This window comes from Larimichthys crocea, chromosome XVI (assembly GCF_000972845.2).
Source record: "Larimichthys crocea isolate SSNF chromosome XVI, L_crocea_2.0, whole genome shotgun sequence".
Taxonomy (NCBI): Eukaryota; Metazoa; Chordata; class Actinopteri; family Sciaenidae; genus Larimichthys; species Larimichthys crocea.
In genome coordinates this window covers 6919899-7064077 of record NC_040026.1, presented here as the reverse complement: position 1 = coordinate 7064077, position 144179 = coordinate 6919899, and the positions used below count along the sequence as shown (strand labels likewise).

Below are 144179 nucleotides of genomic sequence, written 5' to 3'. Positions count from 1 at the left end.
GCCTGGAGCTTGCTCAGTGGCTGACAGAGAGAGGAGCCCGCAAACTGGTGCTGACTTCCAGATCAGGGATCAGGAATGGTAAGACACAATGACACAAAGCTGCCGTGATAGTTGCTGAGTTAAATGAACAATTTGCACACTTTAACAGCAAATGGAAACCGCAACATATAAAATGTATTTTGCATTTCACAATGTTCAAGAAGCTGGTTGCAAAAAGATGACATGTTTTAACAAAACCTGCACCAGTGCCTAACTTGTACCTTCTTAACCTCAAGTATCTGGAACCTACAGCTAGAAAAGTGAACTACACTGAAACAAAACTTGAAAAGAATACCAAATGACAAACAAACATTAAAATAACTGCTTTCTACTGACAATCACATATAAGGGCACACACAGAGCCATGAATGAGAGCTGTCACTCACTGCTTAGAGCACTTGTGTTTTATGTGGTATGGGATGGATGACAGATATAGGATCTCCAGATAATGACTTGCACACACTTGTGATTAAAGGGATTAAAGGGATTGTATGACATCAATAAAGTGTGACCATGAATAGAAATGAGTTTAATAATTATAATGCTTCCTCTGCACTGTATTGTAGAGAATGCGGTCATGTTTGTTATACTGTTTTACTTTTTAAATGTTGCTAGGTTACCAGGCAAAGCGAGTGCGTGAATGGCAGAGTCAAGATGTGGAAGTGCTAGTGTCTACTAATGATGTCAGCACACTGGAGGGAACAGAGCGACTCATCGCTGAGGCCTGTGCACTGGGCCCAGTGGGTGGTGTCTTCCACCTAGCCATGGTAAACCACCAAGCCACCTTTTCGTCAGTACCTTTTAGCTCTGCATCCTTTTCAGGCCACCAATGGTATTTCTAGAGATAGTGAGACAATCTAATCATGCTTATAACTCTTAAGGATAGTTGTAATTAAAAATGACTGACATGTTAAGTTGTTACCATAAACAAGTACAAGTGTATTTCATAAAATGTAAGTGGAAAAGTAAAGAGATTTGATTTGTTTCATATAAAAACCCAACATTTTGTCCTAGAATTTCATGAGCATTGTAGCTCTCGAGATGGCACTGTCAATCAGTCAGTCAGTCAGGTGAAATATCTCAGAATGCAGACGTTCATGGTCCTAAGATAATGAATCCTGTTGACTTTCATGATTCCATTACTTTACCTCCATGTCACCCAATAGGTTGACCTTCAGTGAAATGATCAAATTTTTTAAAGACATTTGTTTTCCTTTCAGGATGAATTGTAATAACTTTTCTGATGATATGACTTTGCACTTGTAATTTAACTTTGATCTTAACTTCATTAGCATGTTTGATTGGTCATTATCAGGTGTTGAAAGATGGCATGTTGGAGAATCTGACTCCTCAGCTCTTCCTTGATGTTAACAAGCCTAAATATGATGGTACCATAAACCTTGACAAGTAAGACACTCACATCATCCTTCTATTTAAATCAGTGAACTTTAATTAAATATCTTTTTCTCTCTGGATATAATTGTACTCATTTTTGATTCCTCTCCAGAGTGACAAGAAAGTTGTGTCCATACCTCAGCTACTTTGTGACATTCTCCTCAGTCAGCTGTGGCCGTGGCAATGCCGGCCAAAGTAATTATGGTTTCGCCAACTCAGCCATGGAGCGTGTGTGTGAAAAGCGGCACTATGATAGCCTACCTGGACTGGCAATCCAGTGGGGTGCTATTGGTGATGTGGGCGTGGTCCTGGAGACCATGGGTAGCAATGAAACAGTGGTTGGTGGCACCCTACCACAGCGCATCACATCTTGCTTGGAGGTGCTCGACCTCTTCCTGTGCCAGCAGAAGCCAGTTATGTCTAGCTTTGTACTGGCAGAGAGGACGGTGGTAAAGAGTGAAGCAGGAAGCCAGAGAAACTTGGTGGATGCTGTAGCACACATTCTGGGTAAGAGCTGAGCTACACAAATCCTCTCCTACCAACAAATCCACTTTAAAACACATGACCTTTAAACAATGTGTAATCATGCTTGTCATCTGTGGACTGAACTCGGGTTCCTGGTTACTATATTAGAATGACTTCTGTATTTTTTGGGAAATTAAGGAGTGTGAGATGAATAGAAAACAGATTCAGACTATTGTGGCAGAAAAAATGAGAATACAGGAGTACATAGACATAAAACTAAATACTGGTTCATGTAAAAAATATCATAGGTTTTACTACTAACTGCATGTTCTGACAGTATTGTCAGTAAACGGTAGCGCTGTGAATAACATGGATAACTATGGAGCCCAGCCCATAGGGATCTATATCACAGAACTCTCACTGTATCGTTCACCCTCAGGTGTGCGGGATGTGAACAGCCTGAATGCTGATGCCTCATTGGCTGACCTGGGCCTGGACTCCTTGATGGGCGTTGAAGTACGCCAGACTCTGGAGCGTGACTATGACATCATCATGACCATGAGAGAGATCCGCCAGCTCACCATCAACAAGCTGCGAGAGCTGGGCAATAGCAATCCAGGTGGATCACATGGTATTATTAAGAGCTCCTCATAAAGGTCCAGTGTTGTCGGATTTATGCTGCATTTACATAGAATCGGGCCGACAGATGATGTTCATTTCCATCTTCTGATTGGTACAGTTAATAATTATTTATATATATATATATATATATTATATATATATATATATATATATATAATATATATATATATATATAATATATTATGGCATGCCGTTCAGGAAATTAAACCTTTGAATTATGATGAAATGTTGAATGAAGTCTGAATATATTGACGAACCTTGAATATATTGAATGAAACTTTGAATATATTGAATGAAGTCTGAATATATGGAATGAAACTTTGAATATATTGAATGAAACCTTGAATATATGGAATGAAGTCTGAATATATTGAACGAAACCTTGAATATATGGAATGAAACTTTGAATATATGGAATGAAACTTTGAATATATTGAATGAAGTCTGAATATATTGAACGAAACCTTGAATATATTGAATGAAACTTGACTGACGTCAGACTTCACGGCATCTTGTGTAACGTGTGGATGCTATAGCTAAAAGTGAGTGACAAGCGTCAGTCCGCTCACAACTTCGTTGCAGCAATATTAACTATGAGGACATCATTAACACTGCGTGTACGGGCCAAAATCCGCCGATACCCCTGATCAATACCGTTTTCCGACAGGAAGTTCGCTCCCTTTTTAATCGTGGCCGACATAAAACAGGCCAGACAGCTGTTTATCAGGCCAACCTCAGCATGCCTTCAACCTCACAGGAGTGCCCCACAACACCCAGTGCCGGCTCGGACTGGCAGTCTGTGATACCGGGCAAATGCCAGATGGGCCGGTCCATCTCGGCCACATTTGGGCCGGTGGCCTCTGATGTTTTTTTTGTATGTATGTATTTGTTTTTTGTAGCCTTTGCAAACATTTGCCCAGCAGCCCAAAATGGACTTGCGGCCCATTTGCATCCATTTGGAATAGGTTTGGGTTTCACTGGCTAATATCGGTTAATATTTGCCTCTTCATGACAGGTTCAGAAGTTACGATTTACACCCCCCCTCCCCTGCCCCCTCAAATGGATGCGTCCATGCAGCGCTAGGTTTATGTGAAACCGAAGCAGGGATAGACTCATACAGTCTATAGATAAACTTCATACTGTATGTTGCACGAATATTAATTTCAATAATTATGGACGACAGAGGTTCAAAAAAGGGAAAGGAGGAGCAGAGAAAATCCGAGTTTAGATGCGGAAAAGGGCCGCATAGATCGGGAGTCGAACCTGCGCCCCCGCAGCGAGCCTTCACATATGGGCGGTTGCTTAAGCTACCGAACTAAACACCAAAAGGCTCCAATGATGGGCCGGTCCCGAGAAAAAATGCCAGGGCGGACTTGTTCCTAGTCCGACCCTGACTCGTGCCAATCTCACCCCATACACAGAAAGGGTCCAGACACTGTATGGTTAGCTTGATTGTTTCAGGTGATTTAATGAAGGTAAAACACAGTGAATGGCCGTGCGTAATGGCACTGCTCTCTGATGCGGCCACTTCTCCGGGACTGGAGGAGCTGCTGCGGTACGGGTTTCATGAACTGAAAGAGAAGCTCTTCATAAATTGTTTAGATACAATAAGCATCACCCACATTCATAGATCAATGCAGGGTTAATATTTAGTTTAGTATTGAACGTTTTTATGATCCGCGACACATTGTCCAGCTTTGGGCATGCTACTCATTCAGCGGACTGCGGACAGACAGACAATGCATAATGAGATTATGGCGAAACTTTATGCCTGTTGTAGGCTACCACGGTTAGAAATTGAGTTTTTCGGGAGGTTTCGGCACGCCTTCGCAGTGTATTTATCATGTCCTATTGTTAATATCGCTGCAACTAGATTGCGGGCGGCCTGACTCATGTCTTTCGCTTTTACAGACTGTTAACAAGATGGCTGCAGGCACTGCCGCAGTCTGACGTCAGTGAAGTTTTTATATATTCAAGGTTTCACTCAATATTCAGAGTTTCATTCAATATATTCAAGGTTCACTCCATATATTCAAAGTTCATTCCATATTTTCAGACTTCATTAATATATCAAGGTTTCGTTCAATATATTCAGACTTCATTCAATATTCAAAGTTTCATTCCATATATTCAGGTTTCGTTCAATATATTCAGACTTCATTTCCATATATTCAAGGTTTCATTCAATATATTCAAAGTTCATTCCATATATCAGACTTCATTCAATATATTCAAGGTTCCCTCCATATATCAAAGTTTCATTCATATATTCAAGGTTTCGTTAAATTCAGACTTCCTTCAATATATTCAAGGTTTCATTCAATATATTCAGACCTCATTCAATTATTCCAAAGGTTTAATTTCCTGAACGGGCATGCCATAATATATATATATATATCTATAATCTATATATATATATATACATATATATATACATATACACACATGTTTTTTCTATATATAGAAAAATATACATGTTTTTTCTTCTGATCTATCCAGAATCTCACCATGCTACAGCTAAGAGGGATGGCATTCACTCTTTGTTGGAGTCTGATCTGACTCAACTATTGGTGAACCCTAATGGCCCCACAGTGATGCCACTCAACACGGCACAGAGCCAGGAAAGGCCACTGTTCCTGATCCATCCCATTGAGGGCTCCACTGTCGCCTTTAAAACACTTGCTGTCAAGCTTAGCATGCCCTGCTATGGCCTGCAGTGCACGAAAGGTATTCTGTGTTTACAAACACACTCATTTAGGTGCATATAATTAGGTTCATGTGTGTGTTGTGTTGTACAAGTGTACATGTGTTATACAATGTTCACCCAACCTTATCTTACTTTATCCCTTCTCCCCCAGATGCTCCCCTTGACAGCATCCAGTCCCTAGCAGCCTACTATGTTAACTGTATCAGACAGGTTCAGCCAGACGGACCGTATCGAATTGCTGGATACTCTTTTGGTGCCTGTGTGGCATTTGAAATGTGCTCTCAGCTTCAAAGCCAGAATCTGTCTGTGGAGTATCTCTTTCTGTTTGATGGATCACACTCCTATGTGGCAGCATATACACAGGTTAGAGAAAGAACTAATACACTCACACACAGACACACAATATGTGTCAACAATCAATGGGGAATTCTAGTTTAATTAAATGTGCAGGGTTTTGACAGTTGAGAGGTGTATTCCACAAAGGTAAAGTCAAAGAATGGGATTTTTCTTGAGATGAAGATGTCTGGGAATATTGCCTTTTATTATATTTATATATATATATATATATATATATATATATATATATTAACTTTGTTTTTATTTTTTTATTTTAGAATTTTTATTTAGGTAATTTTAGACAGCATGAGTGGAAACATAAATAATGTGTAAATAGTATGATTTGATTTGAATACACATCAGAATTTCAATAACTGCACTTAATGATGAAGTCTGGGAACAATTAGGTATGGAATATAAGCTGGTCATGTTAGATTTACTATTTGTTTTTTAGACTTACAGGGCCAAGTTGACACCAGGCAAAGAGTCTGAGGCTGAAACTGAAGCCCTGTGTGCCTTCATCCAGCAGTTCACCGGCATCGAGTACAACAAGGTACATCAAGCCTCTGATAAATCTACACACTTTAGGATGATGGTCAGAATCTGAAATAACCTTCAGTTCTTGTGCGTATAGATGGATCTGACAAAAAAATCGGATATTTCACTTTCTCATTAGGTGTTCACAAGTATGTGAAAACATGCTCACACACACACACACACACACACTCTCACACACACACACACACACACACACACACACACACAGATTTTCATCAGTCACCTTTATTAGTCTCTTTAACTGTGTATTATTATGATCAGTTGGCTCCTGTGCTGGGGTTTGCTTGTACAACAGCACAAATGTATAATATAAAAATACATCAAAATAAAATACAGAATATAATGTAGATCGACAGTGTTGTGAGACAGGTGTGTAACCCTCCCATGTGGTCTCTTCTTGTTTATATTGTGTCCTGTGGTCTAATTGGTGACTTATATTTAGCTTCAACAAGTAAATTCCAATAGAGTTCTCCATCCAAATCTCTGATTTATTCTCAATTCCCAATTTATTCTACAGCTCCTAGAGACTCTTCTCCCACTGTCAGACCTGGAGGCCCGCGCCAATATTGCAGTGGACCTGATCACTTCTAGCCACAAGAACATCAGCCGGGACTCATTGCACTTTGCAGCCACCACCTTCTACTATAAGCTGAAGGCTGCTGATGGCTATGTGCCTGCAGCAAAATACCATGGCAATGTGATGCTACTTCGTGCCAAAACCAGCAGCAACTATGAACAAAACCTGGGGGCTGACTACAAGCTCAGTGAGGTACGATACACAAGTGTACTCACACACATTTGCACACAGGTTTGTGTTCAGATTGCATTTTCATTTTATTTTGTTAACCCCATTTTCAGCTCCCCTAAATTTATATATCAAAGATTATCGAGTAAAATGTCCAAGAATAGTAGGGGAAAGTTAATATTGGAAAATCTAGTTCTGTATACCTTTTGCATTGTTACCTTTTGGCAGGTAAAAAACTGGATCATTATTATTTATTCTATTACTACTAGGGCTGTACTGAATGTCTGTCGTCATATTTAATGACATCATCAGTGTAAATAAAATCCTCAATTTGTGAATAAAATAATTTATTGAATCAAATGAATTAAGGCCAAAACACACTGGCGCCAGCTAGATGTGTGTTGATGTCTCTGTATCAGCCCTGTGGTGAACTCGCAACTTCTCCAGGGTGCCTCACCTCTTTCCCAATGAGCTCCAGCCACCCTGATAAGGAGAAGCATTTATGGAGAATGAATTAATTGATATACTATTATGCCTCAAGACTTCAAGTTTTATCTCTCAACCCAAGAACTCTTCACTTGGCTCTCACTCTATAACCCTTACCACAAGCTTTATAGACTTCCTGCATTTAACTGCACAAATTGTCACATGTGAAGTGCATGAGTTAGTGGCAAACACATCTTTGAATCTGTCTGTACATTAATACTTTACATAAAATTTTGACTGACTGCTGTGTCTTGTATAGGTATGTGATGGCAAAGTGTCAGTCCACATCATTGAAGGAGATCATCGCACCTTCCTGCAAGGAGAAGGGGTGGATTCCATCAGCAGCATCATCCACAGCTCACTCGCTTAGCCATGTGCTACAGCAAGGGAAAGCTAGACATGACTGACTGACCACACCCTCCACTTTCCCACAAATTCCACAACATTCCAGAATGAGTCTCCTCCTCTTATCTGTTCAGGATGTGTAAGTTTAACATGCCCTAATAACCCAAATGCACCTTATTCCTCTTTATTGTATATTTTCAAAGCTCATTGGTCATTTCAAGTAATGGACACTCCCTAACCTAAGCGTCAAAGCTATTAGCTGGTAATGTAATGTGCTGTCAGTATGTTTGTTTGTTTGTAGAGTATAAGTAGGGCCTTCTAAATTATGTCTCATTGTCTTGTCTTTTTTTGGATTGCAGTAGGAATGCAAATCTTTTCAGGAGTTTATCTAATCAAGAGTCAGCTCTATAGCAATGATAACTAATTAATCATTTATCAAATTTTATAGCATATCTCTGTATATCAGGCAAAAGTAGGTATTAGGAAAAAGTAAAACCTTTGAATTATTACATTACACAAAAACAATTAATCATACAAAATAGTTGAATTGCTGTTTGTGCATGCTCCTGGACCACCAGTCAGTATTCATAAAATGAATGAAATGAAAGTAATATTCAAGACTCAACCCCTCGGATACAGATCTAACTAATTTAGAACTGCAAATGTATACCATAAAATAGACAACCATCTACATTATGGTCGTCTATTTTATAGTTATGTTTCTGTAAAATTTAAAAGTTGTGTGTCTGTTCACTCACTAGCCCAGCTACTAAGTCACTTGTTCAGGTGGAGCCAGTGTCCAGGGGATGTACAAATGCTGTTGAGCCAATTTTTCCTGCCCAGGAAATCTTTGATTTTCCCTCTGAGAGTGAATGACTGTTACATCTAGAGTTTCAGACCTCACTGTAAGCATGTGTAGAGTGATTACCTACAAGGAGTAATAGTTTGAACAACAAGATGATTCTGATGACTTTTTAGATGTCAAAACACTGCACAGCATTTCATAAAACTATGAGCAAGAATTTCACAACTCTGAAAAGTTATTAGAGTTTTGATTTTATCTTACCCTTGCTAGAACAAACACCCAACTCATGGTACAAAATAATCTATTCATTGCTGGTTAACATAACATTTTTTTTCTCAGAGCCACTGTTTTTTTAACATATCTACAGTGTGGTGTGTAGTGTAATTTCCATATCAGTACACTGAAAAATCATCTAGTTTAGCATAGCATGAAAAGCTGGCTCTGTAGCTGTGGTCAGAAAAGTAATTCCAAGTCTGCTTCCTTGTAGCTTTGATCACATTTATGCTGCCAAATGCTATTTCATAATTGTACACTGGTGCATGTTTACAAGGACTCACATCTTCTACTTCAAATGCTTTTACTGTACCTGTATATGTCCTTACCAGTGAAATCCCACAGTGAAGCTCTGCTCATGTATGGCATCTTTATATATGCACCCAAACCTGTTAAAGTTCCATGGTATAATTACTCCTGACCTGCAATAGTTGGCTAATATTCACTGGTAATACAACCAATTTATGGAAAGCCTCAAAGCTACAAACACAATATGTCATTAAGAAAATGTTTTCACAATGTATTACAATTAAGGATAATATGGAATGAGCATACTGAATGACCTCCACTGATCATACTAAACTATAAAATGGATGCTTTTAAATTCACAGTGTGTTTACAGGGTTGTTTAAAAAATATAATTCTTATTGTAAAGAATTTTCAGTACTAGGAAAATCCCATATGTCCTTATGTCCTCATACTGAAATGAAATTTAGTTATAACCTCAACACTATCAACTGCTAGCTGGCTTGTACCCAATAAGCAATAAGTAATGTCTCATCCACCATATTGAACAGTAACAAACAAGAACAAAGAAAAACAAGAAAATGTAGATACCTGATGAGCTGAAAGGGTCCGCTCAGATCAACTTTGCCCAGCTGATAAACCCATTGATGCCACCACATTGTTGAGTTTTAGTCTGCTCCACAAAACGTCTATGTGAACACAAGGTGTTTTGTGGGTGAAAACTATTCAAAGTTACACTATTTTGATTGATCCGTGGTAATGTATTGAAGAGGTTCGATACATAAATAGTAAATGATGCATCCTTTCCCAAATCAGGATTTAGATTATGAATGACTACTAAGGCACCTATTCCATTCATACATAACTGATCTGAACAGCTGGCCCCTGAGCAGTAGGGCATCTTTGATTGAAAAACTGTATTTTCCCAGACCTGTCTCTGACTCCAATGATCCTAACTTGGTTTCATGACCCCCAGCAAGCAGTCCAGTCCCACTATTCAACAGACAACCTGACCTCTGAGACCTCTCATCTGGTCTATGAAGGGTCAGGTGATAAGAAAATGTGGTGATTGATTGCAGTAAAAAGGAGAAGGAAGTGACGGTATATGAATATTAATATTTCTAATATGTGTTGTGACTAATAAAGGCATTTAGCTAATACTTTAATGACTGTTTTTGTTTTGTTTTTCTATAAATCCAACATGTGAAAAATGGAAATAAAGATGATGTATGAATATTATGCTATTTTTGTCTGGGCCATCTACATGGATCACACTGTATGCAGTCTGTTCAAACTTTAATCAGTAACAGTACAGAACAGTTACAAAGCAAGTTCACAATTTAACCACAGTTTGGAGATAACAATCAGTTACAAAAAGACACTCCTCAAGTAGCATTTTGTATCAAACAATTTCTTAAATTGTGCTTTGATTATGTTCTGGCCCACCATCAATGGTTGAGAAAAGTCCTGAGGCCATTTAACCCCTGATGTAGGTAGTTAGTATTTGAGCTGTACCAGTTTCATAGTTTCTTCTTGCACCCTTAATACGAGGAACCATCAAAGAAGATACAGTACTGTATGGTGACAGGAGACTGATGAAACATCTTTAGTGCTAACCAGGTAGCTACCACCTGGCAACCAGACCATGACTACAACCTGATAGCTGTCACGGGCGTCGTTGAGGCAGCTGCAATTACAGCAAGCCAAGTACAAAAGAAGATGGGATCTTATGGGCTTATTGGTCTCCATGAAAAAGAAGACAGAGGTGGTGATAGGAATCATTACTCTGATGATTTTGCTGTCAGTGGATAAACTTCGTGAGACAGTGGACACAGTTCATTGCTTGAGAAAGAGCTTGAACAATGTTGCTAACAACGCAATGGTCTGACTGGCAATCATCCAGTTTGTAATATGGAATGTTCAAGAAGCCAGAAGAGGTGGAACATGCAGATTGACTTGGCTTATGTTTCAAGTAAGGTAACACTAATGCAAGCTTTGTGCTATATGCTAACTAGAAGTTAAACTCATCCAATAAGTTGGTGTACATTTTCTATTTCACTTTTATATTTGAATGTCAGTGTGATGGCCACAGCTGTGGCCACACAACCATAAAATGTTGGTAACCATCTGCACTCACACATTTGTTTCTACATTTAGTTAGCTTTTGTACAGTCTTTCTTTAGTATAGTTTTTTTAATGTCTGTTCTTTTTGAGTCACCGGTGCTGCTGCTGGTGCTGCTGATCACCCAGTAGTTCCCCTCTTTTGTTCAGTCAGCAGGTCTGTTTGTTTTGTCTTGTGTTAGTTTGTTCAGTTGACGTTTGTACAATTTTGTTAATTTGACCTCTTTTATGGGCCCAGTTCTTTATTACTTTTGTTTTTGGAAATTTTGTTGCTTCATACTTTGGGTAAATAAACCGCTTTTTTGAAAATACTTCCTGTTGTCCTCATTGCCGGCTGACTCGGTCCCTCACAGTTGGTGGCAGTGGTGTGATCAGTCAGTTGGGGACACAGGTATTTTTTCCTTCTTCCCCTCCTCCATTTTGTGAAGACATGCATAGAGGAAGAGTGGCAAGAGGAGGTCAGGCAGACCTCAGGAAGACCCACAAAGGGTTTGAACCTCAGAGTGAGAGTGAGGAAGAGACGGAAGGTGGAGCATTAAAAGCAGTGTCAGGCACTAAGGGTGAAGAGAACAGAGAACCCTCTTTAAGAGATCTGGCAGGCATTTTTCAGGCCTTCATGGGGCAGCAGGAGGCCTGGGAGATAAAACAAAGGGAGGAGGTTGCACGGCAGGAACAATAGTTCAAACACTGCAACAGCAGCTCAGGCTTTTGCAGCAAGAGGTACAGGCCCACACATCTCCAGTGGCAGAACTTACTTCAACAGTCTCACACCCTTTGGAGGCTCCTTGTTTAGAGCCTGATTACCAACAGGCCCGTGCTGCAGCCTGAACAGAATTCATCCACTCTTCCAATAATACATCAGGTTAGTCTTGTTTCTCTCATCAACCTAGACTTGAGAAATTAACAGAAAATGATGATGTTGAACATTTTCTCCTTAGATTTGAGAGAATCGCAGCAGCATGCCGATGGCCAAAATCTGACTGGGTTTTCCGACTCATTCCACTGCTGACGGAATGAGTTGGCCAGTGGAGCTTATGTTCATATGGACTTTGATGATTACCTTGAATATGATGATGTAAAAACTGCTATTTTGAAAAAATATGATATAAATCCTGAGACATATAGGCAGAGGTTTCGCTCTGTGGATGTTGGGCCTGATGAGAGCCCCAAAGAGCTGTATATCAGACTGAAGGAGATGTAATGTGAAATGGGTACAGCCCAAAGGTAAAACTGCACGAAATTGGTGAAATAATCATTATGGAACAGTTTTTTTAAATGTTGTCTCCAGAGCTCCAGGTATGGGTAAAGGAACATGACCCACAATCAGCTGCTGAAGCTGCCACTTTGGCCGACGTGTTTGTGACTGCCCGCAAAAGGAATCAGCCATGGAGTAACCTGGCCTGGAAGGCTTGGAAGGACGTCAGGAGGCCTGTAACCCCTCAATACCACCAGAGGTCATCAGCAGGTGTGTGTAAGCCTCCTGTAAAGGAGAACCAACAAACACAATCAAGAGCTCCCAGCAAAACACCCACCTGTTACCTGTGTGGACAGGAAGGCCATATTAAACCAAAGTGCCCAAAGAATCCTGCTAAGCTCACTCAAATGTGTTTTGTTCCATGCCAAAGTGTTGACAAGCCTCATCAGTCTATGAAAATGACCAATGTCAAGATAAATGTGGAAAATGTTAAAGCCCTGATTGATACTGGCAGTACTCAGACTCTTGTACACAGGAAATATGTGCCAACTAATGCCGTCTGCACCCTAGAGACTATTCAAATCTGCTGTGTACATGGTGACGAGAGGTTCTATCCCACTGCCGATATTTACGTGGAAGTATATGGACAGGCCTATCTGTTAAATGCTGGAGTTGCAGATAACTTGCCTTTTCCAGTAGTTTTTGGTGATGACCTGCCTGTTCTTTTTGATCTGTTAAATTCTATGCAAAGTTGTAATGTTGCAGTCACCAGAGCACAAGCTAAGCAGGGGGAGAGAGATTCCCTAGTTCTCAGTACCTTGCCATTCTATGGTGTCGAGCTTGAGACACAGCCCGGGAAGTGTCGGAAGCCCCGTGGCCAAAAGAGAAATTCCAACACACTGCTGTACAGCCATCAGCTGAGGCTGCTCCAGACATGCCTTTAGGTTTGCAAATACCTGACAACATAATGCAACTGCAGCAGGAGGACCCAACATTGTCTGTCTTTTTATAGAGAGCAAAGGAGAGGACATACATAAGACCATAGCTCACATTAAGCATAGTTTTTACTGGCCAGGTTTGAGTTTAGACATTGCCCAGTTCTGCAGGAGTTGCCCACAGTGCCAAAAGACCTCAATGAGAGGCCCCACCAGAGCTCCACTCCAGCCACTCCCCATCATCAGAACCCCCTTTGAATGCCTAGGGATGGATGTTGTTGGTCCTGTGAAAAAGAGTAAATCAGGAAATCGCTACATGTTGGTCATGTGATGATTACGGTACCAAATATCCTGAAGTTTTTCAATTGAAATCTGTTAAAGCAAAAACTGTGGCTTTTTCCTTGGTTCAGTTTTTTTCAAGAGTGGGATTTCCGCAGGAAATTTTAACAGACCAAGGCACTAACTTCATCTCTAACCTTTTGAAACATTTTTGTTAATGTTGTTTCTTATGTGGTACAGATGAGAGAGAGAAACTCCAGAGGATGAGTTAACTGGCAGAGGCACACATGGCAGAGGCACAGCAACATCAGAAAGCCTGGTATGACCAGTCAGTCTGAAAGAGAAGCTTTAAACCAGGTCAAAAGGTCCTGGTCATGCTGCCAACCAGTGACAACAAGCTGTTGGCAAAGTGGCAGGGGCCTTTTGAGGTCCAGAAGAAGCTGGGGCCTACCACCTATCAGGTCTCCAATCCAGGGTGTCAACATTCCAGCTGTGTGCTTCATGTGAATCTCCTCAAAGAGTGGATCCCAAGGACGGAAGAGGGTGCAAGAGTGCTGCTGATTCAGGCTGTAAAAGAGGAAGAGGACGTGGATGATCAGTACCGGCCTGCATCGAGGACCTTTGACCTGGATGTGGCCATCTCACTGAGGATCAGCAGACTCAGGTGAAGACTTTGATTAACTCAGAAGTTACAGATTTTGTGGAGTATGATATTGTACTGAAACCTGCAACTGTGAAGCGAATGATGATTACCGGAGCGCCTCCTGGGGGTCACTGATGAAAGAAGTGGACCTTATGTTGTCTCTAGGGATAATCCAACCCTCAAAAAGTGAGTGGTGTAATCCTGTGGTTCTGGTTGACTTCAGGTACCTGAACTCAATTTCAAAAAAATTTGAGATTAACAGTTTTTATTTTAATTTTCATTATTCAACAATAACAAAAACACAAATCACAAAAGTATTTGCCCCACCTTGCTTCATATAGATCCAGTCTACCCAGATGTTTATATGACATTTTTTCGAATGCTGCCACTTGTGCCATCTCAGGACAAGCTTGAAGAAAGTGTGGAGTCAACAGCTGACAGTAAGATCTTCTAGAATTCACTTAAGGTAATTTAACTAGGATTAATTTCACTCTGCTGTACCCGAAACTGGATTTGACTCAGGTGTGAACAAGCGACACGCACCCGAAACCACAGCCTTTTGTAATTTGCAAAAGAGGGCGGACTCAGGGAGTGGCACCTGCACCTATTTCAACAGGCATTCTGCGCTGCAGCGTCAGCGGAAGGCGCCAGACCTCGTCTGAAGCCCTCCTTGTGTGAAGACCTACTTGGGTTAAGACAAGCGAGTCTACCTGCGGGAGTCCACCGAGCAAGGCAAAACTATTCTCCATCTGTCCTACCCATATCGCTATGTGCTTCCAGAAGATCCCCATAGTTTCTACTGCACGGACCCCCCTACGCCACAACCTTCGCACCAGGAATCTATTTAACCTCCGGCCACTGGAACATTATACACCCACCAAAACCTTCTCTGTTGGCCTATGGAACTGCCAATCCGCTGTCAACAAGGTGGACTTTATCCCGGCTTATGCCAGCAGTCTATCCCTGGACCTACTGGCCCTCACCGAAACCTGGCTTAAAACCGAAAACACCGCCACTCGGGCAGCACTCTCCGCAGCTCACTCCTTCTCCCATACCCCCCGTCTCTCCAAGCGAGGAGGAGGAACTGGGGTCCTGGTTAACAACAAATGGAACTATGCTCCCCTGCTCCTCAACACCAACTACTGCTCATTTGAACACCATGCAATCAAAGTCATAGCTCCAGTCAAATGCTCAGTGATCGTCATCTACCATCCTCCTGGTCAATGAGTTAGACACGCTACTGTCCTCAATTCCTGAACTTGAGTGCCCGCTGCTGGTCCTCGGTGATTTCAACATCCATCTAGGCAAAGCTTACGCCACAGACTTTCTATCCCTCATCAACTCATTTGACATGCAACTAGTCAGTACTCCCCCAACTCACAAAAACGGCAATCAACTGGATCTCGTCCTTACCAAAAACTGCAAAACTGATGACATAATGGTCACACCATTACATACCTCGGACCACTTCTTCATCCACTTCACGGTTTCCCTCCCAGAACTACCTACCACCCCTCAACCCATGACCACCTCTCGACGCAATCTCCGCAACTTGTCTGCCACCCACTTCGCCTCAATCGTCGCTACTGCCCTTCCCCCTCCCAACAGTTTCTCTCCGCTAGATGTCAATGCAGCCGCAGAATCTCTCAGTTCCACACTAACCGCATGCCTAGATTCCCTGTGCCCTCTTTCTAGAAAACCAGCACGCTCCACTCAGCCCCGCCCATGGTTGACTGATGCCATCCGCTCGTCACGTACAGCACTCAGAGCTGCAGAACGGAAATGGCACAAATCCAAAAACCACGCTGACCTAGAAGCCTTCCAATCTCTCCTAGCGTCATTCTCTTCATCTGTCACGACTGCTAAAATGGAATATTACAACAAGAAAATCAGCAGCACAACTGACACACGGAAACTCTTCTCCGCCTTCAAATCGCTGCTCAATCCTCCCCCACCCCCACCTGCCACCAACCTCACTGCTGACAGCTTTGCCTCCTTCTTCACAGACAAGGTGGCGATAATCAGCAAACAATTTTGTGATCCCCCCGGTCACAACCTGCTACTCCCCCGAGACAACAGCGCAACTCTCTCCTCGTTCACCCCTCTCTCGGAAGACGAGGTATCCAAACTGATCATAAACAACCGACCCACCACCTGCCCACTGGACCCCATCCCCTCTAAACTCCTACAAGATATCGCTCCTACAGTAGTCCCACCGATCACATCCGTGATTAATGCCTCACTGTCCTCAGGCGTATTTCCAGCGGCCTTCAAACAAGCCAGAGTTACGCCATTACTAAAAAAGACTACGCTTAACCCCGCCTCGGTTGAAAATTATCGGCCGGTGTCACTGCTCCCCTTCCTCTCGAAAACCATTGAGAGGGCGGTCTCTAAACAAATCACTGACTTCCTCACCCATCACCACCTACTTGACCCAAAGCAATCGGGTTTCAGAAGTGGCCACTCCACCGAAACAGCCTTACTATCTGTCTCAGAAGCCTTAAAAACAGCCAGAGTACGAGGGCAATCATCTGTACTCATCCTTCTCGACTTATCGGCTGCCTTCGATACAGTCAATCACGACATACTCCTAACCACACTCGCTAACATGGGCATTACAGGCTCTGCCCACTCCTGGCTCGAGTCCTACCTCGCTGGACGCTCCTTTAATGTGTCTTGGCAAGGTCGTCTGTCATCGACTCATACCCTCTCCACGGGGGTGCCGCAGGGGTCGGTGCTGGGTCCCCTTCTGTTTGCCATCTACACCACCTCGCTGTCCCATGTTATCCGCTCACACGGCTTCTCCTACCACTGCTATGCCGATGACACACAGCTATACCTGTCGTTCCAGCCGGACGACACCACGGTCTCCGCACGCATCTCCGCCTGTCTCTCTGATCTGTCAACTTGGATGAAAGACCACCATCTCCAGCTTAATCTGTCAAAAACCGAACTCCTGGTCATCCCTGCCCATGAGTCAATCTGCCATGACTTCAACCTGAAAATTGGTACTGTCACTATTACCCCTAACCATGCTGCTAAAAACCTGGGCGTGGTACTAGATGATCGTCTTTCTCTCTCTGAACACATTTCCTCCGTAGCGAGGTCATGTCGCTATGCATTGTACAATATTAGAAAAATCAGACCGTACCTGACCCAATATGCCGCTCAGCTCCTGATTCAGGCTACAGTCAGCTCCCGCCTCGATTACTGCAACTCGCTCTTGGCTGGCCTACCTGCTTGCGCGATCAAACCTTTGCAAATGGTCCAGAATGCCGCAGCGCGACTGGTTTTCAATCAACCTAAAAGGTCACATGTCACCCCACTCTTCAGCGACCTGCACTGGCTGCCTGTAGCTGCCAGAATTAAACACAAAGCTCTGACGCTAGCCTACAAAACCATCTCAGGATCTGCCCCTGCCTATCTCAGCGTCTTACTAAAGGCTCACGTCCCGACCAGGGCGTTACGCTCCGCTCATACAAACCGTCTAGTTGTACCCTCACCTCTCGCAAAGCGAGGTCACTCTAAACTCTTCTCTGTGGTCGTCCCCAAATGGTGGAATGACCTACCAACGGCTACTAGAACAGCAACATCCCTTTCGACCTTTAAAAAACTTGTAAAAACCTTTCTGCTTCGAGAATGCTTCCCTGCCTAACAAAACTAACAAAACTAACAACTACTCTGTGCTCCTTTACACCTTTCTCAGCTTATGTCCTCCTCTGTAAGTCGCTTTGGATAAAAGCGTCTGCTAAATGCAATGTAATGTAATGTAATGTAATCTCCACAGCCCACTCTTGCAGAGAGGGTACCCCCTCCGTCTTCCATCCCCTGACAAATATTTGTTATATTATTTGTCTACCAATCATAATACTGGTTTGGACAAAGCTTTTAATATGTTTATCCTGTCCTGTCAGGACTGTATGATCACTCAAATCAAATAATCTAGGGCTAAATGGAATTTGCGTCTCTGTAATCTCACATAGATTATCATAAATAATGGTTCAGAAGTGTTGGACTTTGTGACATAACCATAACCCATGAATTAAAGTACTTTCCTCAGACTTGCATTGCCAACATTCTGATGTGGATAATAATCCTAATCTAAATAATCTGGAGGGAGTCCAATAAAAATGATGCATAATTTTAAATTGAATTTTAAATTGAGGCGTACTCTTGCATCCCTTGAAACTCCCAGAATGCTGCAGCACATGTATTGAGAGGAATCGTACCATACAGAATTTCAGTGGAGTTCAGGCGAATCCTAAACCATCCCTTAGTTATCTTTTTATAGGCCTAGACTGCTGGGGGATTTCCCATGATGCAATGAGCTCTGTAAATGTGGATTTGTAGGCTGACCAGCATTTGCTCAACACGTCTGTGTTGTATTGGTGATGGTCATATTGCCAGACCAGGTGAGAATATAGTAATGTTAAAACAAGTTTATGAATGCATATCTCTGTTATGAATACATACTACACAATTTAAAGAACTGTGTGTCTGACCGTCTGATTAGTAACATCGGGCCCCCAGGGAACTGTGCTGTCTACCTTCCTCTTCACTACCTATACTGCAGACTTTAAGTACTGCACTGAGTTGTGTCATCTGCAGAAATTCTCTGACGTTGCCATTGTGGGGTGTGTTGAGAGTGGGAGGGAGGCTGAGTATAGGGACCTGGTCGACCGAAGTGGTGTAGGGAGAACCACTTGCAGCTGAATGTGACAAAGACGAAGGAGATGGTGGTGGACTTCAGGAGGAATATAGTGCCATCATACAAGTACTAGGGTGTCACACGGGACAATAAACTGGACTGGTCAACTAAAACAGAGGTCGTCTACAAGAAGGGCTTTACTTCCTGAGTGGCTAGGTCCTTTAATGTCTGCAACAAGATGCTGCAGATGTTCTATCAGTCTGTTGTAGCAAGCACCATCTTCTTTGCTGCGGTGTCCTGAGGTGTGAGCATCAAGGCAAAGGACGCCAACTGGCTGAGCAAACTCATCAGAAAGGCAGAAGCAATCATGGACAATGCCTCTCACCCCCTCCACAAAACACTGGACACACTAAAGAGCAGTTTCAGCAACAGACTCATTCAACCCCACTGCTCTAAGGAACGATACAGAAAATCATTCCTCCCTACTGCAATAAGACTTTATAACTCATCTACCTCTGTCAGAGCCACTATCACAGAACTGGACTAAATCTACCATGTTTTGCACTCTGTACCCTGACACTCCACTCCAAATACTGGAACATATACTTCATATCATATGTGATATGTGTTAATATAAACCATATTGATATTATATATCATATTTATAAAATATTCTTGTATTTTTTCACATTGTATTTACATATTTATACTCATAGTATATTATTTATAGTATGTATAAGTATTTATTATGTATATAACATACATACTATATATCATATCATATCGTGTGTGTATATATACATATATTTATACATGTGTACACATTATATATTGCGGTTATGTATGTATGCACACCTTTTAAATATATGACACATACCTATGTGTATCTATATCATTATTATTATTATGTTATTATTATTACTATTTTATTATTGTTGTTGCTATTATTATTATTATTATCAGTACTCGAGTTGAGGGGGGGGGGGCATCCCCCCTGGGGGAAAAATGGTCAAAATCATCCCTCTTCTAAAATGGTCATCCCTTCTTCCATCCCTTATGGCATTTTATCAATGCATGTGAAAATTACTTATATTTAACACTGGAAATAGAATTACCATTCGACATTTAGGGGGGCTTTATGATAATCAGTCTATTACCTATGTCAGCGGTTTTCAAAGTGTGAGGCGCGCCTCCCTTGGGGGGCGCCAGAGGACTTCAGGGGAGGCGCGGCGGGGGAAAAAATAAAAATATATCTTACGAAGATATGTCTCATCACTGTGCGATAAAAACTCGGCGAGCTAGCCCCCAAAGAGTAGCAAAAAAATCCACAAAACGACACAGTATGTCTTATCTTTGCTGTTTCGTGTCAAAAGTTCTATTTCAGCGCGAAGAAACGCTGCTATGTCTCCTGTTAATGTCTCTGCTTTAGTTTGAATCAGTCATGAAGCTCCTGGTTGTTACATAAAGACAAAGAGGCTTTGAAAGTGAAGTGTGACCTCTTGCTGCGATATACTACCTTTGGGTTTACTTATGTCATTGTTGGGTCAAATGTGGGCGGTACTAATCGATTCTCCTGACTCTGATTGGTCGACAGGTGACAGGTGTCAATCATCCACAATCTGTGTTGTTTTAGCCTTAGCAGCACCGCTAGCTGCTACCTGCTGCTTCATATTCTTTAATACCGCTTGTTGCAAACATCGCGTCGTCTTAAAACTCGAAGTCTTCTTTCCTCCTCCTTAAATTGTGTTTTTTAACAAAAATGTGTTTAAATGTATTTAAATATGTTTAAAAACACACAAAGATGTTAAAAACATACACAAAGTTGTGTTTAAAAATATATTTGAGCACATTCACAAATAAAGATATTTAAAATGTTTTTACAAATATGTTTAAAAAAGATGTGAATGACATGATGTCCATAGTTAAGTGGTTCTTGTTTCTTTCCGATAAATAGTATTGTCTTTTGCAGGCCATGCAACTGAGAGCTCTAGGGGATCAAGGCATGTGTTACCTGGCAAGAAGTTACCCGTCAGGAAAAGTATATGTAAGGCCCCCTGGTGGCCTTTGATGTACTATGTCTGTGCTGACTGAATTGTTTGGAAGTAAAGCCTAAGAGCAAAGAACTCTATAACAGCAGTCCTGTGTCATATTTTTACAAAGTGAGATCCATGATGTAATATTGGCAACAAGGATAATTCAGAAATACGTATTCTCTGACCAGGTTGGCACACAGGGAGTGGACGAGGTTGATTGTTTGAAGACTCTCTGAGAACAAGGACTTGGTGAAGGGGGAAGACACATGTTAGTGAGATGGCAACAATAGGGGCATTAGGCGAACTCAACCTCACTAGGCTTGTGCAACTGTGACAATGGCCACTTTTGACACAAGAAAGCTGTTTGATTTCAATCTGAAATCTTACCATTATTGCCACTAAGTCTTACACACTGAATCTTTAATTTTCTGTTGCTTACTATGTGTACTGTGGCTGCTTTGACATTTAGTGGCGTTCAAGTTTGCTGTCTGCTGTGGTGCAAAACATTTTCAAGTTGTTGTAAATTATTGTTAATAACTAGATAGGCTACAAGTTATCCTGGCCATTCAAATAAATGTATAGAACATGGCACAATTAACAAAACTGTACAAATGTCAACTGAACAAGCTAACAGAAGACCAAACAAACAGACCTCCTGACTGAACACAAGAGGGGAACTTATATACTGGGTGATCACCCCATACAAGTCTAGTCAACTTTATTATCAACCACAAGAGAGGTTAACATAAACACTAAACACAAAAGAAGCTAATTTACCAACAAAGCAAATCAGGAAAATTGAATCTATACTTAACCAAACCAAGTGAAATTACTAATTGTCTAAAAAAGAGTAAAGCACTAAATTCCCCCTATGATGTGCCGGCCCTTCGGGTTGGCCCAATCAGTACTCTCTGCTATAAAATGGCTGAGCTTGTGGGGGCGAATTCTTTTTTCCCAGCTCCCAGCAGCAGCAGCACCAGCAGCAGCACCAGTAACTTAAAAAGAACAGAAATTAGGAAACTATACTAAAACATAGACTGTACAAAAGCTAACTAAATGTGCGCGCTTCAAATAGAAAATCAATGTACTGTCAAACAATAAAGTGTGTGTTATGAAACAGAAAATCCCTGTGTGATTTATTTCAATACTAAATATTAAGCCAATGTAGACTAATAACTAATTAAATGTATAATGTGTATAAACAAAATACAACAAAACTTAACTATAGAAACAAATGGGAGAGCAGAAGGTTGCTGACCTTTATGGTTCTGCGGCCACAGCTGTGGCCATCACAACTAGACAAAGACTTTATGAACATGGGAATCACAATCTATTGCAGTCATTTGTGAATAATCGCATATATGACAATTGTTATGCAATTTTCTATACTTAGGTAACACAAGGTCACATGGGGGCCTTGAGGTCCTCAGCAGTCTTAGTTGTTTGGCTTTGGTTGGGAACAGTAGGTGCCAGCCTATCTCAACACTGTGGTGGCTGGGGTCAAAGAGGCCTGTTGCTGCCTTCCTAGTCATAATAGATAGCTTGCCGTTGACGCTCCAATCTGCATAAACAGACATCTGTGTCTCCAGACTAGAATGTGTTGACAATAACACCTCCATGGGTAAAGATATTCTCTTTGACTAATTCTGGGTATTTGTGTGTTATCTTTGGGTTTAAAGTCTATCCACCAGTTAGTTGGGCAGAATGTGAGACCGACTCAAGCACTTCTGATGTATTTTGAGAGTGTCTCTAATTCTCCTTGGCCAAGCGTCAATAAATAATACAGCATAAGACATCAGAGGCTCCTGAACACTTTCTTCCTTCCTGACCTCACCATTAACCTTTGACTTCAGCCATTTCTCCACAACAACAATAAGTCCGTAAACAACACCTTCAAGAAATATTATAGACTGTATGCATTTGAACAACCATATGGTGCACTTGACTTAATGGAAGATTTCTTTTCTCAGCTCAGTTTGCCTACTATATCAACAGAGCAACAAACCATCTTAACGCCCCCATTTCCAGATAGGAAATATTGAATGCTATAAAAACCTTACAAAACGAAAAAGCACCTGGACCGGATGGGTTTGATAGTGAATTTTATAAAGAATTTTGTGATTTATTAGCAGACTCATTACTTGATATGTTTTTGCATAATAGATTACCTCAGACTAAGAGAAACAAAAAATAAAAAAGGGGAAGTGCGCAGAGCTTTGTTCCTCATACAGACGGATAGCTCTTCTTAATGTGGACCGGAAGATACTTTAAAAAATCCTAGTTACTCAACTTGAAGACCTCCTGCCTAAAATTATAAAAGAAGATCAAACAGGTTTTATAAAAGGTTGCAACTCCCGTAACAATGTCAGGCGCCTTCTCAATGTAATTCATGCTTTCTAGCAAAGAGATATTGATGGTCTGGTGCTTTCTCTAGATGCTGAGAAAGCCTTTGACCGGGTAGAATGGGATTATTTATTTTATACTTTAAATAAATTTGGTCTTGGTGATAATTTCAATAGGTGGGTCATTAGTTCTGTGTGATAGTCCTCAGGTGGCTATTTTGACTAATGGGCTTAAATTGGACAGTTTTCCATTGTACAGAGGAACAAGGCAAGGCTGCCCCTTGTCACCCCTCTTGTTTGCCATTGCCATCAAACTGTTGGTGGAGGCCATAAGGGTAGCACCTGCTATACAGGATCTGCTAGTTGATTATGAGCACAAGATAAGTCTATATGCAGATGATGTTTTGATTTCCAATCCGGAGACATCAATACCAGATCTACTTAACAATATTGATTTATTTAGCAAATTTTCTGGGTATAAAATTAATTTGACCAGGTCTAAAGCCATGCCACTTGGGCACATTAATTCAATACCAGCTGCTTTACCTTCTTTTCCCTTTAAGTGGTCTCCTGCAGGTTTTGTATACTTAGGTATGTTTATAACGCCTACATTTAAGCAAATGTATAAAGCAAACTTTGTTCCCCTGTTCAAGAAGGTGAGGCAGGATTTGGAGCGATGGAATTCTTTGCCTGTCTCCTGGCTAGGACATATATATCCTTGGTTAAAATGATTACCTATTGTTGTATCCTGTTCAAATGATTCCAGTCATATTTTCAAATAGATTGATGAAACACCTGAATGGCTGGCTAAGTTCCTTCATATGGCGCAGATCAAAACTCAAGATGGCTACATTATAGCTTCCAGGTTCTGTAGGGGGTCTAGACTTACCAAATGTCAGAACATATCAGTTGTGTACTCACATGAGGTATATTTATGACTGGGACATTAATAACTCAGACTCTATTTGGTTGGGAGTTGAAGCGTCCCTTTCAAAGTATCCACTAAGGGACTTACTGTTTTTTAAGAAATTAAAAAATATCAGACTGATTTGTAATATCCCGATAACACTTAAAACACTTAAGGCCTGGCGACTTGAGGGAAGGTCAAAGTTCATATCTGTTTTCACCCCTATTGTGAATAATCTTCCAGCCTGGGATGTTTGATACTGGATTTAAACAGTGGGGGGATAATGGTGTTCATAGACTGAGGGACTTACTCTCTGATAATGTGGTTATGACATTTGAACAAATGATAGAGAAATATTCTATCCCCAGACATGACTTCTTTCGTTATTTGCAGATAAGGCACTATATCTCACACAGTACTACTTTAATTGAGAGCCATGAAAGCTCTCCTGTTGAGAAATGATTATTTCTAACAGATAGAGAGATATCTGTGAGTCTGTTTTATAAATCTATGTAATTCACACCCCGTTAGGTTACAAGGGCAGGCTTAAGGGCACATAGGAAAATGAGCTAAACATCACAATTGATGATGAAGAGTGGAAGGATGTCTGGAGACATGCTAAATCAATTTCAGTCTGCAATCCTACCAAACCAGTACAGTTAAAGATTATACACAGAATGCACATATCCCCCAACCGCAGGCATCACTTCAATTCCTACTACTACTCACCCATGTGCCTTAAATGCAAGATAGAAATTGGTAACCTAACTCATTGTTTTTGGTCACGTTTGAAACTGCAAATGTATTGGTCTAATGTGTTATCTGAAATAGTAAAGATATTGGGTTTAGAACTGGAGATGGACCCTGTGTCTCTCATATTTGATCCACCTAAGCCGACGCTTAACATCAAAACATAATAACAGGTTGTATTGTATTCTTACTTATGTAGCAAGGAAGAATATTTTTTTGCAATGGATTAATGAAAAAGTACCAACTGTTAAAGGCTGGGGTGGAGTCCCCCCGGCAGTCTAATCCTATGGCAGCATAACTAAGGGATGACCTGAGCCAGCCCTAACTATAGGCTTTATCAAAAAGGAAAGTCTTAAGTCTATTCTTTAAAGTGTTGACCGTGTCTGCCTCCCGAACCCAGAATGGTAGTTTATTCCACAGAAGAGGAGCCTGATAGCTGAAAGCTCTGGCTCCCAATCTACTTTTGGAGACTATAGGAACCACAAGGAACCCAGCATCCTGAGAGCGTAGTGTTCTAGAGGGGTAGTAAGGTATTATGAGCTCTTTTAGATACGATGGTGCCTGACCATGAAGAGCTTTGTAAGTAAGGAGAAGAATTTTAAATTCTATTCCAAATTTAATAGGCAGCCAATGCAAGGAAGCCAAAATAGGAGAGATGTGATCTCTGATCTTGGTTCCTGTCAGAACATGTGCAGCAGCATTCTGAATTAACTGCAAAGTCCTAAGAGACTTATTAGAGCAGCCTGATAACAAAGAGTTACAATAGTCCAGCCTTGAAGTAACAAATGCATGGACTGGTTTTCTCCATCCACTTGAGAGACAATGCGTCTGATTTTAGCGATGTTATGTAAGTGGAAGAATGCAGTCCTCGAAATTTGTTTTATATGGACGTTAAAGGACAAATCCTGATCAAAAACAACTCCAAGATTCTTTACAGTGGAGCTGGAGGCCAGGGTGATCCCATCTAAAGTAACGAAGTCTCTAGAAAGAGAGTTTCTGAGGTGTTTGGGTCCAATTACAAGAACTTCAGTTTTGTCTGAATTTAACATCAAAAAATTGTAGGTCATCCAACTTTTTATATCCTTAAGGCATACTTGGAGTTTAGTTAACTGATTGGTTGCATCAGGCTTGATCGATAAATATGATTGGGTGTCGTCAGCATAACAATAAAAATTGATGTTGATGATATGTTCCCTAAAGGAAGCATATATAAACTAAATAGAAGTGGTCCTAGTACAGAACCTTGTGAGACTCCATGACAAACTTTGGTATGCATGGAGGATTCATCATTGACGTAAACAAACAGAAATCGATCTAAGAAATACGATTTAAACCAGCTTAGAGCGATTCCTTTGATGCCAATTTGATGTTCCAGTCTCTGTAAAAGAATTTGATGGTCAATGGTGTCAAATGCAGCACTAAGATCTAACAGGACAAGTACAGAGATAAGTCCTTTGTCTGATGCCATTAGGAGGTCATTTGTAACTTTGACTAATGCGGTCTCTGTGCTATGATGCACTCTAAATCCTGACTGAAAATTATTGTTATGGAGAAAGTCACACAGCTGATTAGCTACAGCTTTCTCAAGTATCTTAGACAGAAAGGGAAGGTTTGATATCGGTCTGTAGTTGGCTAAGACCTCTGGGTCTAGAGTGGGCTTTTTAAGAAGAGGTTTAATTACAGCTACCTTAAAGGACTGTGGTAATAAAGACAGATTAATCATATCCAATAAAGAATGACTAACTAAAGGTAAAACATCCTTGAGCAGCCTGGTTGGGTTGGGGTCTAAGAGACAAGTTGATGGCTTAGCTGCAGAAATGATTAAAGTTATTTGATGAAGGTCGATGGGAGAAAAACAGTCTAAATACATTTCAACAGACATTTTCAACAATAAACTGCTCTGGCATACTTTTACAGAGAGACTTCATTTAAACTTTAAAACGTAGGAGAAACGTTGCCTTCTCTCCAGGGATTCACTACACTCATAGACAGCTTTTAACATTTTTAAACTATCAAGGCTTAAAGTTGAGCAGGTTTTTAGTCAAATTTCTGGGTCTATAATGGGTGTGTATGTGGCGGAATGTTTGTGCTACAGTGGATGACATCATCAGCTAGAGTGAGGAGCAGAGAGAAAAATCTGTGAAAAAATAAAACGTATTCGATTACCGTGGCCTCAAATGCACCACTACAGACACGATTTATACATAGAAACGTAGGAAAATTTGTTGTCTCACTCACATTCGCCTGCTAAAACTGATATATAGTTTTGACGGGAGACTCAAAGATGCGGCAGCAACCCCCTATCCACAGCCTCATAGACTGCCATGTTAAAAAGGCGGGAAATTTTCTGGAGGAAAGCAGAACTAATGTTTCTCTGAATAGCTGTAAAGCGCACATTTCTTCACTTATCGACACAAAACAAATATGTAGACGTTCAGGAAGGGCTCAGCATGCTCCAAGTTAAGCCGGTTCAATGACTGGAAATACGGTTTGGCCAGAGATCCCTCCTCTTCGAGGGGTGGTCTCAGCATTTTCTCTCTGTCTCTTTCAGCATTAGTAAGGAGGTTAAAGCCCAAAAAATAGGCCTTTGACTTCAAGTCATGATGCAAAGGTCCCCTTTGGCATGGAAGTACATTAGGGTCATACAAATAAATTTATCCTAAGACACAAGTGAGATCACACTTTGTATCGGAAATAAACACGTTTTTTCAAAAAATGTCCGCCAATGCACCGAAAATACTCTAGGATCTATATCTTTGCTTCTGTTATCGCCAAACTTGGTGTCAAAGTGTACATTTTTGGGGTCAAGAAATCCAATATAATAGGTTTCAAGTTAAAAAAAAAGACAACAGTTTTCCCTTTATTATGACAATTTGAGGTAAATAAGGACATTTCACACAAAGAAAATGTGTCATCAGAGTGACTTTACTTATCTTTTCCTTCAAAAACTTTTTGAGTTTAATTTTTGTAGTTCAGCTGTGTAGGTATTTCTGTACACTACGTTTGTCCTTAGTAGCATGAGATTTTGACCAGTCAGGAGTAGCCTCTGCAAATCACTTCCTGCAACAACACATTGGATCCCATCTGCACGAGAGGCTGTGACAGCTGAGCTGTGACAGCTTTTGAAGATCAGAGGTGACAGGTTAACACTTTGAGGTTCGTATGAGTTTGTCATTGCATAGAAAAATGTTTTTAATGTTATATAGCTAATAACTTTGAGGTTCATATGACTTTGTCATTGAATAGAAAAATGTTTTTAATGTTATATAGCTAGTAGCTTTGAGGTTCATATGACTTTGTCATTAAATAGAAAAACGTTTTTAATGTTATTTAGCTAATAACTAGCTAGCAAGCTAGTAACTAGTTAGCTAGCTAGCTAGTTAGCATTGTAACTAGCTAGATAGTAACTAATTAGCTTCATTAAAACTAGCTATTAACTAGTTAGATTCATTATTATTTAAGCAAGCATCACTTTAAAAGTTACATACGTTGTTTTTGGTGCCTATTTGTTTCCCAGATATATTAGTGTGTGTGTGAATGGGTGTATATTAACAGAACTTTGTAGAAAGGCGCTTTATGAAGTTCAGTCCATTTCCTTGTATTAGTTTACGGGCCGATCTGCCACATCCAATATGGCGGACGCGTTAACGTAACGCAGCAACGGAAGTTGCTCAGTGAGGCGTCTGAAAATCATTTTCATCTGAAAATGAAAAGGGTAATTTTCATCTGAAAATTAAAATTACCCTCTCAAAATGTCCTCTCCACCTCCCCACCCCCCAAAAAACGTCATCACTTCCGGGCCTGACAGTGGAGGTACGTGACAGTGGAGGTCTGCAGCCAGGTGCCTCTCGGCTCTTTGAACGGCTCGTTCGCGACCGACACATCACTACAAACTGAAGCCGAGACATAGGAGTAGACATTAGCAGCGTTTCTTCGCGCTGGAATATAACTTTTGAACACGAAACAGCAAAGATAAGACATAGTATATCGTTTTGTGGATTTTTTTTTTTTTTTTGCTACTCTTTGTGGGCTAGCTCAGCGTCAGGCGTGGAATCAGCTGAGATGGGCGTGGAATCATGAGTAACAGCATAACAGCGAAAACTTCTTCTTCTTTGGTGTTTTACGGCAGTCGGCATCCTTATAGTTGCTTATACCGCCCAAATTCTTTTTATTAACCCAGTTAAAACAAGATATCCCAGTATGATTTTCCTCCCATCTCTACATTTCCCACATTCTATTAAACTTTTGAAACTTTTCTCCACTACTCCTGTCCTCCGCAAACCCTGCCATAATCTCTTCCCTCTCCCTTTCATATCCATGACAATCATCCATCACATGCTCCATTGTCTCTCTCTCCCCACAGCTACATAGACCAGTTGGATGTTTCCCTATTATGTTGAGTGTGCTATTCAATCTACTGTGCCCTATTCTTAGTCTGCTCATTGTCACCTGTTCCACTCTGATACCTCCACAGCACCCCACCTCACCTACTTAACAGCGAAAACTGAGGACCTTCCTCAGTCTTGTTGCCTTCAGTAAACATAGGTGCTGAGATAAATATGATTTCTACACCATATTCACCATATCGCCAGAGGAACAGGAGTGCGATTCGAGGTTTGAACTGTTGGGGGCAGTGAATAGCACACAGCCGGAAGCAGAAGCAAAACAGAAAATGCAGAATGTGGACGAAGAAGACAGAGGAAGAGGCGGAAGAAGAAGTTGACGAAGAAGAAGAACACGAACAACAACAACAACAACAACAACAACAACAACAACATGAACATGGCTGCCGACAGTGATGTGGGTTTAGTTACTTTAGCCAAGTAACTTTGTGTAGTATCTCAGCGTAGTTGTCTACGGTCAAGGCATCTCAAGCTGAATGTATGTTTAACCTTTACCTGTTTATCTCTTCCAGCCCGAGTCAGAGGTGTTTGAGATCACCGATTTCACCACCGCGTCAGAATGGGAACGGTAGGCGTTTATAACGACGGATGGCTAAAATTGCTAGTTTAGGCTACATATATTTTACACTAAGTTATAATTGTTGCGAGGAGTCTGTACAGTAGCTAATGCGACACCGCTCTACTGCCATAATGACACAGTTCCCTGGCCATGGTTCACTTCGCTTTCTTCAGCCGTTGTGTTTCATCTGTAGCCTTAAAGCTTGAGGAGGCTGTTTTTTGTAGCAGATGCAACATATCAATAATACAGTACAACAGTAGCTGAAAACTCCTCAATAGTGCCTAACCAACTTCTGACGTCACATTTACAAATTCCATAGACAGATATTGCACAGGGTTTATGTACACGTGGCGTAGGCGATGTGTGTTTCATTTATGAAACATACTGTGTCACACCCACACTACACCTGATGAAAAAAAAATTACTTAGTCAGTGTGAAGTAGCACGACTGACATCTTCCAGTTTGAAAGTATAACACGTTCTAGAAATGCTTCACCAAATGCCTCACCACATCAGTAGATGCATATCTGTGTACATTTCCGTGCATATTTGTAAAAGTCAGTTATCAATGTGTACCGTTGGCAGTAGGGTATTGTGTATGTCCAGCTAATCCAGCAACACTCATTTTTATCTCCTTGAAGGTTTGTGTCCAGAGTTGAGGAAATGTTAAATGACTGGAAGCTAATGGGAAACTCAGGAGGAAATATGTCCCCTGAAAAGGTATTCTGCTTTTATTATGCCTTAAATATTCAGCTGAATTACACCAGAGTGCAGTGTGCTGCCAGTAGATTCTTTGCCTTCATTCTATTATGATGCTACATATCTAAACATAGGGTGAATACACCAGTGGCACCTGGGAGGAGAAGTCTCAAGATATTAATTTTGCTGACTTTAAGTTCTACATAACTCACCACTTCTTGAAACAAGAATATGGGAAGGATGACGGCAAGGACAAGCTTGAGGAAGGTACAGTAATTTCTGAATGTGTCATAATATGTAGGTCATCTTAAAGAGTTGAGTTGGTGATGATAATATTAATATTTTAGCATGTGCATTTTAACTTAATATTTACAGTTGTATATTCTTGTATGCTTTTTGTTACACCAGTGTGCCTGTGGTATTAGGCACTACCTGTATATCTGCTTTCAGTAGTAAACTATAACTTAATTTAGCATATAAAGAGTTTGTTGAATCTAATAGGAAAAGCTTTTATAAGTCTTGATCTCATATCCAGATGCCTTCCCCTTGGCAATGCAAGACCTTCTGTGTATGAACAATGACTTCCCTCCTCGAGCCCACTGCCTGGTTAGATGGTGAGTTCAGTTCAGTTATATAACCTAATACTTATTTGATTATATAATGTATATATGTCCTTAAATTCTTCCTGGTTCAAGGTTCCTGGTTGTTTGATTAACTTTACCTATAAGTTTCTGAAGAGCCATTGGGAAGCTGAGTGTGGTCACCATCTTGGCAGTCCTGCAATCTTCTGCCTTCTGGCCAATCTAAAACTGTGCAAAATTGTAGATTTTTGATGGACATGAGGCAGACAGAATGCTGCCTGGGTGCTCAAACAAAGGCACCTGTAATGGCACTCACTATATATATATATATATAATATATATATATATATATATATATATATAATAATATATATAATTATATATAATTATTATTTTTTGGGGCTGATCCGATTACCAATCACAGTAATCATAAATCCGCCAATACCGATCACAGATTGAATGGGAGATTAATAGTTCTCCATGTCCTGTATTTAAAGTCTAGCCTTGTGCACCACTTACAATAGTAACCCATTTGTACTAAAATAAATAAATACAATCAAGATCTTTATGTACCACAAACAACTTTTTATTTGTGTAACAGTAAACATTACATGCTGTGTCAAGAGCAATAGATGAAATAAAATAAAAATGAATAAAAATTACCGTATTTTCCGCACTATAAGGCGCACCTAAAAGCATTACATTTTCGCAAAAGCCGACAGTGCGCCTTATAATCCGATGCGCCTTATATATGGATCAGTATTGGTTAATCATGGTTACCGTAGTCAGGGGGCGTTGCCGAAGTAACCATAGACATATATATGTAGATGCCGCATTAAGCGCTGAATCGTACGTCGACGTCGCCGCCATTTTGTATGTGGCAAAGTAGAGCGCAACCCTTTCCTTGTATTAGTTTACGGGCAGATCTGCCACATCCAATATGGCGGACGCGTTAACGTATCGCAGCAACGGACCAACCTGCTCAATGAGGCGTCTATGTATATACGTCTATGGAAGTAACAGCTGTAAGAACGGTAAAGAGGAATTCCAGTCTAACACATTTGTGTCACGAAAATACTACGTCACTGACATTACCTCGGGAAAAATAATAAAACAGCTGTTTATTCATTTTGGGAGTGAACGGAGTTGTCAGAACGCTGGTTTGTATTCCAATAATAAAGTTTGACGGACTTATCTGACTGTTTTGTTGACATTTCCTTTAGCGCAGCTCCATCTAGTGGATGCATAATGCAACCCCAGCCACTACCGTAGCTTCTATTCTATGCGCCTTATAATGTGGTGCGCCCTATATATAAAAACAGTTTTAAAATAGGCCATTAATTGAAGGTGGACCTTTATAATCCGATGCGCCTTATAGTGCGGAAAATACGGTACTTAATTTACTTGCCTTACTCCCCAAGTAAGGCAAAAAAAATGCTTCAAAATAATTTTAAACAAAAAGAGGCAGTTTACTGCCACTGCATCGCTTAATAGCCCTTAACTATAAGGAAACTCAAATTACATCCACTTGATTTAAAAAAAAAATTCTCATTATTCATTATAAGGTAGTAGTTTACAGTTTATGGATAAATAACCTTAGCACAAACAAACAAACCTTAACTACGAGGAAATAAGCAAGTTCCACTTAATGGGACAAAAAACAAAATGTATTCCCATAGATGAACAAAATAAAATAGAAAATAAAACAGTCTTCCCAAGTTATGCCAACAAAAGTCAAAGACCGAAACTGAGAAAAACAGGCTACTGCTTAGGCTACCATATTTTCTTTTTAAAGTGGACCTATCTTAATTAATTCTCAAGCATAAATGGCAAATTTCTCTTTATATATATATATATAAAAGTATAACCATCTCTGTATTTTTGGAACTATCACACAGGTGCACGGTGTGCACAAGTAGGCTCGTGCTCCATCTGCAAGTGCGGGGAACCATTCCCTTTTAGCCTGCCAGTAAGCTAGTGGCTGTCCACTACGTGGTGTTAGGGGCTCAGACAGGTACGGAAAAACAACAGTTTCAGGTTATTTACATCACGCGCAGAAAAACAGTTTCAGGTAATTTCGCACATAAAAAAAAAAAAAGTCTTGTTACATGATCAGCTTTTCTGATCTGCACTTTGAGAGCCCACCAATCAACCTGTTTAGGGTCCATATCGACCGATGACGATCGGCGCATCCCTAATTTGAACTGGTGAGTTGTATAAAAATTCACCCTCAGTACAGTTGTCATTAATGGGGAAATTAGCAACCAAAATAGTTTTTTGTACCAGGCTGTAAACATGTTTATTTCTGCTGTGAAGTTGGACATTTAAACATGGAGACTGACTCACTTCTGGAGCTTGTTTCAAGTGGCTGTTCAAGGAACTGTCACAAATGTTAGCAGTCATTTCTTTATCATTGTCATGTCATGTTGAAAAAGGTTTTTCAACTTTTATCTTTCCTCTTGACATTATTCTGAAATGTCACAAAGGAAGTACTAGTGTTTCTGACTGTTTTGCCAGCCAGGTAACATTAACTTGCCCTTATCACTGTTGGAAGCGTCCAGCGTCCAGTGCTGTTTTCCAATAGTGCATGCATGTTTTAACAAACAGATGTAGCTGATGAGCTTTCCAACTATTATAGTGTCCAACTGAACCAGATATGTTTTTCACTACTGCTTGGTTGGGGCAAAAGAAAAGAAAAAAATCCCTTTCCAATCAGAAAACAGCTTGTCAAACAAAGTAACTAAATGGATTGTTTTTCTTAATCAAATTATTATTTTGTCTATATGCATATTAAAAACATTGCTAATCTTCATTGTGATTATTATTATTATGATTATTATTATTATTATTATATTATTATTATATAATTAATATAATAACGATATAATAATAATAATAATATATAATAATAATCATAATAATACATTTTATTTAAAAGCACTTTTCAGGGTACTCAAAGACACTTTACATAAGAAAATCAAATCATCAAAACAATATGAGATAGTACACTAAAAACACAATAGACTGAGCTAAACATTAAAGGCAATTTTAAAAAGGTGTGTTTTTGTTAGAGATTTGAATGTGGGCAAGTCAGTACAGTCTAGAGTTGTCACGATACCAAAATGAGTAACCACGATATGATACCAGACAAAGTATCATGGTTCCGGGTATTATCGCGATACTGCAGCCTTTTTTATTATTAATGTTTTGGTAAACTGCAATGTATTTGTACAAGTTATAAATACTTATTAATTACTAATGTTGTTAGGTGCATGATAAACATAATACTGGTGAAGTAAAAATTTGACTGAAACAAGTTTGGTTTTTTGAGCAAAATTAGTGGTGTCAGTCATAGACATATATACATAGACGCGCTGAATGTGGCAAAGTAACTGGCAACACACGGAAAAAGCTGTGCAAGAGTATTCTTTTCCAAGGTTTTTAACTTACACACACAGAGACTGCAATTGTATAGCTGTATAGATATGTATGTTCATCAATGCCCCCCCGTGTAGCTGTAAACACTCAGCATTAGAAAAATACATACGTTGGTTTGGTGCTTACTTATATCCTAAACATAAAGATTAAACATTTATAATCATCACTTTAAAAGTTACATACGTTGTTTTTGGTGCCTGTTTGTTTTCCAGATATATTAGTGTGTGTGTGAATAGGTGTATAAGAGACATTAACTTAAAGCACTTTATAGAAAGGTGCTTTATGAAGTTCAGTCCATTTTCTTTTATTAGTTTACGGGGCAGATTTTCCACATCCTATATGGCGGACACGTTAATGTAATGCAGCAATGGACCAACCTGCTTAATGAGGCGTCTATGTATATATATGTCTATGGTGCCACTGACAACGACACCGCGGCAGACTCGCCACTCGGGCCCGGTGCTTCTGCCACGGTGAGTGTGTTGTCTCGTGTTTGTGACTGTAAGCCGTGTGCGCGTCTGGGCGAGACAGAACTTTAAGCAAACAGCCAATCATTCAGCAGCCGTGTAGTTCGGTTGCAGTACTTGCCATGTTGGTTTGTTTACGAGGGAGTAGCATGCAGTGAGAAGCCGAGAGGAGAGGAGAGTAGAGGCGGCCGCTATGTAGACTGGCACCAGTAGTATAGTTATCAATGGTAGTACCGTCATGTAGAATTTCTAGTATAGTAGGAAACGTTACGATTTGGCACCGCAGGGTACCGTGTATACCGTGGGTATCGTACAACTCTAGTACAGTCACAGATGTGTTTGGGGAGAGAGTTCAGAGGGAGGGGGCAGCTGCAGAGAAGGCAGTGTCGCATCAAATGTATGCAGTATCATCAAATACTGTATTAAATTGTACCGACTATGATGATGAGATGCATTAATAAACTGGTTGCTAGACAAAGTGGAAAGATAGCAAATGGGCTTAGAAATATAATGCTGATGTGCATGTTCTGTTGTAACTGTGTCTGTGGTAACAGGTATGGTATACGAGAGTTTGTGGTCATCTCCCCTGGAACCAACTGTGAGGCTATCATCAGCGAGTCCAAATGCAATCTGCTTCTCAGTTCCATCTCTATTTCTCTGGCCAACAGTGGCTGGTGAGTCATATTCATTACTCAAGGCAGTGATCCTCATAAATGTTGGCTATTTTCTGTTAGTCCAGTGTGGGAAAAAAGATGTCCTTGTTAAAGGCAATTTTTAAATTGAAAATTGGGTTATGGCATACCAAATAATATTGTTAGCTTTTGCTTTTTATGTTTGTCACAAATTTCAGAAAATTTACAATCTAACCAAATCAATACAGCTCTGAATGACAGAATACATGATGACCAGAAGCATACCACTTTTAATCATGCAAGCACCATGACAAGCGTAAAGTAGCAGGTTTAAGACCTATAAAGATCACATCAGTATCATTTCAGTATTAATTCTAAAACATCTTATGTTGCAAATGGTAACTTCATATCATAATTGATGTGATAAAGCAGCATTTGCACCATTAAAAGCACTTTAAGAATAGAACACAAACTCTAATTTTGCTAAAATAAAGGTAGAAAGCAGTCAGTGATGCATAATGAGTCAAGATAAGTTCTGTCTCCCCATAGTTGTGTCTAAGTGTGCTTATTTTGTTGTAGTCTGGTGTCATTTGTAAGTAATCTAATTAAGATAAACATAGATGCTCATGTGTAAAGGCACAGTGCACTGACATGGCACTTCTATAATCTGAAGTTTTAGATCTTCATCATATCTCTCCTGCTGCCTTCAAATGACTGAAGCGTTAACATCCTGCTCATTTCATATTATTTTTAATAAAAAAATGTATTGAAATACATATAGTAATTATTCTATAATTATAAGTTTTTAATCTGTTTTTGTAAAGGTGACAGTGAAGTGAGCTTTTCTCAGAAATACAATACCACTAATAAGTTCAGCTGCGTGTTTTCCATGGCCATTGGCCAGTAAAAATCTATAAATAAGCCGCACCATTGTATAGGCTGCAAGGGTTCAAAGCTTGTGAAAAAAGTAGCGGCTTATAGTCTGAAAATTACGGTACTGGAATTTCTTGACTTCTTAAAGCATTTGAGACCATTACCACAAAAAATCAAGTCTATCATTACTGTAAGACATAAAGCTGCATAACCTAGACTCCATAATCACCTGACCTAAACTCAGTTGAGATGGTTTGTGATGAGTTGGACCATACAGTGAAAGAAGGGGTTAATGAGGGAATGCTAAGAATGTGCAAAGCTGTAATCAAAGAAAAAGGTGAGTAATTAAAAAAATCTAAAACATATTTTGGTTAGTTTATATGTTTTGGTTTACTACATAATTCCATATGTGTTTATGGTATGTTCTGAAAATTTTTACTATGGTATATGTTATGGTATCTTGTGCATTCAGCCAGGTGCCAGTGTTTGTGCAGATCCAGCAGAAGTGGAGGCGTATGTATGCTGGAGAGTGCCAGGGACCAGGTGTACGCACTGATTTTGAGATGGTCCACCTCCGCAAGGTGCCAAACCAGTACAATCACTTGTCTGGCTTGCTTGACATCTTCAAGTCTAAGATAGTAAGTGCTATAGAGCAAGACCCATATTTAAAAAAATGAATTGATGGCATTATTCTTACATATCTATAAACCCAAATTCTCAGTGTACTTTTATGTGAGCTATATTCTCTGTATTTTGTGCTCCCACTTCGACGATTATGTATAAATAGACAATGATATCTTCCATGTTATAAGATGTTTTTAGGTACTTTCACACCTAACTTTTCATACATATTCAAATGAACTAAGACTACTTTAAAAGGACGGTCTTAGTTTCCAACTGGCCACACCAGACTTGCTTGGAAGCGGACTTGTACGTAGCACAATCACATATTTATCCTGTTTCTACATAGAACCACATAAAAGTAGTTTGTCTGCGGTTACTTGTTATTTAGGCCCTCCCAGGGTTTTTTCTAGACCAGTCAGTTGGGGAGAAAGTGTTGGGCTATCATATACTTTCTCAGAGCTGTCTGAAACTTCTTGTGGTTGTTAAGACCAATATTATGCACAGTTCGGCTGCATAATTAATTAGGGGGCGGGGCAAAAGCGCTCTATAGTGCCCCCTTGAATTTTTCTTTGAAACAGCCCCGCCACAGTTTTGGACACAGAGTCACGAAACCCAGCCGAATTGTAGAAGATGGACAAGACCTACAAAAAAGTCAAAGGAAAAAGGAAGCGAGATATTTAAGAATGAAAATCACCATTTTTGCTGTTTCGGGCTGGTTGACAAGGGGTCATATTTGAACGAACTCCTCCTAGGGATTTTATCCCATTAACTTGGTAGGTGTGCTCATATATATACAAAGTTATCAAAATGATGAATTTTGGCGAAACTGTGTGGGCGTGGCGATCCATAAAAAAAATTCAAACAAGAAATTGGCAGGAAGCACCTGCTGATTGCTTGTGATTCTCAGACATTCACGTGTTGTGCTATCATATACTTTCTCAGAGCTGTCTGAAACTTCTTGTGGTTATTAAGACCGATATTATGCACATTTCTACATGTGCACATTTCGACATGCGCACATGTGCGAGGGCCCAACCATCGCTGCTTGCAGCTTTAATTGCTCCTGTATTTCTGGTTTGAAGTAGTTCACACAGAAAGACCGAGAGAAGTAAAATTAGTTTTACTTCTCTCAGTCTCTGTGTGGAGTGCAGCCAGAAGCTGAATTTTCACAAAGCTTAGTACATACCATATTCAAATGAAGCTGGAAAACTTGAATTTATTTATTTTTTTACAGCTCCTGACAAATCTCTTTTTTTTAAATTATGGTAATTTAGTGAGTGTTGTCATTTCAGGTCAAAGCTATGTTAGATTTCCATTGCCAATTTCTGCTCATGACGTTGGAGTAGGGACAGTTCTGGTGCAAGCATTGAAGGGTAAATAAAAGAAACCAGTGGCCTAATTCTCAAAGAAGCTTAAACATCAACAAGCATATTAAACCATAAAGTAGGAGGCCCTTGCTTTGCTTTGGGTTCCAGTCGTGAAACATTTTGAAGTCTATGCTTATGCTAGGACTTGTGTTCTTTGTGGGTGTCTCCAAGTACAGTGGTCCCTCGTTTATCGCGGGGGATACGTTCTAAAAATAGCCCGCAATAAACGAAATCCGCGAAGTAAGTTTTACAATTATTATACATGTTTTAAGGCCGTAAAACCCCTAACCACACACTTTTATACACTTTTTTACACGCATTTTGTACAATACTTCCTTAATCAGGACGCAGTGCGGTTCTCCCTTAGCCAATTTAGGACGCAGAACACAATGCGCGTTCATACTGTACAGTACGCTGTAAAAAAAAAGCATGCAAAATTACACTGATAAAAATCCGCGAAACAGCGAGTCCGCGAAAAGTGAACCGCGATATAGCGAGGGACGACTGTACACATCCTATTTTTATGAGAGTAACTGCGATAAGTCTGGCAGTGTTTTTAGTTATTGTAAAATAGCTCCATATAAATCTGCTATTGTTTCCCCATGTATGAAACTGTGACTTTTACTACTTAGTTATGTTCTTGAGTGTAGTTTATTTGATTCCATAGTGCCTGGAATAGAAAGGGACAAACCATCTTTTGCTAAGCATACTGTAAATAGAATACACAACTTAATGCAGTGGGTATATTAACCAGACAACAGCTCATTTTTCTGCTTTTGTTTCTCCTCAGGGTTGTACCCTGTCCCCCCTACCTCCAGTCAACATTGCTATCCGTTTTACCTACATTCTCCAGGACTGGCAGCAGTATTCATGGCCACAACAACCTCCAGGTAGGACATACAGAACAGAGGATGATGTGGTTACATTTTTGGCAATATGATCACATACTGTCAGTTTTATAACAGAGCTGTCATGATGTCAAAGAACAATGCAAGTAGTATTATACAGTATTATATTTTTAATCATAATGTACAACATTTTTATACATTTATTATTAACATTCATTTTTCTTCAAATGTAACACATTAATGGTTTCCACATAGAACTGTTGGCTAATTTGTTCTTTAGTTAAAAAAAGTCCACTGCACAGTTTGCAGCCAGGCAGTTAACAGGTTAGCAGCACTGGGGCTAGCGAACTTTTCCACACAACATGTTCGCTGTGTATTTTAGTCGAAATGCCGCAAAGCAAGACAGCAACGTGCAACGTTTGTAAAGTCGCTATTCTGAGAGGCGGAACCTGGGCTAATCAGATGAAGCAGCACTTTGTATTTTATTTGGAGAGGGGTAGTGTAGAGAAGTTTACTCTTTATTTCATATTTGACACTTAAAACTGTTGCTACATAGTTTTCAAAATAAGACGTGGATGTTAAATGTATTAAACGTTTATTTATAAAATATGAAAAATGGTTAAAATTTGATTTAAAAAAGTGTCTCATAAGCCAAGTATGATCCTGCACTGCTTTAAAGCTCATATTTACATTATAAAATGTATAAAAAATTCATACAAAATATGACAAGTGTTAAAATGCTATAAAAAGAGGTGTGTCTCATACAGCAAGTGTAAATCTACTGTTCTACATTGATTCTGAGCAATTACAATACCAATATCAAGGTAATAATGACATTATTATTTATTAGAAATAAACAATACAAAACAACAACACAAATATCGAGATATATATTGTGTATCGCGATATAGCTTAAAAATATCGTGAGTATATGGCCTGTAACCAATATAGTGATTTGTATCTGTGCTGTGCAGTTTATACGACAGGTATTTTTTGTTTTTTGATGGTGTGTATTGCACTAGTAATTTAACCCTGTCTTGGAATTTAATAAATATTGACAATCAATTTGAAACCCTTACAGTTGTTTTCAGGATGGGAATTTTCCTGTTTTCTGACCCCATACTTACCTGAAGTTGCCTTTTGGAACATACATGCATACATACATATACTTGCCCGTAGGAGTTTATTACAGCCTCATATAAAACAAATAAAACAATAATGATAATAATAATATTAAAGCAAACAGAGCTCTGGTATGGGAATAGTATCGGTATCAGCAGATATCCAAATGCAGGTATCGGATCAGACGTGAAAAAATGTGGATCGTTGCATCCCTGTATGTGTATGTATATGTTACATATAGTTGCAATCAGAATTATTCAACCCCCCATTGCAAATTAGGTTTATTGGTAAAATTATTATTTTTTCATCTTTGTGCAATATATAAATGAAACAGTTTAACTAGTTCATGTAAACTAATATTACAATGGGTTTATCCAAATTAAACACAAAATGCTACTTTTAATGTGCACTGCAGTCTCAAAATTATTCAACCCCCTGAATAGAATCCCTTATAAGAACACAGATTTGAAAATCAAGTGATGTCTCAAGCACATCTGATGTAAATAATGAAGAGCTTTATTAACTGCATTAGTTGTGCTTGAGATACAAAACGTCAGATACCTGGACTGGCATTTCTTTATGGTCATGTCTGATTGCAAATAAATAGGGAACTAAGTCCAGAGAATTGTCCAAAAAGTTAGAGAGATGAGATCATTGTCTTGCACAAACAAGGAAAATGAGACAAAAAGATAGAAAAATTTTTAGAAATACAGTTGGAAGCATAGTTCAAGTTTAAAGTTAAAGGAACAGTGGCTACACTACCTGGACGTGGCAGAAAGAGGAAGCTATCAACGTCTGCCACCAGATTCCTGAGGAGGCAGGTGGTCAAAAACACTTCAGTGACTACAAAAGAACTACAGCAAGTCTTGGTGGCAGCAGGCAATGAAATTTCAGTTTGCTCAGTAAGGCGCATACTAAACACTGAAGGGTTTCATGCCCTGACACCAAGATGTACACCACTACTGACCCAAAAGTCGCCTCCAATATGCTCAGAAACATGTAAATAAGCCAGAAGTTTTAAGATTCTGTTCTGTGAAGAAATTAAATAAAACTGGAACTCTTTGGGCCTATGGCTCAGTGTCACGTCTGGAGGAAGATAAATGAAGAACATCCTGAATAGAACACCCTGCTTACAGTAAAGTATGGCAGTGGCTCTGTGATGCTCCGGGGTTGTTTTGCTTCCTCTAGCACTGGACACCTGCACCATGTGGAGGGCAAGATGGATTCAGTCAAGTATCATGAAATACTAGGAGGAAATGTCATGCCATCTGTGAGGAAGCTAAAGCTTGGCTGTCAATGGACCTTCCAACAGGACAATAATCCTAAGTGTACCTCGAAGTCCATCAAGTCTTAGTTTCAGAAGAAGTCCTGGAAGATTCTAGAGTGGCCGTCACAGTCACCTGACTTGAACCCCATCAAAAAAATGTGGTGGGATTAAAAAAAAAAGAAGGCGATCGCAGCACGCACACCCAAGAGTATTAGTGAACTGGAGGCCATTGCCCATGAGTAATGGGCTGAGATTCTTCAGGAACGCTACCAGAAGCTGGTGTCTGGCTATGCTTCACGTTTGCAGCCGGTCATATCAGCAAATGGTACTCTACTAAGTACTAAATTGCAAGTTCATTACAGTTACCAGTTCAAATTAGATCCCACATAATTGATTGAGCCTTTAAAAAAGCATTTTTTTAACCAGGCTGTTCGATGTTAATTTCCGCTGTAAAGTTGGGCACTCATGTCATGGCATTAATATAGGTGCTTATGGAGATAGACTCCCTTCTGGAGCCTGGCTCAAGTGGCTTGAGGAATTACAGTTTTAGCATTTCTGTGTTATGGACAACGGGACTGTGGAAGCAGACTCCAAAACGAAATTTCCTTCTCATTGCGCTTTGCTTGAAAAAATTTATCTGACTGCAGGTCGCAGAGTTCCAGCTGCAACTCTGAAGGTTGCTCACTGACAGCAGCAGTGAGGGGGTCCACGAAGAGCACTATCCGTGGCTGCTTTGCGTGAAAATCTTGGAAACAATGTTTGAACTGCTCCTGCAGTCTCTCGATATCGGCCTTGTATTTGTGAAGTAACCCTTCTCACTGAGGGACATTTTTTTGCATCTCCTCACAAGCGAGAAAGTGTCAAAATCAGAGGATGGGATGAAAATCCCTCTTTGAACAGCTCTAGTTTGCGCTGAAATGCAGTCATGTGTGCATACAGGTCGCACACAGTTTGGTCTCTCCCCTGCAACTTTGTGTTCAGGTTATTCAGATGTGAAGTAATGTCAGTAAGGAAAGCCATGTTGTTACAGGAATTTTTAAAGAAAAACCCTTAAATAAGAAGGATCGGATTCAAAACATCAAAGTTTAAGTTGAATTTATTGTTCTTGTACAAGAGGAGCGTTTCACCGTGCAACCCCCTAAAGGGGTTACAGAGAAAAAGGCTCCCAGAGGAGTGTTAACAGTTGGTTCTTATACATTTTCCTGAAGATGGGCTGTCTCAACCCCTGTAAATTGTTAACAGTCAATTTGCATATAATGCATTTAAACAGCTTTCTTCAACATATCACCTAATGAGTAGCCAGTATGTCCCCAATCTTGATGTCACCTCTCTGACCTGTCCCTAGGCCCCATTCTGTTCTGAAATCCCTCTATTTATACATTAACCTGAACTTTACGTTCCAGTCTCAGGAAAACAGCAATAAAGGGAAGTGCCCTAAGGACATGTAATAAATAGGAACAAACATTGTATAAGTTAAAACATCTAACTAGCTGTGTAACCCTAATTTTTATAACACATGTCACATAGAACCAGTGTCTTTGAGTTTCCTGCAGTAAGCACTCACATCACCATGAACACTGTCCTCCAAAAACACTGGAATTTCAAAGCACAGTGCAAAAAAACACTCCAGACACTTGCCCCAACTCATCCATCTGACTCCGTGTACATTTGTAAATCCCCATATGCAGCATCCAATTCATCCAAAAATGCTATGAATCTCCTATGACTGAGGGATCTGTTTCCTCCTCGGATGAGATTTGTGACTTTAGTCACCAAATCCATAACGTGGCTATAGTTCATTGTCTTGGTGCAGAGGTCCTCCTGTAGATAAATGAAACATGCATTAAAATTAACGTATTTGTCCTGCATGTCGCTTAATCACAAAACTAATACTCAATCACCTAAAGTATGATACAGTGCAGTATGGGGCAGTTCACTCTGCTCTGTTGGAGGAGCCCTGCGAAGCCGGTCCGCGTTCCCTGCATCGCGGGAGCTAGTAACAACACCTGACAGCTTGTCCAAGCCACCATACACGTTTGTAACACTATTAACGGTGTTGAATATGTCAGTGCCCTTGGTGGTATCATGCAAAGACACCATTTTCAGTAACTCCTCGTGTACTTCAAACGAATTGTCAACAGTTTGTGTAAAAATCAACAGCTGGCTGACATCCATCACATCTGTACTTTCATCCAAGGCCAAAGAGAATTACTTGCAGTCCTGCATAACTTGCTTCAGCTTCCCTTTGACATGATCGTGAACGTCAAAAATTCTGCTTCATTTTTGCAATGTTATGTAGGTGAAAAAAGACAGTCTTTGGAAGGTTTTTTTATGTGGGAGTTAAAGGGCATATCCTGATAAAAGATGACTATCGATTCCTTACAGTGGAGCTGGAGGCCAGGATCCCATCTAGAGTAACTATGTTTGGTAAGAGTTACCTTGTGGAACTCTGTGCCTAACTTTGTCATCATTCACATGTACAAACTGAGATTGATCTTATAAATAGGACCGAAACCAGCTCCATTATAGCCAATTTGATGTTCAAGTCTCTGTAGGAGTATGTGATGGTCAGTGGTCCATCAAATGCAGTACTTAGGTTAAACAAGAGAAGTACAGAGTCTTCTAGTTGCCTGGTGCAATTAGAAGTGCTGTATCTGTGTTGTGATGCAATGAATATCCTCAAACTGTTGTTATGGAGAAATTTACATAACTGGTTGGTGACAGGTTTTTAAAGGATCTTGGAGTGAGTTTTTATAGAGGTTTAATTACAGCTTCTTTAGGTTAGGACTTACTGTAGGATAAGCTAAGATTTAACACTGTCCCTACATTGACCTTAAGACATATGCTTGACCATTTGTATCCTCCATATGTGGCATGCTAGAATAGAAAATTCCCTCACCGATACTGTACATTTGTTTTGATTGTTTTGAGTTTTTTGGGCAACTTAACATACTGATGTCCCTGTATGATACAGAGATAGAGAAACAGGTGGGGTTGAACATTCGTGTGTGTGTGTGGTAAGAGACAGAGGTGTAGCTGTTTGAAGAAGAAGAAGGAGGAGGATGAGGAGGAGCCTGGGCCAAGAAACACAAGCTTTTTAAATTCCAACCGTCACTGTAAATAGATTTGAGTAAATGGATTTTATCTACATGTATATGGTAAATGGGCTGTACTTCTTCTGCCCCTTTCTGGTAAGGTCCTTTTATGTTATATATGTTTCGTATCTCATTCATACACACATTTGTACAATGATTGGCATTGGCTGCCATGGAAGCTGGCAACTGCTCACCAGTTTGGATCAGTCAAACACTGGTGGCACAGCGTTCAGGAGAAATTTGGGGTTCGGTATCTTCCCTCAGGACACTTGACTTGCAGACTGGAGGAGCCGGGAATCAAACCACATATTATCTGGATGACCCACTCTACCTCCTGAGCCACAGATCCTCCATGTGTGGTTATCACTGTAAATCATAGAGGAGTAGGTGTGATGGTGTGGGAGATAATGACCCAAAATGCTCCTCCAGTTTACATAAGGGCTATTTAATGGTGATCTATAGATGATCTGGCCTCAGTCACCTGATCTAAACCCAAATGAGATGATTTGGGATCAGTTTGACATAGTGAATGAAAAGCGGGCATATTTATGCATGTAACAATTAATATCCTCAACAAGGGTTTCAGTCTGAAGGCAGTAACTGGGGCAGATACAGCCCCATGCGGTTGAGGAGAGCCGTCTTGACGTCCTGGAACCTCCCTTGAGAAGAGGCTTGCAGGCCAAGTATCACAGTCTTAACTTCCCCTGACACTAAATGCAGCAGCTGCATGGCCCACTATGCTGCTTGCCAGCTGCATGTCACCGCTGTTGCCTCAAATATCTTCAGGGGGTCTCCACCGCTGACAATTTCTGCTGGGTAATGCCACAGTGCGACGTAGGTATGGATGCAGTCCCCAGCAGCTAAGACTACCTCTCCATCTAGGTGTGAAATACCTCCAACTGCTGCCTGTTTACCACTTGTTTGGAGTGCATTGCTGTGACATTTTTGACTATGCAGTTACTGGTTAATTCTCCTAAAGATATTTATGACATAATTCCATGTGTTGATGTTTTAAGAATTATTATTTTTTTTTTAAATGTTGAATGTGTGCGAATGGTGTTTGTCAAGCATAAGTACTCTATTGTTGTGTATCTTGTTGGCAGACTTTGACACACTTCTTGGAGGTGAAGTGGGAGGAGTGGAATTTGGAAAGCTTCCATTTGGAGCCTGCGAGGAACCAATCAGGTAAAGACATTGATTATTAGGGCTCGAGCACGGCACGCTGGGGCGACACTGAACGACGTTTAAAAGTACATTGCATTTTTGACGGCCCATATCCCCTCGAAGACTCATGAAAATTTACCTACCCCCCCGTAAGCGTACGGCGTCCAATTTTTTGTCTATTTTATTTTATTTTTTCAGGTTTTGGGGGTAATTTCCAGGGGTCGCATTTGAACGAACTCCTCGTAGGGATTTTATCCGATGCGTTTGAAACCGTGACGGTGCGTCAAAGTCAACGCTGCCGATTTTTTCGGAAAAAAATGAGACTCCATTGACTTTTTGGCTGATTTTCAGGCAAAAGTGTTGGGCTATCATATACTTTCTCAGAGCTGTCTAAAACTTCTTGTGGTTGTTAAGACCAATATAATGCACAATTCGGCTGCATAATATAATTTGGGAGGCATGGCAAAAACACTTCATAGCGACCCCTTTTCTTTGAGGCAGCCCCGCCACAGTTTTGGACACACAGTTACGTAACCTCAGCCGAATTGTAGAACATCACCATTATTAGGGCCCGAGCACGGCACGCTGGGTCGAGGCCCTATTGGATTTCGAACGCTGAACGTTTAAAAGTAAATCGCATTTTCAACGGCCCATATCCCCTCGAAAACTCATGAAAATTTGCCTACCCCCCCAATGTCGGGCGTAAAATTACGGGGTCTCGCACATGGACGTACGCATATGGCTCGACAGCACCACCTAGATGTGTGTTTTCGGAGGTGCCCCTCGCCACGGTTTCATCCATGTGTACGAAATTTGGAGGGAGTATGTAACATACCGTGACACACAAAAAAGTCTCTTAGTGACCGGGGCTACAGTGAAGCGTACGGCGTCAAATTTTTGTCAAATTTGGACTTGGACTGGTTTTTTTCCAGGGGTCGCATTTGAATGAACTCCTCATAGGGATTTTACCTCATTGACTTCAAACTTGGTAGGTCTATTCATATAGACTTCCTGAGTAAAAGTTCAAAATTATGAATTTTGGCGAAACTGTGTGGGCGTGGCGATCCATAAAAAGATTCAAAGAAGAAATCGGCAGGAAGCACCTTCTCAGAGCTGTCTGAAACTTCTTATGGTCATTTCGACGTGCTCACATTTTGACGTGAGCACATGTGCGAGGGCCCGACCATTCCTGCTTGCAGCTTTAATTTTTATTGTTTTTTTTATTATTATTTAATTTTTAAAATTGAAGCTCATGTTTCCTTTTTGTTATGTTTACATTAATGTATTATATCAGTATGTAAACATATTGTGATGAAGTTAAAGTGTCTTAATGTCTCTCTGTGCAAAACAAAACTTGTAGTGAGCTTCATCTTGCAACCACTTGGCCTCACCTGACCGAAGGCATAGTTGTGGATAATGATGTCTACAGGTAAGACTGTCCCATATACTTTATTTATCAGGCTAATTGGTTCAGTAGTATGTGAGATTAGCTGCAGACCGACACACGCATGACCAAATGCATCATCCCCTCCAGGTGTATACCTGATGGAGATACTAAACTCACTCTTGAATATTGCTCTGACATTTTTTTAACTGATTATTACTGATATTAACATTTACAGAAATGTATATGTGTATGATTTAACTATATATCTACTGTTTTTGTGACCTGGCAGTGACCTTGACCCACTTCAAGCTCCTCACTGGTCAGTCCGTGTCAGGACAGCTGAAAATCCGCAGTGTTTACTAGGTAAGATGAATCCCTTGCAGTGTATGTGAAAAAATAAGACAATGAGACTATATTGTTTGTTGAATTAATGTTTAACTTGCAAATAGCACATGGAAATTCATGTTCATACAGTAGATAGCTAGCTAATAAGTTAGATGCTAAATTAGCTATAGCTAACATCAGTTCATTGACCATTTATGGGTTAGGGTTAAGGGTAATGAGGCTATCTTATACTTTATTTATATTTTACAAGTTTTTTTTTCAAAGACAGTAACAGGACATACAGGAGAAAAAACAAAACAAACAACAACAACAACAAAAGACTGCCAGGCAGTTCACAAGATAGCTATTCTGTTCAGACAAAATTGTCGCAATATCAATATCTCCAGAGCAAGGTAAAATTACATGAATAAGTCAATCCAATCCAACACCGTACTACATAGTTATATAGCCAGATAAGTCAGACTCCCTGTGGTTGTCAGGTGATGTGACACTGTACCAAGGAAGGTTCCTATGTTTTCTTAAACCTATTTTGTGTATTGGGTTTGTACATACAGAATTTTTCCATCTGTATAATGGACAGCATTTCTTTCATCCAGTGTGCAAAACAAGGTTGAGTGGTGGACTTCCAGGTCAGGAGAATAAGTTTCTTAGCCATCACCATTCCTATCTGCCAAGCCATCTGCACGCTGCGTGGTAGCTCAATAGTCATTACAGAGCATTCAAAGATGGCCAGGTCATGGTTAGGCTGAATGTCTTTGGAATTGGGTATTGAAAGCCACTCAAAGATTGCAGTCCAAAAACTATGCAGAGTTGGGCAGAACCAGAATAGATGCGCTAGTGATCCCTCAGCTGAACAACACTTGTCACATACAGGAGACACAGATGGAAAGATGTGGTTTAGTTTTGTTTTTGAGTAGTGTAGTCTATGAATCACCTTATATTGAATAGGCTTGTAGTGTGAGTTAATAGAACAAGAATGAACCTGGGACATTGCCTCTTCCTAGAACTCTGCTGATATCTCTGAATTCAGGGCGCTGGCCCAGGCATCATTAATGTAAATCTGAAGAAATAGTAGTGGTAAAGCCGTTTACAAATTTTGATACCAGCTGCTTCGAGTCTGGAGGCAGTAAGAGATGTTCAAGAAAAGGATGAGTGGTAGGGGTGAATTCAAAGTGTAGGCCATTTTCCTTAGTGTAATGTCTGACTTGAAGATATCGAAAGAAATGGGAATTTGGGAGATTGAACTTAGTCCCTAATTGAGTAAAAGATGCAAATTTGCCATCAATGTACAGATCTAAAAATGTTTTGATACCCCTCTCCCTCCAGACCTTAAACACCCCATTTAGCCAAAGTCAAAGTCCAGGTTTGAATGAATTATTTTGACATATTGGAGCATTAATGGAAACACTGAGTCTGGCAGGCCACCTTTATCTGACTGAATATTTGCAGAAAGAATGCTTTAGGGTAAAGTTTTGTTTAATTGACTTGTTTATCAGGGCAGAACCAGAAAATAGAAGGGCAGGAAGTGAAGAATTTTTGATGTCAGAGGCTTCTAGTTGTAACCACAAAGGGCTCCTATCAATCAGTTTCCCTCCGCTTTTCCAATAGGTAAGAGCCCTGGAGTGAGCTGCCCAATAGTCTTCTTCTTCTCCTTTTGGCTTTTCCCTGCAGGGGTCGCCACAGTGAATCAGTTGCCTCCATCTAACCCTGTCTTCTGCATCCTCTTCTCTCACACCAACTACCGTCATGTCCTCTTTCACTGCATCCATAAACCTCTAGGCCTCCTGTCTGGCAGGGGATGGTCTCCTGTATGGTGATGTTCTGTAGGCCTCTCAACACTGGTGCTGGGTTGCTGGCTGTTTTTCATGCTTTCAGTGTAACTTCTCTTACCTGCTTTCCTCTCCATCGTCAGTGTGTTCCTGGTCTGGTTTGGTTATACAGGACTCCCCACTTTTGAAGGCCACGTCCTTGACCTGACAAAGCTGCCTGAGTTTTGCTGTAAATCAGGGTTTGTTGTCATTGTATGTGCGGAAGGTCTTGGTGGGCATGTCCTCACAGAATGTGATGTATGATGTCATGGTATCAGGCAGTTCATCCAGCTCTGAGGCTGCAGCCTTTAAAAACATTCCAATCAGTGCAGTCAAAGCAGGCTTGTCTATCCACTTTGGATAGACGCGAGTGCAGTACGAAACTCCCGCTGCCTCAGTCTGGCGAGTGCACCGTCTCGCTTCCCCTGGCGTCTCCAGCGAAATCCATAGAGAGCTGCTGCACCTCCAACAAGTAGCTCCGAAAAACTTCCAGGTTCAATGAAAAAACCTGCTGGTGGTTAGTCCGATGTTTATAAGTTTCTCTCTGATGTATGTGACCAGAGAGGAACATTGAAACATTGTAATGGTGTTTTTCATTTGTATGACAGTACAAAATCATGAATGTAGACCAATTGTACGCCAATGCTAAATTTGTATTGTAGCTATACTGCTTCAACAGATCAAGCTTCAGAGCTTCCCTTTAATTATTGGGGCCTAGCAGCGTAACCTGCGACGGCACCTATTGTGTTTGTAGCTTTTCCTATTATTATTGGGGCCTAGCAGCGTAGCCTGCAAAGGCACCTATTGTGTTAGTAGCTTTTCCTATTATTGAGTGTGCGTGCAAGGCGCACACTATATGTTATCCACCGCGCTTATTATTATTCTTCTGCCCTTTTTTTGGCTCGCTACTCCTCCCAGACTTTTCTAAGAGTTTCGGCAAACGGTTTTGCCAAAAATAGCCAAAAACCACGGCAAAAAAATGAATGGGTGTGTATTGCGAGAACTTTCCAGAGCTAGAGTGAGTGATGCCATCGCTAGAGTGGAGGGGGGAGAGAAAAAGTCGTCGAAAAATAAATTTGTAAACTGCGACTGTGGCCGCAAATGCACAGCTACAGACATGATTATCCCCTCAAACGTAGGAAAATTCGAGGCTGTCGCAGTGATAACACTGTTGTAGCTGTCATATATAGTTTTGGCGTGACACGCAAATATGCGGCAGCAACTCCCATCCTCAGCCTCATATACTCCCATGTTAAAAAGGCGGGAAATTTTCTGGAGTAAAGCAGAAGTAACGTTTCTCTCTCTTGCTCCCAAGGGCACATTTCTTCATTTATCGACACAAAACGACTATGTAGACGATCAGGAAGGGCTCACGATGCTCAAAGTCAAGCCGGTTCAATGATTGGAAATACGGTTTTGGCCAGAAATCCTTCCTGTTCGAGAGGAGGTCTCAGCATTTTCTCTCAGTCTCTAAGTGACATTCTAACAGGTGCAGATTAGATGCTGCTGATTAGGTCCTGGTTGCTTGGCAACCTCAGCCTGCTTGAAGGAGGAGAGGGGGGAGGGGCCAGCAGACAGAAGCCGAGCGGCAGCCATTTTAGTAGTTCTTGGCACTTAATTTGATCTTGTCTGTCTAAAATGGCAGACAGAGACAGCAGAGCAAATAGCAAACAGCTAACGCGCTAGCTGTAAAGACATGCTATTTGCTAACATTAGCGACCAATGCTAAAATTTGTGCTAATTAACATTAGCCACTAGGAATTAAATACATGTTAATTACCAACATGCTAATGTCAACATGCTAATGTTAATTGCTAACGCGTCAGCGCATCAGCAATAACATGCTAATGTTAACATGCTCATGTTAATTCTAACAGTTGCAGATTAGCTGCTGCTGATTAGGTCCTGGTTGCTTGGCAACCTCAGTCTGCTTGGAGGAGGAGAGGGAGGAGGGGCCAGCAGGCAGAAGCCGAGCGGCAGCCATTTTAGTAGTTCTTGGCACTTAATTTGAACTTGTCTGTCTAAAATGGCAGACAGTGACAGCAGAGCAGCTAGCACGTTAGCGCTAGCTGTAAAGACATGCTATTTCCTAACATTAGCGACCAATGCTAAAATTAGTGCTAATTAACATTAGCCAGTAGGAATTAAATACATGTTAATTTACTAACATGCTAATGTCAACATGCTAATGTTAATTGGTAACGCATCAGCGCATCAGCAATAACATGCTAATGTTAACATGCTCATGTTAATTCTAACAGGTGCAGATTAGCTGCTGCTGATTAGGTCCTGGTTGCTTGGCAACCTCAGCCTGCTTGAAGGAGGAGAGGGGGGAGGGGCCAGCAGGCAGAAGCCGAGTGGCAGCCATTTTAGTAGTTCTTGGCACTTAATTTGAACTTGTCAGTGTAAAATGGCAGACAGAGACAGCAGAGCAGCTAGCGCATTAACGCTAAATGGCAGACAGAGACAGCAGAGCAGCTAGCGCATTAACGCTAGTTGTAAAGACATGCTATTTGTTAACATTAGCGACCAATGTTAAAATTAGTGCTAATTAACATTAGCCACTAGGAATTAAATACATGTTAATTGCTAACATTAGCTAACGTTAATTGCTAGCGCATCATCGCTAACATGCTTATGCAAACATGCTCATGTTAATTGCTAGCGCATCAGCGTTAACATGCTAATGGTAACATGTTAATGTTAAAATGCTAATGTTAACTACTAGCGCATCAGAGTTAACATGCTAATGTTAACATGCTAATGTTAACATGCTAATGTTAATTGGTAGCGCATCAGCACTAAAATGCTAACATGCTAACGTTAACATGCTAATGTTAACATGCTGATGTTAATTGCTAGCGCTCCAGCGTTAACATGCTAAGGATAACATACTAATGCCAACAAGCTAATGCTAACATGTTAATGCTAATTGCTAGCACGTAAGCGCTAGCTGCTCCTGTGTTAAAAATTACTATTTGAGGTGCGCTTTTTGAATACAGACCCCCAGCAACAGCCCACTCGTCACTCTCAAAATTTCTTTTCTAGTACTGAATTTGCTGAGCAGTGTCAGTAATAATGTATGGGGACGACAGGGCCAGAGTCACGCACACTCAAAATTTCTTTAGAAATGTTCTAGTTATTATTATTATTATTATTATTATTATTATTACTATTGATCTACTTTCCTCTGCAATTGAAGTCTATGGCAGCAGTCCCATGGTCAACCTCAAGAATTGTCATGCCCGTACATTGAACGCGCCACGAACATGTCAAAGTTTAAAGTGCATTCAGCTTCATAACTTTGGACCCGTTGGTCCAAATTTCATTTTTTCTAATCCTTGGATCAGGACGAGTTCAACACACCCTATGACGTCAATTTGCGCAATATTGGATTTTCCGCCATTTCAAATTTGATCAAAAACCTTCAAAAAGCATTTCTATGTATCTGCGCTCAGTTGCTCTGCCTCAGCTTACCCGGATGTTTGTCACAGAAAATTGAAATTGAATTTTGAGAACTGAATTTGAATTGCGAGAACTGAATTTGAATTGTGAGAACTGAATGTTCAGTTCCAAACTAAGAAATTCAATTTGAAATTACAATTCAGATTCAGTTTTTCAATGCAATGATTCAAATTGAACAATACAAATTTGAATTATGTGATTCACATTCAGTTTTTTAATGCAATTATTCAAGTTAAGCAATTCAAATTCAAATATAAATTCAGTTTCTGGTGGCACATATTTCAGCCCATATTTTACTATCTTTGTGTATTAGCAGGCATTCAGACAGGATCAGGGAAACCGGCAAAACCGGAGGTCTTTCGATTCGGCAGTCTGCAACCCAAGGGTTGCCGCAAAAAACATCACCGGCGTCTGGGACTGAAGTTGAGCCAGATTCAACTTTTGGGAAACCGGAGCCCCACATAACGTCCCACAAACCAGTAAAAAAAATGGCAGTCAAACCGGAAGACGTCCATGGGAAGGAAAACCTTGTTTACCATTGAGTGTAAACATTTTGCATTCGAGTAGCAATCGCAAGAAGCTTCTTCACGTTGGGATCCATCTTTTTTGGTTTGAGTATAGGAAATGAAGGAAAAGCTCCAGGTCAAAGTTCTTATAGGCGTTGTCTTCTCTCTCTTCTTCTTCTTCTTCAGGAAAAAAGATTTGGGCTCACTACCGCCATCTTCTGGTTTGGGGCGATAATGCCACCAAAATTCTTTCCAAGACTGTGCCAATTTGTAAGATTGTAGAGCATGGGAGGGGGGAAAATATTTCTTAGGCTATTATTTATTAATGTAGTCATCGGGTCCGGACTTTTATTATTTTTCAGGGACGAGATTTTCTCTTTAATCTCCCACTCCTCAGAGGCTCTATCCCCGGCTCCCCCAGTCTGCACGTCGAAGTAATGAAGTACAGTCCATTTACCATTTTACCATTGTTGTTCTAATTTTATAATTGTTTTGGTTTCTGTTGTCGAGCATCCCTCTTTTTCTTTTTTGCGCTTGCAAAAGAGAGATAAGAGATAATAAGACCCCTAAAATATGCTTTTGCGCAGTCAGCCATAATATAAGTGGTGACATTTGTGGGGAGGTGTTGGTGACCAAATAAAATTGAATCCCTGTTGTGATGAAGGTAATGAACTCTTTGCCATTAAGGAGAGATGTGTTTAATCTCTATTGTTTAGTTGTTGACTTATGTCCTATGTCCCATGAAAGTTCAAAAGGCAAGAAAAGTCAGAAATGGTCGTTGGTAATATTTTCAATCAGCTCAGCATTGGGGGTAAAAAAATAAGCAATTCTAGAACAGGATGTAATGCTATGTGAATAAAATAAAAATAAAATGAAAGTTGGGGTAGTAAAGTACAGTTGGGGTAAAAGTAGGCCACACTGGACTCCTTGTCGTCCTCGGAGTAGATTTCGGACATCCGTAAAGGCTGCTCTGACTACACTCGATGTGTAATATGGGTAGATGGCCACCGGATTTCTGCTGTAACCCTGAAACCCCACCGGACAAATGTCTGTCAGGTCACTGATGCAGTGCTGTTTTGGTTCATCCTGCATGCAACTTCAAACCCCACAGGGAACGTTTCAGAGTGTTTGACCATCAGACTTTGTTTACTTGCTCAGATTTGGTCATTTTCTTGGTTTATGTGCTTCTAAATATGCTTCTATATGTGTAAATATGCTATGTGTGCTTCTAAATATGCTTCTATATGTGTAAATATGCTATGTAGTTATTAGTTTAGCTTTTGTCTGTTTTTACGAACGACAAATTTGCACCGGGTGTTTTTATTTTGAAAATCCACTGGCTTCTCTATGCTTTTGCTGTGTCTGGCTTCTGCCCGCTCGAGGTGCTCTTTGTAAATTGATGTGGGCTTAAATGGTTTAAAGGGAAACTAAACTGTATATGCAATTAATTAATTAATTAATTATCAGAGATATTTAGAAATAATAACTTTAATGAATATTCAAGCTCCTCAGGGCACAACCCTTAAAGAAGAGGGGAAAAAGTTGGTATGGTCTAGACCTACTCTATATGAAAAGTGTCATTAGATAACTTTTATTATGATTTGACGCTGTATAAATAAAATGGAACTAAATTGAACTGTAGGAGAAAACCGGGTTGCTCCATGCATTGTCTGTGAGTAAGTGAGGGAAGAAAAAAGAACAAAGGCGATCTGGAGTTTTGTTGACCAGGTCAGTGTGTTGAGTTACATGAGAGTCATATAAAGTGAGAGATGCAACTCAAAATGTATTAAGGATGGATTAATGAATTAAGTTTCACAGTAAAAGAGTAAAAGTTTAATTCACATAATGAACAAATTCCATTTGTGGAGTCTCGTGGGGGCTCTGATCCCAACATTTGGCTACCAGGATCTAATCACAGAGCTTGGTGATGAGCTTGAAGGGGAATAATGCTATTAAAGGGTATACTAAAGTTAGTGTACAGAGTTCATAGTGTGTAGTGTTAATTGATAAGGCAATAGCACTGCCTGGAAATCGAGGTGGGTCCAGCGAGTTAGGGAGGCATGAATTGTTGGATGTTTTAACCACTCAAAGCTTTGTGATAGTGGAAATAAGTGCTACTGGGTGGTAGTCACTTAGGCAGAAGGTTTTGGTCTTAGCTATATAACCAGTGTAAAAAATGTCAATGATTTGAACAATTCTTCTCTTTCCATACAGGTGACTTTCTGACAGAGTTCTTTAAGCTCTGCTGTAGGAAAGAGTCTACAGAAGAAATTCTGGGAAGAGGATTGGCTGAAGAAGAGGGCAAAGGTCAGATTACTGCCATTGTTTTTCAACATGCAAATGAATGGGAATTTCCATCAATTTTATCACTAAGGACACCATATTCTAAAACATGGGGTCTGCTACTCTCTTTCACTAGTTTGTGAAATTTTTGCATAAAGCCTCCTATTACCACAACTCTGAATGTCGATGTTCTCTCAGAGATACAACACACAAATACACAATTTATACAGTATGAAAAATCTGTTGGTAAGTACTTAATGTGATATGTAAATACTTCTGTTTTTTCTTCTGCAGAAAATAATGACATCAGCTGTGCTTTATCTAAGCTGACAGAGCCAGCAGCCACAGTGCCAATCTCCAAAATGTCTGTCTCTAATATGGTACACAGTGCCCGAAAGCACATCCGACGCCACCGACACATTGATGAGTCACCACTCAACTCTGATATACTCAATTCTGTCCTACTGGTAAGGGTCATTTATGCTGAATGTTGATATTATTTAATAGAAAACCAACACATTAACATGTTTAAAAAGTTCCTTTAAGAGAGATAAATATAAGAAGTGCCTGAGGTATAAATGTTAAAAATTAACTTTCTAACTAATTTTCTGGATTTTCTGGATATTTGTTTTAGATTCCGTCACTCGCAGTTGAAGAGTACCTATGATAGAAATTACAGTCTTCTACGTGCTTTGCAAGTGGGAAAACCTGCAAAATCGGCAGTGTATCAAATACTTGTTCTCCCCACTGTAATTCCATCATGTTATTTAATAGTTTTGATGTCTTCAGTGTTAATTTACAATGTTTGTTTATTTATTTATTTATTTATTTATTTATTTGTTCACACAAATGTATATACACTCACCGGCCACTTTATTAGGCACACCTGTCCAACTGCTAGTTAACGCAAATTTCTAATCAGCCAATCATATGGCAGCAGCTCAATGCATTTAGGCATGTAGACATGGTCAGAACAGGAAACTGAGGCTACAGTTTGCACAGGCTCACCAAAATTGGACAATAGAAGATTGGAAAAACCTTGCCTGGTCTGATGAGTCTCGATTTTCTGCTGGAACATTCGGATGGTAGGGTCAGAATTTGGTGTCGACAACATAAAAGCATGGATCCATCCTGCCTTGTATCAACAGTTCAGGCTGCTGGTGGTGGTGGTGTAATGGTGTGGGGGATATTTTCTTGGCACACTTTGGGCCCCTTAGTACCAATTAAGCATCGTTGCAAAGCCACAGCCTGCCTGAGTATTGTTGCTGACCATGTCCGTCCCTTTATGACCACAGTGTACCCATCTTCTGATGGCTACTTCCTGATGCTATCATGTCAATATGGACCAAACTCTCAGAGGAATGTTTCCAGTACCTTGTTGAATCTATGCCGCGAAGGATTAAGGCAGCAAAAGGGGGTCCAACCCGGTACTAGCAAGGTGTACCTAATAATAAAGTGGCTGGTGAGTGTAGAAATGCCATTGAATGAGAAGGTGTGGCCAAACTTTTGACTGGTATTGTACATGTGCATGATTCAAATGATCCAGCCTGCATATCTGTGTACTTGAAAGTATATACAGTTTAGTGTACATGTACATAATATAAATGTAAATAGTGTAAATAACTTTTTTTATTCTTTTTTGTTTTTCTATTTCAAGTATATCTTGTAGGGGTGTAACGGTACACACAAGTCATGGTTCGGTACGTACCTCAGTATGAGGGTCACGGTTCAGTACAACGGGAAAACATGGTTCGGACATGTCCAGAGGAGAGATGGAGTTTTGAACTGCCAGACAGGAGGCCTAGGGGAAGACCAAAGAGGAGGTTTATGGATGCAGTGAAAGCGAACATGAAGGTAGTTGGGTGTGAGAGAAGAGGGTGCAGAAGACAGGGTTAGATGGAGGCAACTGATTCGCTGTGGCGACCCCTGAAGGGAAAAGCCGAAACGTAAAACAAATGTATTTACATTTATTTTATGTTTTATTCTATTCATTTTTTGTAGACAGCTCATACTGCACCACTGCTCGTGCACGTTTGTAAATGGCAGGGACCACAGACTGGCTGATCTGCGTACGGGATAGGGCACTGTAGCGTGGCTCAAGCACCTTTAATAAATACTCGAAGCCGGGCTCCTCTACTACGGCATATGGGCGCATAGATGTTGATATGTATACGCCAATTGCTTCTGTGATGTTTTTGGCCCTGTCAGTGTTAATGTCAAGAGGTGGCTTAAAAGCAGCGGGGATAAGTTGTTACACCTAAGACGTTTTTTTCCTTGCACTAGTGACAGATATGACGGGGTGATGCCGTCCTATGTGGGTTAGCATGTTTGAGGTGTTGCCAGCAACATACCGCACCTCCGTGAAACATCGCCGGCAGAAAGTCTTTGTCCGGTCCACCACTTGCGTGCCGTCACCATTATATTGTACTGGGAAGCCAACGTGCTACCAAACAGCTGATTTAAATGAAGCCGCCTTCTCCAACTCCACACTTTCCATCACTTTTCTTCTTCCTCCTTTTTTGTAACTACTTCTTCTTCTTCTGTAATGACTGTTTCTGGCAGCTTTTAGGCTCATTACCACCACCTGGATTATAGTGCGGACTCAACTTTTTTTTATACTCACTCAGACATATCGTCGTATGACTGCGTGCACTGAACAGATTTGGATTGGATTTTTTTCCTATATATTTCTGATGAGATGATGGTGATGATGATGATGATAATGCTGTAACAAGCGAATTTCCCCGGTGTGGGAAGTCTATCTTCTCTTAACCTAAAAAATGTGTATGTATTGAATGTATCTGCATATTTTTCCCATGAGACACAAATGTGCAAGCCTTGAAATCAATTTTCCTCTAGGACGTCAGAGATATCTTGCTTTTGCTTAATGTCAGTTTAGCACAAAGGCTGGGTTGGACTAAATATGTTGATAGGCGAGACATTCTTAAACTCATAGGTTGATTTTATGTAAATATTGAATTGCACTTATATTTAAATGTTTATGTATTGTTCTGTCTCAGTATCTCTTCCCAGATGCTGCTGTTGAGAAGTCTTCAGACAATAGCAAGGATAAAACTGCGCAGTCAAATGCCTGGGGGAAAGCTGATCAAGATAAAAATGACAATGTACGTTTGCTCTTTTACCACATACTGTGACAGTTTGACTGGGGTGCCAATCAAGGATGTTTTTAATATGGAATGGTACATGAAACATTCAGTGCAGAACCATGGTAAATGGACTGTACCTCTATAGCGGCTTTCTAGTGTTCTGATCACTCATTGGCTTTTACACCACATTCATAAATTCATACATTGACCACATTGGCTGCCATTCAAGGCAAACACATTGCCTTCATTCGAGGGCTTCTGATTAAACAATCTTCTGCATTTCACACTGAACAGAACTGAAGACAACGTGGTGAAATGGCAGTAATAACGTGCAAACCTTTGGAAACGTTTTTGTACACAAATTCCCTAAGTAGTTTCAATTAACATAATCACCATTACTCAGTTTTTCAGTTTTTCCCTACATTTGATTCCCCTCTGAATTAAACTTCTGTAGGCTGTTTATACATTGTTCCTGCTTTTTATCCCTGTGTCCAGAACCTATTTCTCCAGTTGAAGTCAGCACCTAGTGATAGTCTGACCTACCGACTGGCACTGTGTGTGTGTCTGGTCAACTACAACCATGGTGGGTTACGAGCTGTCGCCCACCTCTGGCAAGAGTTTGTCCTTGAGTTGCGCTACCGCTGGGAAAACAACTACCTCATCTATGGGTGGGTATAAACTGAGCCGCTCCTAGGCTTGTTTGAAAAGGGCTACATATTATATCACTTTACATATGGTTTAACATTTTGACCTCTGCATCCTAAACATCATAGTAACTGCCTGAGTTGTGTCATTTTTGTGATGTCGGCACATTTTGATTGAATGTAAATTTCATTTATACCACCTATTTTGAGTATTCAAACACAGGCAGATAAATACAGAAATACAAGTGTATATACATCAAGATACAAACTTTATGCAGGGTAATTGTTTTTTCAAGGCTGCACAGGTTGAAACAGTTCAGGAAGCACTTGATGTAGTTGCTCTATACTTATAGCCATATTCACTCATATTCATGTTATTTTCTCTGCTTCTTAATGCAGACTAACTGGTGGACCTCCTGATCTTCGCTGTTGTCTTTTGCATCAGAAGCTTCAGGTAGCCATTTATACTAAATGTATAATTGTGTGTGTTTGAGGATGGAAGGATAGAATAATAGATAGAAAAAGCCAAATAAGTCAGTGTCTATGGTTATTCTTAATGGAGAGATTTGAGAAAATCATAGTTAAGGCCAAGTTTTTACTTTTTCAAAAAAAAAAATAAGTATAATGATTTATTTTATACAATAATAATCATGGAAAGGAAACAATGGCTAGAGTAAAGTTAATGAAATGAATAAAAAAGAAAAAATGTGACCGATAGGCAAGACCTTAAAACCCTAAACTGTGTCAGTGTGTACATGATGTGTGCAGTTTTTTTATTATTATTGTTTCTTTATTGCCAATGAAAGTATTTATATATTTATATGTTTAATGAAATGGTTACATTTCATTGGTTGCTTGTTTTACCAGGGTATATTTAAATTTCACAATAATATTCTTCTATAAATACAGACACGTACATAACCTACATTTTGGCACACTTTCAGTTTAAATATGCTGTATTTAAAGTGAGCATTGAGATCTCATTGAGTTGAATTTACAATTTTCTGCCAGAATTCCTCTCTTGCCTCATTTGGAGCAACAATGTTGTAGAAAAAAGTTTGCTACATATTTTTTTTAGGGCAGTCAATCGATTAAAAAAAATTAACCAATTAATCGCAAAATTTTCTGTAATTAATCGTGATTAATTTATCAATAAATGTATCAATAAATTAATTGCATTTTTCTGAGACTGAAGCTTATAATGAATATTTATTTATGTAAAATGATCAAATTAATGTAGAATAAACACAGAAAGTATATTTAAATTCATTAATTTTATTGGCTTAAGGTGCACATATGCACAGTGCAGATAGAAAAAAGCCAGAATGAGGAAATATACTGACGAGTGCCACACTCCTGTAGTGTAGACTGGCGAGGTCCCGTGGAGGTAATTTTAACAGGGTGTTTTGCTTTGAGGTGATATGTTAAAGTCGTGTTACTTCTGTGGAATTTAAATTCGGCTTTGCAAACTGTGCAAATTACCTTGTTTTTGTCCAACGAGCCGTTGGGCAAATGAAATGTTCCCCCTAAAAGTCTGTCCTTATCCATCTTTCCGCCATAGACTCTCCTTTAGTTAGGATAGATCATAGACATATACATAGACGCCTCATTGAGCAGGTTGGTCCGTTGCTGCGATACGTTAACGCGTCCGCCATATTGGATGTGGCAGATCTGCCCGTATACTAATACAAGCTATTTTTTCTTCATCATCACTTCTGTGGTCTGTTCTGTGTGGACAAACATTTAAATGACACATCAAAACTTAGGACATTCCCTATCCAATAAATACCAATAAGAAAATGTAGTATGTATTATGTGCTAATAAAGCTGTAAGGAACTCTGAATGACAAAAAGTTATGAGTAAAGACAAGTCAAATAGACTGACAGACAAGTATTCAGTGTCTAAAAAAGGCTGGTATTCCTGCATAGATGCTTAACTGCTGTATCGAGAGGAAGAGGGCCAGGGATGAAGCTCGCAAGTTCCTGGAAGGAAGCAAAGAGAGAGAGCGGAGAGTGTGGGGTGGCTGCCAGAATGTTCGGCCCATACCAGAATCTTCAACAGCAATGACTGTATCCACCTCAACAAAAGAAGTGTCTCCAGGGAAATCCTGGGACTCATGGAGCGACAGTGATGATGAGTTCTTTGAGTGCCTGAGTGACCAGGGGGAGATAGAGGTTGCACATACTCAAGGTGAAAGTAAAGCAGAGGGTAGGCTACACCCCTATAACAACATGACCTTACTGAACTCCATGGAGCCTCTCTACGTTCCTGTCACACAGGTCAGAATCTCTATATGTCTCTATCACCGTTTGTCTCATTCTCATTCACACACACTTCATATGTTATCATCCATTTAATATTATCATTACATCATTCTAATATATCCATATACAAACACCTAATTATTAATATTTGAATATAAAAAAAGATGGTTAAACAGAACTTTGACACTCTGTTGCTGTCTGTTGAGTGACATTACCATTATTTATTGTCTTACCATTCTGTGATTTTTTTTAATATTTATATTGGTCTTCATGGTTACTGGTAAGTGATAGGCTTATCAACTTACATGTTTGTTGTTATATGATTACACCAGGTTTTTTAAAATTTCTACATCTCTGTGAGATACATTTCTGTGAAAAAATATTGTTTGTTTTACTTCAGAAATTAATATTTAAAAATATGTGCATTTTGCCTTTCCATTTGAAATTACAATTACAGAAATCAGTATCAGTGCCCGCATTGTTTCAAGAGAAACTTGACTTAAATAATTCATATTGTGTCATGTAATTCAAGAATAATCTCGGAGATTCATCTATTAATATACTATTAATATTTTGATGTAATCAAATGAACAAATATCTCTGTGCAAATTATATTAGTGAATTAGTATGTGTGTTTAGGAACCTGCTCCTATGACAGAAGATCTGTTAGAGGAGCAGTCAGAAGTACTGGCCAAACTAGGAACATCAGCCGAGGGTACTCACCTCCGTGCCCGGATGCAGAGTGCCTGTCTGCTCTCTGACATGGAATCCTTTAAGGTAAGACAGGCAGACATACACACGTCAGTTTGTGTTTCATTTGTGTTTGTGTTTTTGCTTTGTACGTCTCTCTCCTCATTGCATTATGCATTTAAGAGGGAAGTTAATAATGTCATGTTAAGAGGTTGAGTATGATTTGCTTAGTTTACTACGGGCACAGTTTTGCAGGAAAATTCAAAATCACATTATTTAAAAGTTATACATTTATTTGCATGTCAGTGAGGAAAATAAGTATTTGATTCCCTAAAAAAAATGACCTAGTACTTGGTGGAGAAATCCTTGTTGGCAAGCACAGAGGTCAGATGTTAGGCTTGGGGAGAAAGAGACAACTGCATCCAACATTATGCTTTGGAGCTGTTTCTCTGCTAAGGGGACAGGACAACTTCACCACATTATGGGGAAGATGAACGGGGCCATGTATTATGAAAACTTCAGTGACAACCTCCTGCCCTCAGCCAGGACACTGAAAATGGGTACAGTGCTCTCCCCTTTTCACAACACAATGACAGCTGTGTCATCACAGTGGGGTCGTCACAGATTTCGTCGACTGATGCAATCTCAACCACCTTTACATCAGAAACAGATGGTGATTGACTTCAGAAGTAAGAAAGAAGAAGAAAGAAGAAGATATACTTTATTAATCCCTCGATGGGGAAATTATTTTTTCACTCTATTTTTACATGCTTTTTGAACCCAGAGACACACACACATGCAGTACAAGGGCATAGACATGCAAATGTGGAGAGAGATGGTGGAGTGATGGGCAGCCCCCCTGAGGAGCGCCCAGCGAGCAGTTGGGGGGGATCGGTGCCTTGCTCAAGGGCACCTCGGCAGTGCCCAGGAGGTGAACCGGCCACCCTCCAGTTCCCAAGCCAAGTCCCAATGGACTGAGCTACTGCCGCCCCCCAGACGCCTCAGACCACACCGGTGCATGTTAGCATTAGCATGTTAGCGTTAGCATTAGCATGTTAACACTGATGCGCTAGCATTTAACATTAGCATGTTAGCATTAGCATGTTAGCATTAGCATGTTAGTATAAGCATGTTAGTAATCAACATGTATTTAATTCTTAGTGGCTAATGTTAATTAGCACAAATTTTAGCATTGGTCGTTAATGTTTGCAAATAGCATGTCTTTACAGCTTGCGCTAACGCTCTGCTGTCTCTGTCTGCCATTTTACACAGACAGGTTCAAATTAAGTGCCAAGAACTACTAAAATGGCCACTCGGCTTCTGTCTGCTGGCCCCTCCCCCCTCTCCTCCTTCACGCAGGCTGAGGTTGCTAAGCAACCAGGACCAACTGTAATCAGTGGAGGAGTTACTGCACCTGTTAGAATGTCACTTAGAGACTGAGAGAAAATGCTGAGACCTCCTCTCGAACAGGAAGGATTTCTGGCCAAACCGTAATTCCAATCATTGAACCAGCTTAACCTGAGGCACGATGAGACCTTCCTGATCGTCTACATATTCGTTTTGTGTCAATAAATGAAGAAATGTGCCCTCAGGAGCAAGAGAGAGAAACGGTACTTCTGCCTTCCTCCAGAAAATTTCCCTCCTTTTTTTAACATGGGAGTATATGAGGCTGAGGATGGGAGTTGCTGCCGCATCTTTACGTTTCCCGCCAAAACTATATGTCTGACAGCTTTGGCAGGCAAATGTGAGTGAGACGACAAATTTTGCTACGTTTCTATGTATAAATCGTGTCTGTAGTGGCTCATTTGAGGCCACGGTAGTCAAATACGTTTTATAAGACCACGGAAAACAACTGTAGTGGATGACCAAAGAATTCTTTCCCTGGTGAAGAAAACACCCTTCACAACAGTTGGCCAGATCAAGGAAGCTCTGCAGAAGGTAGGTGTATGTGTGTCAAAGTCAACAATCAAGAGAAGACATCACCAGAGTGAATACAGAGGGTTTACCACAAGATGTAAACCATTGGTGAGCCTCAAAAACAGAAAGGCCAGATTAGAGTTTGCCAAACAACATCTAAAAAAGCCTTCACAGTTCTGAAACAACATCCTATGGACAGATGAGAGAAAGATCAACTTGTACCAGAGTGATGGGAAGAGAAGAGTATGGAGAAGGAAAGGAACTGCTCATGATCCAAAGCATACTGACACCTCATCAGTGAAGCATGGTGGTGGTAGTGTCATGGTGTGGGCATGTATGGCTGCCAATGGAACTGGTTCCCTTGTATTTATTGATGATGTGACTGATGACAAAAGCAGCAGGATAAATTCTGAAGTGTTTCTGGCAATATTATCTGCTGGACAGCACTTCACAGTGCAGATGGACAATGACCTGTAGAATACTGCGAAAGCAACCAGAGTTTTTTAAGGCAAAGAAGTGGAATGTTATGCAATGGCCAAGTCAATCACCTGACCTGAATCCGATTGAGCATGCATTTCACTTGCTGAAGACAAAAATGAAGGGAAAATGCCCCAAGAACAAGCAGGAACTGAAGACCGTTACAGTAGAGGCCTGGCAGAGCATCACCAGGGTTGAAACCCAGTGTCTGGTGATGTCTATGCGTTCCAGACTTCAGGCAATAATTGACTGCAAAAGATTTGCAACCAAGTATTAAAAAGTGAAAGTTTGATTTATGATTGTTAATTTGTCCCATTACTTTTGGTCCCTTTAAAAAGTGGGGAACACATATACAAACTGTTGTAATTCCTACACCGTTAACCTGATTTGGATGTAAATACCCTCAAATAATAAAGCTGAAAGTCTGCAGTTAAAGCACATCTTGTTTGTTTCATTTAAAATCCCCTGTGGTGGTGTATAGAGCCAAAAAGATTAGAATTGTGTCGATGTCCCAACATTTATGGACCTGACTGTATTTGTTTGAAAAACTGCATATATATGTAAGGGAAAGGGATTGAAAATTTTGTGTTAGTCCATTTGTTTTGTTTTTTAATTATTACTTACTTATTATTACTTTAATAGCTCAGGGATGTTCAAGGAGCAAACTGTTTGTGCACTTTCTGAAGACTCTGCACTATGAATTTGCACTGTCAGTTCCGTTTTTGAAAGGGTTGGAAATTAATGCTTTTTAAATTTTTTTTTTTTTTTTTATCTGATTCATCAAAAATAATCATCAAAATAATCGACAAATTACTCGATTATCAAAATAATCGTTAGTTGCAGCCCAACTGTACAGACAACACAGACACAGACCTGTACAAACCTGAGGTCCTTGGAGTGTGCAGGACTCTGTCCTGGACTGCCCTCTAGACTCCATAGAGAAACTTGGGGAGAGTAACAACTTCAGCAAGAGACTGCTACTTCCACCAATAATTAAAGTTCAAAATTAAAATTGAGTTCAAAAAGGAAAGTCTTAAGTCTACTCTTAAAAGTGTTGACCGTGCCTGTCTCCTGAACACAAAATAGGAGTTTCTTCCACAAGTAAATTTCCCTGTGTGGAATCTAATCTTATCTTATAAAATATTGTCTTTTGATTATACCATTTTTTTTTTTTTTGTCTTGTTATTATGAGGTTATTTTTGTCTCAAATATATCTGTAAAGGCGCAGAGAGTGATCTACAAATGTTCCTTGATTTGCACACGTGTTTGTGTGTTTGTATTTTTGAATTTTACAAATACACGTGTATTTGTAAATACATTGCGTATTTGTAAATATATAATTTCCCATTTGTAAAAACAAAAAAGCCATTTGTAAAACTGAAAATTCTGTTTGTGAAGCGTGATTCAGCATTTGTGGATCACCATTCACACACGCGCATCTCTTTCCTCAAAAACGTATTTCTGAGACGTCCTTGTCGAGATCCACACAGATCCACAAACAAATAGGTTGTGATACACAAATGGCCCGCCCTCCTCACCACTAGGTGGCAGTGTTGTTTTATGCACGTAAATATTCCTTCCACAAACACAAAGTTAGGATTTGTAACTTGTGTGTTGGTTTTCACAAATAAACGTGTAAACAGAATTTTTTCATTCGCAAAAAAAGACATTTGCAAAAAATGAAAATTCTGCTTGTGAAGTGTGATTCAGCATTTGTGGATCACCATTCACACATACGCATCTCTTTCCTCAATGACATATTTCTGAGACGTTCTTGTCGAGATCCACACAGATCCACAAACAAATAGGTTGTGATACACAAATGGCCTGCCCTCCTCACCACTAGGTGGCAGTGTTGTTCTATGCACGTAAATATTCCTTCCAAAAACACAAAGTTAGGATTTGTAACTTGTGTGTTGGTTTTTACAAATAAACGTGTATTTGTAAATAGAATTTGTTCATTCATGAAAAAAGGACATTTGCAAAAAACGAAAATTCTGTTTGTGAAGTGTGATTCAGCATTTGTGGATCACCATTCACACACACGCATCTCTTTCCTCGATGGCGTATTTCTGAGACGTTCTTGTCGAGATACACACAGATCCACAAACAAATAGGTTGTGATTCACAAATGACCCGCCCTCCTCCCCACCACTAGGTGGCAGTGTTTTCAAGTAGCTGAATGGTTTAAGGCCCTCCTTGGAGTGCAAGTCAATGGGCAAAAAAAACCCTTCTCCTCCCTCCTCCCACCCACATTCATGCAGTCTATGGTCATACCTCATTCTCACAAAGCCCAACAGTCAAATACACACACACAAGTGTTGATCGTGGGGAATTAAAGGCAAAAGACACTGGGGGTCCTGGAGGTGGCCAAAATGTACCAGCAGTACGACAATGCAGACAGGGCCAGTGCCAGGTCTTCCCCAGAGACAACACCTTCTCAGCAAATGATCTTGTTGCACCTCTAAATCAAAAAAAGATGTCAATACAATAAGACTAGTTGAGAAGTGGAGAACATTAAATCAGTCAATCAATTAGGAATATAGAGTCTATCCGTATAGATTCTTTGATCAGTACCTGTTGCTTTGTAAAACATCCAGCGACCATTTAGAGGCTGTAGTTTGGTGAATTGATTTTCCATCAGTGACACAATCTAAAGATATAATAATAAGGGTGATGAGTATCCAACTGAGTGGCAATGTCAGCAATGGACCATCTAAAAATTGTGATTGTAAATTGTAATCAGTATTTAAAAACTAAAACCTCTGAATGATTGCTGTCCTCCAACACAGTGATCGACTTTCGACCTAACCCTGCACAGGAAAACTCAAGTTCTTTTCCTCCCTTTGGTGTCACACTTGTGGGCCCAGGTAATGCAAAAATTGTGATGGCAGTGTTCTTGACAGAAGCAGGGCTCCTTACAGGACTGCAAAACCTGCCCCTTCCTCGCTTGACCTCCCTTGGCTGGAACATCCCAGGAAACTGCCTTCAAAGTGTGAGACAGAAAACATACACAACACAAGGGAATTATCAGTATCATTCATAAATAAATAATTTCACAGTGGTTAAAACTTTGAAGGTTGTTATAAAAACTTGCAATTGTAGCCTACCTCTTTACAGATACATTAACCGACTTGCCAAGTAAGATGCAGTAGTGACAGTGGCTGTGGAGATAGGGGTAACAGTGGGGGCAGGGGTAGCTGTGGTGGCATTGGAGGTAGCCCTAGCTAATGCGCCCAGTAATGCATGGGCCATACTCTCAATTGTTTTCTGTAATTTAAGAAGTTGTCATGTTACTATCTCCACTCAGAAAATACACGTATTCTCATCATCATTTCATTAATCATCAATTTTTAAGAGTTAGTCACTCTCTGGCTTTGACCCTGGGAGAACAATTGGTTGGCACATGGCATTTGTTCACAATTTTGAACCGCTTGGGACTGTTACCTTGTGAACACAAAATACCCAAAAGAGAAATGCAACAATTGTATTGTTTAAACTCTCTGAACAAAGCAAAACGAGAGTCTGACTGCTTATTTCAAGGCTAACGTTACTTAGCCTGTAGACTAGCCATAGCGTCTGTAGACTCGGCTAATTAAACGGGCACAGTCACGGAACATCTCAGAAATATGTCATTGAGGAAAGAGATGCGTATGTGTGAATGGTGATCCACAAATGCTGAATCACACTTCACAAGCAGAATTTTCGTTTTTTGCAAATGTCCTTATTTACGAATGAAAAAAATCTGTTTACACGTTTATTTGTGAAAACCAACACACAAGTTACAAATCCTAACTTTGTGTTTGTGGAAGGAATATTTACGTGCATAGAACAACACTGCCACCTAGTGGTGAGGAGGGCAGGCCATTTGTGTATCACAACCTATTTGTTTGTGGATCTGTGTGGATCTCAACAAGAATGTCTCAGAAATATGTCATTGAGGAAAGAGATGTGTATGTTTGAATGGTGATCCACAAATGCTGAATTACCCTTCACAAACAGAATTTTCAGTTTTACAAATGGCTTTGTTATCAGGCTGCTCTAATGAGTCTCTTAGGACTTTGCAGTTAATTCAGAATGCTGCTGCACGTGTTCTGACAGGAACCAAGATCAGAGATCACATCTCTCCCATTTTGGCTTCCTTGCATTGGCTACCTATTAAATCTAGAATAGAATTTAAAATTCTTCTCCTTACTTACAAAGCTCTTCATGGTCAGGCACCATCTTATCTAAAAGAGCTCATAATACCTTATTACCCCTCTAGAACACCGCGCAGTCTTCAGGACTGCTTAGGTTACTTTTCCTTGTGGTTCCTATAGTTTCCAAAAGTAGATTGGGAGCCAGAGCTTTCAGCTATCAGGCTCCTCTTCTGTGGAACAAACTACCTTTCTGGGTTCGGGAGGCAGACACGGTCAACACCTTTAAGAATAGACTTAAGACTTTCCTTTTTGATAAAGCCTATAGTTAGGGCTGGCTCAGGTCATCCCTTGTTATGCTGCCAGGGAACACTGCCGGGGGACCCACTGAGGGGTTAGCCTACCAGGCACGGTATTGGTGTGAAGATGCACACACTCCCTTACCGAAAACTCTCTCTCTCTCTCTCTCTCTCTCTCTCTCTCTCTCTCCTCTCTCTCTATAATATAATATAATATATATATATATATATAATATATATATATATATATATTACAGTGTATGAAAAAGTTTGGGCACCCCTGACGTTTTCAGGATTTTCCTTAAAATCATTGGTTTGTTCGGATCAGCAATTTCAGTTAAATATATCTATAGCAGACAAACACAGTGGATATTTGAGAAGTGAAATGAAGTTTATAGGCTTAAACAAGAAAGTGTGCAATAATTACTTAAACAAAAGTGGACAGGTGCATAAAATTTGGGCACCGTGTTGTTTTATTGATTGGAGTACCTTTAGACTAATTATTGGAACACAAAGTTTGTTTGGTAAGCTCACTGACCCTTGACCTACATACACAGGTGAAGCCAATCGTGAGGAAAGGGTATTTCAGTGGCCCAGTAGCAAGTTGTTCTCCCTTTTGCATCTTCTCTGAGGAGTGGCACCATGGGAGCCTCAAAACAACTCTCAAATTCCCTGAAAAACAAAGATTGTAACAACTCATGGTTTAAGGGAAGGATACAAAAAGCTGGCTCAGAGATTTAAAAGCTGTCAGTTTCCAACTGTGAAGAACATAGTGAGGAATGGAAGACCACAGGCACAGGCCTGGTTAAGGCCCGGAGTGGCAGGCCAGAAAAATCTCAGGAAGCAGAGGCGAGGATGGTGAGAACGGTCAAACTCAACCCACAGACCAGCTCCAAGACACAACATGATCTTGCGCAGAAGGTGTCACGTGGCATCGTTCAACTATTCAGCGCACTTTGCACAAGGAGATGCTGTAATGGGAGAGTAATGCGGCTGAAAGCCTTTTCTACGCACATGCCACAAACAGAGTCCCTTGAGGTATGCTAGAAGCATTTGGACAAGCCAGCTTCCTTTTGGAATAAGGTCCTATGGACTGTGAATGTAAATTGTTATTTGGACATTACAGTGCGGTATGCATGCGGAAGAAGAACACAGCAGTCCAAGACAAACACTTGCTACACAGTAAAATTTGGTGTGCGTTCCATCATAGCTGTTGGGCTGTGTGGCCAGTGCAGTACTGGCAATCTTGTAAGGTTGAAGGTCGCATGGATTCGTCAGTAATCAGCAAGATTTTTTTGCCAAACAATGTTCCAAGAATCAGTGACAAGTTGAAGTTGCGCGGGGCTGGATACTTCACAAGACAACGACCCCAAACACGCTCAAACTCTACAAAGGCATTCATGCAGAGGAAACCCACTACAACTTCTTGGAATGGCCATCTCAGTCCCCCAGACCTGAACATTATTAACATCTGGGGTGTTGAATTTAAAGCGGGCTGTCCATGCTCTAAAAGCATCAAACCTGACTGAACTGGAGATGTTTTGTAAAGAAGAATGGTCAAAAATACCTTCAACCACACTCCAGACCCTCATTTGAAGCTATAGGAAGCGTTTAGAGGCTGTTATTTCTGCAAAAGGAGGATCTACGAAATATTGATGTAATTTTTCTGTTGGGGTGCCCAAATTTATGCACCTGTCCACTTTTGTTTAAGTAATTATTGCACACTTTCTGTTAAGCCTATAAACTTCATTTCACTTCTCAAATATCACTGTGTTTGTCTGCTATATGATATATTTAACTGAAATTGCTGATCCGAACAACCAATGATTTATAAAGAAAAATCCTGAAAACGATCAGGGGTGCCCAAACTTTTTCATACCACTGTATATATCTCTATATTTCTCTATATCTCTCCATCTGTGGACATGTCTCATTAATGCATGTTACTAACCAAACTTCCCCGGAGTTTCTGTGCTCTGTCGTCCAGCAGGTTCTTGTGGATCGTGGCTGCTGCTGTGATCCTGCATGACGCCCACTACATATATTATTGTCATTATTACTACCATATCTATTACTGTAATCATTTTTATCATTCATTATAATTCATTGTCATTTTATCAGTCATTGTACAATATGTTTGTGTTGATTTGTCCTGTACACGTGACATCCATTGCACGTCTGTCCGTCCTGGGAGAGGGATCCCTCCTCTGTGGCTCTTCCTGAGGTTTCTTCCACATTTTTTCCCTGTTAAAAGGGTTTTTGTGGGCAAGTTTTTCCTCACTCGAACCGAGGGTCTAAGGACAGAGGGTGTCACTCCCTGTACAGATTGTAAAGCCCTCTGAGGCAAATGTACTTTGTGACTTTGGGCTATACAAATAAAATTGAAAATTGATTTTTTGTTTTTACAAATGGGAAATGATATATTTACAAATACATGTGTATTTTTAAAAACCAAAATACAAGTTACAAATTGGAAATTTGTATTTGTGGATAGCAAAACACATGTGCAAATCAAGGAACATTTTTAGATCACTCTCTGTGCATTTACAGATATATTTGAGACAAAAATAACCCCATATGTTATTATGAGGTACAGAAAAGGTTTCTTTTATTTTTATTTGGTGAATGCAATCTGCTTCCATAACAGTCTAACAGCTTCAGACATTTTGCTTTCTGAGACAATGTCAGTAACTGAGTCAATCCTAAGTACTTTTGACGTAATACATTTTTCAGCTTCTGCTAATTGTATTACTACTTGCATCATTGCATGGTTCTTGAAAAACAATAATTTGTTCTTAATGCCATTTTTATAGATTTTATTAGCTAAATTTGAATACAGACTGAAGTCAAACAGTGTTCCTTTTTCTCCACAGGCAGCCAACCCAGGCTGTGTTCTGGAGGACTTTGTGCGCTGGTACTCACCTAGGGATTACGTGAAGGAGGAGGTAGCTGATGAGAGGGGCAACACAGTGGTAAAAGGTGAACTTAGTGCCAGGATGAAGATCCCAGGCAACATGTGGGTGGAGGCTTGGGAAACAGCCAGGGTTACACCTGCACGCCGTCAGAGAAGACTTTTTGATGACACTAAGGAGGCCGAAAAGGTACTTTTTAGTTGACCTTAAGAATATACATGAAACTGACATCAAAAGTCACTGACTCATATGTTTATTAGCATGTCCATTAAAATAAACCTAAAAAAAGAAATACTTCCTTGTTTTAAGTGTGATGTTTAGAGTCATGTTTGTCTGTGCAAGCAACAAAGAACACAGAAAGGAGAAATGTGGCAGAAACTAAACCAAGTTTTTATGGTGGTTTTCAGGTTCTACACTATTTGGCTCTTCAGAAACCTGCTGACTTGACCCGCCATCTTCTGCCCTGCATACTCCATGCTGCTATTCTGAAGCTGAAAGAGGAAGGTAAGTCAGTATTGTTTTGTAATAACACAAACAGTGAGACCTATGGGCTGTCAGGACTAGCAAACCAACACATAATAATTAAGAATAAACTCTTGTTTTCAAGTCTGGAGTTCATTCAGCCATGTCTGTATGAGGCACATGATGCTATTCTTGATACTCCCTCTGTAACCTAATTAGCACCCTTGGCTCCTCCATCTTATTAGGGAAAGATGTTGCATTCCTTATGATAACAGGCGCTTAAATCCATCTCTGTATCCCGGTTTCCTTCACATTACTTCACCATGGATCTCTGGTCTGCAGACAGTCCTAGCGCTAACCGCCCTTTTTTGAATGGGTAACCCAATGTATCATGTAGTCCATATAATTGACTGAGGCATATTCACTAACCTCTGCAGTACCACATCCACAAAATGGATGTACATTGAAAAAATTACATAAAACTGACTACACATATATCAGTTTAACTAAATGAAAGATTGAAACGTGTGGGACACAAAGAGTGTGGAAATTATAGTAGGCCTATATTCTGTTGAGACAATATTTAAGGGAGGGATATAACATACTGTATGGGGAGTCATTACATATTGTTTTTTCTTTCTCCTTCTTTTGTCTGTCATCTCCTGATCCTGATAAATAATTTCACCCTGAGATTATTAAAGTATTTCTGATTCTGGTTCTGATTTCAAACAGAGTCAATAGAAGACATTCCATCAGTCAAACAAAGCATTAAGCAAGCTACATGTCAAGCCAGCAAGTTGCTGCAACCCCCCAACCACGACTACAAGAAATTAGAGGTCAGTGACACTCAGGACAGTAAGTGATAACTCACTAAGCTGCTTGTTCTTTGTAGGATGAAACATCTGGCATGTATCTCACTTTTGTTTACCCAACATATTTTGACAAAATCTTAATCAACAGTTTTAGGCAGTGTAGGGATGAGGGTTGGGTGGGGCTGATGAAAATATGTAGAAAGGAGTATGAATACTTGTAAGAGGATGAAGGATGCAAATTATACTGTAATCTGGAAGCTAAAGTGCATTGGTTGACTGGGAGTTTAACGGCACAGTTGGCTTGATTTTGTATGAATAATAACTGGGAACTAAATTGCATTGCTGGATTTAATTAATGTGTCGTGTGTAATGTGTATGTGTGGAGTATGGAGTTGAAAAGCATTTGATTACTATTAAAAAACAAACTAGGTTTAAAAAAAAAAATCAGTGTATCATACAGATAATCTGAAATGACCCTGAATATTATAATGATGGGTCATTGTGGAACACAGGGACATATATAAAGGGAGGGATGTCTTCATATGTAAAATCTAACAAAGCTGGAAATTAAGACTATATAAGACTAGCTTTTACTTTGACTGGATTAACGTTATTGTTTGTGAATTTTACACCATTCACAGTGTCCAGATAAAATGTTTATCTTTCATGTTATCTTTGTTCAAATTTGTATGTGTCTTTGTCACCTTTTCATAGTTAGTTAACATAACCTTTGCTTTCCCCTTTGTTGTATTGTGCTACATAAACCTATGGTAGATGTTGCAAGTTTGCTAACTTTTCGTCTTAAGTGGGTTGTCCTCTATATTAACAAGCAATGACAGGTCACTCAAAGCACTGACAATAACCTCAACATTTTAAATAATAATGGGCATGAGCAACCAATGTGTCAGCCATGTCATTTCACATTTGTGACTGGTGGCCAATATTCCTTTATTATTGGGATGGCTGTGACTCAGGAGGTAGAGTGGATTGTCCACTAATCAGATGGTCGGTGGTTCAATCCCCGGTTCCTCCAGTCTGTGGGCAAGATACTTACTCCTATTTATTCCTGAAGGCCTCGCCATCAGGGTGCGAATGCATATGAATGGTTAGCTCCTAAAACTGATGCAGTGAGCACCAATGACAGTATAAAGAATGGTCACCCATAGGTTTCTGGAGTGATGTTTTAAAGCTGAAAAAATGCGCCACTGGCTACCGCCATGTTGGATGTACTCCTTTGTCCGCCTCCCGTCTAATCTAAATATCGGCAAAGACATATATCATTGGCGGACCTGAGGCGGGTCGAATGATGCCTGGTAGCTCTAATAAGCCATGTGTAATGTCGTGTACCTGTCAATCAAGCAGCGACACTATTAATTACTAATAATTATTAATTATGTGCAACTTTGAGCCTCAAAATCATCTGAACGGATGAGTTAAAAAAAAAAAAAATCACCCCCCTCACAGTTGTCATGGACGGGTAAATTAGCTATAGTGACCAAAGCGGTTGTCTGAACCAGGCTGTAAACATGTTTATTTCTGCTGTGAAATAGGCCATTTTAATATTGCTGCTTATGAAGGTTGACTCACTTCTTGGCAGCAGCTTGAGGAACTACAGTTTTTAGCACTTCGGCATTGCCACTTCCTCGGCACTTCATTTCCCAGTACCAGAGGTTACCGCTTGGTTGCCATTCATACTCTGATGACAGCCAGTGTCATCAGTGTATGAATGTGTGTGAATGGGTGAATAAGATATGTAGTGTAAAAGCTTTGAGTGGTTGGAAGACTAGAGAGGTGCTATATGAGTACAGCTGTTCAGAAACCAAACTCACAGTCGCAGTTTCCTCTGACAACCTACACCAGCACACACTGCACAGAATAGAACTTAGTAACTCTTTAGCCCCATTATCCTGCACAGATCACACGCATACACTTTTTCTCCAGGTTTTTTTTTTTATCTGTAATATAACACATTTTCATACTTGCATGCTAAGCATTTCTTGTGTAGATCCAAGACACACACACAAGTCTTTCTGGTGCGCACCAAGACATTTGCATGCTCACACACACGATCTCCTTCAATTCAAGTTAATAGTTTAATGTATTTTATGAGACCGAAATCAGTCAATTAAAATCAATACTTTTCCCTTATTTAATGGTGCCAGAGGAAAATTTCTTATTATCGTTGTCATTATTTATGGTAATCTTTGATAATCCTGATAACCACAACTGATTGCATCTACATAGTTTGGTGACCATTTGAAATCCGCAAAATCCCCCTACCAACAGTGCACAGCGCACAATCTGTGTGCAATCACACATCTGGGTTGGCCTCCGTATTATCATTGTCTCCTTTAATTTGTGTTTAAAGTGCTTATTGTTTACATTATTTGAGTTTAACCCCCATATGTACAGTTGCAAATTAGGTTTATTGGTAAAATGTAAATTTTTGTCATCTTTGTGCAATACATAAATGACACAAGAACAGTTTAAATAGTTCATTAAAACAAACACATCTGATGTAAGGCCATTGGGCGGCTGTGGCTTGGAGGTAGAGCTGGTTGTCCACCAATCAGATGATCAGCAGTTTGATCCCCGGCTACTTCAGTCTGCATGTCGAAGTGTCCTTGGAAGTGTCCAAGATACTGAACTCCCAAAGGCGCATCGGTGTGTGAATGGTTAGCTCCTAAAACTGATGAGCGGGTGAATGGGTGTTGTGGAATTTTCTCTGCTACTGGTGAAGAATGAAATAGAGACTTCTGCCAGCCGACAAGGTTTTTATTAATTTTTTTTGCAAAGAAAAGGTCAATCAACACGCGAGCAGTCAAAGATGAAGAATGCCTTGAGCATGGGGATACCTAAACATTTCTACCTGAGGAACACCCCCTAGAGTATGCCTACATCCCTTTCTCTGCTGCAGGGGTCGTCTAGAAGAGCTGTGACCTTGTCATGATGGAGAATGGATTTTCCATCAGATTTTAGGAATTGCCTGTGTTTCCACAGAGTACCAAAATCATGTACTCAATCATAGTGAGAGGGGAGTGAACCTGAGACAAGAATTTCATGATTAGTGACAACAGCAAATCCAACTCTGTTGCGACCAGTTTGTTGATTGCGGGAAGCAGATCCATCTACAAAAATAACCAAATCAGAGTTAGTTAATGGAGTTTCTTGTAGATCTAGTCTTGGTGAGCAGACCTGTTGGAGGATAGAAACACAGTTACGTACTTGTCCATCGTACGATGTGGGAAGGTTTGGCAGGGTGGCAGGGTTTAAAGCATTGCATAACAAAGGTGTGCGCACTGGAGAGTCATCACAGGGAACAGTTACTCCTGCTATTTTAAAAGACTCAAGACTGGTGATATGCCATCAATGGCTTCTTGTTTAAGTAGATGACATCAGGTTCACAGTCTTTGATGAGGTCAACATCATACTTACAAACAGCCCACAGTCTCGTAGGGCTGTAATAGCTGTAGCTTGTTCTTCAACATAGTCAAAAAAGGAAAAGACAGACAAAAAAGGAAAAAAATTAGAAGCGCTTTAAGGTACCAGCTGTATTGTTCTTTGAGTGTGCACAACAGATGGTAAACTCTGCAGTGTTGGTGAAAAAGGAATAGATCGATCAGATGTTTCTCGCCAATTGGCTGTGCACTGACATGATTTTATAAAAGGCCCCAAATTTTCCCAATTATCTGAGGTGTGTTTTCCCAGGTGTGATGTGTGGGACTGAATGCTCTATGGTGTACACATCACATTGAGCTGGTGTAAGAGAGACTGATTTGCATTTATGTTGTGTCCAATAAATTTGTGTCAGTGTGAGTTTATCAAATCTCTCTCTCAACCAACCTTCCTCATATGGCTCATCAGGTTCTGACACGAGAGGTGCAGTGCAGATCGTATTTCAAAAGTGATCTGACAGGATTATCCTGGTCGGATTGGATTAAATAAAGATCTGATCTGAAAAATGGGTATTTCAACACAGACCCAGGGAATCTTGATCCTGAAGTTCAGGCTCTGGTAATCCAGTCCTCCCTCGAATCCAGATAAAAGGCTGGATTTGGGTATTTCAAAAGTTAAGGCAGATATCTGGATCAACTTGATCAAAATTTCAGGATCATTTGGATACCACCTCAGAGGTGGATTTCACTTAGATTGACAAAGTCTCAGCTCCACTTCTCCTAGATATTGTCACTCAAGCTGCACATTAAGGCACTTTCAAGGTATATTTTCATACTTCTGATTAAATGAAATCAGTCATAAGCTTAAAAATGCACTTTTAAAATGTTTGGAAATAGCTTGAATGTAATTTTAAAACATGCATCAATGTATTTCACGGTTTGTGTACAAACTGATTATTTTACTTAATCAAATCAGATGCTATTTTTCTATAAATTACCATAACTATGTTTAGGATGGAAAAATGTTTCTAATTGTGTCACTGACCAAGCTATATACCATGAAAGTAATGCAATTACAATTTAAAACAGTTTAAAGCACTTTATTTATAATCCAATAACTTGAAAACCTTGAATGTATCAATACAATTAAAGCATTTCCAAGGATTTCCAGCACTCATACGGACCGCTTGTCCTTAATAGCTGAGTGGTCCATGGCTGTGAGTGGACTCTGAAAGTAGAAGAAAGAGAAGGTGTATGAGTATATCTTTGTTTATGTACACAAAAACATGACGTCATCACCAGTATTACTGTAACATTCTGACACTTCTGAATGAACCGTATAGATAATACTCGTACCGTGTGGCATTACGTTTCCAAAGTACTGCAGCAGTCTGGTCTGTACACATGTAGCTTACAGATGTAGCAACTTAAAAGTTCCTATGTTTCCGTGACAGGGCCGTGACGGGGCCGTGACTGGTCCTTGATCGGTCCTTCGCTGGTCCGTGACTGTAATGTCATCCCCTGCGATGTCGTAGTCAGTGAGGCCCCGACTGGAAACGCCCCTAAGCAGTCTGTGTGAAAACCAGCTGCAATGCCTAATTTGTCCATGGGGAGGAGCAGTGATGTTCCGCTCTCACCGTAGACTGTCTAAACTAAGACACATCTGAACAGATACGCTGGGGTGAGCGGGTGAGCCGATCAGAGGATCAGTTAATGGGAAAAAAAAAAGAGTGCTGCAGCCGCTCATATCTGCAACTCTGTGTCACGCACACGACAACATGCCAACATAAACTTGTTATTAAAGAAAACTCCGCTCGTAACGTCCGTAACATAGCCTAGATGTTCTTGATTTGGTAAACAGTGACCATAGGCTAAATGGCGTAAAGCGTAAATGGAAAGAATTACAGGCGAATCAAGTATGAAATAAGTCAAGTAAGTTTGGTTTTAATAAAGTTTGCAGTATAAGCTTATGAAACCATCAAACTGGTTTTAATAAAGTTTGCAGTATAAGCTTATGAAACCATCAAACATACAGTGGTGGTCAAAAGTTTACATACATTTGTAAAGAACATAATGTCATGGCTGTCTTGAGTTTCCAGTTATTTCTACAACTCTGATTTTTCTCTGATATAGTGATTGGAACAGATCCTTCTTTGTCACAAAAAACATTCATGAAGCTTGGTTCTTTTATGACTTTATTATGGGTAAACTGAAATTGTGACCAAATCTGCTGGGTCAAAAATATACATACAGCAACATGAATGAGCAATTTTGGAGACTTAGAAAGTTGTGTCAATGACATGAGCTTCATAGCATGACCTCTTAACTTCCTGTGAGTGATCATGAGTGACTACAGCTGGTGACTTCTCTGAGGCCATTTAAAAAGGGCTCATTGGATAAAAACACCCACAAACGCCACAATGGGAAAGTCAAAGGAGCTCAGCACAGATCTGAAAAAGAGAATCATTGACTTGAACAAGTCAGGAAAGTCACTTGGAGCCATTTCAAAGCAGCTGCAGGTTCCAAGAGCAACAGTGCAAACAATTGTTTGTAAGTATAAAGTGCATGGCACTGTTTTGTCACTGCCACGATCAGGAAGAAAACGCAAGCTGTCACCTGCTGCTGAGAGAAAACTGGTCAGGAGGGTGAAGAGTCAACCCAGGAGCACCAAAAAGCAGATCTGCCAAGAATTAGACGCTGCTGGAACACAGGTGTCAGTGTCCACAGTCAAGCGTGTTTTGCATCGCCATGGACTGAGAGGCTGCCGTGCAAGAAGGAAGCCCTTGCTCCAAAAGCGGCACCTTAAGGCTCGACTAAAGTTTGCTGCTGATCACATGGACAAAGATAAGACCTTCTGGAGGAAAGTTCTGTGGTCAGATGAAACAAAAATAGAGCTGTTTGGCCACAATGCTCAGCAATATGTTTGGAGGAGAAAAGGTGAGGCCTTTAACCCCAGGAACACCATGCCTACCATCAAGCACGGTGGTCGTAGTATTATGCTGTGGGCCTGTTTTGCTGCCAATGGAACTGGTGCTTTACAGAGAGTCAATGGGACAATGAAGGAGGAGGATTACCTTCAAATTCTTTAAGAAAACCTAAAGTCATCAGCCCGAAGGTTGGGTCTTGGCCGCAGTTGGGTGTTCCAACAGGACAATGACCCCAAACACACATCAAAAGTGGTAATGGAATGGCTAAATCAGGCTAGAATTAAGGTTTTAGAATGGCCTTCCCAAAGTCCTGACTTAAACCCCATTGAGAACATGTGGATAATGCTGAAGAAACAAGTCCATGCCAGAAAGCCAACAAATTTAACTGAACTGCACCAATTCTGTCAAGAGGAGTGGTCAAAGATTCAACCAGAAACTTGCCAGAAGCTTTTGGATGGCTACCAAAAGAGCCTAATTGAAATAAAAATGGCCAAGGGACATGTAACCAAATATTAGCATTGCTGTATGTATATTTTTGACCCAGCTGATTTTGTCACATTTTCAGTTGACCCATAATAAAGTCTTAAAAGAACCAAGCTTCATGAATGTTTTTTGTGACAAAGAAGTATCTGTTCCAATCACTATATCAGAGAAAAATCAGAGTTGTAGAAATAACTGGAAACTCAAGACAGCCATGACATTATGTTCTTTACAAGTGTATGTAAACTTTTGACCACCACTGTATATTTAGGCATTCCATGAAAGACTTTATTCGCAAGGAGGCTAAGCCAGTTTTAGCCTGTGTTCCAGATTAGGAATAAAGTCCAGCAAAACCAGTTGCTTCGTAGCTTAATTGTTCCAGGTCACTACAATATTCTTTCCATTTACGCCATTTAGCCTATGGAATGGACGAAAATGAAAAGGAGTCATTCATGTTCATGAGCACACTCAAATCACAAGGCTACTGTATAGTATACAGTACTCTAACCAGCTGCATTTTCCGCTCTGTGATTTGTGACACTGGGAGACCAAAAAGCCCATCAAGTGCAAACAATGAGAATGCTAATAAGGGGTTTGTATGGTTTACCTGGACTAAAGCGTGCACTACAGTAAATACCTGCATAATAAAGGGCTTCCAAAACGCTTGTCTCTGCAGCTCTATGTCGCGCACAACAACAACAAGCCCTCCCCTCCAAATAAACTGTTAATTAAAAAAAACCTCTCGCTTGTATCGGCAGGTCTGACACACAGGCCTGGCAGCCCTGTGACGTCCGAACCGTTTTTTGTAACTTTTTTAAGGGTTAGTTTGTTGTTTACATGCAGATAAGCGAGAGAGAGTGCGCGAGCACAAGAGAAGAGACGCTCCTGTAATTATGTAAAGACTAGTGGTGGCCATAGATTAATCGCGCCAATCGAACAGCTGATTGTGCCAATGCCGGCCGGCATTAGCGCAATCAGCTGTTCCCCTGAGTAAACAAAGGCAGCTGTCCAGGTGAAAGCAGCATTTAAAAAACAACACCAAGAAAAACCACGACAAAAGCACAAAACTCTCTAAATTGCTAGAGAGATCAGGACTCCACGGAGTTACAGTGAAGAAAACAAAAATGAACAAAAGGCATGCTTGGAGTTTAGTTAACTGGTTTCCTGATTGGTTTCATCAGGCTTGATCGATAAATATAATTGGGTCGTCAGCATGAAAATAAAAATGAATGGAGTGATTCCTAATAATGTTCATAAGCGTATATAAACTGAATAGAAGTGGTCCTAGTACAGAACCTTGTGGGACCTTGGGTGACAAACTTTGGTATGCATGGAAGATTCATTACTGACGTGAACAAACTGAGATCAATCTAAGAAATACGACTCAAACCAGCTTAGAGCGGTTTCTTTGATGCCAATTTGATGTTCCAGTCTCTGTAAAAGAATTTGATGGTCTATGGTGTCAAATGTGGCACTAAGATGAGTCCTTTGTCTGATGCCATTAGGAGGTCATTTATAACTTTGACTAATGCCTTCTCTGTGCTATGAGGCACTCTAATTCCTGACTGAAAATCTTCAAATAAACTGTTCTTATGAAGAAAGTCACACAGCTGATTAGCTACAGCTTTCTCAAGTATCTTATAGAGAAAGGGAAGGTTTGATATCGGTCTGTAATTGGCTAAAACCTCTGGATCTAGAGTGGGCTTTTAAAGAAGAGGTTGGCTTTTAACTAGAGGTAAAACATCCTTGAGCAGCCTGGTTGATGGCTTAGATTAAGAAATTATTAAAGTTATTTGATGAAGGCCGATGGGAGAAAAACTGTTTAAATATATATCAGGTTTTACAGCTGCATAATGCAGATCGCTGCCTGTTGAGGGCAAGAGGTGATGGATTTTGTTTCTAATAGTTATAATTTTATCATTAAAGAATCTCATGAAGTCTCAATAGAGTTTCTCTTTTAGCCTGGTTACAGTGCTGAAGAGAAACCTGGGGTTGTTCTTATTTTCCTCTATTAATGAAGAGTAATAGGCTGCTCTGGCATTACGGAGCGCCTTCCTGTATGTTTTAAGATTATCTTGCCAGACTAAACGAGATTCTTCCAGTTTACTGGCACGCTATTTGTGTTCAGATTTACATGCCTCTTGCTTTAAGTTATGAGTCTGGTGCTAACCTCCTTTGTTTAATTATCTTCTTTTTCAGAGGTGCAATAGAGTCGAGAGTTTCCTGTAATCAGCCTGTAGTACTATCAACAAGATGATTTATTTGCGAGGGCCTAAAGGAATCAGACAAGTCCTCTGTTACATTGAGACATGGCATTGAATCGAATACTGAAGGAATTGAATCACTTCCTTAAATGTGGCTACAGCACTATCAAATAAACATCTGCTGTAAGAGTTTCTGCAAAAAGGCTTATAGTCCAGTAATATGAACTCAAAGGTTATTAAAAAATGGTCAGATAGAAGAGGATTCTGTGGAAAGACTATTAGATGATCAATTTCAATGCCATATGAGAGAACAAGATCAAGAGTGTGGTTCAGACAATGAGTCGGTTTATTTACACTCTGACAGAAGCCAATTAAATCTAATAAAGAGATAAATGCATTACTAAGACTATCATTGTGGTTGTCCACATGAATATTAAAATCACCTACAATAATTACTTTATCTGTTTAAAGGATCAAGCCTGATGCAAATTCAGCAAATTCAGATAAAAATTCTGAGTAAGGACCACGAGCACGATATACTGTAACAAATAGAATTGTCTGTAATGTTTTCCAGTTTGGGTGAGTGAGGCTAAGAGCAAGACTTTCAAATGAATCAAATTTTAGTTTAGGTTTAGGATTTATTAATAGACTTGAGTCAAATATAGCTCCAACTCCACCACCTCGACCAGTACTTCGAGGAATATAAGTATTACAATGACTGGGAGGAGTGGATTCATTTAAGCTAACATATTCTTCCTCCTGCAGCCAGGTTTCAGTAAGACAAAATAAATCAGATATTAATTCATTGACTAAAACAGGTTTAGAGGACAAGTACCTGATATTCAGGTTGTCCACATTTAATTCTCTTATTTTGGAATGTTGGGGATGTTTTACTTTGTATTAAGTTTTTATGATGAACTCCTCTTCTGTTTGTTTTATCTTTAAATAATGTATGTGGACAGGGGACAGACACAGTCTCTATACTAAAGGACTGGGTGGGCAGCTGCTCTAATGGAGGCACAGAGAAGCGTGTAAGACTGCAGCTCTGCTTCCTGGTCTCAACTCTGGGTTGTCACGGTTTTGGTCGACTAATAAACTGGGCCATGTTTCTAGATATGAGAGCTGCTCCATCCAAAGTGGGATGGATGCCATCTCTCCTAATCAGACCAGGTTTTCCCCTGTAAGGTGTCATTCCCGTCGACATGAATAACAATCTTACTGTATCTACGTTTATCTTTAGCCAGCAGTTTTAAATTAGACTCGATGTCGCCCGCTCTGGCCCCCGGGATGCATTTAACTCTGGCCCCAGGTGTCACTAACTTCACGTTTCGTAAAATGGAGCTGCCAATGACCAGAGTTGGCCTCTCAGCGGGTATGGGGAATATCTGTTAGAAACGTGGAGCGGTTGGTGGTGTACCGTGGGCTTCAGTTTGGGGCTATGCCTCTTTCGGGCAGTCACCCAGCCTCCCGGCTGCTCGGGAACTGCCGGAGGACGGCTAGCTGAAGCTACCTTCGGTGGTACTGCACCGACTACAGGGGACTTGCTAACTATAGCAGCTACTGACTGTTCGGTGGTGCGGTACTGTGCCTCTAAATCACTGAGCCTCGCCTCCAAAGCTACAAATAAACTACATTTATTACAAGTACCGCTATGGCTAAAGGAGGCTAAGGAGTAGCTAAACATGTGGCACGCAGGGCAGGAGAGAGAAACCATTGCTACAGCTGGTAAAACTATTGGATTCTGGTTACTAAAGTTAAGAGACCTGTTTGTGCACAAACAGAACAAGTCTAAGGATAGTGTAGAGATATGTAGATAATCGCTGATGTGAAAAATATACGAAAATCTGTTTAGGTGAGCAGAGCAGAGAGCACCGTGGCAGTAACACCGATAAGTGACAGAATGCGCTTACCGTAAAGCACGTTGCAGGCACGTTGTAGCTGTTAAAACTGTTTTTTGCTAAAGTAACAAGCTCAGAGGCTGTTGATGGTTGCAATTTCCATCAATATGCATACTGTAGGTTTGGGGTGTCGTGAACAAAAGACTGAACAATTTGGCTCTAGATCAGATAGTCTGCCCATCAGGTTAATGGGACAGACTTTTGAGAGCAAGAATGCATGTTTGAAGCTTGTATTTGGCCCATCCGCACATTTGAGTGGGACAGTAATGTTCTCTCTAATTGTTTGACCTGATGAACCAACAGAGTACACATAATCTCCGCTCATTTTTGGTTTTGTAGTGAGTTCTAAAGTTTTTATCACATAATTTGTGTCTCCTGAGTCAACTAAGAATGCAACATTTTGTTCTGCAATGGTCAATGTATGTCGTGGAAACTTGTTGAAATGATCAGATGTGTACTGAACATATGTTAGAGCAATTGCATATCTATTGTCTGAATTCTCAATAGAGAATGTGTATTAATCTGCTCAGTATGTGTGTGTGAGTGTGGTGCACTACCTTCTTCCGATCTCACAAGTTGGTTTGACTTGTCAGCAGAAGTCCATCCCTCTCCGACAACCCTTAACCATTTTCAGTCCGACTTGTGCACCGGGGTCAATAAGGTATTTTTGTGACATTTGCATTTCCAATGTCCATGTTGACCACAGAGGAAACGGACATCATGTTCTGGGTTTTTTTTAGTACCTGTGTAGGACACGTCCTCCTCTCTGTTCATGATCTGGTTGTCCATTTTCTCAGACTGTGTTATATATGGTTATTGCTGCCATGTAAAGCTCTTTCTGTGTTGTCTCTTCTTTTTTTCTTTTTCCTTTTCTTTGAGAGTATTTGGTCATGGGCATGTATGGTGTGTCTGCGTAGTTCGGACAGGCGTGCATCATTCCAACCAATGCAGGAACTTTTTAATAGCGGCAATGTCTGGTTTTAGTCCACTTAAGAAACAGTTACAGAGATGAATTTCCCACACATCAGGAGTCTTGTTTAATTCATCAGGTAGCTGAAGTCCACTGTAGGTGTTGAATACCTCTGTCAGGTGAGTGAGATATTCGTCAGGGTTTTCACCATCCTTTTGCTTGCAGGCAGCAATTTTCTCCATGCTAACTTTTACAGGAAAAGCTTGAATGAATGCATTACAGAGCTGACGGACAGCATCTCTGTAATGGACATTAGACTCATGTTTCCAGGTAATGTGTTTACAACGAATGTCAACTTGTGTGAATTTTCCAGCTCTCTTTTGCCAGTCTGTGGGTTAAGTCTTTTTAGTTCATTCATGGTGGGTTTGAATTCTTTGCAAAATGTGAAGAATTGCTCAGCAAACATTTTACCTGACGATGTTGGGTTGGGCAGATGTGATGAGGCTGCTGTGATGTCAGCAGAAGTCCATGTACGGAAAACCAACGTTGCACCTTCTGGTCCAGATACTTCAACCATGGGCATGTTGAAGACTGCATCTTGATTGGGATGATGCAGTCTATGTGCTGTTGGAGAAGAGGGGTTGGTTGTAGAGTTCTGTGGTGGAACAGACACATCAGGGACACAATGAGCTGCTCCGGAACTTGTTGTTCGTTGTGGCATGGTGGAGTCTGCTTCCCTTCTTTTGCTAGGTTTTACAGTGTTGTATGGTGGTGGAGCTGAAGGATGAAAAGGTGGGCTGCCATCGAGGTCTGGATCCAGCTCCAAAGCCGCCAACTGTGAATACTAAGAAGAAATCTGCGAGTCTGGTGCTCTTTGTGTGTGAATTTTGCTTTTCATTTGTTTCAACATTTTCACATGAAATGGTCGCTTCATTTATGCTACAAGAGAAAAAAATCACTTTGCTTAAGCATACAAGTAATTCAAGACCTGGTTGCTTCGTTTATGTTACAAGGGGAAAAAATCACTTAGTTTAAGGGTACAAGTGATATAAGAACCGATCGCTTTGTCTGTACTATAAGCGAATAAAAAAGCAAATCACTTTGTTTATGGCTTCAAATGATAAAAAAAAACAAAAACGTTGCTTTGTTTAAGGCTGCAAGCGATAAAAAGTAGATCGATTGTGGATATGTGAGAAACAGAAATGTTATGCCAAATTTAAACCCAAATTTTAAAGGAAAAAAAAAAACTTAAATCTCAATGTTTTAGAGGATTTTGAGGTTGGAAGCTGGAAAGTTTTTCTTCCAGGATGGCCTGTGACTGTCCACATTCCGTCCCAGATGATCGCTTGAGGGATCCCACTTCTGACACCAAATTGTTGTGGAAATTGCTCTGCTACTGGTAAAGGATGAAATAGAGACTTCTGAGGAACACCCCCTAGAGTATGTTTCACATCCCTTTGTCTGCTGCAGGGGTCGGCCCCCCAGGGAGTGTTTCACACCCCTTTTCCTGTTGCAGATATTGCCGCCGACCCCCTTGGGTGTGTTCTACACGTTGGGTATCCTGCAGGATCTTGTATTTAGGTGCAAAATTGAGTCTAGACATAAGACTCGTAATTTAAAACACAAAGGAACCTGGTATCTTGTGTTAGGAAAGGGGGAGGTTGGACATCTCAAATGGTTGAAACAAAGAAATTGAAATTACAATTACATGGGTGAATGTAATGTAAAAGTGCTTTGAGTTGTCAGAAGACTACAAAGGTGCTATATAAGTACAGTCCATTTACCATTTTAAATAATCAAGGGCTTTATTAGTTGCATCAGTTGTGCTTGAGATACAACACATCCCTGGACTGGGGTTTGTTGACAGTGATCTTTGATTGCATGTTAGAAATATGGCCACAAAGTCCAGAGAATTGTCCAAAAAGTTAGAGAGAAGGGATCATTGCCTTTCACAATACAGGATACAAAAAGGTATGAAATGCAACGAACGTTCCTAATACAGTTTGAAGTAGGGGTGGGCGATATATCGAATATACTCGATATATCGCGGCTTGTTCTACGTGAGATGTATGAAATGACTATATCGCGACCATCGAGTACTTGTCACGTAAATGTTTTAAGCCGTCGGCATTTAATTCTCCGGAGTTTTGCCTGTGTCACTCACTCCTGCTGCTCCTCACAGCACGCAGCACACTTCCCCGCCCACCCAGAAAAATCCCCTGCGCACATGCGTACTTTTTGTATCAAGTGAGGAGAGAAGTGAAGAGCACAAGCGAGTTAATTGAAGATGGAGACGGACGACTTGGTTCCGAAGAAAAGCAACTGCGGTCACGCCAGCCGTCTCTCGTTTTCGCGTGGTCACGTCAGCTGCTCCAATATTTTCAAGTGCGCCCTTATTGCCGACTTTATGGCAAAAACTTTGAGAAAACTGGGAAAGTCAGCACTAGCTTACTGCAGCATGTGGACACTTCCGGTTTTCAAAATAAGACGTGGGTGTTAAATTTATTAAAGGTTTATTTTATAAAATAGGAGAATGGTTAAAATTTGATTTTTCCCCTTGTCCTCAGATGAAGAGTCCATAGAGGACGATGGCGGGTCCACCTCGCTAGGGCCGGGGATGGGTGGGGCACCAGAGGTGCTCAGGCGGGGGTTATCAGTGGACGGGCGGATCCTGGAGGTCTGGTCCGGGTGCTGCCGGTGAAGGTCAGTAATGAGCTGAGGGTCAAGGATGTAGCTGGCGGGGACCCACGACCTCTCCTCTGGACCATATCCCTCCCAGTCAACCAGGTACTGGATGCCCCTCCCACGGCGACGAGAGCGGATAAGCCGTCGCACCGTGTAGGCTGGGTCTCCATTGATAAGGCGAGGTGGCGGAGGAGTCGGGGTAGCAGGAATCAAGGGACTCTCCAGAACCGGCTTGATCTTTGAGACATGGAATGTGGGGTGTACTCGCATGGACCTGGGAAGCTGAGGCGGACTGCAGCAGGTTGATGACCTTCTGAATTTCGTAGGGGCCGATGAATTGGGTGCCAGTTTCTCGAGTCGACCCGGAGTGGTAGGTCCCGGGTTGACAACCACACCTTCTGTCCCACTTGGTATGCAGGAGCCGAGGTGCGGCGACGATTGGCCAAGGCTGTGTAACGGCCCACCGACCGCAGGAGAGTGGATCTGGCCTGGGACCAGGTGCGGCGACACCGGCGGATGAAAGCCTGTACAGAGGGGCAAGAAACCTCCCTCTCCTGGGCTGGAAATAGGGGTGGCTGGTATCCATAAGCACACTGGAACGGGGAGAGACCAGTGGAGGAGCTGAGGAGTGTGTTATGGGCATATCTACCCAAAGCAACTGCTGGTGACCAGGACGTGGGGTGACTGGAGACCATACACTGGAGAGCCACCTCCATCTCCGGTTTTTCCGCTCCGTCTGGCCGTTAGATTGAGGATGAAACCCGGATGACAGGCTGGCCGTGGCCCCGATGAGAGAGCAGAACTCTCTCCAAAAGACCGAGGAGAACTGCGGTCCTCGGTCAGAGACCACATCGACTGGAAGACCATGGAGCCGGAATATGTGCTGGAGGACCTTCAGCAGTCTCTTTGGCTGAAGGGAGCTGGGGCAGGGGAATGAAGTGGGCCATCTGCTAAACCGGTCTACCACGGTAAGGATAGTGGTGTGTCCTTGAGATGGTGGTAGACGGTCACAAAGTCCGCGATAGGTGGGACCAGGGACGATGGGGAACTGGAAGCGGGGCAGGTGACCAGCAGGAGCCTGGTGGGAGGATTTTGTTCCGGTTGCAGACAGGGCAGGCCTTGACAAACCCCTGGGTGTCCAGGCCAGGGAGTCCCACCAGAATCGGCGCTGAAGAACCTCCTTGGTCCTCTGGATCCCTGGATGGCAGGTGAGGTGCGTGTTATGGGCCCACTGGAGCACCACAGAACGGAGGTGGGCCGGGACGAAGAGCCGGTTTGGGGGACAGGCGCTGGGACCTGGTTGCTCCTCCAGCGCCGTCCTAACTCTCTCCTCAACCCCCCATGTAATGGCGACGGCCAGGCGAGCAGAGGGAAGGATGGTGTCCGCTGCCGTGGAAACCTCTTCCTCTTCCTTCAGGAACTGGCGGGAGAGGGCGTCAGGCTTAACGTTGCGGGTTCCCGGGCGATAGGAGAGAGTGAAATTGAATCTGGTGAGAAAGAGGGACCAGCGGGCCTGCCTGGAGTTCAGTCTTCTGGCTGACCTGATGTATTCTAGGTTCTTGTGGTCGTCAATACGAGAAATGGTTGTTCGGCCCCCTCCAGCCAGTGACGCCACTCGTCCAGTGCCAATTTGACCGCCAGAAGCTCTCGATTTCCAATGTCATAATTCATTTCTGCAGGAGTCAGGCGTCGAGAGAAAAAGGCGCAGGGGTGGAGCTTCTGGTCACAGTAGCCCGCTGAGACAGGACAGCCCCACCCCGACATCAGAGGCGTCTACTTCCACCACGAACTGTCCTTGGGGTCGGGCATACGCAGGATAGGCGCAGAGGTGAAGCGATTCTGAGGGTCTGGAAGGCATCTGTGGCGGCGGAGGACCAGCTGAAGGGGACTTTGGAGGAGGTGAGAGCTGTGAGAGGGGCTGCCACCGTGCTGTATCCCCGAATGAAACGACGGTAAAAATTGGCGAACCCCAGGAATCTTTGTAGCTGCTTCCGGGAGGCAGGAACAGGCCAGGCGGCGACGGCAGAGACCTTGGCTGGATCCATCTGGATGCTCCCCTGGTCGACAATGTATCCAAGAAAGGAGACTGAAGGAGCATGGAACTCGCATTTCTCTGCCTTAACAAACAGCGAGGGGGAGGGGAATACCGATTCTTCACTGTTATGTCGTTGAGGCCTCGGTAGTCGATGCAGGCCTCAAGGATTTGTCCTTCTTCTCGACAAAAAACCCGCTCCAGCAGGGGAGATGAGGGACGGATGATGCCAGCCGCCAGGGAGTCGTTAAGTAGTCCTCCATGGCCTTCTCTCTCTGGTGCGGACAGGGAGTATAGACGACCTCGGGGAGGACTGGTGCCGGGTAGAAGATCTATGGCACAGTCATATGGACGGTGAGGAGGCAAAGAGGTCGCCTTCGCCTTGCTGAAAACCTCCCTGAAATCGTGGTATCTGGCGGGACCCCCATCAGATCAGGAGCCAACGTGGTGCAGGGCCTGGACTGAGGAGCGGAGGCCTGCTTGAGACAGACTTGGTGACAGGCCGAGCTCCAGCCCAGAATGGCCCCCGTCGCCCAGTCTATGTGGGGGTGTGGCGCCGGAGCCAGGGATATCCCAAAATGAGTGGGATACGCGGAGAGTCCAAGATGTGAACGTGATAGTTTCGTGGTGGTTGCCGGAGAGAAGCATCTGCACTGGAACAGTCTGATGAGTGACGGTCCCCAGCAGGTGACCGTCCAGGGCGTTGGCGGGGACAGGCTGAGGCAGCGGAACCCTTTCTATCTCCAACTGCTGGGCCAGCTCTTCATTTATAATGGAGACGTCGGCGCCAGAGTCAATGAAGACGGCAAGGGAGTGGGAGCCCCCTGGTAGCAGCAGGCGACCATGGCAGAGGGGGCAGTTCAGAGGTCGGACTCACCAGTACATCCCTCGCTACTGGTGAGACCTGGCTTTTGCTGGACACCTGGAGACGAAGTGTCCGTCTTGTCCACAGTACAGACATAGTTGTGTCTTTGACGACGCTGGCGTTCCTCTGGTAACAGAGTGGTTCTGCCAACCTGCATAGGTTCTGAATCTCCCCTCTGAGCTTCAGGCCGGGAAGAGGATACCTCCGGTACTGCACGGAACTGGGAAGAAAGAGGATGCCCACACCGTCCTCGCCGTCTCTCCTCCCGCCTGCCCTGGATGCGTCGGTCCACCCGCCGTGTGAGTTCGATGAGCTCGTCCAATGTAGCAGGGAGATCATATGACACCAGCTCGTCCTTAACATACTCCTCAAGCCCCTGTAGGTAGGCGTCGCACTGGGCCTCGGTGTTCCATTTACTCTGGCGAGCCCTGGTGCGAAAGTCAATAGAGTAGTCAGCCACGGAGCGGTCCCCCTGGTGGAGGTTCAGGGGACCGCCCATAGCATCTGGACCCTGGGAAGTTGGGCCAAAAACCTTCCGGAGCAGCAGCGAAGTCTCTGAAGGAGCTGCAAGCAGGAGTTTGACGTTCCCATTCAGCGGTTCCCCACAGGCGGGCCCTCCCCGTGAGGTGATTAATGGTGAACGCCACTTTGGCCTCCTCAGAGGCGAATGTGTGTGGCTGCAGGGCGAACAGGATAGAGCAGTTCGTAATAAACGGATTACAGATCTCTGGGTTCCCCGCATAACGTTCCGGAGCCCCAACTCTGGGTTCAGAAACTGGACCAGGTGGCGTTGGTTGGAGTAGGCAGCAGGCGTGTGTGCAGTAGGTTCTGCGCCATATTCCGTGAGAGCACAGCAGTGAGCTGCTGGATCTGTGAAGCTAATGCGCGAATGTCTGCTCCTGGTTAGCGGCAGCCTGTTGTTGAGTGACAGAGTCTGGCGTACCTCGGCTGCGGTGGAAGCAAGCAATGCCTCGTGTTGCTGGAGAATGTTCTCCACCCTCTCCAGGCGTAGCTCTGGCGAAGCGGTGTGTGCTGGGGTCCATGCTGTGGCCAGATTGTACTGAAACGGCCTTGTGTGTAGGACCCAAATGCAGCACAACACAAGGGATACTTAGTAATGTCTTTATTGAGGAACTCACAGCAGGCGATATGGCAGGTGAGAGAGAGGGAATAAGTCCTGGGTTCAATCGGAGAGTCTGTGGCAACGAACTGGAGCAGGGGGACAGACTGCCCGGGGAAACCTCCAAACAGCCAGGGAAACAGGCAGACAGACACCAGAAACACTGAGGCAGAACTCGTGGTCGGGGACGAAAAGCTGAGGTGATTACCGGGGCAGAGACAGACGAGCAGGTCAAAGGCAGGCAGGGTCGGCAACGGGAGATCAGTCCGGACAAAAGTGCTGGAAAGACTTGCATGACGCGAAGAACAATCTGGCAAAGAGTGTCTGGAGGTTTGGTGCTTAAATATAGGGTTGATTACTGAAGAGGAGCAGGTGTGGGAGGCGGGAGAAACCATGGTGACTGATGAGGAGGCGGGGCTGACAGGTGAGTGGAAAGTTACTGGGTGCAGGTAAGAGGAAAAAGCAGGCAGGGGACCGGAGTGGATTGTGACAACAACAAGACTTGGTGGCAGCAAGCACTGACATTTCAGTTTTGCACAGTAAGGCGCATACCAAACATTGAAGGGCTCCATGCAAGAACTCCAAGACGTATACCACTACTGACTCAAAAGTCGGCTCCAGTATGCTCAAAAACATGTGAATAAGCCACAGAAGTTTTAAGATTCTGTTCTGTGGAGCAATGAAACAAAACGGAAACTTTTCAGGCCTATGGCTCAGTGTCATGTCTGAAGGAGGACAAATAGAATGTACTGAATAGAACAACATGCCTACAGTGAAGCATGGCAGTGGCTCTGCGATGCCCTCTGTGACTGGAAACCCACACTGGATTAAGTCAAGTATCACGAAATACTAGGAGAAAATGTCATGCCATCTGTGAGGAGGCTGAAGCTTGGGTGTCATTGGACCTTCCAACAGGACAATAATCCTAAGCATACCTCAAAGTCCACCAAGGCTTAGTTTCACGAGAAGTCCAGGAAGATTCTAGAGTGGCCGCACAGTCACTGTTACAGGAATTTTAAAGAAAACCCTTAAATAAGGAGGATCGGATCAAAGTATCAAGTTTAAGTTTAATTTATTGTTCTTGTACAAGAAGAGCATTTCACAGTGCAACACACAAAAGGGGTTACAGAGAAAAAGGCTCCCTGAGGAGCTCTGACAGTTGGTTCTTATACATTTTCCTAAAAATGGGCTGTCTCAACCCCTGCAAATTGTTAACAGACAATTTGCCTATACAGCATCTAAACGGTCGGTAACACTTTATTTGAAGGGGTGTTCATAAGACTGACATGACATTGTCATAACTATGACATGACACTTGTCATGAACATTAATGAATGTCAATGACTGCTGTCATTAAGTGTCATGCGGTTTCTTATGTCATCTTTTACTGTCAACTTGACATTGTTTGGGTGTCTTTGTTAGACAACTTGACATTACCAAGATGACATAGGCTGACCATGTCTTTGTCATGACAACTTGACATTAACCAAGAGCACTTAGTCAGTAAATATCTTTGTCATGACAACTTGACATTAAGCAAAACCACATAGCTGAAAGTGTCTTTGTCATGACAACTTGACATTAACCAGCAGACCTGCAGTGACTTTCGCTTCAGCCTTGCACCAGCCCACTCACTAGCTGGGACCTGTGAGCGCCGGAGGCTGGGGTGGGAGACACACTAGGGGTAAAAACCAGGTGCTCTCTCCTTGGGCCCTGGGGAGGAAAGCTTACTAACCTACTTACAGCACAGCACCAACGCTATCGTTACACAAGACAACTTACCTGCCACTTCAGCCATCTCCTTCCGTGGCAGGACCAACAGTTAAAACTTGTTTTATTCATTTCTTGGCTTGTATCAACATGATACTCACGCTCAGTCATTGCCTATCTTTAGACCATCATGAATCGGACTTTGCCTGTCATTACACCATCATGAATGCTACTGCCTGTCATTACACCATCATATATGTGTCAAAGAATTCTTTGAGCTCAAGTAAAGTGGTACACTTGGACTATTCATTAATATGTCATTAGTGACGCACACAGTAAGATCCCCAACACATGAATGTTACTACTTGTCATTACACCATCATGAATGTGACTTGCCCGTCATGACATCATTATGAATGTGTCATAAGCATTTTCTTTGAGCTCAAGTAAAGTAGTACACTTTGGACACCATTAATATGTCATGAAGTGTTACTACACCATAGGATCCTTTACCAACACCAACATGAATGTGTTCTTACCTGCTATGACACCATCATGATTGTCATAAACTTCAAGTAAACTGGTACAATATGGACAATTAATGTTTTACATGTTACACTGGCAGATTTTTAAAACACAACACACAAGTCAAGTGAGAGTACATTCAACTGTTTTTTTACTTAAAAGTAACAATAACACTGGAACGCAAAACTGAACATGATACAGTATAATGGAACCCTTACATCAGTCTTTTGGTTGAAGACATTTCATCTCTTCATTACTTTTTTAATGTCATGGAAGAGATTCCCAAGACACCTAATGATGTTCAGACCTAACCAGTGATGCCACTCTATCATAATCATATCTATAACATAGAAAAATTTATAAGAAATTTTGAGTGTGCCTGACTCTGGCCCCGTCGTCCCCATGCATTATTACTGACACTGCTCAGCAGACTAGAAAATAAATTTTGAGAGTGACGAGTGGGCTGTTGCTGGGGGTCTGTATTCAAAAAAGCACACTCAATATCTCTTTTAACATGTTTATTTAGACACAGGAGCAGCTAGCGCTTACGTGCTAGCAATTAAGATTAGCATTTTTAGCTAGCAGTTAACATTAGCATGTTAACATTAGCTTTTTTGCATTAGCATTTTAGCATTCGCCTTGTTAACATTAGCAGTTAGCGTGATGGGCTAACAGTTAATATTAGTGTAACCCTCTGAAGCAGAAAAGTATAGTAATGATAATAATAACTTGAACTAATGGCCAGAATAAGAAACAGAAGATTTAAATTCGGCTACGGAGCCCAGGTGTAACCAACCGATGCACATGAACGACACGACACTGTGGCTCTTTTTGTTAATGAGAACAATGCTCCCCTATTTTAATATGAAGCTGGGGAGAATAATAAACACAGAAATACATACAACAGCCTTACCCGGGTAGGTATAGAAAATAATAAACAAAAAAAAAGTTTTCGCAGCTGCGCATGTTTTTTCTTATTGTTCTGTTCACTTCCATATCTGCACCCTTTAGGTGTCAGTCCAGCCACACGATTGTGTGGGTGTGGTGTGTATGTGTAAAAGTGAGCAAAACGATTCAATTCCGCGGTGTACGTCTACGATCCTCCAGGGTCCAGCTCGCCATCAGCGTCTCTCTCTGGCTCGTCCCCAGACAGGCTCTATCGAATCCAAGGGTTCCTCAAAAACCTGACCACAATAAGTAGGATCAGAACATATTTCTTCAATTTCTCATATCTTAAACTATGAATCACTTTAAATTGTCTCTATATTCTGTAGAGAAAAGTGCTTTAACTAAACTTGTATTGCAAAATAAGATCACAATTTCTCAGTAGCAAAAGGTAAATAATTATAAGTATATTTAGATACCAAATGATTATTTTTCTAACAGTACCATCACATTATTTATATATATATATATATATGCTATTTACATAGCAATTAACATATTAATACACAAATAACCAAAATGTAAACTCTTGTAATGTTCAAGTAAGAAACCATAACTTAATGTGCTTAAAATAACAAATATGGTCACAGTCACACCATAGCACACCATAACTCAAGTAAAAGCGAACAAAATTGTTACATCAGAGCTTATTCATCAATACTGGTGTGACTAGCAGTGCTGATTAGCCCCGGAGCTAGCGTTCCGATATTAGCATTGAGGCTAGTGGTTAGCTCACGGAGTTAGCCGTTTAGCTTGTAGCATTAGCGTTTTAGCATTTAGCATTAGCACAGCAGGACGATCTCTCACCGCTGCGATTCTTCACCCGAGCGAATCCTCCAACTGCACTCCTCAGGTCGTGGTCGTCCGGGGAGATTCCTCCTTTGGTTTTTCCGAGTTTTTAATCACTTTTTTCCAGTTTATCCACTTTTCTGTTTTCTCCGTCCTGACATTAAGACCGTGTCCAGGACATGCTTCCTCTTGCTCCTTCTAGAGGCTTTAGCGAAAAGTGAACCTGCGTTAGGTGGGATTACAGACTGTGTCTGCTCCTCTGACTGTATGACAGACCGGGACCACAACTCATCCCTTTCAAATTAAAGTTCCAAGGCTGAAGCGAAAGTCACCTGCAGGCCATGCTGGTTAATGTCAAGTTGTCATGACAAAGACACTTCTCAGCTATGTGGTTTTGCTTAATGTCAAGTTGTCATGACAAAGACATGGTCAGCCTATGTCATCTTATGACACCAGTCTTATGAACACCCCTTCAAATAAAGTGTTACCAAACGGTCTTCTTCAACATATCCCCTAATCAGTAGCCAGTATGTCCCTAATCTAAATGTCACCTCTCTGACCTGTCCCTGGCCCTCATTCTATTCTGGAATTCCTCTATTTATACATTAACCTGAACTTTACCTTACCCTGCCAGTCTCAGCCAACCTTTAATAAAGGGAAGTGCCCTCAAGACATGTAATAAATAGAAACAAACATTGTATAAGTTAAAACATCCAAATAGCAGTGCAATCCTAATTTTTACAACAGTCATCTGACATCTAAAATCTCTGGTGGGATTTCCTCCCAGAGTTTTTGTCGCACATACACAAAACGTGCGGCTCGGCTGGAAATCGATTGCTATAACTTTTCTAAGAGTTTCGGCAAACGGTTTTGCCAAAAATCGCCAAAAACGACACCAAAAAAAATAATGGGTGTGTATTGCGAGAACTTTCGAGAGCTAGAGTGCGTGATGTCATCACTACAGTGGAGAGGGAGAGAAAAAGTTGTCGAAAAATAAATTTGTAAACTGCGACTGTGGCCGCAAATGTGAAGCTACAGAAATCATTTATAGCTAGAAACGTAGGAAAATTCGAGGCGGTTCAGTAACAACACTGTTGAAGCTGTCAGATATATAGTTTTGGCGTGACATGCAAATATGCGGCAGCAACTCCCATCCTCAGTCTCATATACTCCCATGTTAAAAAGGCGGGACATTTTCTGGAGGAAAGCAGAAGTAACGTTTCTCTCTCTTGCTCCTATAGGCACATTTCTTAATTTATCGACATAAAACGACTATGTAGACATTCAGGAAGGGCACAGGATGCTTCCAGTTATGTCGGTTCAATGATTGGAAATACAGTTTGGCCAGCAATCCTTCCTCTTCTTTGAAGGTCTCAGCATTTTCTCTCTGTCTCTGTCAGGATTTCTAACTGACATTCTAACAGGTGCAGTAACTGCTCTCCTGATTAGAGTTGGTCCTGGTTGCTTGGCAACCTCAAGCCTGCCTGAAGGAGGAGAGGGGGGAGGAAGACGGCAGGCAGAAGCCGAGCGGCAGCCATTTTAGCAGTTATTGGCACTTCATTTGAACGTGTCTGTCTAAAATGACAGTGTCAGTAATAATGTATGGGGGTGACGGGGCCAAATTCAGGCACACTCAAAATTTCTTTAGAAATTTTCTAGTTTAAATTGTTCTTGTGTGATTTGTTTATTGCAAACAACTAAAAGCTTGTAAATTCTGACAGTAAACCTAATTTTCAATGGGCGTTGAATAATTTTGATTGCAACTGTATATGTATATGTGTATTTACAGGTTAATACAGATTTACTGATAACAAAAGGGGTACATACTCAGGTCAATACTCCCTCACAGTACTGTATTCTATGGCATTCTGTTTTAAAGATAAAAAGTAATCAATTCTGAAATAGACGGCATGTGTATCAAAATAATGGGTGCAATTGTGATCTGTTGGATAGGGTTAGTATCCTCCAGAGATCAATTTCACCAATTTATGATGTGAAAACCTGATTTTGTACCAGACCCTGTTCTGACAGCATGAATGTGTGCCCCTTCTCTATCTGTAGGATTTCATTAACCAGTTGATGTCCATGGAGACAGTCATCACCCAAGCTCGCTCACTCAAGGCCAAGTTTGCCATTTGTGAGGGTGTGAAGGGAGAGGGCACAGAAGAGCTGGAGAAGTAAGTTAAACACAGTTCTATTTGATAAGGACTTACCAGTTCTAGCAATTGGTTTAGCAAAAAAAAGGCTCTGCTGTTTTATGTAAGAATTGCACTGAAAAAAACTCGAAATTTGTTTTATGTGGACATTAAAGGACAAATCCTGATTGAACTCCAAGATTCTTTTCAGTGGAGCTGGAGGCCAGGGTGATCCCATCTAAAGTAACTAAGTCTCTAGAAAGAGAGTTTCTGAGGCGTTTGGGTCCAGTTACAAGAACTTCAGTTTTGTCTGAATTTAACATCAGAAAATTGTATGTCATTCAACTTTTTATATCCTTAAGACATGCTTGGAGTTTAGTTAACTGATTGGTTTCATCAGGCTTGATCGATAAATATAATTGGATGTCATTGGCATAACAATGAAAATTAATGGAGTGATTCCTTATAATGTTCCCTAAAGGAAGCATATATAAACTGAACGGAAGTGGTCCTAGTACAAAACCTTGTGGAACTCCATGACAAACTTTGGTGTGCATGGAAGATTCATCATTGACGTGAACAAACAGATCGATCTAGGAAATACGACTTAAACCAGCTTAGGGTGGTTTCTTTGATGCCAATTTAATGTTCCAGTCTCTGTAAAATAATTTGATGGTCAAGGTGTCAAATGCGGCACTAAAATCTAACAGTACAGAGATGAGTCCTTTGTCTGATGCCATTAGGAGGTAAGGTGGGATGGGATCTAAGAAACAGGTTGACGGCTTAGATGAAGAAATTATTAAAGTCATTTGATTAAGGCCGATGGGAGAAAAACAGTCTAAATATATATCTGGTTTTACAGCTGTTTCCAAACCTGCTGTGTAAGAATGCAGATCAGTGCCTGTTGAGGGCAAGAGGTGATTAATTTTGCCTCTAATAGTTATTTTATCATTAAAGAAGTTCATGAAGTCATTGCTACTTAGACCTAAAGGAATAGATGGCTCAATAGAGCTGTGACTCTCTGTTAGCCTGGCTACAGTGCTGAAGAGAAACCTGGGGTTGTTCTTATTCTCCTCTATTAATGAAGAGTAATAGGTTGTTCTCGCATTACAGAGAGCCTTCCTGTATGTTTTAAGATTAGCTTGCCAAGTGAGATTCTTCCAGTTTTGTGGCAAGGCCTTTGCGTTCAGATTTATGTGCCTCTTGCTTTAATTTGTGAGTCCGCTGGCTATACCATGGTGCTAACCTTCTTTGTTTAATTATCTTATTTTTCAGAGGTGCAATAGAATACAATTGAATCACTTCCTTAAAATTGGCTACAGCACTATCAGATAAACATCTGCTGTCCAGTAATATGAACTCAAAGGTTATTAAGAAATGGTCGGACAGGAGAGGATTATGTGGAAAGACTATTAGATGGTCAATTTCGATGCCATATGAGAGAACAAGATCAAGAGTGTGGTTCAGACAATGAGTCGGTTTATTTACACTCTGACAGAATCCAGTTAAATCTAATAAATACATAAACACAGTACTAAGACTATCATTGTGGTTGTCCACATGAATATAAAAATCACCTACAATAATTTGTTTATCTGTTTTAAGGCTCAAGCCTGATGCAAATTCAGATAAAAAGGAGGAGCACAATATACTGTAACAAATAGAATTGTCTGTAATGTTTTCCAGGTTGGGTGATTGAGGCAAAGAGCAAGACTTTCAAATGAATTATAATTTAGTTTAGGTTTAGGATGTATTAATTGACTTGAGTCAAATATGGCTCCAAAGCCACCACCTCGACCAGTACTTCGAGGAATATGAGTATTACAATGACTGGGAGGAGTGGATTCATTTTTAGCTAACATATTCAACCATGTTTCAGTAAGACAAAATAAATCAATATAATCAGATATTAATTCATTGACTAAAACAGGTTTAGAGGACAAGGACCTGATATTCAGGAGTCCACATTTAATTATCTTATTTTGGACTGTTGGGGATGTTGTTTTAATTTGTATTAAGTTTTTATGATGAACTCCTCCTCTGTTTATTTTATCTTTAAATAATGTAGGTGGACGGGGGACAGACACAGTCTCTATACTAAAGAACTGGGTGGGCAGCTGCTCTAATGGAGGCGCAGAGAAGCGTGTAAGACTGGAGCTCTGCTTCCTGGTCTCAACTCTGGGTTGTCACAGTTTTGGTCGACTAATAAACTGGGCCATGTTTCTAGATATGAGAGCTGCTCCATCCAAAGTGGGATGGATGCCATCTCTCCTAATCAGACCAGGTTTTCCCCAGAAAGGTGTCCAATTATCTATGAAGCCCACATCGTTTGCTGGACACCACCTCGACAGCCAGTGGTGGAATGACGACATGCGGCCACTGGTCACATTGGGCAGGGATCCAGAGAAAACTATGGAGTCCGACATCGTTTTAACTATGGCCCCCGGTGTCACTAGCTGCCAATGACAAGAGTTGGCCTCTCAGCGGGTGTGTCGCTGAGTGGGGAATATCTGTCAGAAATGTGGAGCGGTTGGTGGTGTACCATGGGCTTCAGTTTGGGGCTATGTCTCTTTCGGGCAGTCACCCAGCCTCCCGGCTGCTCGGGAACTGCCGGGGGACGGCTAGCTGAAGCTACCTTCGGTGGTACCGCACCGGCTACAGGGGACTTGCTAACTATAGCGGCTACTGACTGTTCGTGGTGCGGTACCGTGCGTCTAAATCACTGAACCTTGCATCCAAAGCAACAAATAAACTACATTTATTACAAGTACCGCTATCGCTAAAGGAGGACGAGGAGTAGCTAAACATGTGGCACACCAGGCAGAAGAGAGCAGAGAGTCACCCTTGCTATAGCTAGGCTAGTTAGTGTGACTAACAGAAACTGGTAAAATCAGATTGTGGTTACTAAAGTTAAGAGACCTGTTCGTTCACAATCGCGTGGTACGTCAGCATGGCATCATTGCCATTCTCTCTATCTACCTTGTCAAATATATAAATAAACAAAATTAGTTTGCTGTACACCATGTTAAAATGACTGGATGTTTCTGTATATAGGTCTCTAGTGTGACCACTTAACTGCCCCATGCCACTGCAAATTTTTACTGACTGAACCTGTGCCACTGTCATCACATTTGATGTCTTTCTCCAGGTTTGTGAGCTCCCTGCTGGAAGAACCAGAGGTAGTGGTCACTGGTGCTGGCCAGGGGCCAGCTGGCAGCATCATCCACCGGCTATTTGTCAGTGCTCAGAGGGTAAGTCTCACTCTCTTTTACACTCTTTCTGCACCCTTTGACACTGTTGGTCAGGGGTAGTTATCTCATATGGTTAAGGTGTCTTACCGTGTGAAAAAAACATATTATACAGTACTACTATACTACAGTATACTACACAGTATACTGTGCAGAAGTTTTTGGGAAGTGTGAAAAAATGCTGTGAAATAAGAATGCTTTCAAAAATATAAATAATAATTGTTCATTTTTATCAATTTACAAAACTAATAATAAAACTAATAGGTACACTTGCACAAAGTCAGAGATTTTGTAGGATTATAGTTGTATGATCAACCAATTCTAACAAACAGGTGTTAATGATCATCAATTTCACATGTAGGTTGAAACATAGTCATTACCTAAAACAGTGAGGTTGTGGAAGTTTCATGTCACAGGTACATATCACCATGGCAAGACTTAACACAGCATCAAGACACAAAGTATTTATGCTGCATCAGCAAGGCCTCTCCCAGACAAAGACTTCAAAGCAAATTGGGGTTTCAAGATGTGCTGCTCAAGTGGAAGCAGTGGTTGGCCAAAGAAACATAGTGCAGCAGATGAAAAACACATCAAGCATATTTCCCTTTCAGAATCTGAATCTGAAATATGAATCCAAGATGCTTGGAGCAACCGCCTTCTTTTGATTCACTGCATTTTGTTAAATGATGAAAATAAAAACTGTTTATACTTCCACTTGCATTCTTAGTTTACAGCATTTTTCACACCTGCCTAAAACCTTTGCACAGTGCCATATATTGTAATTGAACTGTAATTTACAGTATGTTTATAGATAGGCATGTTTTATTTTAAGATTGAAAATGGAAAACAAAACACTAGTGGACACTAGTGACACAACTTATCATTGAATCATTATCTGCATGTACATCTATCTGCGTCATGACCATCACCAATATTGGACTGGTACTGACACATCAGCTACAAAAAAAAACCTTTTGTGGATATAGTAAGAATCAGAATCAACTTTATTGCCAAGGACCATCTCTTCAAAATACCTCTCATTCTGTATATATTGTTTCTGGTTGAGTCCCTTCCTCTGCATCTCCTAAGAGTTTAGGACAACTGTACAGTGCCCCTGAATGCACTAACATTCAAAGGTTTTTAATTTGTCTGCTAAAAAAGCTTGATTCCATGCAGTCATGTGTCTGAAAGGACAGCTCTATATTTCTGAATAGTCATTGATGATTTAGACTGTGTTGTACAATGAAGACCAAAACACTGTACAATAGTTCAACCAGACTGACAATTAGAAGTAGAAATTAGAAGGGCAGCATCTAAATCTGAATCCAGTTTTCTGTTTTAGTAACAAGTGCACAATAATACCTATAACAAGGTGGAATTAACAGGAGTGTAAACACTGGGTCAACTTACTATCTTTGTCTTGAACTACATCTCATGTTCTTTACTGTTTAACACATGACTGTTGAAAGGGACATATTCTGTGAAAATCAATACTAGGTGGAATGAGTAAATGCTTTTGCTTTGGGAACAACTGTTAATAAAACAGCTGGTGTTAAAAAATAAAACATCATTAGCAGGCATCCATGTAGAAAATATCTATTTTCAAAAAAAGCACATTTTCTGATTAATGCTAAAAGGTATAAATCTGACAGGTTTTTTTTTTCTAAAAATAAAGCAGGAATTTTAAAATCAAACTAAAAATGTTTTTGAATTTGCATATAACATGTTTTTAGTATACATTTCTCCCAATGCATTGCAAACAAACAGCAAGGATAGGGCTTATAGGTTACTGTTTCTTAAAATCTTCAGTCCCTAGATTACTCATGCTGTTCCAATCTGTGCTGAAGCATTTTTATTATTTCCAAAATGGAAGCAGGCAGCTCTTTCTGGCACTTCCTCCTCCTTTGTGCCAGTCCATTTGAGGTTTCAAAAACACATTTCATTTATTCTTGTTACATTTTTTACAGTCTTAGTTTTAAACTACTTTTACAGTTTTAAACTGCTCTAAAACAAGATTTTGAAGTTTGCTTCAGAGTTTTTGTAGTCGGTGTCACTCATTCACTGATGGTTTATGTAACAGTTCTAGTTCAAGTGCTGTTTATTAGTTCACAGTGACTTTGTGCAGATCTTGTTACTGCAGGTCGGTGAAATAAGTCTGTCTTTTCTCAGTCTTTTCTCGTCTCTGCATTTCAATTCAAACATGTTTAATATTATTGGAAGGTAGTTGTGCCTGCAGAAATTTTAGTAACTGCCAAAAATACTATCACGGACGGTAGATGACAAATTAACAGTGTTTTGAGTCAGTGTTTAATTAGGCATATATCTGATCAACCAACCAGCACATATTTTAGTGAAAAATACAAACTTTTGTATGTTATTTTGTACAGAAATATGATTTACCTTTATGGATTATATGGATGCCGAATTGACAAGAAGACTGTTGACATATGACATTCTTCTTGCATTGATAGAGTGACGTGTTTTTAAGGACATGTAAGGAATTCTAAATGTCATATTTCAGGAAGTTTGCTGTAAATATTTTACCTGAAAAGTGCAGGAGCAACTACAAAACACTATTTAAGTGCTAGTTAGTATGATGATGACTGCTGCCCCGAAACCCACCGGGCACATCCCTGTCACGTCTCGACTGCGACGCTGTTTTGGACCGTCCTCCACGTGACTTCAGACCCCACCGGGAGCATTTCAGAAGAGTGTTTAGCCCGCCAAACTTTGTTTACTTGCTCAGATTTGGTTTTCCTGGTTTATATGTGTGGTGTATTCGGTGGTGATGCAGTTGAAGATGTTTGAAGAGAAACGCCGCCGACACTGTCTTAGTCGTATAACAAGTTTATTACAACAAGTTCAGTATCGTAACAAGTAAAACGTTACTTGGAGAGCTCCTGGCCAAATGATGAGGGACTCTCCTGATCTATGCGTTACAAACCCTTATATCTATAGAGGTTATACAATACAATACAATACAATACATGCAGTCTAAATAAACAATAGTATAAATCAGTGTAAGATAGGGACAGAAGAAAAGAGAGGCCCCTCTCCCAGGATGCCCCAACAATTTGCTCTTAACCTTTGACCTGAAATCTCTCCCTTAACCACGTCAAAGGAAACACACACACAGGAAAAAAAACACTGTATGGGGCTTACCTGACTCTCTTACCATATTTTACAACACAATCATCAACACTCCTGACAGCTCTTTGGTTCTTTGGTACCCCTATCCAAATATCCTTAAAGTCAGGATGGACCAAAATAACAGCTAGCAGGCCAAACAATTATCTTGATGTAAAACATATATATATATAATAGTACAAGCATTAGGATATAACTATGCATCTATGTGCAGACACCTCATATTCCCCCCTTCGGGACTACGCAGAGTCCTGATAAACAGAACATTGACATACATGTTTACAACTTTGACAAAAATGACAATTCCTTTCAAGATAATCTTAACAATAAACAATTTAATGGAGTGTGAAAGCGAAAAACCTGTCTGGCAGCCATCTTTCTTGAAATATCCTTCCATCAATCTAGACAGGAAAATTCTTTCACGGCCCCTCCGGCCCAGGCGGCCACATATAGTACTCTAATCCAATTAAGAGAGGAATTTTACTCATGCTATATAATTATATCAATTTAGGCAAATACATATGAACACCTCAGCAAATAAATCAAAACAATATCCACCTTCAGGCTAGTCGACCCATCGCACCATCCAATGGACCTGTCCCTGCCTATCCCCAATGTCCCTAGCGGACCGAAAAAGAAAATAAAAAACTGAGGTTCCAACATATTAGCCACAAAGTGAATTCAATTGAACATAATAAATGGTACAAGTTAACATTCAAAAATAACATCTCATGCATGCATTACCTATATATGTTACTTAATTTCCATTCTTCTTTGTTATTGATTCGGCTCACAGTTTCTCCACAATGTTGATTCTCAGCATAGTAGAGATGATGTTTACTCTGGACATTTTCGCAATGTCCTTGTTCAGAGTCCAGGGTTATTTGTCCTTTTTGATTGTTCTTATTGGAGTCTCTGAATCCCTCTAACAACTTGGGATCCTTGAATCATCAACCACCCTCATGGCGGTCCTCCCCCACTGTTGTTCTAAGGTAAAAAGAAAACACCAACCAGTATCTTTGCAGAAATAACATATACAATTTAAATCATCAATACAATTCATATTTCTATAATTGATATAAATTTCATGCAAACATTTCATGCAAACATATACATTGCATTGACTACTTCCCCCACTTTAACACCAAATACTACTGTACCCCTACTAGATAGCTAAACAACTAAATACATGTCAAAACTACAAGTTTATTATATGTGGTTAAAATGGATATCTTTCCTTCAATTCGCCTTCCATCCCTGCTTCCTCATCATCATCGGAATCAGTCCTCTGCATTAAAGGCATCTGGACCTGATCTCCGGGCATCACTACACCAACCCATCTCAATATCATAGCTTTTGCACATGTCAAAAGCAACGTGCAAAAACAAAACATCACACTTAATGATGCCAGTACTGCTATGAGAATTTGGACCAGCACTGCTCCTAATGGACCTAATTTCTCCTGCAACCAACTACTTGCGGAACGTCCAGCTCCTTCTGATGGTCCAAATGCATCCCTTATTTGCTTCAATGCATCTATGACATTTGCTATATTATCTGAATTATCGGGAATTAAAGTGTAACAGGCATCTCCGGTCAAATTTAAAGCGACACATAGGCCCCCTCGTTTGGCCAAAATGTAATCAAGAGCCATATCATGTTTCAACAATGTCAGTCTGTGGCTCCTCTGGGTGTTTGTCAACATTTCAAAACCTCTTATGGTTTCATTTGCAAAACCCTGCAAGGTGTAAGTAATATTATCAATGTGGTCAGCCAAAAATGTCACCCCATACCATGGGAACAATCCTATTCCCCACTTTTCACCTATACTTATTCTCCAATGGTAGGACTCCAGATTATGAAATTGTGCTAGTTCTCTTTTAATCCTATTTCCAGAAGTAGCATTAGACTGAACCTCATCAGATACTTTCTCCGTCTGGATAACAAAAGCCTCGTATGGAAGCTTCAGTGTTGCCATATAACAGCATCCTGACCACCCATAAGGTAGAAATAAATAGGCATTTCCACCACAAATCCACCAAATATCTTTAAAGTTTCCTATATTTACATTTCCAGGCAAAACATGATGTTCTACCATCAAGGTTCTGTCCGGTTCACTGATATTCCCATAAACATTGCAGATCCCTTACCAACTTCATTTGAACAAAAGCAGCCTTTCGCCTTTACAGCTTTCACCTCCATTGCATCAGGAACAGCTGTCTTCACATCCTCATGTTGGTCAAGTAAATTTATATATGGTAATTTTTCTAACCAAGAACAATTAGATCTAGGCCTAAAAAGACCCACTAATGTAGTCATCAAGTTGTCTTATGGAGCTCTCTGTTGATACCAAAGCCATTTCAATGCAGAGAGTAGACAGATATTAGACAATGGTTCTGGTACCGCCTCCAAGATTGAAGGCCAAGTGCCTGGTGATGGTACTTTCAACAAGCATGGACCCTTCAATTTCTTGACTGATCTTACTGAATGTGTTAGCTGCTGGAACCATAAATTTCTACTTGCCCATGGGTCTACAATTCCCAACGCTGAAGCATCAAATCCATAGGCTTTCCACTTAACTTCTCTCTTCTTCAATGCATGCTCTTGTTCAAACATCTCTTTTGATGTCCAATCTGGGTTAACAAACTCTCTTTCTGCATCTACAGTGATCTTCTCATCTTTGACAGGTGTTTCTAAAATCTCTTCACCTTTCAAAGATAATTAATCAAATCTCGGTGCCACATCCATCAATTTCCTAGATGTCAATGCTGCCGCCAGGGTGGTATTCTGGTTCGAAACATTTACTCTCTTTATTATTCCTAGGCTTAAAGCAGTCGTCTTATTCTGTATGCTATTTACCCCTACAGTAGTTACTTCAACAGATCTTAAATCTGTTATCATCAATCTCACCCTACGAGAGACATAACCTTCAATCCAAGAGTGACTAGATAAAACAAATTTAAACTCTGGCTCTCGGTAAATACACATATACTCCCCTTCATCTTCCCACGTCAGATCCCTTAGAACAAGTGAACAATCACTCGCAATCTTCTTGCGTCTTAATTCATTGTACAATACATACTTCTTCTCAACATAAGCTGACCCGGGGTTTCTAGGAAGTGTCAGCTCCACATCTTTTCCACGACTATTTGTCCACTTGGGACGAAAATCCACATCACCATTCCTTCTGCCACATCTACAAGGAAGAATAGTGGATTCTCCAAGCTTGGCTCTGACCACTGTTTCCTCAATTTTTGGTAACGTAGAAACCACATCAGGTGCTTTTGTTGTTAGGTGTGACACATTCTCCACAATCTTAGTCTTCATAGCGGAGAGGTTTAACTCTCCTCCGAACTGACCTGGGGCTTCTTTGTCCACTTTGACCTCTAGGTTCTCTCGTAACGGAGTCAAATCTCTTCTCATTCTCTGGTGTTTTACTCTCACCTGAACCATGCCCTGATGTTTCTGGGACATATTGAAATTTGATGTCCTTGAATGCTCTCCCTTGTCCATCATCAACATTATCATCACGGGTACCATCAAAAGTATAGTCAACATCATCAACATCTTCCATAACTTGAACAGTCCCTCTCTCTGGACTTTGACTTTGGAGATCCTCATGCATCTGCCTATCAGTTGCATGCTCTCCCACATATTGATCCATTTCTCTCGAGCCTTCGTCATTTTGACTCTGGGCCTGTTGTATCTCTTCTCTGGGCGCTTTAACACAGTGAGATAAATGATACCAAGTTGGAGACCCCTTAACCTGAACTGCAGTTCCTGTACTTCGAACGACCTCAAATGGTGCTTCACGTCGTTCGTTATACCACTTCCTCCTGAAGACCTTCACAAATACCTTGTCTCCAGGTTGCACTGTAATCCTTTCTCGTTCATCAAGTCTGCAACATATGCTCTCATTTCATCTTCCAAAAGGGCCAAACTTGGTCCCTTTTCACTAGTACGCAGACAAGGTGTTGGCATCTGTCTTCCTGTAGCCAACTCATGCGGTGTCATATGTAAATCGCGCAACTCACTTGAGCGACATGCCATTAGAGCTAACGGAAGAGCGGCTACCCAATTTAAGCCTGTGTGCTGACAGATTTTAAGGATACGATTTTTGAAAACACCATGCATTTTCTCACACATTCCTTGACTCTATGGGTGATAAACTGCACCAAGACGTTGTTTTATTCCCAGTTTTTGCAAAATCAATTTCACTGTCTTGTTAACAAACTCTTTACCATTATCTGAGGATATTCGATCTGGAAGCCCCCACCTGCTTATGACCTCTCTACATAAAAACCTTCCGCTTGGTTGGACAAGCTTCAGGCCATCTTGAAAATCGGTCCACAACAACCAACATGTATCTTTTACCTTCAACTCGTTTGATCATATCAACAAAGTCCACAACTAGCTCACGCATAGGACCCCTTGGAGTCGGAATGTAACCGGGTGGAACCATCACCCCCCTTCGAACATTATTTTTCAAACAGATTGTGCATCTGCATATGACATAGTTGATCTGTTCAAGCAGACATGGTGCCCAAAATCCATATTCCTTTATGATCTTTCGCCTAACTTCCCCCCTTGCAACATGGGCTAACCCATGTGCCTCATGAATCATCAACCCTAACAGATCTGGAGGAGCTATTATCAGCCCCTCATGATTCCTCCACAGACCTGTTGAATCCTGGGTGGCGCCCCTGTCTCTCCACAACTGTTTGTCAATCTCAGGAGCTGCATCCTGCATTAAAATTACATCCCTGAGTGTGTTTTTATTCTCCAAATTAACTTCATGTGTGACCAAGAAAACCTTACCCACTTTATCTGCTCCTGTGACCGCTTTTGCGGCTTCCATCAGCTGCTCTATATCATATCTGCTCTATGAGCTGCACACTTAGCTATTGCTATCTCTTTAGGTTTCATCATAGCATGCAACAGCTTCATTTTTCATCATAGCATGCAACAGCTTCATTATTTGAGCGTGATGTTGTATTGGGGAACCATCGGTTTTCTTAAATCCTCGACTCTTCCACACTGATCCAAATAGATTACATACATTGTGAGCATAAGCAGAGTCTGTATAAATTGTCACTTGCTTACCTTCAGCTAACAAACATGCTTCAGTTAGCCCTACAAGTTCTGCAAGTTGTGCAGACGCAGGCTATGGTATTATTTCAGCCTTTTCCACAACAAAATCATCTGCTTGAGCTTTTACTATGGCATATCCCGCACTCAACTTATCTCCCACACGATAGCACGATCCATCTGTCCAATACTCCAAATCTGCCTCACGCAATGGAAGTGCTTGCAAGTCTGATCTAAGCATTGAATACTTTTCTGCTTCATGAACACAATCATGTGGCTCACCATCCTCTGGAATTGGCAAGGTTTCAGCCGGATTCACCGTGGCACATCTTGCTAGAGTGACATCTTCCTGTTCTAGAAGCCTATGATAGTCTCTAAGCCTCGGCATGATTAATGTATATCTGCCATAGTTCAAAAGATTTCTAAGACTATGATGAGTAAGAATTGTCACCGGATACCCTATTGTGACAGATGATGCCTTATCATACATCAAAGAAACTCCAAACATTGCTCTATAGCACAGTGGCAACCCCATTTCAACTTCTGAATATGCAGTAGAGTAATAGGAAACAGGTTGAGGACCCGTTCCCGTTGGCTGACAAAGCACTGCACATGCATATTTACCTCCCATTGAGGTGGACACATACAACAAAAAATTCCTAGAATAGTCCGGAAGTGCCAATGCTGGAGCTTCCTGCAACCTCTGCTTAACGGTTTCAAAAGCCAAAAGGCCTTCTTGTGTCCAGGAAAGATTACAATGAAGTTTAGCATTTCCTGTATTTTTAATCATAGCTCTCAAAGGCCCTGTTAGGCTAGTATAGTCCTCTATCCATGCTGAGGAATATCCAGCAATACCAAGAAATGTCATCATCTCTCTAACTGTTCTAGGCTTTGGAGCCTTACGGATAGCTTCAAGCTGATTATTTGATATACTCCTGTGTCCCTGCGTTATTATTTGACCCAAATAAACTACCTTCTCTCGACAACACTGCAGTTTCTTCTGGGAAGCCTTATGGCCCTTCTCAGCCAGTATCTGTAACAGTTCAATTGAGTCCTTATGACATGTTTCTTCATCTGGTGAACAAATGATAATATCGTCCACATATTGGATAACAGTACTCTTTAGTATTTGGTCCATTCCTACCAAATCATCCTTCAACACTTTGTTAAAAATGTGTGGGCTATGTTTGAACCCCTGTGGCAATCTCTCATGTGAATCCAAACAAACCCTGACTTTCTATGCTAAGTGGAACACTGAAAAATGCACCACATAAATCTAGAACCGTAAAAAACGCTGCATCGGGTGGAATTTGGGCTAACAAAGTATGTGGGTCTGGCACTTCTGCTGGATAATCTGCTACTACTTCATTCACTGCCCTAAAATCATGTACCAGGCGATAAGAGTCGTCTGGTTTCTTCAGAGGCAACAGTGGTGTACTACTCTGAGGGTTTTGTGTTATCTTTAACACACCAGCTTTCAAAAGTCCTTCAATTTGAGGTTTAATCCCACAGCTTGCCTCCTCCTTTAATAGATATTGGCTTTTCCAAGGCAAGGCAAGGCAAGGCAAGTTTATTTGTATAGCACAATTCGTACACAAGGCAATTCATAGTGCTTTACAGAGGCAAGGAAAAACATTGGACATTAAGACAAGCAATAGCAATAGAAATAAAAAAAATTAAAAAGAGAAGAAAATGTAATTAAAAACATCAGAATGTCATTTAAGACAGCAAATTTGAAAAACAATTTAAAACAAACAAATCACTGGATTATGATTAAAAATTCTTTAAAAGAGCTCAGCCATAAGCACGTGAAAAGAGAAAAGTTTTTAACCTGGATTTAAAAGTGCTAAGAGTTGGGGCTGATTTCAGTCCTGCTGGTAGTTTGTTCCAGTTGTGAGCAGCATAACTGCTAAATGCTGCTTTACCGTGTCTGGTTTGAACTCTGTGTTCCACTATCTGACCTAAGTCAGTAGATCTCAGAGCCCTACTGGATCTATATTCTACTAACATGTCATTTATGTATTGTGGGCCTAAACCATTCAGTGATTTGTAAACTAGTAGCAGAACTTTAAAATCTATTCTGTGGCTAACTGGGAGCCAGTGTAAAGACTTAAGGACTGGGATGATGTGTTCTGATCTCTTTGTTCTGGTCAAAACTCGAGCTGCTGCGTTCTGAATGAGCTGCAGCTGTTTGATACTTTTTTGGGGGAGTCCAGTCAAAAGACCATTACAGTAGTCAAGTCTACTGGAGATGAAAGCATGGATCAGCTTCTCCTGATCTGTTTGGGACATAAAGCCCTTAACTCTTAAGTTGGTAGAAGGCTGTTTTGGTGACTGATTTTATGTGACTGTTGAAGGTCAGATCTGAGTCTATCAACACGCCAAGGTTTCGGACTTGGTCTTTAGTTTCTAGAGACAGTAACTCAAGGTGTTTACTGACAGCAACCCTCTTCTCTTTATTGCCAAAAACAATGACCTCAGTTTTTTCTTGATTTAACTGAAGAAAATTTTGGTTCATCCAATTTTTGACTTGCTCTAGACAGTTACACAATGACTCTATAGGACTGCAGTCATCTGGGGACAGCGCAAGATATATCTGTGTGTCATCTGCATAACTATGATAGTTGACATTAGAATTCTGCAGAATTTGACCCAAAGGCAGCATATATAGGCTGAACAAAAGGGGTCCAAGAACTGACCCCTGAGGAACCCCACATGTCATAGCCACTCGATCTGATTGATTACTTCCAATGGTCACAAAATAACTCCGTTCCTCCAAGTAGGACCTGAACCATTCTAGGACTGTTCCACGGAGTCCTGCCCATGTTTCCAATCTGTTCAGCAGTATGCTGTGATCCACAGTGTCAAACGCAGCACTGAGATCCAGCAGGACCAGAACTGATACTTTGCCTGAGTCAGTGTTCAACCTTATGTCATTTAACACTCTAATAAGAGCTGTTTCTGTACTGTGGTGAGCTCGAAAACCTGATTGAAATTTGTCAAAAAGTCCACTGGAGTTCAAGTAATTACTGAGTTGATTAAAAACCACTTTCTCAACAATCTTGGCTATAAAAGGAAGATTTGAGACAGGTCTGTAGTTGGTTAACTTGAAAGTATCCAGCGTTCGCTTTTTTAAGAGTGGCTTGATGGCAGCTACTTTTAGGGGTTTAGGAAACGTGCCTGATTGAAGTGAGCAATTTATTATTTGCTGCAGATCTGTTTGGACAGATTTTACAATAGCTTTAAAAAAGTCAGATGGCATTGTGTCAAGACAGCATGTCGATGATTTAAGATGCTGAACTGTTTCTTCTATGTTTTTTTGATCAACTGTATTAAATTCTGACATCACAGTTGATTCATTCCTAGGCGGTTTTAGGGATTGCGTCACTTTATCATTTTGTAGATTTGTGTTGATATTTAACCTTAAAGATTTGATTTTTTCATCGAAAAAGTGAGCAAATTCATTGCATTTTTCTTTTGAAGAGAGTTCTGAAACTATCTCTTTTGGGGGGTTTGTAAGCTTATCAACTATAGCAAACAGAGTGCGAGTGTTGTTGATGTTTTTATTAATAATTTTAGAGAAGTGTTGCTGTCTAGCCTTGATTAACTCATGGTTGAAATTACTGAGACTTTGTTTGTAGAGGTCGTGGTGAATTTGGAGTTTAGTTTTTCTCCATTTACGCTCTGCTTTCCTGCATTCTGTTTTCAATGCCTTTACCATCATAGTGTTCCTCCATGGTGATCTCTGTCTACTCAAGGTCATCTTAGTTTTAATAGGTGCAACAGCATCCATGACATTTGAGATTTTCCAGTTGAAATTATCCAGGAGTTCATCAACTGTCTCTGCACTCACAGTTGGTGACATTGCTATAGCCTCCATAAACTTAGCACTAGTATTCTCGTTTATGTACCTTTTCCTAACAGACACAGAGGTTATCTGAATGTTTGGAATTATCTGTAAGTCAAAGAACACACAGAAATGATCAGAAAGAGCCAAGTCCTTAACAACAACAGAAGAAATGTCAACACCTTTAGAGATAACCAGATCTAGAGTGTGTCCCCGAGTGTGTGTGGGCCCTTTGACGTGTTGGACAAGGCCAAAGGTGTCAAGTAGAGAACAGAAGTCTTTGGCATTAGTATCCATGTTGTTGTCTATGTGAATGTTAAAATCCCCAGTTACGATAAAAAAGTTGTAGTCAGTGCAGATAACTGACATCAGATCAGCAAACTCATCAATAAATTTTCCTGAGTACCTTGGTGGTCTATAAATGATTAGAAAAAGGACTTTTGGATCACCCTTCATTAAAAAACAGAGATATTCAAAAGAACTAAAATCACCAAATGTAATGTCCTTGCACTGAAATACTGATTTGAAAATGGCAGCAACACCCCCGCCCTTCTTGCCATTTCGACTCTTACTCATAAAACTGTAATTTGTTGGCGCTGCCTCATTAAGAATGGTAGCACAACTACATTCAGTCAGCCATGTTTCACTAAGAAGTAAAAAGTCTAGATTATAGGTCATAATCATGTCATTTACTATCAGTGGTTTGTTGACTAGTGATCTGATATTGAGTAGGGCTATCCTTGTGGGGATAACAGGAGACACTGGTAAGTTTCGTGGTTGACATGCTATACTCAGTAGATTGGCAGATTTAAATGAACCCTTTTTATTTCTCATCAGTTTAACCACTTTTCTGTTACCTGTCATCACAGGGATTGAGAAGGGTATCTGAACTCCATAGGGCCCTGACTTTTCCTGGTGAAGATTATTTATATCAGTATTGCAGCCTGGACCCGGCACATATCAGTCAGACTCACAGATATGATGATTCAAAGGAGGTGGGGGGGCTCGGTGACTTTTAGTCGAGTGTTGTTTCCGAGGTGGAATAGGTGGGGCTGGACGGTGTGGTAGCTTAAGGGGAGAAAATAGGGGATTTTGGCGTGGTGTTAATTGGATTCCCATATTGACAAGACTCTTCATCCTGTCTGTGAAATCCAGAAGTGGGGAGTCGTCCAGACTGAATGGAGAGAGTTGGGGGCTGGGTGGGGTCTGGGGGGGTGGAGGTTGAGTGTCCCCTGTTGGGGCTGGGGGAGACTCCACTTGTTGGGGTGAGAATAATGATGTTGCCGGTTCTTTCTGGGTCTGCTGTCCTCCCTGTTCAGTCCTAATCTCAGCGCCCTCACCAGAGCGCCGCCTTATCTGTTGTTTTGGATTGTCTTGTCTTTGGTCCTTGGCAGTGGCTGCTGGTGTCTGACGCAGAAAATAAAAAATGTTGGAGCTTAGCAGCTGTACTCCTGATTTGTTAAGGCAAAATCCATCTGCCTTAAAGAGGTGCCTGCGTTCCCAAAAGATGTTGAAATTGTCAATAAAGTTTATTGATTGAGTAGCACATGTATCTTTGAGCCATCTGTTTAGCATCATCAGCCTGCTGAATCGCTCATCTCCTCGCCGAACTGTTGGTAGAGGTCCACTGAAAAACACCTCAGTATTTAGGCATTGGACTCTCTTCATCAGATCAACAAAGTCCCGTTTTAATACCTCCGACTGTTGCTTCACAACATCGAGGGCTCCTGTGTGTATGATGAGTGATTTAACTGTTGGATGATCAGTAGCAATCTTCAGGATCTTCTTTGAAATATCAGACACCATATCTTTGGTAAAACAGAGTACTTTGGTGTTTTTCTTGCTGCAAAAGCGTTTTATCTCACCCACAGCTCCGTCACCCACTATCAGAGTTTCAGGCCCAGTCGTTAGCTCTTTCTGTGGCCTTTTAGCATATGATTTAGCTTCATACCTTTCTCTTGCGATGGAAGACGAGCTTTCTTTTGGGGAGTCAGGATTTTGGGAAAGTGGAGCAAATCTGTTCTCTAGTAGAATCCCTGTGTCTTGGGGCAATTTGCTCTTTGTTTTTGTTGTACTTCCAGTCCATGGTTGTTTTCTCCTTGGGTTGAAGATGCATTCCTGTTTGATGGCAGTGCAGGCCACTCAGTGTCATCATGAGTCTCCGGGTGCTGGGTTCTGCCTGTTAACCGTCTTCCCATATCTGAGGGAGGCAATTTGTGATGCCTGGGCTTTGCACCAAGAGAGTTCCAGAAAGGAGTTGTTTGTTGTTGTATTTAGTGGCATTTACACCTGGCTCCTGCTGCATCTTTGTGGTGCTAATTAGCTTTCTGTTAGCCTGCTTTTTCTCACTATTTTGGGACATTAGCAGAGTGGTTTCATTCCCATATTGTCCATTTACCTCCACGTTCACTTCGAGCCGATGAATTTTAGTTTCCAGTACTGCTATCTTCTGGAGCAGTTTGTGGTAATCATCCGTGGAAAAGGGAGGCATCTTGCTGCTAATTAGCTTTTGTTAGCTCAGCTCCTCAGTCCCAGTCACGATAGTGCAGGCTTGTGCTGCTGATAGGCCACACTCACAAAATAAAACAGATTAAAATAAAAGTGGCAGCCTAAACTCCCAGTGATATATATATATAGGTATAGGTATAGGTATCCAGGATCCGCTTTCCAAAAAAATGTTTGCAAAAGGAAAGGATTACAATAATAGAAAAAACAGTAAAGCAGAGTAAAGCGGAGAGCAAAAGAGTGAAGCGTCTGCACTTAAGCAAGGTCAGCAGAAGGAGGTTTAACTCCTGGTCTAAGGTCAACTCTCACTGGTTGCGCTGACTTAACCAGTCCAATATATGTGCTATGTTGAGACCACAAACATTTTGGAACCTGTCGTAACATCTCTTCTTCCTTGGTATCTAGATCTACCTTAGCATTACAAATTGATTCATGGGTCATCCTCACAATTTTTGGCTGTCTTTTCCCTTGAGCTGAAATCATAATTTTAATAAACCGTTGGTCTTCACTTCTCCAAACAGCAAGATTCTCTTTCATTGGAACAAAAATAGCTCCTTCTGCTTCTACCATCATGTCTCCTATATGCTTCTGCCCATATCCCTCAGAAACCAATAGAGTTACATGTGGCACACTCTTCTCAATCTCAAATTCTTTATCCAAATACTCATTTCTGTCTATCTGCATAACCGCTCCTTGTGGTCCCAAAATTATGCAGCAAGAGTTAAGTTGAACTTGTTTTGGTTGATTACTCAACCATTCATGTGACTTTGACTGGGTATCATGGATACTCTGGTATTCTAGCATCAGGCATATTTGCCACAATAAACTTCTCTTACAATTTGGCTGGCTCCAAAAGATCTGCACTAAGGTTTCCAATCCAAAATACTGAAGAAGCTTCAGTCTCCACTGCCATCATTGCTTGGTAAATTATCTCACTTGGTACTTCCACCAGACAGCCGTCTGGTGTACATTTTATCACACAGTTCAATCTGCACAAAGCATCTCTACCCAACAATGCAATAGGTGTATGTTCTGATACCAATATGGGTATTGTAGTCTTTGAATTTTTATAGCAGAGCTCGATTGGTTCTGTGAGAGGAATCAGCTGTTTTATTCCCTCAAACTCGATTGTCCGAATCAATTGACCAGACATGGGGAGATGTATAGCATCTTCAGGCCGAATACAGGTGAAAGCAGCTCCGCAATCCGCCATTACCTCCAATGGTCGGTCATTTATTTTCACCATTATTGTTGGATCTCTCTCCGGCCCTGATACTACCAGCTGACACCCCCCTTTCGAGTTCTCTGGGCACCCCTAGAATCCAGGTTCCGGCCCCCTATACGGGTTCACCGGTCCCCTGGGAGGTCTTGATTGACCCCGAAAGCCTCCTCTGAAATTGCCTCTGACATTCTCTCCTACCCTGTTACACTCACAAGCAAAATTACCAGGCTGTCCACAATTAAAACATACATCAGAAGACTGCTGAAAATATGGATTAAATATTCCACCTCTTCCTCTTCCAACACTTCCTCGACCTCTTCCTCTCCAGATTTGTTGCTGACCAGAAACTGGCTGTGGATATGCAGCTGCAGGAACCACTGAAGCTGGCTGAGACGCTTGTGGCACAACCTGATTTATTGGCAAAGGCTGATTCAACTGGGGCTGATTCTGTATGACTACAGCCTGTTTCTTTTCCTTCTTTTTACTATCCACTAATTGTATCTGATTTAGTTTTCTAAGGGTTTCCTGATCTTGCTCCCTCTGATCATGCTCCTTCTTCCTATATAGCTCTACTTGATGGGCTATATGATCCGTGTAAACACCTTTAGTCATGCTCCCTAGTCCAACTACTTCTGCCAATTTGCTCCTCACTGGTAGAGGCAGTCCCTTTTGTATTTTACCTCTCAGGATTGACTGCTCCATCTGGTTCAGATCTGGATTGTTTCCTGTGACATTTCTCCATGTCTGATGAGCTCTCGAAACATAGGCTCTAGGATTCTCTTCTGATCCCAGTGACTCAATGAAAATATTGTCAGGGTGAACATTTGTCGGAAAGGTTTCCCTCAATGCTCTCCACATCACACCTCTATGTGCAGCAAACAACTCAGAATCATTCACAGCAGTTCCCACATACCGATTAAGCCCTGCTTTCTGCAAAATTTCTTCCATGCCTGTGACTCCAAGAAGACTAGCCAACAGTTTCTTAATGTCTCCTGTCATGGAAATTCGATAAAGACTGAGAACACGATCAGTATTAAATGAGAGTTTTATTCTTGGCCAAGGAGAGACAACAGTACGAGTACAACAGTCGCAAAGTTCTCTCTGCTGATAATACATTTAACTGCTCCTTTTGTAGACATTTCTCCCCCTCCCTCTCCTCTGAGGTAATAAAAGAGAGACTCTAATTGCATTAAGGGGGTTACCCTCGTAAATATCTGCTTTACTCCCCTTCTACATCGTGGCTGGTACCAACATCTTCGGGACAGAGAGAAATGTCCACACTCAAACATATATCAACCCATCAGGAGGCAGTCTCCTAAATAGGACAAAGTTCATACAAAGTTAAACACACAAAAATATAATTGTAAAATAAAGTAAGCATAAAAAAGTAAAACAGAGGTTAAAAGAATTTTTCCACTACACTCCCATAGCAATATGCGTCCCCACCATAATCTCTTCTAACTTTGAAATCCAAGGATGCGCTCCATCCTGCAAAGTAGGCAATTTCTCAAGGATGTCCGACATATCTCTACTCTGCCAAGGTTTATACTCCAGATTCGGTCCTCGAATAATGACCGGACAGATTTTCTCAGTCTTATTCTTCCTTGAACGTAACACATATCTCATAGTTGATGACGAGGAGCTCTTCTCCTTTAACTCTCTCTCCTTTATTTGCAACTCATCTAACTGCTTCTCCAATGCTTTTTGACAATCAGGACTAGAAGTTCTAAGCAGATTTGAAATGCAGTCCTCTATACTCTCCTCGATATCTCTTACTGCTCTCTGTCTGTCTTCCTCCACACTAGTGCTAGATGTACTCGGGAAAATCCTCTCGAAGCTGAAGCACCTTTACTCCCCCAATCTTCATCACTATGGACATCATCACTTCTATTGGAGTCATCTTCTCCTTTTTCCAAGGCCTTTTTCCTTGGCTTCTTATCTCCCTTCTTCTCTGCTCTAGCTAATGTCCACCTGACTGCGGGATCGTAACCACCCAAATTTTCCTCTGAGTCGCTCTGATCAGTATCATCTCCAACATTTGTCTTTCTATATCTCAATGCACCTTTTGTTACTAGTCGCATTGCTTTCTTCTTACTCTTTGCACTTGGATACATCTTTATGAGAGTATCCGCTCGTCCGGATTCAATTACTCTATCCTCATCATCCATGATTCGATAACTTCCTTCTTGAGTAATCATTGGGAGCTGAGGATATAGTTCTTGAAACTCTACTTTAGTTTCATAAGGTGGAGGTTTCTTCTCTAAGTCAGTATGTGAGAAAGGGGTATTAACTTCAATCATTAGCTTTTCGGTTCATTTAGCGATGTTCCCTATTTCTTCCATATCCTTCTCTTTTTTTCTCCTTTGCAGCCTTAGTCCACTTCTGTCCCTCACTCTCAAACAACTGGAGCATTGCAAGTTCTGTCTGTCTCTTTTCTTTACGCTTCTCTCTCTTTCTTCCTTTCTTCTGTTCTGATTTATATGTCGACACAAGCACTTGTAGGTTTTTAATTACATCAGGATTGAAAGTTCCTTCCAGGGTTGGTCAATCCCTGGCCAACGGCGAGACCATTTTGCTGAGATCCGTGAGACCTCTTTATTTAATGGATTATTATTTTGGACTATATCAAGAGGCGTGATTACTTTTGTGGTTTTATTGTTCTTTTTTGACATTTTTGACTACTTTATGTTGCTTTTTCGTACAATGAACTAATTAAACAACCAATTAATCAATTAAATCAATCAACTTAAACTAATCAATCAAATCAACCAATGAAATCAATCAATTAAACTAATTGAACAATTAATCCAACTAATCAATCAATTAATCAAGCCAATCAAACAATTCAGCAATTCGGAACAATGAATCCAATATAATCAATTAATCATGATCAACAATCGCAAAAAAATCTGCATATATATATATATATACTATATCTATTTATTTATATATATATATATATATATACTACATATATATATACTATATATATAGCAATATCTTATATATTAATCTATATATATACATACATATATATATATTTATATATCTTTATATATATATATATACATATATATATATATATATATATCTCAGATTGCGACTACAAAGTCCCAAAATGCCAACAATCTAACCATATGTAAATTTCCAAAAATGAACACTCTTTTCAAAGCTCAGTTATCAATGGCTGCTACTTACAACAAAGCAAGCATCCACACTCACAGCTTTTCACTTCAGGTTCTTAAAAGAATCTCAAATTGAATCACACAACACAAGTCAGCTCAGAATAAACCAAACAGCAGAAAAATGCACAAACAGCAAAGCTTCACAATTGCAATCCACAATGTAACATCTTAACTGGTCAGTCTGTTGCCAAGCTTCTTTCTAAATAGCACACAAAAGCAGAATATGCTATTTCCCACTTCAAGCTATTAACATTTATTCATATATATATAAGCAAATAGATATTAGCTTCTAGTGATCATAAATGCATATACACATACTTCAAACCAGCAGGTATAGCAAACGTTCGCAAACAAAAACAGTACTGGCCTTGTGCAGTGGTTTGTCTGGGTTGGAGTCTGATGTCACTGAAGTGGTCCCTGTGACACTCTGTTCAGCCTCCGCCTTTCTCTCCGTGTCTCTCCCACAGATGCAAGGAACAAAGGAAAAAACAAGAATTAGATTTTGGTTTATTTTCATCACGGTTTAATTCAATATTCTTTTGCAACCCCTTTTTCTTTTTATCTCAGCACTTTAGGGTTACTTACAACAGACGTTTTGCACTTTTAATCATCAAACCTCATTCCATATCATTCATTTTCAACACCAAAACTCTCAATGCACTCCACACTCTCAAATCCTCCAACATCAAAACTCACTCAACACTCTTTGCTCCTCTCGATCATATTTATCTTTTAGACAGAATTATATACTAATCTCCACTTCTCCTTATTTATCCTAAATGAATCTTTATTTATTCATTTATTCATTTATTTATTTATCATGACAAGTTATTTAAATCTTATAAAAACGCCCTTAATAAACCTCATAGGATTTCACTTATACAAACGTCTTTAAAAGCTCATAAATTTATAAAAATGTCTTTTTAAAAGGTTCATAGTTTCATTCATCAAAATAAATGTCTTCCGAAAAAGTCTGTATATCATAAACTAACTCCTAATAATATAGCAATAGTTAATAATTATAATTAGATAATAATTAATACTGGAATAATGATCACATTTCTAAAATAAAAAGCGGTCAAACTCCAAGCACACACACAAAAAGACACACAATTTCAGCCTGCAGCGCTGACGTCTCTTACAACAGAGACAGACAGAGAGAGGGAGGAGGGAGTCCCTCTCCAGCCTACCAATATATTTAATTTTAACACAAAAATCCACAATATAACAAAAGCAAACACAAAATCACAATTAACAATCTATTCTAAAGTCGACTCATTCATACATCCTAATTGAGCATGCTCTGCCGCGTCCTTATCCTTTTTCCTTTAATCTAAATTTATGCTACCTTATGAAGTGAAGAATATCTGACAAAACGGCATCAGTCGTATCTTGTCAGCCTACGGCAGAGTGGTCATCTATCTACAAATATTTTCACCTACACTCCCAGTTATACTTTTATAACTGACCTGAACTTCACCTAGTGAATTGTCCAGGTTTTAGGCCGGTCTAAAACCGCCTCCCTGAGGGCTTTTATCAAATTCGCGGCTTCCTTAAATCCTTATTCCTGGTTATGCACCTGGTACCAGGTTTTCCTTTTACTCTTTACTTGTCCAACTTTCATGCAGCCGCAGGTAACCTGCAGAGTTTCCTAACTCCGAACTAACGTTACTTGTTGTAAGGCTTCTTGCCTTTAACCTTTAACTAACACAATCCTTCACGCCCAGCTAAACTGCGGAGTTTCCTAACTCACTTAGCGTTACTAATTGTAAGACGTCTTTCCCTTAACCTCTACACAAACATTTCTATTCTACTTTTAACAACAAATCTTACTCTATCATGATGGAGAGTAAGCAAATTTAAACGGAACTTCACCGCAAACATCCACACAGCATGACACACATTCACCCACACAGCCAGACTGCAGTTTCAGTCAAACTTCCACCCCCCAAACAGCACAACGGTATAGGCTCACCTTGGATGAGAGGAGGAAAGCAGAGCCGCGTCCAGCTGCGCTCCGGCCGCAAACACGTCCTGTCGATTCATGACGCCAAGTTCTGTGGTGTATTCGGTGGTGATGCAGTTGATGATGTTTAAAGAGAAACGCCGCCGACACTGTCTTAGTCGTATAACAAGTTTATTACAACAAGTTCAGTATCGTAACAAGTAAAACGTTACTTGGAGAGCTCCTGGCCAAATGATGAGAGACTCTCCTGATCTATGCGTTACAAACCCTTATATCTATAGAGGTTATACAATACAATACAATACAATACATGCAGTCTAAATAAACAATAGTATAAATCTGTGTAAGATAGGGACAGAAGAAAAGAGAGGCCCCTCTCCCAGGATGCCCCAACAATTTGCTCTTAACCTTTGACCTGAAATCTCTCCCTTAACCACGTCAAAGGAAACACACACACAGGAAAAAAAACACTGTATGGGGCTTACCTGACTCTCTTACCATATTTTACAACACAATCATCAACACTCCTGACAGCTCTTTGGTTCTTTGGTACCCCTATCCAAATATCCTTAAAGTCAGGATGGACCAAAATAACAGCTAGCAGGCCAAACAATTATCTTGATGTAAAACATATATATATAATAGTACAAGCATTAGGATATAACTATGCATCTATGTGCAGACACCTCATATGCTTTTAAATATTCTTTTACATGTGTAAATATGCTACGTTGTTAATTTAAAATGTCTGTTTTTACGGCAGTTTGCATGGGGTATTTTATTTTGAAAATCCACTGGATTCTCTATGCCAGGGGTTTTCAAAGTGTGGGATAGTGGGCCTCCCCTAAGAGAACTCAAGAGGACCCCCCCGTCTCTGCCAGACTAATAATGAACATGTCTTTACCAGTGTGGTCGTTTTTCATAGTGGCAGAAGATAACAACATTTTTTAACATCAGTTGTTTGCAAAAGTTGTTCAGCGAAGATTCCGAGAGGAGGAAAGAAGACTTCGAGTTTTAATACGACGCAATGTTTGAAACAAGCGGTATTAAAAGAATATGAAGCAGCAGGTAGCAGCTAGTGGTGCTGCTAAGGCTAAAACAACACAGAGTGTGGATGTCCTGATTGGCAGATTTTGATGATTGACACCTGTCGACCAATCAGAGTCAGGAGAATCAGTTAGTACCGCCCACATTCACCTTTGACCCACCAATGACGAGTAAACCCAAAAGTAGTATATCGCACCAAGCGGTCACACTTCATTTTCAAAGCCTCTTTGTCTTCATGTAAACAACCAGGAGCTTCGTGATTGATTCAAACTAAAGCAGAGACATAGCAGTAGACATTAGCAGCTTTTTTTCGCGCTGGAATAGAACTTTTGACACAAAACAGCAAAGATAAGACATACTATATCGTTTTGTGAGCGCGCCTCACACTTTGAAAACCGCTGCTCTATGCTATTTCTGCCAGCTTGAGCTGCTCTGTGTAAATGGGCTGCTCGCGGCATCCGTCAAAAATAGAACAGCCGCGTATTCCTCGCAGAGCTGAGCGGAGCCCCCTTCTATGGAAGAATTATCCTATCTTTATTCAAGAGCGTAGATTTTCAGTTTGAGAGCATGATTTCTCCTTCTCGTGCTCAGATTTATTCTCCTCGTGCTCACATTTTGTGCTCGCACTCTTCTTCTTTCAAAATCTGTGCTTGAAATCACATGCTTGTGCTCACATTTCTTCCTCTTAGACACAAACATTTTGCTCGCACGCGTGCTCCGATCTAAACTCTACGCGCTCAAATCTAAAGTCTGCACTCTCAAATCTAATGTGCTTGCACTTAGAACAAGCACGTCCTCTCAGGTTGAGGCATCTGTTCAGACTGAAGGATGTCCCTCCCTACGCTTAAAATACTGTGTTTCACCAGCCAGTAGGGAGACAGCTAGAGTGTGGACCAATCTTGGGTGTGTTCCTTCGCCTTTTTTGAGCGCTCCGTAGGAGCGGGGATAAGGTCTGTTTGTAAAACTGCTTCTCTCTTCGTGATTTTTTCTAATTTTATATTAGCGGGATATATTTTATATACTAGAAATACTCTTAGTAGCATAGCAGTGTTATGACAGTCAAATGGTTAAGTACACTGCTATCTATTGCATTTTAAACCATGGAACACCGGTTAGTATCCCGGCCACCACACTCTTGCTGTATGTCATGTTATGATTTTAAATTTAAATTAATAAATTACTGTTACAGTAAGTACAGATTTTTATTGAAATGTTTAACAAGAGATGATGGGTGAATAGGTTAGGCTACATGATTAAAAAGGTATAGCCTAATGAAAAATAAGCTTTGATGATTTTTGCCTCATTTTCCTCAGGCATGCCACTTTACCAAAGCAAAGACCCCTCCAGAAAGTTGAGGGGAACCTGTCATTCAATAAAAATAGTTTATTATTCTGTCACTTTGCAGTCACTCTGCTCTGTGTGATCCCTGCCCCCTGCACTTTGTTCTACACCGCCTGCTATTTCTCTGTTGTCCCTCCCCCACAAGACCACAGAGTCCTTTGATTGGTTAGAATGCGTCATAGATACTGATTGGTTGAAAGAGAAACTAGTCTACTTAGTAGCGATTGTCCATTCATCGAGTGCATATGGATGTCGGCCGAACATCTATTTTTCGATTGGTCTTTCGATTGGTCTTTTATGCGGTGGCATAAAACAACAAGGAAGTGTCGGACAGACACAAACCACACATCTCTGTCTTCAGCGGAATCTCAGGAAAACAGTGCAAAATGGTCTCTGTATCACAAACCGTTTCGGAGATATTCACAGATATGTAAAACCTTAAATATTTTGGGTGGTCATAATATGACATGCAGCAAGAGTGCGGCAGCTAGGATGCGAATCGGCGTCCCATGGATCAAAATACAATAGGTAGCAGTGTACTTAACCATTCGATTGTCATAACATTGCTGTGCTACTAAGAGTATTTATAGTGTATAAAATATATCCCGCTAATACAGTTGTCCCTCACTATAACGTGGTTCACCTTTCGCAGCCTCGCTGTTTCGCGGATTTTTTTGTGTGTAATTTTGCATGTTTTTTTTTTAAAGCATACTGTACCAGTGATGCGCGGGTCCATGTTTGATCGACCTGCACCGAACCCGAACTCGGACAGCAGCAAATAATTGTGAAATATTGTACCCAACCCGCTTCCTGACCCGCATTTTAAAAAATAGTCTATACTTTCTCTACCTCCTGTAGAGCTCGTGGCATCTTCGCGCCAGTTATTCAGCCAATTTTGTCTACTACATAAACTACAAAGCTTTACTCTGCATCTTTATTTCAAATGACCCGACCGACCGCGACCCGAATATCATTAAAAATATTGTTTGGTGACTCGTAACCGCGGGGGACCGTGGGCACCCGCTCAATTTGGATCAACCCGTGAATCACTGTACTGTACAGTATTAACGCGCATTGTGTTTGGCGTCCTCATTACCTAAGGGAGTACTGTACAAAATGCGTTGTATGTTCTGCACTCGGAAAAAAACACCTGCACCAAGGCCTTCAGAGGAAAAAGCCGTTACAGCGGAGCGGCGCCAGGACAAAGAGGCACCGTCAGAGGAACTGTGAAATATGGTTTTATTTACTAATACAGTATTGTACTTATTTTTGTTAAATCTGCGAAAGTTTCAACTTTGAGAGTGTTTAAATAAGAGAGAAATGTGAGAAAATGTTAATGCCTGTCTGAGAAAAGTGTATAAAAGTGTGTGGTTAGGGATTTTACGGCCTTAAAACATGTATAATAATTTAAAAAAATAAAGCTGATTACTTTGCGGATTTCGTCTATTGCGGGTTATTTTTAGAACGTATCCCCTGCGATAAACGAGGGACCCCTGTATAAAATTAGAAAAAATCTAAACTACGAATACTCTTTTTAGGATTACTTAAGATTAATTATACATAAATAAGCTGGCGTCTTAAATGGGTGACGATTCAAATAGCTGGCTAATATGGTAAATTGGTGTATTTTAAGAGAGAAGCAGTTTTACAAACAGACCTTATACCCGCCCCTACAGAGCGCTCAAAAAGGGCGAAGGAACACACCCAAGATTGGTCCACAGAGCGCTCAAAAAGGGCGAAGGAACACACCCAAGATTGGTCCACATTCTTTTTGAGTTCAAGCACACATTTTGAAAGAAAGAGTAATATTACAGACTGACAGGAAACATTCATAAATGTACACACCTTCCACCTCTGCAAGGGGTCCATTTATTTAGATTTAGTTCAGCTCCAATTTCTAATTTTGTTAACTGATCATCATTTTGGTTCTTGGCATATTATTTCAGCAAAATGGAACTAAAAGAAAAAAAAATGCTCTAACTAAAATCCCTCCTTTATTTTCAGCACATTTGGGTTGCTGTAAACCATCAAAAACAGAACAAACAGAAGTGAATAAGTCTGAGTATAGCTGTCAAATTGTGATGCAGCTTCTATTCTATTCTATTTTATTCTATTCTATTCTTCAAGACAAAAATGTGCTTTTTTTTTTCTTTTTTGTTGGACATTTCCTCCATCCGACTGTGTTTTTGTGTTGTTTCTCTCCCTGCTGCTTACATGAAGCTGGCTGACTTCACCAGTGACGAGGTAACCACGAGTAATGAGACTTCATCCCAACTACCAGTGTACCCCTACCCCTCTGCAGTCATTCCAACAACAAACATATACGCACATTTGTGTATTTCTACACAAATATACATATATAAGTAGGTGGTAGAAGTCTATGTGCACTACAAGGAATAGTTTTCATTTGTTTATCAATTGTTGTTATTATTAATTATTATTCATACTCCTGTTGAAAATTAACTCTGTCCTTAGCGTTCAGATAGGATCAGGCATTGTGGCAAGTCGTAGCAGGGTTATGAGGTGGTGGGGGGGTTGAGGGTAGCTGAGGTGGGTTGCTGTGGGCGTGTCTATACGTGTTGAATGTAACTGCTGTAAAACAATCAGGAAATAACTTTTTATTTCTCTGATTAACAGCTTTATCGAGGCCGGCGCTCGCTCACTGTTGTTACTGTTTGTCTCTCTTTCTCTCTCTCTCAAATCATTGGACACAAATCAATTTAAACTTCTTAGTAGAGGTAAATTGCGAGTCAGACTCAGATTTAGAAGTGAACATCAACCAAACAAAGTCAGAACACACACACAGGTAGATTATCCGAGTATAGTCCATGAATCCACCTGGATAGAGGTTTGACCGATCTGAGTGTGAATCAGGCTGCGTGCTAACCTGAAAACGCTCTGCCCACACCTGCTTCATAAGGATGAGGCAGATGAATGGAAAATTCTGCTTTAAAAATGTCCAGATGGAACTGTTGATAGAACAGGGAATTTCCTTACCATCGGAGCACTTCAAGCCTAAATATATCGCATCAAAACAAAATCTAGCAGTGTGCACAAAGGTTGCAGCTAGGGCAAGCCACACTCAACCAGATATTGTGATGCAAATTGAGTAAGTCTGTTTGCAATCGATTAACTAACTGCCTCATAAAATGGATTGCAATAGATTGCAGACCAATTTCAGTGGTAGAGGACAGGAGGTTAGGAGTGATTTTACAGAGAGTATCCTCTGAGGTAACTTATAGGCCGCCATCAAGAGGCACAGATGTATCCAAAATCATGCAGCTGTACGAAACATAACAACTACCTCGGTGGGCCTACACGTCATTGACAGTGAGTGGAAACTTAAGTCATTTGCATTAACCATACAAAATACTGTCACCAGACACTACGCTGATGCTTGTGTTCCTTGGAGGTGAGAATTATGTTATGTTCTTTGTGGTGTTACCTGCTCTCTGCCACCTGTACCGCACCATGGAGGTCTCTCTATGTGGAGAGGTTCAAGACTGCCTTTAAAGAGGGACCTGTTAGAATGGCAGAACATCAACAATGGATGGCTTAAGCCGTTAAGCAAAGTAGCGGCAAATCGCTACTGTGCGCAAGATGGCGGCCTCCGTGTAGGAGGACCCGCAGTATATGTACATAAAAAGACCTGCTCTGTATGGAAAGTGTCATGAGATAAGCTTTGTTATGATTTGGTGCTATATAAATAATTTGAATTAAATTGTAACCTGTGAGAGACTTTTGTCACTTGCAGGTAACATAGTTCAAAAAAAGAGGGCAGCCTTAAACTCTGAAAATGTAAACAAGTTAATTTGTCTCTCTGGCTGAAGGAAAGTAAGAATTAAGACAGATGGGTTCATCAGTATAAAGTTATAGAACATGTTATGGCCTATGTTGCCACAGAGAGCTTTTTGTTAAGTTTATTTTGTCATTCAAGACAGTTGAGAAATACGTGGAAATGAGGTCAGTATGACATTTTTTCATCAAAAACTGTTGTGCTCTGTTGCCTACGTTTATTTTGGCAAATACGATATTATAAAAATGTAATGATGTCAAAGACACTCTTTCAGGTTGAGATTATAGGTGTGGTCTGAGATGTTCATAATGAATATGAACAGTGAAAACTTTTTTTCAGTTTTGAATGAGGACCAGTTGATCAGATCTTCCTGGTCTTTGGAAAAGCTGACAAACAGATTCCAGTGGGTGCCGGTGGGGGGTCATTGAGCCTTTAAGCTGCAAACTCAGCCTCTCTTTATTAGTAGCCAGGAAAACCCCCTCATTTGTTGTGTGAAACACTTATATGCTTAAAAAAAGCATACAAGCTTTTTTATAGGTTATAAGCAAAACTAAGCTGTTATGATAGTGCAGCTGTGACTGTGATTGTGGGCTTGGCTGTCACACAGTGAGTGACATCTGCTGACAGGTATGATGCAATGAATGACAGCCACTACTTTGTGACCACGATCTGTATGATCACGATTGATGCTGTTTAGGGCAAGACCAGTGTGGCGCTCTTGTCCCATGGGACAGATCGTGGTCACAAAGTAGTGTGATCATATTGTACAGTTACACATGGTTTCTTTTAAACTACAACTATTATTGTTGTTGGTTTGTTTTCATTGTTTGCACTTTGAAAAAGATGCTGCTCTCTTGTATTTTTATACAAGATAATAGCTTTTGCTGATTTCTGTTGATCTTGTGCAGGGGCCTCAAATGTCAGACTTGTGGTTCCAGTCACAGAAACAGATCCAAAATGGTACTGAAGGGGGGCTGCAGTGTTGCAGTCTTAGCCTGACGAAGTTGCCAGAGTTTGGCTGTAAACCAGGGTTCATGGTTATAGTATGTGCAGTTGTGAGGATGCGTTAATGAGCAGCAGGTCACCCATCTTGTTGGCCAGTGGGTAAACATTTGCCAGGTGAATAGACGTTAGTGCAGTACAGAACCTCAGCTGTCTCAGAGTTCACCTGCTTGTTTCCTCCGGTGTCTCTGGCAAAGCCCATAGAGAGTTGTAGATCCTCCAACAAATAACTCCGTAAAACTTTGTGATTTAGTGAAAACTGGTGCACAGACCAATGTTTCTGAGTTCCTCCCTGGTGTTTGTGACCAGAGAGATAGCAGGAAGCATGAACAAGTCATGGAGCAAAATCTGCCAGGTTGTTCTCTGTAGATATGTAGTGCCATTGCAGATGTGAGTCACTCTGTTGGCAACATATGTGTAAAATACTTATGTACTGTCTATCTACTGTATGTATCCAATGTCTATCTTGCTGTCAGTAAATACTTTGAAAGTATACATGACAATGTCAGTCACATTCCTTAGTAGGTGATACAGTTCCACAACCAGAACAGCTGCACATTAACTCCAGTCGTGAGACAGTGTAAGTAGACTGTAGGGTACTTTGGATTTGCCCATGATTCATTGTTAATGGTTCTTAAAGCGACAGCTCCAATAGCCAATGTGGTTCATCCCAGCAATTTTGCTCACATGACAAATTGTTACAGGTGCCACAAATCCTAAAGGGGTCATACAAACAGTTGACAGTGGCTAAAATACCTCTCTGAGGGTATGGCTTTTCCTCCTAAGAAGCTTTGAACATCCGTTTCCACAGGACTCTCAAACTGTGTTATAATGGAGATCATCCAGTCTGAGGTCCAAATCTTTCAAATCCTTAGCACAGTTATCGGTGGGAAAATCTTCTGTAACTTTGTGGTTGTTGGATGCTATGTTATGTCAGATTAGACTCTGCTGACATTTTTTAGGTTTTTGTCAAGATGTCAATCAGATGCAAGTCTGTCATCAACATAAAACTGTCTTGCCATACACACACGTGAACAAACACTTTAATTCTGTAATCTCTCTCCTTCTTGCTGCGGTTATTGTCTTCATACCAAAGGATTCTCAAGTAGTCTCTGTGGTCCTCTAAATGAAACTCTTACTCTTGTATATCAGTTGTGAATGCTACAGACTCTTTACTGACACGGCTGTAGAAAACTCAGTTATGTACACGCCTGAAGTATATCCTTGTTCACTGAGGGAAAACCTTGCTCTGCCACCTGGTCACCTTGCTAGGAGGAGGCACTACAGTGCAGAAAAATGTATTTACTTAATAATAATACACCTAAAAACAGAGTGCAGAACAGTGTTCCAAAGTTTGTCATGGAGTCCCACAAGGTTCTGTACCACTTCCGTTTAGTTTATATATGCTTCCTTTAGGGAACATTATTAGGAATCATTCTATCAATTTTCATTGTTATGCTGACAACACCCAATTATATATATCGATCAAGCCTGATGCAACCAATTATGCAAACTCCTGATGCACTCAATTAACTAAACTCCAAGCATGCCTTAAGGATATAAAAAGTTGGATGACCTACAATTTTCTGATGTTAAATTCAGACAAAACTGAAGTTCTTTTAATTGGACCCAAACACCTCAGACATTCTCTTTCTAGAGACTTAGTTACTTTAGACGGGATCACCTTGGCCTCCAGCTCCACTGTAAAGAATCTTGGAGTTGTTTTTGATCAGGATTTGTCTTTTAACGTCCACATAAAACAAATTTCGAGGACTGCATTCTTCCACTTACGTAACATCGCCAAAATCAGACGATCATGTCTCAAGCGGATGCAAAAAAATAGTCCACGCATTTGTTACTTCTAGGCTGGACTATTGTAACGCTTTGTTATCAGGCTGCTCCAATAAGTCTCTTAGGACTTTGCAGCTAATTCAGAATGCTGCTGCACGTGTTCTGACAGGAACCAAGATCAGAGATCACATATCTCCCATTTTGGCCTCCTTGCATTGGCTCCCTATTAAATCTAGAATAGAATTTAAAATTCTTCTCCTTACTTATAAAGCTCTTCATGGTCAGGCACCATCTTATCTAAAAGAGCTCATAGTACCTTACTACCCCTCTAGAACACTGTGCTCTCAGGATGCTGGGTTCCTTGTGGTTCCTATAGTTTCCAAAAGTAGATTGGGAGCCAGAGCTTTTAGCTATCAGGCTCCTCTTCTGTGGAACAAACTACCATTCTGGGTTCGGGAGGCAGACACGGTCAACACTTTTAAGAGTAGGCTTAAGACTTTCCTTTTTGATAGAGCTTATAGTTAGGGCTGACTCAGGTCATCCCTTAGTTATGCTGCTATAGGACTAGACTGCTGGGGGACTCCCCCTCCCTCCTCTCTCTCCTAGTCAGGCATGGTATTATTACTGTCATTATTGCTACCATATCTCCATTACAGTTTATAGTTAGTTAATGATTTGCTGCTACTGTGCATCTGTGTCTCTCTATCTCTATCACAGGTTTGACTGCTACTGTAATAATTTTATCATTCATTGTAATTCATTGTTATTTTATCATTCATTGTAATTGTATGTCTCTGTTGATTTGTTCTGTACACGTGACATCTATTGCACATCTGTTCGTCCTGGGAGAGGGATCCCTCCTCTGTGGCTCTTCCTGAGGTTTCTTCCACATTTTTTCCCTGTTAAAAGGGTTTTTGTGGGCAAGTTTTTCCTCACTCGAACCGAGGGTCTAAGGACAGAGGGTGTCACTCCCTGTACAGATTGTAAAGCCCTCTGAGGCAAATGTACTTTGTGACTTTGGGCTATACAAATAAAATTGAAAATTGATTTTTTGTTTTTACAAATGGGAAATGATATATTTACAAATACCCAATATATTTACAAATACATGTGTATTTTTAAAAACCAAAATACAAGCCCTTAGTTATGCTGCCATAAATTTAGAAGTCCCCCGGCAGTCCCCCGGCATTAGATATAACTATATATATATATATATATATCTATATATACTATATATATATATATATTAGTGCTGTCAAAATTAACGCGTTAATTTAGTCGATTAATTTTAAAGAATTGACGCGTTAAAAAAATTAACGCAATTAACGCGGTTTGTTTTACTTCCGGTGGCGGCCGCCATTTTGGATGTGGCAAAGTAGAGCTTTGTTTCCCAGATATATTGTGTGTTTGTGTGAATGGGTGTATAAGAGGCATTAACTTTAAGCCTCACGGAGACTGCGCCCTGCACGGTCGCCCACATTGCCCACAGCTAAAAACCGGCCCTGCTGTATTAGTTTACTAAAGGAGGTCTTGTATACAGTGGTGGTCAAAAGTTTACATACACTGTAAGAACATAATGTCATGGCTGTCTTGAGTTTCCAGTTATTCTACAACTCTGATTTTTCTCTGATATAGTGATTGGAACAGATCCTTCTTGTCCACAAAAAACATTCATGAAGCTTGGTTCTTTTATGACTTATTATGGGTAAACTGAAATTGTGACCAAAAACCAGCTGGGTCAAAAAATATAATACAGCAATGCAATATTTGGTTACATCCCTTGGCCATTTTTATTTCAATTAGGCGCTTTTGGTAGCCATCACAAGCTTCTGGCAAGTTTCTGGTTGAATCTTTGACCACTCCTCTTGACAGAATTGGTGCAGTTCAGTTAATTTGTTGGCTTCTGGCATCGACTTGTTTCTTCAGCATTATCACATGTTCTCAATGGGGTTTAAGTCAGGACTTTGGGAAGGCCATTCTAAAACCTTATTCTAGCCTGATTTAGCCATTCCATTACCACTTTTGATTTGTTGTTTGGGGTCATTGTCTGTTGGAACACCCAACTGCGCCCAAGACCCAACCTTCGGGCTGATGACTTTAGGTTTTCTTGAAGAATTTGAAGGTAATCCTCCTTCTTCATTGTCCCATTGACTCTCTGTAAAGCACCAGTTCCATTGGCAGCAAAAACGGCCCACAGCTAATACTACCACCACCTGCTTGATGGTAGGCATGGTGTTCTTGGGGTTAAAGGCCTCACCTTTTCTCCTCCAAACATATTGCTGAGCTTGTGGCCAAACAGCTCCATTTTTATTTCATCTGACCACAGAACTTTCCTCCAGGCCATTAGACAGAATATATATATATATATATATATATATATATATATATATATATATATATACTATATATATATATATATAGAGAGAGAGAGAGAGGAGAGAGAGGAGAGAGAGAGAGAGGAGAGAAGGAGAGAGAGAGAGAGAGTTTTCGGTAAGGGAGTGTGTGCATCTTTAACCAATACCGTGCCTGGCTAGGCATAACCCTCGGTGGGGTCCCCCGGCAGGTAATCCTATGGCAGCATAACTAAGGGATGACCTGAGCCAGCCCTAACTATAGGCTTTATCAAAAAGGAAAGTCTTAAGTCTATTCTTAAAGTTGTTGACCGTGTCTGCCTCCCGAACCCAGAAAGGTAGTTTGTTCCACAGAAGAGGAGCCTGATAGCTGAAAGCTTTGGCTCCCAATCTACTTTTGGAAACTATAGGAACCACAAGGAACCCGCATCCTGAGAGCGCCGTGTTCTGAGGGGTAGTAGTAGGTATTATGAGCTCTTTTAGATATGATGGTGCCTGACCATGAGAGCTTTGTAAGTAAGGAAAGAATTTTAAATTCTATTCTAGATTTAATAGGCAGCAATGCAAGGAAGCCAAAATGGGAGAGATGTGATCTCTGATCTTGGTTCCTGTCAGAACACGTGCAGCAGCCTTCTGAATTAACTGCAAAGTCCTAAGAGACTTATTAGAGCAGCCTGATAACAAAGAGTTACAATAGTCCAGCCTTGAAGTAACAATGCGTGGACTAGTTTTTCTGCATCCGCCTGAGGACAATTCGTCTGATTTTAGCGATGTTACGTAAGTGGAAGAATGCAGTCCTCGAAATTTGTTTTATGTGGACGTTAAAGGACAAATCCTGATCAAAAACAACTCCAAGATTCTTTACAGTGGAGCTGGAGCCAAGGTGATCCCATCTAAAGTAACTAAGTCTCTAGAAAGAGAGTTTCTGAGGTGTTTGGGTCCATTACGAGAACTTCAGTTTCGTCTGAATTTAACATCAAAAAAATTGTAGGTCATAAAATTTTATTATCCTTAAGGCATGCTTGGAGTTTAGTTAACTGATTGGTTGCATCAGGCTTGATCGATAATATAATTGGGTGTCATCAGCATAACAATGAAAACTGATTCCTATAATGTTCCTAAAGGAAGCATATATAAACTAAACGGAAGTGGTCCAAGTACAGAAACTTGTGGGACTCATGAAAAACTTTGGTCTGATGGACGATTCATCATTGACGTGAACGAACTGAGATCGATCTAAAAAATACGATTTAAACCAGCTTAGGGCGGTTCCTTTGATGCCAATTTGATGTTCCAGTCTCTGTAAAAGAATTTGATGGTCATGGTGTCAAATGCAGCACTAGATCTAACAGGACAAGTACAGAGATGAGTCCTTTGTCTGATGCCATTAGGAGGTCATTTGTAACTTTGACTAATGCGGTCTCTGTGCTATGATGCACTCTAAATCCTGACTGGAAATCCTGAAATAGACTATTGTTATGGAGAAAGTCACACAGCTGATTAGCTACAGCTTTCTCAAGTATCTTAGACAGAAAGGAAAGGTTTGATATCGGTCTGTAGTTGGCTAAGACCTCTGGGTCTAGAGTGGGCTTTTTAAGAAGAGGTTTAATTACAGCTACCTTAAAGGACTGTGGTACATATCCTGATAATAAAGACAGATTAATTGTATTCAATAAAGAAGGGCTAACTAGAGGTAAAACATCCTTGAACAGCCTGGTTGGGATGGGGTCTAAGAGACAGGTTGACCTCTTAGATAAAGAAATTATTGAAGTTATTTGATGAAGGTTGATAGGAGAAAAAAACAGCTATTACAGCTGTTTCCAAACCTGCTGTGTAAGAATGCAGATCCAGTGCCTGTTGAGGGCAAGAGGTGATGAATTTTGTCTGTAATAATTATAATGTTATCATTAAAGAAGGTCATGAAGTCATTACTACTTAGACCTAATGGAATAGATGGCTGAATAGAGCTGTGACTCTCTGTTAGCCTGGCTACAGAGCTTGAATAGAGCTGTGACTCTCTGTTAGCCTGGCTACAGAGCTGAAGAGAAACCTGGGGTTTTTCTTATTTTCCTCTATTAATGAAGAGTAATAGGCTGTTCTGGCATTTTGGAGAGCCTTACTATATGTTTTAAGATTATCTGCCAGCCTAACGAGATTCTTCCAGTTTAGTAGTATGCCATTTGCGTTTAGATTTACGTGCCTTAGAGTCTAGAGTTGTTCGTAATGAGCCTGTAGTACTATCAACAAGATGATCTATTTGTGAGGGCCTAAAGGAAGCAGACAAGTCTTCTGCTACATTGACACATGGCATTGAATTCAATACTGCAAGAATCACTTCCTTAAATTTGGCTACAGCACTATCAGATAAACATCTGCTGTAGGAGTTTCTGCCAAAAGGCTCATAGTCCAGTAATATGAAGTAAATGGTCAGATAGAAGAGGATTCTGTGGAAAGACGAAGATGGTCAACTTTGATGCCATATGAGAGAACAAGATCAAGAGTGTGGTTCAGACAATGAGTTGGTTTATTTACACTCTGCCAGAAGCCAATTGTATCTAATAAAGAGATACTATTTTACAGTAATGATTTATTTTATTTATATATTTTATACAGTTACTTTACCATGGAAAACACCCAGTGTTGTCATTATTGATACTGTAGGTCTGTCTGGATGACTTGAAGGGCAAATGGTGTCCTGGTGCACAAAAACAATCTGTAATCTAATCACATTGCCCCATAACAATTAAGATGTTTCTCATTATATCACTATTTACTTGTACTCGGATTTATCCCATCTCCAAAAATCCTCTTTCCCAGGGCTGACAAGTCTGTCACTGCATACAGCGACAACTTCTCTGCTTTGGCCTTAAAAATAATGCCTGTCTCTCCCATTACACAGAGCAGCCAAGCCTCTGAATCAGACACTCTGGCCGGTGATAATTTCACTGACTGGAGCCAACAAATCAAATCAAATTTTCTGAGGGCTTTACAATCTGTACAGGGAGTGACCCTCTGTCCTTAGACCCTCGGTTCGAGTGTGGAAAAACTTGCCCACAAAAAACCCTTTTAACAGGGAAAAAATGTGGAAGAAACCTCAGGAAGAGCCACAGAGGAGGGATCCCTCTCCCAGGACGAACAGATGTGCAATAGATGTCACGTGTACAGAACAAATCAACAGAGACATACGATTACAATGAATGATAAAATAACAATGAATTACAATGAATGATAAAATTATTACAGTAGCAGTCAAACCTGTGATAGAGATAGAGAGACACAGATGCACAGTAGCAGCAAATCATTAACTAACTATAAACTATAAAACTATAAAATAAAGACAGATTAATTGTATTCAATAAAGAAGGGCTAACTAGAGGTAAAACATCCTTGAACAGCCTGGTTGGGATGGGATCTAAGAGACAGGTTGACCTCTTAGATAAAGAAATTATTGAAGTTATTTGATGAAGGTTGATAGGAGAAAAAAACAGCTATTACAGCTGTTTCCAAACCTGCTGTGTAAGAATGCAGATCAGTGCCTGTTGAGGGTCATGAAGTCATTACTACTTAGACCTAATGGAACAGATGGCTGAATAGAGCTGTGACTCTCTGTTAGCCTGGCTACAGAGCTGAAGAGAAACCTGGGGTTTTTCTTATTTTCCTCTATTAATGAAGAGTAATAGGCTGTTCTGGCATTTTGGAGAGCCTTCCTGTATGTTTTAAGATTATCTGCCAGCCTAACGAGATTCTTCCAGTTTAGTAGTACGCCATTTGCGTTTAGATTTACGTGCCTTAGAGTCTAGAGTTGTTCGTAATGAGCCTGTAGTACTATCAACAAGATGATCTATTTGTGAGGGCCTAAAGGAAGCAGACAAGTCTTCTGCTACATTGACACATGGCATTGAATTCAATACTGCAAGAATCACTTCCTTAAATTTGGCTACAGCACTATCAGATAAACATCTGCTGTAGGAGTTTCTGCCAAAAGGCTCATAGTCCAGTAATATGAAGTAAATGGTCAGATAGAAGAGGATTCTGTGGAAAGACGAAGATGGTCAACTTTGATGCCATATGAGAGAACAAGATCAAGAGTGTGGTTCAGACAATGAGTTGGTTTATTTACACTCTGCCAGAAGCCAATTGTATCTAATAAAGAGATAAATGCAGTACTAAGACTATCATTGTGGTTGTCCACGTGAATATTAAAATCACCTAATAATAATTACTCTATCTGTTTTAAGGATCGAGCGTGATGCAAATTCTGCAAATTCAGATAAAAATTCTGAGTAAGGACCAGGAGCACGATATACTGTAACAAATAGAATTGTCTGTAATGTTTTCCAGGTTGGGGAAGTAAGGCTAAGAACAAACTTTCAAATGAATTATAATTTAGTTTAGGTTTAGGATTTATTAATAAACTTGAGTCAAATATGGCTCCACCACTTCGACCGGTACTTCGAGGAATATGAGTACAGTCGTCCCTCGCTATATCGCGGTTCACTTTTCGTGGACTCGCTGTTTCGCGGATTTTTTTCAGTGTACTTTTGCATGCTTTTTTTTTTTTTACAGCGTACTGTACAGTATGAACGCGCATTGTGTTCTGCGTCCGAAATTGGCTAAGGGAGAACCGCACGTGTTCTGCGTCCTGTTTAAGGGAGTACTGTACAAAATGCATGTAAAAAGCTGTATAAGAGTGTGGTTAGGGGTTTTACGGCCTTAAAACATGTATAATAATTGTAAAACTTACTTTGCGGATTTCGTTTATTGCGAGTTATTTTTAGAACGTATCCCCCGCGATAAACGAGGGACCACTGTAAAACAACATCTCCAACAGTAAGAGAATAAAATATCCCCCCCTTATGTATGACTGTTAATATGGCTTCCAAGCATGAATTTGAGGGATCTCCTGATTTTATACCATAATCATATAATTTACATAATACGGGAGTGAGCTCATTTACCAAAAAAAATGTAGTATTCTCCAAAGAAACCATCTGTTCCTGGTGATTCGATATTTTTTAGTTTGGTAATGGTTTCTTTAATTTCACTCTCTGTGATTGGCAATCATTCATTCTGAAGGTAAGGAAAACAGGATTCTGAAGAGAAGGAAAACAACAGCTTTGCAGCAGCACATGTAGTATTAAAATGTCCTGGTCTCTCTTTCTCTGGCCTTTGAGTGCTCAGTTGACCAAGTACAGAGTACAAGTGTCAGTACAAAGCAAAGGAAAATACATATTTTTTGCCACCAGGAGCCAATGGAGACTGTGTGCTGTGACATCAATGTTGACTTTTACCTTCACATAGGACACAAACAGCGGCTTTTTGGCAGCCGTTGAAAATGTAGATATCTCAGGATATGGATTACGCACAGATCTCTATAATGCTAATTATCAAGCTGTGTTACCCAGTCTAAAGTAAGAGCTTGAGAGCTGGGACTGTTTCTCCAGAGGGGAAATTAGGTGTGCTCCCTTTATTCCAATGTCTTCCCCTAACCCTTTTTCCCTTAGTTATGCATACCTATACACCTAAACCTGACCTGTTTGGACTCTCTTCAAAAAATAATGGGAAGCAGACCTATACTAAATAATCTGTCCAAAGATAATTCACTTCTCAACATTTCTGTCTTCACTGGTCCAACGATGGATTATTTAAGATTAAGACTGATTTGACCCTACATGAGATCAGTGCATACAAGATCCCGCCACATCATGTTAAACTGTATAGATTTTGACAATCTCATGAACACAGGTTTTGGGTTTTAGCCATTACATTATGACCACATGACTTATATTGTGCAGGTCCCCATTTTGCCACCAAATTAGTTCATAGTCTTCAATGGGTCAGTTGAAGCATGGACTCCATTAGATGACTGAAGGTGTGCTGTGGCATCTGGCACCAAGATGTTAGCAGCAGATCCTGATGTGAGGTGGGGCCTCTATGAATCAGACTTTTTGTTCAGCAGATTCCATAGCTGCTTGATTGGATTGAGAACTGGGGAATTAGGAGGCCAATCAACACCTTGAACTCATTGTTGTGTTATCATTATCAGCATTATCCTGCTGAAATAGACCTATGTCATCAGGGAATATTGTTTCCAGAGTGCACATGGTCTGCAACAGTGCCTACGTAGGTGGTACAGCATGTGTCAAAGTAACATCCACATGAATGGCAAGAACCAAGGTTACCCAGCAGAACACTGCCCAAACCATCACACTGCTTCTGTCGGCTTTCTTTCTTCCCATAGTGCAATCTGGTGCCATTATAAGATATCTTATCATCTTTGACTGGATCTGTGGCTCAGGAGGTAGAGTGGGTGATCAGACGTTGAATCCCAGCTCCTCCAGTCTGCATGTTAAAGTGTACTTGGGCAAGAGTCCCAAATTGCTCCCAAAGGCTGCACTATTGGTGTGTGAACGGGTATGAATGGTTAGCTCCTAAAAACTAATGGGGTTGAGTGTGACTGGGTTGTGATTTTTTGCTCAGCACAGGTCTCCATAATATTTTGTTAAAGGTAATATCCATCCAACCATCCTTCCATTTTTTTCTGCTTATTTAGGATCGGGTCACAGATTTAACAGGGTGCTCCAGAAAAAGCTCTAGTCCGAGCTTCCCAGATATTTGAGCTCCTTACCGTATCTCTAAGGCTGAGTCCAGCCACCCGGCAGAGAAAACTCATTTCAGCCGCTTGCAGAACACCAGGGTGCTCAGCCAGGGTCTTAGTATCCCCACACCCGAGTCCAGCCCCTTTCCTGGATTTTAGTTCTGGAAAGGTGAGCCCAACTATATTTAGCTGGTATCACTGCACCTCCTGAACCAGCTCTGCAGTCCACGTCCCTAGGACCAGTCTGCCATGCCGGGAACACACCCAGCACACCCAGGTCACCGCCTGCTGCCTTTGCATCTTTGAAAATAGTCCCCATAAAACAAATTCTATCTGTATGAATTACATTTACTAAAATACATTTCACCTGGCCAGCTGTTTTTTTTTTCTCTTTTTTTTTGTAATGAAACCATACTGATTCTTGCTGGGGAGAAGGGCGTCCGGATTGCCCCGCTAAACCTGCTGCCACTGTGACCCAACCCTGGATAAGCAGAAGAGCATGGATAAGAAATAAATTAACAGTACTGAGTTTGTAACTAAGTATATAACTGCGCATATATAAAAATATATATATATATATGAGTTTTTTTCAGATAGTTACATCTTTAGAAGGTAGTCAGAAAGTAATATATGTACTATAAACATTTCACCTTCTCTTCACCCTTAGGCTGCCCTCCTGGCACCACTGGAAGACGACTTGGGGCGTGACAGAAGGCTGACTGGAGGAAGCAACAAGGTGTCTGACTTTCCTTCTCCGGCAGGCAGGGAAATTCTGTTGCGTACATGTATCCCTCGGCCAGCACCATACTCTAGAGCTCTGCCTCAGCGGCTCTTTTGTGTGTTGATGAGGGAGGAGTTTAGGCTGGCAGGAGCTTTATCTTCAGACACTTCCTTCTTCTAATCAAAGGCCAAAATGCCCATTTCACAGTATTTCATTTAAAAACATGTTCCATTCAGTTAGAAACACAGTATGGCAACTTAAAATTATTTACTTAGTTTGCTGGTTAATGATTTTATGTGTGGGCCCAAACACTCAAAACCAGTGAGTGTTTTTATTCAGACATATTACAATAATCTAATCATTTTAATACTTCTACAGTTGTCTGACACTGTCATACTGACAACAGGAACAGCATAACATGATATAACACTTCTATTACAATGACTTAAGTCAGACTATGAAAAAAATCTTCTTTAGTCTCATTTCAGACACATGGTTCTCCTTTATGTAAGGTTTACTGTAATTTAGTTATTCCTGATCACAAGTGATAACATATAACACTGTATGTTTACATGTTCTATCCTTGTGTTGTAGTGCATAGGTTATTGTTCCCACTTTTGGCACTTGTTTATGAGCTTTCATGAAACATGAACACGATTTGCACATGAATGCTTGTTGATAATACATACAAGGGCACTCACATATCTATTGTGCTCTGAAGTATAATTACATACTTGATACTAGAAAAATAAAGCTTTCCTTATTGCTACAGAATCCAGTGTGATCACTCATCAGCCTGCATTGATTTCAATTTTATGTACAAATTTCAATTCTAAAATGGCTTTATTGTGACAATAACCAATGGTAGACACTTTGTTGGAATTGTTACATCAATGTTTTGAGCATTTATGTTAACAAGTGATGTCAGCCATCTGTGTATGCAGACAAAGTGTGTACAGTAAATGTAAAATGTTGGTCCAAAATGTTCTCTGATTAAAAAATAAACACCATTCTCCTGCCTCAATCAGTGCTTTAAGCTTGCCAATGGTTTACATGTTTTTTAATTATATGAATGTTGCTGTATTTTAACCGAGCTAATGTGCAGCTGCCGTTTCTCTGACTGAGAAACAACTCAAATTTTATACATATACGGTTCACTCCCACACATCTCCATTTCAAAACCTGCTATCAAACAGTGGAGAGATTTGGGCCCATTTGCTAATCGATTTGTGTTCCTCAGATTGGAGTCCCATGCCAGAAACTGGTTCTGGGGGCATTTAAAAGACCACTACAAACTAAGATACATTGCTTGCACTCTGGCATCTTTTGGAAAAAGATCATTCAAATCACATCACTGTATGCAGTCCCAGTGACATTTCCCCACTTTTGAATCAGGTTCCCCCTGAATTATGGGCAAACCCCAAATACAATGTGGGTCTGATAAAAAAAAAACTGTGATCCTGTTCAGATCACCCTAAAATCTGATTACAGACCTGTGGTGAAACAATATCCCTTGAAAGAAGGAAGCCATTGAAGGCATCCGTACGGTGGCCCTGAAGTGCAAAACACAACAGCAAATTCAAAAACACAATAGCAAATCAAATAACACAACAGCAAATCGAATAACACAACAGCAAAGTCAAAAACACAATAGCAAATCAAATAACACAACAGCAAATTCAAAAACACAACAGCAAATCGAATAACACAACAGCAAATTCAAAAACACAATAGCAAATCGAATAACACAATAGCAAATCGAATAACACATTAGCAAATTCAAAACGGAAAGGGTAGGTACCCTCAGGCGACATGAATCGTCGCTGATTGGACTGGTGGTCTTTTGAACCGGAAAGACATGGCTTACATGTTTTCAAAATATGAGCGCTGATGTTTTCAAAATATGAGCGCTGTTAGTGACAACGTACGCGCTGCTACAGTCGTGGTCAAAAGTTTACATACACTTGTAAATCAGAATTAGAATCAGAATCAATTTTATTCGCTATGCAAGTTTACACTAACACAGAATTTACTGTGGCAGGGTTGAGCATACACAGAACACACATATATGGAAAAGAAAAGATAAACTAGTATAGAAATATAAAGAACATAATGTCATGGCTGTCTTGAGTTTACAGTTATTTCTACAACTCTCATTTTTCTCTGATAGAGTGACTGGAACAGATACTTCTTTGTCATAAAAACATTCATGAAGTTTGGTTCTTTTATGACTTCATTATGGGTCAACTGAAAATGTGACCAAATCTGCTGGGTCAAAAATATACATACAGCAATGTTAATATTTGGTTACATGTCCCTTGGCTATTTTCACTTCAATTAAGTGCTTTTAGTAGCCATCCACAAGCTTCTGGCAAGCTTCTGGTTGAATCTTTGACCACTTCTCTTGACAAAATTGGTGCAGTTAAATTTGTTGGCTTTCTGACATGCACTTGTTTCACCAGAATTGTCCACATATTCTGAATGGGGTTTAAGTTGGGAAGGCCATTCTAAAACCTTAATTCTAGCCTGATTTAGCCATTCCATTACCACTTTTGATGTGTGTTTGGGGTCATTGTCCTGTTGACCCAACTGCGCCCAAGACCCAACCTTTGGGCTGATGATTTTAGGTTATCTTGAAGAATTTGAAGGTAATCCTCCTTCTTTATTATCCAATTTACTCTCTGTAAAGCACCAGTTCCATTGGCAGCAAAACAAGCCCACAGCATAATATTACCACCACCGTGCTTGACGGCAGGCATGGTGTTCTTGGGGTTAAAGGCCTCACCTTTTCTCCTCCAAACATATTGCTGGGCATTGTGGCCAAACGGCTCGATTTTTATTTCGTCTGACCACAGCGCTTTCCTCCAAAAGGTCTTATCTTTGTCCATGTGATCAGCAGCAAACTTCAGTCGAGCCTTAAGGTGCCGCTTTTGGAGCAAGGGCTTCCTTCTTGCATGGCAGCCTCTCAGTCCATGGCGATGCTAAACATACTTGACTGTGGACACTGACACCTGTGTTCCAGCAGCTTCTAATTCTTGGCAGATCTGCTTTTTGGTGCTCCTGGGTTGACTCTTCACCCTCCTGACCAGTTTTCTCTCAGCAGCAGGTGACAGCTTGCGTTTTCTTCCTGATCGTGGCAGTGACAAAACAGTGCC

General features: G+C 40.7%; 2 protein-coding genes across 4 annotated transcripts in view; both read left to right on the top strand.

The window, feature by feature from the left end:
• The window catches only part of fasn (fatty acid synthase), a 36254-nt gene extending 26046 nt beyond the window's left edge, over nt 1-10208 (top strand). The window contains exons 33-42 of one of the 2 annotated variants that reach the window (XM_010741011.3): nt 1-78; nt 655-806; nt 1355-1446; nt 1547-1941; nt 2339-2530; nt 5041-5268; nt 5400-5611; nt 6039-6137; nt 6660-6911; nt 7633-10208. The exon at nt 1-78 is cut by the window's left edge and continues 124 nt beyond it. In XM_010741011.3, the coding sequence (XP_010739313.1) occupies nt 1-78; nt 655-806; nt 1355-1446; nt 1547-1941; nt 2339-2530; nt 5041-5268; nt 5400-5611; nt 6039-6137; nt 6660-6911; nt 7633-7743 (1811 nt within the window). In that variant the 3' untranslated portion in view covers nt 7744-10208. The remainder of the gene's footprint in view (nt 79-654; nt 807-1354; nt 1447-1546; nt 1942-2338; nt 2531-5040; nt 5269-5399; nt 5612-6038; nt 6138-6659; nt 6912-7632) is intronic. The other variant, XM_027289105.1, reaches the window with a different exon arrangement.
• A 19116-nt stretch (nt 10209-29324) lies between these two features.
• Nucleotides 29325-142051, top strand: rab3gap1 (RAB3 GTPase activating protein subunit 1). 2 transcript variants are annotated; one of them, XM_027289111.1, is made up of 25 exons: nt 29325-29695; nt 29811-29866; nt 30499-30577; nt 30691-30823; nt 31092-31170; nt 35597-35716; nt 37020-37185; nt 39329-39428; nt 45974-46055; nt 47395-47463; nt 47711-47784; nt 55760-55852; nt 56123-56295; nt 58849-58953; nt 59431-59603; nt 59979-60033; nt 61509-61859; nt 62484-62621; nt 72237-72464; nt 72683-72779; nt 73470-73573; nt 98096-98211; nt 101318-101420; nt 126986-127009; nt 140971-142051. In XM_027289111.1, the coding sequence occupies exons 1-25, from the start codon at nt 29672-29674 to the stop codon at nt 141202-141204; spliced, it is 2976 nt and encodes a 991-aa protein (XP_027144912.1). In that variant the 5' UTR covers nt 29325-29671; the 3' UTR covers nt 141205-142051. The 2 variants fall into 2 exon arrangements, with proteins under 2 accessions (XP_027144912.1, XP_027144913.1); XM_027289112.1 differs by lacking the exon at nt 126986-127009 and having other exon boundaries at nt 29327-29695; nt 140971-141204.
• The last annotated feature ends 2128 nt before the right edge of the window (nt 142052-144179 follow it).

Excerpts from the sequence above, each read along its gene's own strand:
- rab3gap1 (XM_027289111.1), top strand. The coding sequence starts at position 29,672 with ATGAACATGGCTGCCGACAGTGAT. Across the intron at positions 29,867-30,498 it reads ACCGCGTCAGAATGGGAACG|GTTTGTGTCCAGAGTTGAGG; the intron begins GTAGGCGTTTAT and ends ATCTCCTTGAAG. Across the intron at positions 60,034-61,508 it reads TTTTGCATCAGAAGCTTCAG|ATGCTTAACTGCTGTATCGA; the intron begins GTAGCCATTTAT and ends ATTCCTGCATAG.